The 138,968-nt window shown below is 39.1% G+C and overlaps 3 protein-coding genes and 1 pseudogene across 3 annotated transcripts; 2 read left to right on the top strand and 2 right to left on the bottom strand.

The window, feature by feature from the left end:
- Positions 1-10,684: 10,684 nt before the first annotated feature.
- Positions 10,685-14,548, bottom strand: LOC127073734 (chaperone protein ClpB1). The gene is made up of 6 exons (XM_051014927.1): positions 14,306-14,548; positions 13,006-14,159; positions 12,720-12,901; positions 11,882-12,516; positions 11,257-11,734; positions 10,685-11,166 (listed from the first exon to the last, which is right to left on the bottom strand). The coding sequence occupies exons 2-6, from the start codon at positions 14,153-14,155 to the stop codon at positions 10,873-10,875; spliced, it is 2,739 nt and encodes a 912-aa protein (XP_050870884.1). The 5' UTR covers positions 14,156-14,159; positions 14,306-14,548; the 3' UTR covers positions 10,685-10,872.
- Positions 14,549-16,198: 1,650 nt separating this feature from the next.
- On the bottom strand, positions 16,199-118,774 carry LOC127136219 (zinc finger BED domain-containing protein RICESLEEPER 2-like). The gene is made up of 3 exons (XM_051062809.1): positions 118,621-118,774; positions 16,470-17,749; positions 16,199-16,237 (listed from the first exon to the last, which is right to left on the bottom strand). The coding sequence occupies exons 1-3, from the start codon at positions 118,772-118,774 to the stop codon at positions 16,199-16,201; spliced, it is 1,473 nt and encodes a 490-aa protein (XP_050918766.1).
- A 175-nt stretch (positions 118,775-118,949) lies between these two features.
- On the top strand, positions 118,950-120,471 carry LOC127136220 (uncharacterized; annotated as a pseudogene).
- Positions 120,472-133,982: 13,511 nt separating this feature from the next.
- On the top strand, positions 133,983-134,333 carry LOC127136221 (uncharacterized). The gene has a single exon (XM_051062810.1). It carries the CDS (start codon positions 133,983-133,985, stop codon positions 134,331-134,333), a length of 351 nt encoding a protein of 116 aa, XP_050918767.1.
- Positions 134,334-138,968: the final 4,635 nt, after the last annotated feature.

The raw sequence follows: 138,968 nt of genomic DNA on the forward strand, positions 1-138,968 counted from the left end.
TTCACGGCTTTTATTTTATTCACGAGAACCTGTAACTCGTGTACTTGTGCAAGAATCGGCTTGGAATCCAACATCTTAAAATCAAAGTATTTAGATATTAAAAACTTTTTCGTACCTTCTTCTTCGGCCTTGAATTTGAATTCGAGTGCGTTCTAGATTTCCTTTGTGGATGCAGTATTGGTGTAGAGATCATAGAGACGATCAGATAATGTGTTCAAGATGTGTCCACGACAAAGCAGTTCATCTTCTTTTCGTTTCTTTCTCTCCTTTTTTACTTCATCAGTGTCATTCTCAGTTGGTTCTGGAATTGCCTCCAGATCAGGATCCAAGACACATTGAATTTTCAGGGCGATCAGGAGAAATGTCATTTTGTCTTGCCAGTGGGTATAGTTTGTTCCATCGAAACGATCTAATTTAACAAGGTCCTGGTTCATCAGTTTGATGCTTGAAACAGAAGCATCGGTGGCCATGATTTGAGATACTCTAAGACTGTTAGAAATTTCGGAAAGATTAAAGGGATCCAGGCTTGAATCGTGAACGCAACACTTTCCTTATAGTATTTAAAGCACTATCGATTGTCTTAGAGTTCTGATACAGGAATACCCAGGATAATTCAGCCTTATCGAGTTTGCGCAAGATCGGCGAAAACCCAAATGCAACGAAGAGCGTCTGGAATTATTTAGAGGATTTTCGGATTTTGTGTGTTGTATTCTGAATCCGGATTTATGCTTTTATAGTCCATGTTGATATTGTTTCACAAGGTAGCGACCCTTGGTGAAGCAATTTCCTTTTCCAATAATCATAATGATTGGCCTGCAGCATGTTTCACCAATAGTTGCATGGTTTCGCCTTTGCAACATCTCATGAAGAGTTACAATCTCCGAATTCAAAATTCAAAATTCAAAATTCATGAAGAGTTATCTCATGCATTTATTAGCATTAACTCACTTCCACCATTTGTCATTTTGGAACACACTTGTATTCAATAAATTACAACACAATCTTCTTCTTCAACAACTTCATTGTTTTTCACTCCAATCTTCTTCTTCAACAGCTTCATTGTTTTTCACTCCAACCTTCTTCTTCAACAACTTCGTTGTTCTTCACTCCAATCTTCTTCTTCAACATATTCAATCTTCTTCACACAAGAGATTCATGGTCCTTCCCTGCCAAAAACTTCACTTTTCTTCATTGTCAAAAAACTCAACCTTCATTCAAAATATGTAGAGATTCACGACAATAATCAACCACGACACAAATAGAAGAATCACGAGAAGAAAAACGAAAACAAAAACATAACAGAATTGAAGAAGAAGAGAACTGGAAAGGAAGAGTTTTTACTGACAAAGTCGACGTCGATCCGAAGATGAGAAACGGATGATTCGCACACGAACGCAACATCGTTTAGGCCAATGTTGAAGCGTGGAAACACGTTGAAGACGATGTCAAGAAGAATGCAAATCTATCGCAATCCTTGAACCAGATCTTGAAACTTCAACCGGAAGCGCAAATCCGAAGTGCAAGCTTGAACAACCAGAAAAACCCTGCCTCACTTGAAACCGATATCACCCCAAAATCAGTTTCCGGTTTCTTCAATTCAAGCTCTTTCAACCTAAAATCTTTGCCCATAAAGCTTCATCGGCATCATCTGAAGCTAATTGCATAATCACTTTGCCTTGAAACCTCTTGCATCATGCTCCCTATTTCTGCCATTATTGACCTTTGAAGCTTCAACTGGAAATGTAGCTACGAGTTAAATCATTGAGAGAACAAGTTACCACTCTCTTCGCATTGTTCTACCGATCAAAAGCCTCAATTACCATTCATTTATATTTCGTATTAGTAATTTTATTTTACTTTGAACACTTAAGGTTATTTATGCTCTTGACCAAAATTCTCTTTGTTCAGAGTCAATCAATGGCTTTGATGCAGAGAGACATGAACGATGATGTGTTGCGAAGCTAACTCTATGCTTGGGTGTTGCTAAAAACACGAGTTCCTGATTTGCAAAAATTGAGCAAAGGTTGAAGATGAAGTCTGGTTTGCGCACCTTGGTGCCAAATGTTTGAATTCAGCCAATCATATCCTTCCACGCGCTTTTTTTTTTTAATTTTAGTAGTCGTTGGCGCCTTAATTTATTTTCTTTTATTTTCTTTTATTCCTTTTATTTCCAAATTAATTTCTTTCCCATTTTTAAATATTTTTTATCCAATTTTTTTATGCAAAGTTTCTAAAATTATTTTGCATTACATGCATTTTTTTTCATAATTTTTAAAATCATTTTTGCATTTATTAATATTTTTATTTCATTTTTTAAATTCTTTTTACTATTTATTTTTCAATCATTTTTAAAATCATTTTGCATCCAACTTTTGAGATCTATTCATGTGTAATATTTGGGACTTTGTGTAATTTTTTCAGCCATTTATTCATTGTTTTGCTTATGGTTTGGAATTTTCTTTTTAATTTATTTATTTAATCAAATTTAAATCATTTTATTTCATTTTAATTTGATTTTTAATTCAATATTTTTTCATCTTCTTTTCTTGGCTCATGATCTTGCTTGGTTGATCTAATCTTTAACATTTCAAATCATTGATAGATGATCCCTTGGTTGATTCAATCTTCTCTAATTCAATATGTTAATAGATGGTCATTTGACCATATTTTGGACACTTTGATTTGGTGATAGATCATCCCTTAATGTAACATATGTTTGAGTCTTTTGACTTGTTGATAAATGATCCCAATTTAATGACTTGAATTTGCTTTCTAACATCTAACACCTAACATCTAACTGATAAACCTCTAACACTTTATAATTCTTGCAACTTTTATTCTTGACATTTACTTTTATGACTCATTCATCATCTCACTTCATACATTATTCATCTTATACTTCTTGTCTTGTGTTTGGTTTGCCTGACAATCTCAATGAATCAAAACATGATAAAATGGATAGACTTGATCCTTAAGACTTATGCTTGACTTGGAGCAATGATGTACACTTTTGAACTTTGGACTTAGGACTTAGAACTTTGCTTGACCTAGAATGATCTTTGACTCATTGACCTTGGCCCTTTTGACTTTGTCCTACTATTGAACTGGTGATCTTGTCACTTGTTTATTGATCATTGCCTTATGCATATGCTTATTACATTCATTTGTTTAGGTTAGCACACTTGCACCCACATGACTTACTCTTGGGGTACCTAACAATGAGACTAGGCTTAACACTCATTAGCACACACATTGCTTAATCTTGATCTATCTAACAATGAGACTCTAGGCCAGTCTTTGTATGGTCATGCATTGTGTGTTTGATCCATCTTTTTCCTTTTGATTTAGCTTGATCAAATTCCCTTTGATCAATTAGATCCTTTGACTTTGCACACATTCCCTTTGTCTTTGTAAAGTGACCATGAGTCTCTTGGTCACTTGATGGGACTTGTCACTCCTACCTTGGAGGTTGAACAAGTACAAGACCTTAAGCTCAAGTCAAGGCATCAATCACCTCATCCCCACAGAGCATCCTTGAGGACATGTTTCAACAACTTTTCAGACAATTGACAAAGATTGCATGCCACGAGCCTTAAGAAATAAAGAAGGGATGAGAGGTTTAATTCCTATCCTCATTCTGAATATTTTGGGTACGGGATGAATGACCCAGTTGCTCAGAGTATTCATCTCCATTCATGGACTTTAGTGCAATTCCAGTCAATTCGCTGTTAAGTCTGCACCTAGCCTTGTGGCTCCCATCTCAATACTTTTTGGTTTAAACACCATTTTCCTTCTTCTCCTTGGTTTAAACACCACTCACTTTTCTTATCCCTTTGGTTTAAACACCATTTTCTTTTCTAGGTTTAAACACCACTTCCTTTTCTTGGGTTGAAACCTTCACGGTTAAACACCCATTTCTTGTTTTAAACACCACTTTCCTTTTCCCTTTGGTTTAAACATCACTTTCCTTTCTTAGTTTAAACACCACAATTTGGGTTGACACCTTCATGGTTATACACCCCTTTCTTGGTTTAAACATCACTTCCTTCTCTTGGGTTGGCACCTTCATGGTTATACACCCATTTCTTGGTTTAAACACCACCTCCTTTTCTTAGGTTGACACCTTCATGGTTATACACCCCTTTCTTGGTTTGAACACGACTTTACTTTTCCCCTTAGTTTAAACACCACTTTTCTTTCTTGGTTTAAACACCACAATTTGGATTGATACCTTCATGGTTATACACCCATTTCTTGGTTTAAACACCACTTCCTTTTCTTGGGTTGACACTTTCATGGTTATACACACCTTTCTTGGGTTTTAAACCACTTTCCTTTACTCTTTAAATTAAAAACCACTTTATGTTTCTCTTTGGTTTAAACACCACAATTTAGGTTGACACTTTCATGGTTATACACCTCATTTCTTAGTTTAAACACCACTTTTACCTTTTTATTCTTGGTTATGACACCACAATTTGGATTGACACTGTCATGGTTATACACCCTTTTCTTGGTTTTGACATCATCTGTCCCTTTGGTTTAAACACCACAATTTAGGTTGACACCTTCATAGTTATACACCCCTTTCTTGGTTTAAACACCGCTTCAATCAGTTTATAGCCTTTTCCGATTTAAACACCGCCCCCAATTTATCTTTCTTCCAGTCTTAGTCCTCCTAACTGCGGAGCTCTGACTTCCTCATTACACTATGAGGATATGTAGGCACAAGGATGTGAGTCCTTGTCGAGCACTTTTCTTTCTTTTCCCCCTTTTATTTCTCTAGTTCCATGAACTACGAGACTCTGAATTTCTCATCGTACTATGAGAATACGTAGGCATGAATGGCTTAATTCTCATCGAGAACTCTTTTTCTAACCCAATTTCTGTTTTATAGGTACATGAAGATAGGAACACCCATTCAAGCAAGAGCAATCAAAACGGTTCCCATGGAGTACCATGGATGTGAGGGGTGCTAATACCTTTCCCTTGCATAACCGACGTCCTTACCCGTTTCTCTTTCCCCTTGGGTTTTATCAATATTTTCTCTTCCCACTTTTTTGGGATAAATAAATTTTGGTGGTGACTCTGTTGTATGTTCGACCGTGTGACGCGTTTGGGTATATTTTCGGCTAGCTTCAAGCATGATTTACGTTGCTGCATTGTGATTATTTTTGTTGTGGGATGATAGTTTAGGAGAACTATTATTGTTGGACCAATGCATATTTTATTTATTATCGGGAGAGGACTTTAAACATTATATTGTTGTTGCATTAATGTGTTATGACATGAATTTATTATGTCGTTGTTGTTGATGAAATAAGCAAGTTGCAATTCGAGCAGGGTGGATTGATGACTTGTCCCAAATCCGAGCAGGGTGGATTCAGGGTTCGAGTAGGGCAAACCTGGTTCCTGAGTGAACCAATTGATGATGTTATGGTACCACATGCTTATGAGTCTTATTGAAGTTGAGATGTCTCATTTCATAATTAAATGATGAATATGTAATTGTGGTGTATGTTAACGAATTAGGTGTGAGAATAATGTGTGTAATTGTTGTTGATTGTGTAGATGTTCGAATTCTACCTTGCAGTTTATGCCATTAATTTATTGATGTGAATTCTCACCCCATTTTCTTTGATGTTGTCCATCATGGACATCTTGAAGATAATCAGGATTAGAAGTTGATGTTGTGAATGGAAGATAGCTTTTGAAGTTATTTCCATTTAGTTTCATTGTTTAGTTAATGGCTATGCTCTGATCATGCAACATTGGGGATGGACGTTTGTTTAATTGTTGAATTCAAATTAATGTTTTGAGGAGTTTTTATGACGTTATTTTGAAGTTGAGAACAAACGTGATTTTGTTGAGTATTTTAATTTGATTTTCTGCTGCTTTTTGAATAAAGTTGAGATGTTTTGAAGTGGGTAACACTTTAATCATCGTATAATGTTTGTTACATAAGTTTTAGGGTTAGGGTGTTATAGTACCTCGTACCGTCTATCCACTTTTTCAAGGGTAATGCGCTCATAGGTTGGTGCTTCCCTTTGCATGAACTCTAGCAACTCTATGGAATGAAACATCCTATCTATTTCGGATTTTAAACAAAGAGTAGAAAGAGTGTTTTCACACATGTACCTTGTCGGTGTGAGCTTCCGCTTGATCAAGGAGGAATATCGTTTGGCTTGAGCATCATTCTCGAAGACGATGTTGTGAGGATTCAAAGCTCTAGTGCTCCCTCTCTTTTTGGGTCTTGATGATTCGACGACTTGCTTTTCCCTTGTCACTCCTTTTTGGTGCCGTTGTTGATGAAGTTCGAAAAATTCAAATTAATCTTTTTGAAATTTAATGCCCGGAAGTGTGTTTAGGGTGATGATTGTTGAAGGTTTCATGAAGGTGGTTTGGGATTTGATGGTGGGAGAAGGGTAAAGATTGAAGCTTTTATTTTTGTTTTAATGAAGGTTTGGTAGGTTTTTGGAGAGAAAATTGAGAGAAAGATAAAGATGGTAGGTTTAGAGAGAGATTTGGTGATAAAGTGATTTGAAAAATTAGATTTTGAAGGTTTAAAGGTGAGTTAAGAGAATGATTGGGTGAGAGAAAGGTGGGTGGGGCAAAGAGAAAATTTGAAAATTCAAAAGAAATTGGACATTGGGGTGCTTGGGCCAGCTATGGGCCGTAGCAGCTGATATGACCACCTGTAGTAGGTTTTTGGATTTTATATGGAAAATGTGTTTTTAAGGTTATGACTGGGGGACTACTATGGCTTGTAGCAAGTGTTACGACCGCCTGTAGCAGCTCCCTGATTTTTGTATGGGAAATTAAGTTTTCTTGTGTTTTCATAGGGGGGTTTTCGGACACAGTTTCTTTATCGATTTTTGTCGACTTTTTCAACTTTTAACACTTGTGTCGCTTCCTCTCCGTGAGTTTTTTATTAACTGAAAAAAATCAAACAAACAAAAATTAGTGAGAAAAGCGTGAGTTTCCTCCCACGTAGCACTTTGTTTAAGGTCGTTTAGCTCGACCACTTAGACCCTCAAACTCAGGAGGGTGCTTCCTTCAAACATGAGCCACTAGCATCTCCCTTAGATATTTTTAGGGCCCAACTAGTTTTATTCATCCATGCCACACCCTTATTCCTTTTTCTTCCCCCTTCTATAAGGAGGCTCATATTTTAGGTCTAGTTTTCATGGACCACCTTCTCTTTCACTCATATTTTCTTCTCAGGCTTACCTTGCTTCAACCCTAGTCGGGTTTTTTTATTTTTAGGTTCATCGCTTTGTGTTACAAGCGCTTCAAAACTTTGGTTAGTGGAAATGAGACTTTTTTTTCGATACTTCCCCATTAACCTTAGCTTCAATTTTTTCTTTGTCAATCTTGGCGCGATCAAACAAACATTCTTCTAACTTATTGATCAGAGGAGGCTTTGATGCGGTCTCTTGAACACAATCGGTGATTAAATGCACTAAACAACAAGAATCCATCAATGAAGGATTTTCCATGGGTTTTGCCAATATAAACTCGATTTTCTCTTCTCCTACCTCAAAAGTAAACTCCTCTCTCCTAACATCAATGATGGCCCCCGCTCTAACTAAGAAGCGCCTACCTCAGAGTATCGGAATTTAAGAATCCTCATCAATATTCATTATGACAAAGTCTACCCGCACATAGTACTTTCCTACTCTCACCAGAACATCCTCTAACACGCCTACAAGATATTTGATCGATCTATCTGCCAATTACAGAGATACATTTTGTATTTTATTTTGACTTTATTTTGCATTTTAATTTTATTCATTTATATATGATATTTTCATATTATTTGATAAGTGTGTAGTTTAATTTATATGAAATTTAATACGATAGTATAACTATAATACACTGTCAATTACATTAGTATATCTCTAAAACAAGATCAAAATTTACTGTCTGGTGTGAATACGAAAATGCATTTCTATATTATATCTGAGTGAATACTGAAATGCATGTTCAGATTAATTTTTCTCAAGATGCATGTCCGTATTAAATTTAGAAAAATAATGAGATAAAACTCGCTTTAGGATGTGTTTTGATGAAAAATGGTGCGTCTAAAAATGCACTTTCAAAATTTAAAAGGCATTTCGTCCAAAATGCACTTTCAAAGTGTATTTGAATGAGTCAATTCAAAATTCAAGAAAATTTAAAATTTCATGAAATTTAAATGCTTCATTTGAATTCTTTTCATTTTAAATTTTTTTTGTTTGGATAAAATATTTGAATTCCTTCAATTTTTTTAATTTATTGTTTGGGTAAAGTGATAAAATTCAATTATTTCTTTTTAAAAAAAAAATCTAAAATTCAATTCAATTTAAAAAAAAAAAAAATCAAATTCAATTTTTTTACTTATGTTTTAGTGATAGGAAGCTTATATGGGTATAAGTCTTAAAATAGTTTTTACCCCAGACAGTTTTATAGGTAGAAGTTGAAAAGGTTAGTAAGGTGCTACTAACCTTTATAGAAAAAATCTCATTGATGTATATATATGAATCCATCGCATATTAAACAACAAAGTTAAATATTGAAATCCTACTATCCAACTCATAAAGACCCTTTGTCCTTGTAATTTGAAAAGTATAAATATAAAAATAAATAATAAAACATATATAAATAACTCGACTAAGTTTGCTCTTGTATTATAAAAGTGTAAAATATAAAGAAATATATAGCAAATTTTATTATACTCAACATTAAAATATAAACTAATAATATAGTAATTTCTTAAGAAATGTCAAATCCACAGGTATAACATAGTCCAACTCAAGCTTTCAACCTGCAGAAATAAAAAATACAAAGTTAAAAAAAAATTCTATCTTACATTTAATATATTATCAACTAAAATAAATACCAAGGCATAAAAAATTACCTTGGTCTCAAGGCATGGAAGCCAAGATATGTTTTTTCTTCTCACTCAATGGAAGAAAAAATTACCTTGGTCTCAAGGCACTGCAGCAAACAAACCTTCACAAGGACCATAATCCATTAGCCTTCTGTTTGTCATATAAAATATGATTTATATTTTCATGAGTTGGACGCAGTTAATACTGAATATGATGTGCTTATAAGACTGTTATCATTCTTTAACCTCAAGCAACACATTAACAGAGAACAAGGAAATTACACGTGAATAAGATTATGGGTTTACAAAAACTACAAATGGTAATGGACAGACATACAAAAACTACAAAAACAAAGACCTGTGACCACTACCATCCTTGCTATCACAGGACTCCAACATTAACTACATAAAATTGAACCATGAATGAAGATGATAAGAACCACTACAAGTAACTAAACCAATGAACATGTACGTGTGTATATTTTGGCAAACACCAAATGGAAAAGAATTTGACTTTTCAAGGATGGAACAAAATACATGTTATGTTTCCACCCTACATTAGCATGACTATCAAAAGTGAATTTTATTCTTAAATTGCACCACACAAGGAACATAACATTATAACAGTATAACTTGACATTATGTTTAGATTCACACAGATTCTAGCGGACCGCCAATCACATACTCCACAGTCATACTCATGTAAAACTTAACCAATATATTCAGTAATCCAACAAGATTCATTAATCACAAGAGTCACACAAGGAACTCTAACTGAAAAAACAATAATTGGGGATAAAAAAAGGAGAAACCGAATGCGAATGTAAGTTGTTCCAGTAGGGCCAGCAATGGCTCCAATCAAGTTAAATAGGTTATCGCTTTTAGGCCTGACCTGAATTTCCGATCCCACGACGTTTTTGCGGCATTAGACAAGCTCCTTCTGAACGCGAGAAATAAGTAATCAATTTGTTGACAACATTACCAACACAATGATTACTAAAATATAAACAAGTAACTCACCAAAATCACAAATTCATATTAATAAACCAATACAACAGTTACTAATTGAAACTAAGAACACAATAAACTCAGCATGAATGAGTTAAGTAATAGATAAAATTAATTAAATAATCATTAGGTTAACAACATCACAATAATAAATCCCTAATCAATTAATCAAACACGTAAACCTAATCCAAAACCAAACAATTCAAGTGATTGAATTATGAACAAAAACATCACATACACACTCCAGCTATTTGAATTGTGCAATCACAGTTGCTTAGATTCAAGAGTTCAAAGCACTTGAATCATGTCCATAAATTTCTTCAACACACAACATATATAGTTCCTCAATCTGTATCCAGAGCTCATGGAAGAAAGATGGAAAAGAAATACAAATACCTGATATCGATACCGTGAGAGAGAAGAGGGTGAGAGATCGATTCTGCGAGAGTGAGAGATATTGATTCGTGAGAGACTCGTTTTGTGAGAGTGAGAGAGATCTCGCGAGAATGTAGAGAACACGGTGGAGATGAGAGAGTGAGGGAATTCACAATTTTGTCATTTGAGGTGGAATTGTAAATTTCTCTAAATTCGTCATTGAAAAATATCACATAAAATTTCATCATTTTAAAAATTCTGTCATTTATTTATCCACACAAGATTCAAACTCAATACTTGAACTAAAGTTATGTATATTGTTGCAGGTTGGGTTAAGGCCTAGATTCAGTTTATATTAGCTCACAGACCATAGTTTACAAGGCGGATAAGAAGAGAGAAACCACAAATTAAATAAAGCATGGTAATGAATGAACTCATTAAACAGAAATATTTATTGATGACAAAAAAAAAAAGAGAGGATATTACAACTTACAATGACATGATTTTTATCAATGAGACACACCAATTCAAACGGACAAAACACATATCAACAAGAACACAGCTTAAACATGAGTAACTACACCTACACAAAAACATCATAACAGTTACACTTAAATTCATTCTTCCATTTCATCATCATCAATTTCCTCAATTCTCATTTTCTTGACAGCCTGAACAGCATCACTTTTGGGTCCATTCGGTATCTGAATCAAAATATCTGACTTCACTCCTGTTTCAGCATTAACAATGCCTCCATTCTTTTCTACACGGTATGCCAAGTCACTTCCCTTGGGCCCAGCATCTATGTATACAGTTGTATTTTCGTCAATTTCTTCTCTTATAAGCATTCTAGAGAGTTCTGTTACCACCTTCTTCTCTAGCCACCTTCTAATTGGTCTAGCACCATACACCTACACAAGTCACAACAATAAAAACTGGTTAGTAACGTTTTTTTCTGCAGTATCAAAATGATTAGGTCTATGAATGAATATAACACTTACGGGATCATAGCTCTCAGCGAGAATTAAATCTAGTGCTGCATCAGTCACTGCCAATGCAATTCCTTTCTCAGCAAGACGACTAGCTACATCCTTCATTTGTAATCTTGCAACCTTCCTCAATTGTTCATGTGAAAGAGGATCGAATACAACAACTTCGTCGAGTCGATTTAACAATTCTGGCCTGAAATGCCGTCTTACTTCCTGCATTACTCGGTCGTGAGCATCTTGCATGGTACACTTTCCTGAAAGTCCACTTAGGAGATGCTCAGCACCAAGGTTTGATGTCATGATAATGACTGTGTTTCTAAAATCCACAGTTCTGCCCTGTCCATCAGTTAGCCTTCCATCATCCAAGACTTGGAGAAGAGTGTTGAATACAGATGTATGTGCTTTCTCAACTTCATCAAAAAGTACCACACTATATGGCCTTCTCCTTACAGCTTCAGTTAATTGACCACCTTCTTCATGTCCAACATACCTGAAAATACAATTCAACAAGTGAGCTATGAAATGCATATTGAATACAAGTCTATAATTTTGTTCTAATAGACCAAATACTTGTATGTTTAATCTCTATTTAGGCTTTTAGTCTATATAAAATTCAAGTATTAATCCAAAAACCTACCCTGGTGGAGCACCAATCAGTCTTGATACGGAGTGTTGTTCCATGTATTCCGACATGTCAATTCTTACTAGCTGATTTTCATCATCAAAGAGTTGTTCTGCCAGAGCCTTTGCAAGTTCAGTTTTACCAACACCAGTTGGACCAAGGAATAGGAACGACCCAGTTGGTTGTTGGGGTCTTCCTAAACCAGCTCTTGATCTCAATACAGCCTCAGCAACAGCATTAACAGCTTGGTCTTGTCCCACAACTCTAGTGTGCAATCTGTCACCAAGTCCAACCAACCTTTGTTTCTCATTTTGGCCTAGCCTAGTCACTGGAATACCCGTCCATCGGCTAACAACCTCGGCTATTTGGTCCGGTCCAACTGTTTCTGTCAACATTAAGTTCTCATCGGTATTACCATTGGTGCTTCCTTCAAGGTTTTTTATTGCAGTCTCCACCTCTTCAATTGCACCATATCGCAGGTCTGCAGCTCTGGCTAGATCATACCGCCTCTCAGCCTCCTGTAATGCGAATAGGAGCTCCTCACGTTTCTGCTTCAGCCTTCGAATTTCATCAATCCTCTCTTTTTCTTTGCTATACTTCATCTTCAGAGGTTGAAGCTTGTCTCTTAAATCGTCAAGTTCTCTCCGCACCTACAAATAACATCAAAAGTTAGAACCATTTAGGTATTAAAAATACACAAGAAAATAAAACTGTCACGTACTACAAAAAAAACACAATTTGATTAACTAAGTTATTCATCTCTCATAGAATATATATACGTTTATTGTCTAATTTCTATCAAATTTGAACTTGGAAGTCCTGGTTAAGATGAAAACCCAGCACTTATGCTTACATCTACAAGACGGGCTTTGCTAGCCTTGTCCTTCTCTTTCTCTAGAGCATGAAGCTCTACTTCTAGTTGCATTCTCTTCCTTTCAAGATTGTCAATTTCTTCCGGCTGACTATCAAGTTGAACTCTCACATTTGCACATGCCTCGTCAACTAAATCAATTGCCTTGTCAGGAAGATGACGCCCTTAACAAATACAAAACACAAACATATACAATGTTAGCAAAGCCACAACCAAAATCATGCTCATAATCAAAAGAAACAAACATTAAGACAGTGCAAGAGCATACCAGTTATGTACCGACTAGACAACTGAGCTGCAACAACGATAGCACGGTCTTGAATTCTAACACCATGATGACCCTCATATCTCTCTTTCAGCCCACGAAGGATGCTAATAGTATCAGGCACACTAGGTTCAGCCACATAAACCTGTTGAAACCTCCTTTCAAATGCTGCATCCTTTTCAACATATTTTCTGTACTCGTCAAGTGTTGTAGCACCAATGCATCTCAGTTGTCCACGAGCAAGCATAGGTTTGAAAAGATTAGCAGCATCCATTGATCCTTCAGTTCGACCGGCACCAAGAACAAGATGAATTTCATCAATGAAAAGAATAACTTTTCCTTCAGCTTCTTCAACCTCCTTCAAAACAGACTTCAACCTCTCTTCAAATTCTCCCCTATACTTAGCACCAGCAACTAATGCACCCATATCCAAAGCAACTAACCTAACATCAGCAAGATTACTAGGAACATCACCTCTAACAATCCTCTGAGCCAACCCTTCAACAACAGCAGTTTTTCCAACACCTGGCTCTCCTATAAGAACAGGATTGTTCTTAGTCCTTCTTGACAAAATCCTAACAACCCTTCTTATCTCTTCATCACGCCCAATAACAGGATCAAGCTTCCCCGCTTGTTCAACCAAATCTCTCCCGTAAGTTTTCAAAGCTTCAAAATTAGTATCACCAGAAGCACTTTCAACTTTCTTCCCCTCTTTACCACGAAGCTTTTCAACCTCTGACTTAACTCTAGAAACAGCAACGCCGGCTTCTTTAAACAAATCTCCAATCTGAGAATCCTCAAGAATTCCCAATATCAACTGATCAACAGCTAAATGAGTGTCACCCCGTGACTTCTGTGCAGCTTGTGCTCTCCTAATGACTTTAATAAGAGAAGTGCTTCCAGGTACATCTTCTGGTGGAGGAGATTGTGAAGGAAGTTTCTTCAATGCTTGTTTTATAACTCTTCCAACCGCACGTGCAGATTCTTCACCGCCAACATTTGAAATTGATTGGAAAAATATACCAGTGGGATCCGAAATAAGAACGGAAGAGAGGTGTAAAGGAGTGATTTGAGCATGTCCTGAAGTTGACGCAAGTTCATGAGCAGCAGCAAGTGCTTCATTTGTCTTGTGAGTAAATTTCTCTGGATTCATTTACCTACATTGCAAAAATAAAAATAAATATATCTACCATCTCATGAAAAGGCCATATTATAACATGTCGAGAACAAAAAAAAAAATAGACATATGAAAACAGAGCATGTTATTGGAAAATCCGGAAAGCGTTACAAGAGTTTAACATACCTTTGATTGCAAAAAGCTAAGTGAAGTTTTTTTTTTCTTCGAAAACAAGCTAGCCTAGAGAGAAAGATGATTTGTTGGAATGAAGCGGAATAGAAAAGAAAATGTAGAATTGTAGTTTGAGTTTGTTGCAGTGAGAATAATGATAATAACTAACTGATCGTTGATGAGAAGTGGGGAAGAAGATGGAGTATTTGTTAACCAGGAGGATGAGTCTGGATGCTTCTGGGAAAAGAAAAAAACTACTAGACTTTTCTATTCTATTCTCGTCTTTTCTTTTCCTACTAAAAGTTACTACTCTGTACCAATTTATAAATTTAAAAATGAGTGTTTTTTCTTATAAATTGGTTTTCAACATTTTTCAAATTGATTTTTTTTTTAAATAATGATTTATTATAGGTTTAGAAATAATTAACTATTTATGACAATTTTAACTTACTATGAATAAATTAAATTTATCAAAATACATATTAATAAAATTTTATATCAATTAAAAATTTAATTCTTCTGCTAGTTTTTATTTTGAAAATAGTAAAATCACAATTAAAAAATTATATTCAAATTTTTTCTATAAATAAATAAATAATATTAATTTAATTTTTAAATAGGCTATAGAATTTTATTAATTTAATCCAAATCACCCTCATTTTATTTGAAAATCACTAATATCACCTTAAGTAGTTGTGAAAATGTATTCTAAGAAAATTTAAATTATTCCTTAGATTTTAGAAAGTATTTTCGCATACACAGCTCGTTTCAGTCAAAACGTTAAAACAAAATAATTAAATATACATCCATGTATCTAGGGCTGGAAATGAGTCGAGTCGAGTCGAACCCGTCGTCAGCTCGACTCGACTCGATAAGAATTGGTTTAGTTTGAAATTCGACTTGAGTTCGACACGAACTTTTTTTTAAGCTCGAACTCGACTCGTTTTAAGTTCTTGAACAACTCGGTTCAACTCGTTAGGTTCAGTTCGTTAGGTTCAGTTTGTTTACTTCACGGACTAAAAAGTCATTTTTTAAAGTTTAAATTTTTTTATTATATTTGACATTTTAAATTATTCTTTTTAAAGGGAAAATATTAAAACAAAATAAAGTTTTCAAGAGATAAATTTAAAAGTCTAATTCAAAAACTATTCTTTTTGAGTTTAAGTTTGTCTCAAAAACTATTACAAATATAATAAAATAGTACAACAAAAGCTATTAGAAATTGATACATTCCCATCACAAAATGATTATTCAACTTAAATCTTCATTACACCAACTGTCAACAGTAAATTATTACACCAACTGTCAACAGTAAATTATTACACCAACTTAAATGATTTACTGTCATAGCTAGTAAGAAAAGGATAACCTGCAAGATGGAAGAGGATAATTTTTAAGCCAATTAAATTCATATATCAGAATACCAACACAACATGATCATGGTATGCTATGCTAAATCAATTACTTCTATAAATAAATTTATTTTAAATATATCACAAATAGCAGTACCTTTAAAATATATCACAAATATCAGTACTTCATATATCACAAATAGCAGTACCTTAAATCAATTCTTTTTAAATTCATGAAATTTCTAGATTTATGTTACAACATTGGTATGGTTTGAACACCATATTAAAGCTCACAAATTAATATACATTGCAGCTACCTTTTAAATATATCACAATTAACACAATACTAGTTCCTCATATATAACAAATAGTAGTACTTTAAATGATTAATTCTTTTTAAATTCATAAATTTCTAGATTTATGTTACAACACTGGTATGGTTTAAACACCCTATTAATTGTATGAGATGCTAACAACTAACAAGTAATAAAGACTAAATACACAGTTAATTATACAACAATCTCACTCACCTGCATTGATAGCTCTCTATTTATCATCAAGGGAGTAATGTAATTTTTGTTTGCACTTGCTCCACCTATTAATAAAAAGAAGAATTTAGTTTTAAAAATTATCAATGCTATTAAGGTAAAACACATGTTAACACCCATCATTTTGATCCTAGGGTCCAAAACAGAAGCAAGCGACATAACAAGATTACATTGGCTTCAATATTTGTCAAACTTTCCCTTCATCACTTTTGCCATTTCTTTCGTAAAATCATATTCATCTTAGATAGCTTGATCTAAAACTAGTTTGATTCGAAATACCTCAGCAAGATATAAGTTAGCAGTTGGATATTCACTACCTGAAATAATATTTATAACAACATTAAATACCTCTAGCAACTTGGAAACTTTTTCAACCTTTTCCCAATCATCATCATCTGGAAGAGTTGTATAGCTTGGTTCTCGATCTTGAAAATGAGGGAAGACTTCTTTGAACTGCATTGCAACTGACAACATTTGATAGGTGGAGTTCCAACGAGTAGGGCAATCAAGAATTAATTTTTTACCACCAAGCTTTAGTTGTTGAACTATTTGTGAGAATGTTTGCAACCTTGCTTCAGACTGATTGATGAACTTCACACTTTCACGCACGTCTTCAACTATTTTTGCTATTTTCCCAATACCATCTTGAACAAGCAAATTTAGTATATGCGCACAACAACGCACATGAAATAACTTTCCATCTAACACTAATTTCCGGTGCCTTAAAATCAGAACTTTTAACTCTTTCAAACATCCATCGTTGTAATGTGCATTATCCACTGACACACTAAATATTTTATTTTCAATACCCCAATCTTTAAGACATTTGAAGATAGCATCAGCAATATAAACACCACGCCGAGGAGGGGGAACATGAACAAAACTAAGAATGCGTTTATGCAAAACCCAGTCAGCATCAATGAAATGGCCAGTTAACACCATGTATTCTATCTTCTGATTTTGTGACTTCCATAAATCAGTAGTCAAACAAATCTTATTTATTGTCCTTAAAGTAGACTTCAACTTTTTTCTTTCAGCTTCATAAACAGCAATACAATCATTCTTCAATGTCTTCCGACTAATTTTCTCATATGAAATATTAGAACACTTCATTATAAAATGAAAACCTTCTTCCCCAACAATACTAAATGCATTTTCATGCATCATAATCCAATGTGCGGTGGTTTCTCGTTGTCTTTCATGGTCATATTTACCTCTTGAATTCATTAGTAGTGGTCCAGAAAGCTTCTCATCAATCTTGCTTTTTGCTGGCTGAAAGTTTAATTTTTGTTGTTGTGCTACTAGCTTCTTGTAAACATGACATGTTTGTTTTAAATGCCTCATCAAATGACTGGTTGATCCACTAGCAACAACAGAATAATTGTTTTTACAGTGTATACATTGCCATTTTTTTCCATTCTTTAATTCCACTTTTTTGAAGTGATCCCAAACTAGAGAAGTTTTCTTCCTCTTGGACTTTTGAATAACAATGTCACTGCTCTCAACATTTTCTTCATTCACAACTTCATTTGCCGGTGTTGATTCATTTGTTAGTGGTTCTTCATTAGTATTTGCATTTAAATCAATGATAAGATTCAATACATTTAAACACTATTCTCCATCTTTTGGTGGTGATTGTGAATCTCCCAATGATTCAAGTGAGGTACTGTATGACATATCTACAATAGAAAAATAAATAAAACCACAAGTTCCATTAAAAAAATTATTAAAATTTTTAAATAGAACATAATAAAAAAATTCTCATAACAGAGTTATATATTTAGTTCAAACCAAGAAAAATAGATTCAGAAAGAACATATACAAAACAAAGAAAATAAATAAAATCCTCATAACAGAGTTATAGTTCATTATATACAGGAAGAACATATAATATTTACCTCTATTGAAAAAAATTGTTGAATCTGGAAGAAAGAGTTAAAGTTTTTTTTCTTCAGAATAGAGAACAAAGACTGAAAATACGTAATATGAAGGATGAAGAAAGTTCTCTAACACCTAAAATCTAAAAAGGAATACTAAAGGTTTTGCTTTTGGAAAATGCAATACTAATAAATGAGCATATTTAAAATCTTAAAAATAGTTAATAATAATAATAATAAAGTCAAAAATAATATAAAAGGATACAAATTAAATCATATAAATTGTACAATATTTAAAAAACGTTATTTTTAAAGTGGTAGTTTAAAAAACAAATTTAGAAGTAGTTTAAAATGACACTTTAAAATTAAAAGTCACGGTGCATTATGTTTTTTTTTTTGAGTTAGAAGTATTTTACTTTGTATAAAAAAATGTCACAAGTATTTTTTAAAATAATTAATTTGATAAGTTAAAAGGTTAAAATCTATACATTATTTTTTTAAATGATACTATTGAGATATATGATTTAAAAATATTATATATATTATATATATTATATATATATATATATATATATATATATATATATATATATATATATATATATATATATTATATATATATATATATATATATATATATATATATAATATTAATATATATATATATATATATATTATTATATATATATATATATATATATATATAATATTATTATATATATATATATATATATATATATTATATATATATATATATATATATATAACCAATCGACTCATGAACCTAACAAGTCGAACTATACATAGCTAAAGTTCAGCTCATTTATTTTACGAACTTAGTTTTGAGCTCAAGTTCGACTCATTTGGTTTATGAACCAAGTCCAACAAATTAATTATCAAATCGAGTCTCAAACTATTTTCGAGTTGGTTTGGTTCATTTCCAGTCCTACGTGTATCCCTCACACCCTTTTTGTCATAAATTATTCCAGACATGTATATTCGTATTCATACCAGACAGAATTCGGAGATGCTTCTCAATAACCATACTTGACAGTAAATTTTAACTTTTCTTAAGTGATGCTAAGATGAAATTGACGATATATTAAAGTTATTCTATAATGAATTAGACCAAACAAACGATGTGAAGAAAATGACATATAAAGTAATAAATTAAGTGTACACATAAGTCAAAATAAAATACAACCTAAAATAGGTTTTTTTACCAAAATAACCCACTTTTTCAAGGAAATTCCCAAAATACCCCTAGTTTCAAAAAAAATCCCAAAATACCTCACTTTTAGGAGGAGTCGCCAATTGAATTGGAGACTCCTCTTAAAACTTGAATGGAGGCACCAATTGGATTGACTAGGGCATGTGCCCTAGCCAATCCAATTGGTGCCCCTGTGTAGGTTTTAAGAGGAGTCGCCAATTCAATTGGAGACTCCTCCTAAAATGCATTTTTTTGTGTTTTATGGTATAAGTGAAAGATAAATTTGATATAAGACGACTTGATATTAATAAAGTTTGGAGTTTACACAAAGAAACCTAATGGTGATGACCGGGATCACCTAACCGACCTCCGGTCCCACATCCTCTAGCTACCCTAACCCTTAGCCCTAACCCACGTTGACGATTCTGCACCGGTGTTTGATCATCTGAGGGGCCAGGAGCGTCACTACCAACTACATCAAAAGGTCCGTTGAGGGAGATGGATAAATAACATACCAGTAGAGTAGTGGACAAGGGCATTTGACAGAGGTTGTCGATGGGGCCACATGACAACAAACATTGTGGAATGCATGAACGGGGTTTTCAAAGGAATTCGAAATCTGCCGATAACCACCTTGGTAAGATCAACCTATTATAGGTTGGCTTCTATGTTCGCAACCAGAGGTGAAAGATGGAGTGCAGTGTTAATGTCCGGGCAAGTATTCAGTGAGTGTTGCATGAAGGTCATGAAAGAGGAGAGCATCAAAGCTAGCACACACGCTGTAACAGTCTTTGACCGTCATAGATAAAATTTTAGCGTCCAAGAAACAATGGGCAACAACGAGGGGAGACCAAATTTAGCCTACGCTGTTAGACTAAACAGAAGTTGGTTCGATTGTGGAAAATTCCAGGCCTTCCGCATACCTTTCTCCCATGTCATAGCAGCATGCGCTTATACTCGTCAAGACGCTTACAACCATTTATCTGATGTGTACAAGGCTAACACCATCATGAATGTATATACTCAAAGCTTCTCAGTACTATCAGTGGAGGATTATTGGCCTCCATATGAAGGAGATATTGTTTGGCACAATGACGAGATGCGTAGAAAGAAGAAAGGAATGCCAAACAGCACATGTATAAGAACAGAGATGGATTCCACAAATAAAATGATAAGATTATGTAGTATCTGTCGTCAACCAGGACACAACAAGAACAACTGTCTCAATCGAGGAGCATCATCTAGTTCTTAAGCTTTTTGTAACATTGTATTTTTGTAACATTCAATCATTATATATCATTAAGTTCTTGTTACAACGAGGTTCACAACAAACATCAGTACAAAACATCTGAAAACATTAATATTTCTAACTGATTACAACAATCAAATTGATGTCGTCTCGACCGAACATCATTTCCCTAGCATCCTTATCAGTCTTCATTCGCACCCAACCAAAGATACTGTCAAGTCTCTCAATACTTCTGATTTTTCCCCCTTCTGGTATTTTCCCATCTAACCAACGAACCAACTCCCTCTTCAGTTGATCGAACGTGGTGATGTTCCAAAACAGCATCAGCATTTGAGGTTTGTCTCTCGCATAAATCACCTTTCCGTATCGGCGACAAACACCAAACATGATAGCCAAATGATTATATGAGATGTGGAACAATTAGTCACACAACGCATCTATTTATAAGAAAAAAAATGAATTTTAGGAGGAGTCTCCAATTGAATTGGCGACTCCTCTTAAAACCTACACATAGGCGCCAATTGGATTGGCTAGGGCAGGTGCCCTAGCCAATCCAATTGGCGCCTCCATTCAAGCTTTAAGAGGAGTCGCCAATTCAATAGGAGACTCCTCCTAAAAGTGGGGTATTTTTGGATTTTTTTGAAACCAGGGGTATTTTGGTAATTTCCTTTAAAAGGTGGATTATTTTTGTAAAAAAAACCCTAAAATAAATCCAGAGTACAAATACTATAAACGAATGCGTTTGCGCAATCTCCATGATACAACGACATTTATGCAATACATCAACAACATGATCTACCATGGTCTGCTCCTCTTCTAGTATCTTCTGATGCACTGACCTCGGTGGATCTCCTGGAGCATCATGTATCTGTTTATCGGTGTTTTTGGTAAACAATCACTAGTTTGAAAGTCTGTGAGATTAACTCAAAAAATCTCCAAAGTAATTTGTGCAAATGATTTGTGTAAACACATGTGCGTGTGAATTGAATGTAGTCGTCGCATGAACGATAACTACTTAGAAAAAGATTTTATATGAAGGGAGGTTATGATAAATGATAAGGTAGAATGGAATAAATGATATTAAATAAAACAAAAGCAAGAGTACATGTCTTATTTAAGGAAACAAAAGACTAATGAAAAAGACTGGACGCAGACAGATACATGTTTCTCGCTCGATTATTTCTCTCTTTGACTCGGGTACTCTATTGGTATGGAGAGTATGTATAAAATTTTGCGAGCCTTGATCACATGTATGAGCCTGCTATTTATTATATTTACAAAATAATCGTTGATGACAATTATGACCACTAAGGAACTCCTGCTTTCACTCCACGTTTAATCTTCAAGTTTCCACTAGTGTGTTTACGTATTACCCACGATACTATCTGTTTGCAAACCAAGTTGAGTGATAACTACTCCCAACTTCCTTACGAACCTTCGATAGTAACTGCTTCAACATGTTGTCGATGCTGACTAACAAGGGCTCTGTACTTGTAAATTCACTAAGTCTTTCACCTTTCGTGTCACAATCGACTGATCTTCTTGATGAAATAAAGGCTTCTATCAACTGCCTCTTTTTCGAGATTCTTGACATGTTTTTCATCGACCCAAGTCTTGGGGATTTATCCCTGAGAGTCCTCCAAACCATATATCCCTGTGTGATGGCTTGTTCGATCCCTCGTCATTGGTCTATCGATGTTTCAACATTAATGCTCTTTAAGACACTTCATTAATCCTTTCTCACGGTAAATGTTTTTTCATTGATATTCTTTGTTGATTTTCCATTAGCTAAAAAACCCAAGTGTAACAGATGCCCCCAAAAAATGTTATTGTCAACCCATATCTGAGGGGAGAAGTGTGGCATTGTTTGTAACCACTATGTCATTATTCACATTATATGCCACATCATCTCAGACATGCTTGTTGTCAGTCATTGACTTTTTCTGCCTATAAACATGTCACGGGCGTGCATGCAGATTCGCTATGATTACCTCTTATTCCATAGGAGGATTAAGTGAAATGGAATCGTTTATGATTGCTCTAACTTCCACTTTTTTTCTTTCCCCTTGGCTTTTACATGCCACCTGTTGAGTTAATCACCAAGTCGTCGATCTTTCCTAAGACAAAAACTAAACCATTTATTTTTCCTCCATTTAAACGTATTTACCCAAACACCTTCTTCTTTCTTGTTCGTGCAACTTACCTTACAGAAATCCAAAATCCTAGCTTTTTCTTCTTCCTTACGCTCTTATTCAGGAAACTGGTATCCCTCAATGGCGCTTCCAGAACAGCATCATGCGGGTTTCGTAACCGATATTGAGCTTCTCATCTTTGTTAATGATCATGCCTACGTACCGGAGCCTCCCTTGGAAACGGAACACAGAAAAATCTGGTATCGCTCTGAATTTATTCCTTACGTGCTTGCGGGTAAGGTTCATGCATTTATGGGCCTCTTACCTAAATATATCAAGAAACCTCAACTCCTTTGAGATTATTTCTCCATATATTATGGGTATGAACCTATGGTGTTTATTGATGAACCTTTCAAGTTTAATTTCTTCAAAAAAACCGGATCTTCCGTTCCTCTCCTCAACCGGAGGATGTTGAGTATATTAAGTGGCTAGATAGGATTGAGAGAAAGAAAGTACATTATTGGAAATATTTAGGGATTTACGATATTGTCCATCTATCCAGGGTAAGTCTCCCTTATAATCCTCATATGTTGATCGCTTCCATGTGTTTCTGGGATACATCCACAAACACTTTTCAACTACTATGTGGGATGGTAATTCTTACTTTCTTTAACATAGCCTCTATAGTTGATGTTCGGCCAACTGGGCTGGACTTCGATCCTGCAAAGGTTACAAGAATTAATCATGCACTCTCCTTCCTTAGGCCATCTTATAGCTCTTTCATATAGGATCATCGAAATACAACCAATGATATTTCTACGCACAAACACATTGCCTTTCTTACTTACTGGTTATCGAGGTATGTATTATGCGCTAAATCTATTCATATGGCTAAAAAATATATGCCCCTCGCAACCCAGCTCTATGAGGGTAGAAATTTTGTGTTAGTTGGCTGATACTCATGCGACTTTATGAGTCTCTGGCCTTAGTCGTTGATGATATGGTAAAACCATAAAATCTCAACAACCTACAAATAGGTGGACTTATTTGGCTCTTCCAGTTGTGGTTGAACGCCACTTTTGAATCCTCCCTGAAAACCATAGTTCCTCCCAACTCGACGGTGGGAATCGATGGGCCTCGACTATCTAAGCCCACTCCAGAAGATGGGATAGCGGTCTATCTAGAGATCTTCGAAGATTATTTCTAAATGTTTTATAGGTGTAAGATCTTCGCTGAGTTGATGGCCCCTTTTGCCAATCAAAAATGCAGTCCTGACTGGTTCAGGAAATCTTACCCTAACCGGTCCCGACAAGAGCAAGACGAGATATAGAGAGTTCTATTTGCCAGCTTCAATTCCACCCTTATCTGGACGAGGCTTACTACTTCATTGGTAGGTTTGAGGGTGGCCCCTTATCAACCGAACTTGGTGGCTAGGCAATTCGGGTTGAGCCATCTGCTCTTCAATTGCCTCATTCCTAACACTGAAACCTTCTTCTGCATTCTTGACACTACTACTAAGAGGTGTCTCAATGGCAGGCGTTTGTTTTACAGAAAGAAAGAAGTTTTCTTACACACTTTCGACTACACACTTTCTTACCATTGTATTTAGGAGTTCGAAGAGTGGTGGGCACAAAATTAGTCCTTTGTGCCTGACCATGCCATGATGGCACAACGTTTAATTTATGCATTTTCTTTCCTAAGAAAATGAGGTGTGTTTGTCAAAATCATCTAAACGTTTTTTACACTGCTCTGAGTCTTTTAAGCTAATGCATGTTATTTTCTCCTTCGTAGGTATTCCCAAAAATCCAAAAGCTTATACGAGTGGCTCTCAAGGGGGCAACATTTTAAGGGTTGTAAAGGTAAAGTCTAAACCCTCTAAAGAAATTCCTTTATCTTTACATTGACTTTTATAGCCCGAAAGTACTTGTTTAGGGACAGAGAGTGATTGAAATTTCTACCTCTGGAAGTACATCGCGGGCAAAAGACTTAAACGACACCAACCATGAGTCTTCTGATGATGATGCCTTAGTTTGTATCTTGATTGTTGATCTATTTCTTACCACAATATGGTATCTTGCTTATCTTTCCCGATTTTGTTAGTCTCCTCAAAAAGAGGGCGAATTTGACATCAGTGATGGCATAGAAGAAGCTTGAGTTCCTCCACCACCTTCTTCACATGTCAGCGCTTGTGATATTGAGGCCACCACTGTGCCCCATGAGGCTACCATAGACCCAGGTGAGGCCTATATTGGACGAAAGAGAGCAAGGCCTAGAGGCGTTAAAATTCTTGAAGAGGATATTGAAGAGAGTGAGACGCCACTTTGACACAAAAGACGCCACCTCGGCTTGAAGAGTAACGGGTACCTCCTACTTCTTCTCTTTATTTCTATCTTTAGCTAACGCTGACTTAGTTTTTTTGGAAGCCTATTTGTAATACCCCAAAATTTACCCTTCATTTTTCCTGGAAGCATACGCTTTACACCTCATGCATGCATTCATTTTTAGGTCATTTAGCATTTGCATTTCATTATGGCAATCGGAATAGGATCCAAGAAGCTTGAACATCATCCAGGACACTTTGTGAGCTCTATTTAGATGATCAGTCAACACAAGGGAAAAATTTGAGTTACTTCCAACAGGGGTCTATTCGTCAGTCAAAACGTTAATCTTGAAGGAGCAAAGGTTTGTTCATGAGCTGTCATGCTCGCTAGGCGAAGCCAACGTGTTTTGAAAAAAAAAAACGAAAAACGAAAAAAAAAATTAAAAATTAAAAATTAACTAAATAAATAAATAAAAAAATTAAAAAATCTCAAACTTGGACCTCTCTCAAAAGCCCACTAAGCTACCAATATTAGCCTATAAATACTAGAGTTTCATTGAAACAAAACAGACAGAAAAAGGAAGAGAAGCAAAACACTCTGAGGTTTCCTTGGAACAAAACCTGGAGAGAAACCTGACAGAGAACTCAGAGCAGCCTCCAAACCCTGAAGGGAACTCAACTGCACAGAATCACCTTTGCCTCACATAAGCCCTAAAGATTGTTTTGTAAACCTCACGGGTGCAACTCAATTTCAATCAAGCTCTCCAATCAGGTTTTCCCTATATCCATCATCTTTATGCCTTTAATTTGGATACTCTAAATGTTTGAGGTATTATGGGTGAATTTGATACCCTTTTGATGCATGTCTTTTTTGTGAATCTTAATGGCATGATTCATGTGGTTACATTTTGATTTGGGGGCAACCCTTGATTACCCTATTTTTTTGTCTCTAACCTGTTTGTTGAGTTTTTGTGAGGGCTCACATGACTTTTGCAGGGATAACTTGCGTGGTTTTCCACTTTATTTGTGGGATACCCCCTGGAGGTTTCATTCCGATTACCTGTACTGACTCACTTTCTTTGATGGTGTTTAGCTTGGAAGGATCCCCTAGTTTCCTTGTTCCGTTAATTACTGTTACTTCGGATCTTTATCCGTGTGGTACTTTTACATTTTTCCCGCATTTTACTGCTTTCCTAGATGGAAGACCTCGATAGGAGGCAATGTTTTTGTCTTTTTTTTTTACAGGTTCCTTCGTCAAGGACTGCCTTTTTGCATGAGCATCGCAAACCCTAACCCTTCATTGATTTTTCTTCTCCTAAACACACGTTTACTCCTTCTACTACAGGCGAGTAAGTCTCCAAAGGTCGAGCATCCGGTAGATTGCATAGTAACGTCGTTCATCCAAAACCCAATCCATAACCCCGTAGTTAGCCGAACTACGACTTGCTCTGATTCTCATTCCAGATGAGATACGTAGGCATAAGACGCGATGTCTTAGCGAGCACACATCCCCCCAACCCATAGGTCAGCCGAGCTACGGAGACTCTGATTCTCATATTCAGATGAGATACTTATGCAGTGGATGCGACATTCGCGCGAGTCATTTTCATTTAACCCCTTTTTTAGTAAACAGCACAAGGTAAACTCACACCCTTTAGACAAGAACTACAAAAGTGGATCCCGTAGAGTACTACGGATGCGTAGGGGTGCTAATACCTTCCCTTCGCATAACCGACTCCCGAACCCAAGATTTGGTTGCGAGACCTTGTCTTTTCCCTTCCTCTTTTCAGGTTTACTTCGAGCGTTTCCTGTCCCTCCTTTGGGATAAATAACGCACGGTGGCGACTCTTCTGTCATTTTCTTTCGCCGGTTGTTTTTTCGCACACTGTATTTTTCAGGTTACGACAGCTGGCGACTCTGCTGGGGACCCGGTTTCCCTAAGCGAGTCCCTCCTAGCTTTTGTAGTTTGTTTGTTTATTGGGTGTTCATGCTTTTGTACAGTTATTTTTTTACCTGCTTTACCTTATTGCATTGTGTACATATCATTGTTGTATCTGTTGGCTGGCTATGGATGCTTGGTGATCTTTGTGAGATGAGTTCTATACCCGAACTCGAGTGCACTTAGGATAGGATAATGACATAGTCTTGTCGACTTGTGTGGAGTTATTCCTTAACAAGTTGACTTGCAAGCCCATTCACTTGGTGGAGGTCATGTTGAGATCAATAATGTCACACAAGTAAGTTGTGGTTAGACATTACTTTTTCCAATATAGACCTTAGAAGCCGAGGACCTTAGTTTACCAAACCCATCTTGGCCTATTCGTAGGACGTAGTGCGAAAGTCGTTCAAGTGTAAGATTTGATACGATTATTACGCGATACTACACTCATAAGAGTCTCTCTTGAGAATATTTTTGGAATACGAGTAGTCGTTCCTCCGATAATATCCGAAAGATGGGATTATGACTATGAGAACCTTTTGTAGAACATGTTTGGCAGGTTTAAACCTTAGTACACTCCTTTTGGGTGGTTCTCAACCTAAACTCCATGCTCGTGACTTGCAACAAACCCTCGATTCATGGTTGATCCGATCAGGTATCCTTAATATCAATGAAACTTGGGTGTTGATAAGGTGTAAACCATGATCCACCAAAATGGGTGGTTGATATTAAGGATAACATGATCCATCCCATGACCTTTGTTTGGTGTGCTCTTAATTTCTCTCTAGATAGTGCAACCTGACAGATGTTCAAGCAGATACAGCGATCCTGATTCCCATGCCACTGCACTGCATTCACATCATTTTGCATCACATCATTTTGCATTCATAATCATTCACACATGTTTATCCATTTCTGTGGGGTTTATATATTCTACTTGATTCTAGTCGGAATTTTCTTGGTTCTCATCAACGACTTAGTCTTTTTTTTTACATCGTTTATCTATTGAGAGACTGGGATCAAGGGGGTAGAATACCTTTGGAATTGATAAACATGCCATTGCATTTACATATTCATTAGCATGTCTTGCATAACAGGTACCGCCATAGTGTTCTCAGTTTGTTTGGTGTTCAATCAGCAGGATAGCTGACCCAGGCATTCACCGGTACGGTACCCGCAGAAACCAACAGAGAGTAATGGAGAGCCTACAGGAAGAGTTCTCCGAGATGAAAATCCGCATGAATCAATTCATGGATGTGGTTCAAGGGGTGGCTCAGGGACAACAAGAGCTCAGGCAAATGATACAGAGGAATCCCCCTGCTCAACCAGAGACGATGACTGATCCTCCAGCTGGAGAGGCTAATGGACCCAATGGACCGGGGCCTATCCCAATCCTACATGTCACCTCCGGTCAACAGCCCGTTCATGATGATCAGGATGATCAGTTCCCCCTGCTGCAGGAAGACTTTGGTATGGGTCATGGTGTGGACCCCATGTTTAGAAGATTGGAAGAGAGGTTGAAGGCAGTGGAAGGACAGAATCCTCTGGGAGTAGATGTTGCTGACTTGGGGCTGGTCCCAGGTGTGAGAGTGCCATCGAAATTCAAGGTCCCGATATTTGACAAATACAATGGCAACTCTTGCCCGAAGACCCATGTGCAAGCCTATTTCCGTAAAGTGGTTGCATACTCCGATGACGAAAAGTTGCTTATGTACTTTTTCCATGACATCCTAGCTGGGGCATCCCTGGAATGGTATATGAGGCTGGACAGAGCCCACATCCGTTGCTGGAGGGATTTGGCTGAGGCTTTCGTGAAGCAGTATCAGTATAATGCAGACATGGCTTCATACAGAACTCAACTTCAAAATCTGTCTCTTAAAAGCGATGAGTGCTTCAGAGAATACGCTCAACGCTGGAGAGAAACAGCTTCCCGTGTTCAACCTCCTATGTTGGAGAAGGAAATGGCTAACATGTTCATGAACACTCTGCCAGAACCTTATTTTGGAGCGCCTGGTGGGTTGCAATGCCTCCAATTTTGCTGATGTAGTCTCTATTGGAGAGAGGGTGGAGAATTACCTGAGGACATATAAGACCCAGAGTGAAGGTGGATCCTCATCAGGGGTGAAGAAGCCGTTCATTCAGGGACAGAAGGGGAGAGAAGGGGATGCAAGTGCCATATCTTCTTATCAGAACAGGGATAACCGGAGGAATAACTTTCAGAACTATCATCAGCAACCGTATGTTGCGGCTGTGACCATTCCAGCTGCAGCACCACTACAACAACAACAACCACAGCGTCAACCAGCTCAGTACCAACCACAACAACCGGGTAACAGACCCGCCTATCAATCGAGGCCAAGGACGATGGACCGGCGTTTCGACACTCTTCCAATGTCGTACGCTCAGTTGCTTTCTAGTCTTCAACAACTACAACTTGTGCAGTTGCGCACTCTGGCTCCTCCCGTTGGTAGGCTTCCGGTAGGTTATGACGCCAACGCTAGGTGTAGCTTCCACTCTGGGGCACCTGGCCACAATATTGAGAACTGCAAAGCTTTTAAGCACGTAGTTCAGGACCTCATTAATTCAAAGGCCGTTAACTTTGCACCAGCTCCTAATGTCGTCAACAATCCCATGCCCCAGCATGGTGGAGCCAACGTTAACATGGTTGAAGGAGAAGTCAAATTAGTCTCTGCGGTCAACAATGAAGATGGGGATAGTGATTGCGACATCGATAACTGGGTGCGTCCGAGGATCCCGGATGAAGTTCTCAATAATTGGTCTTCAAAGGAGATTGTCCAAGCCACTTGTCTGGAGGAGTAATTTTCTTTGTTTATTCATGTATGTCCAAGTCTTACGTTCCGCCAGGGCGTAATGACTCATTGTAGGGCTCATCTATGTGACACTTGCATTTTTTATCATAAATAAAGGACGTCTTTTTGCATTCAAATATTTCGTTCCCTATCTTTCTATTTTTGCAGTTTTTCAAAAAAAATGGCAATGTTTTGTTTAGCTTCCACTTTTTTTTTCACACTCATAAGCACATACCATCACTCATGCAGATGCACATCACCGGATCCTATTGATAATGGTTCTGCTATGGCTCGCTTCGACTTTGAAAATCCAATCTTTCAAGCTGAAGAAGAGGGTGATGAAGACTGTGAACTCCCTGAAGAACTTACCAGGTTATTAAAACAAGAGGAAAGGGTCATTCAACCGCATCAAGAGTCTGTTGAAGTGATTAATCTCGACACCGAGGACGCCAAGAAAGAAATCAAGATAGGGGCTGCTTTGAAAGACAATGTGAAGAAGGGGTTGATTGAATTGCGGCAAGAGTATGTTGACATCTTCGCTTGGTCTTATCAGGACAGGCCAGGGCTTGACACAGACATCGTGGTACATCACTTGCCGCTCAAAGAAGGTTGTCCTCTGGTCAAGCAGAAGCTCAGAAGAACAAGACCAGAGATGGCTGTCAAGATAAAGGAAGAAGTGCAAAAACAGTTGGATGCAGGGTTTCTAGCAGTCACAAATTATCCGCCATGGGTTGCAAATATCGTTCCGGTACCTAAGAAGGATGGAAAGGTACGGATATGTGTTGACTACCGGGATCTGAACAGGGCTAGTCCTAAAGATGATTTCCCCTTACCTCATATTGACGTTTTGGTGGATAACACGACGCAGTTCTCAGTATTCTCCTTCATGGATGGCTTTTCTGGCTATAATCAAATTAAGATGGCACCAGAAGACATGGAGAAGACAACATTCATAACCCCATGGGGCACCTTCTGCTACAAGGTGATGCCGTTTGGTCTGAAAAATGCCGGAGCAACATATCAGCGAGTGATGGTGACTCTATTCCATGATATGATTCATCATGAAATCGAGGTTTATGTTGATGATATGATTGCCAAATCTCAGACAGAAGAAGAACATTTGGTGAATTTGCAGAAACTGTTTGAGCGTTTGAGGAAATTCAAGCTGAGGCTTAATCCGAACAAGTGTACTTTTGGGGTGAGATCTGGAAAACTACTGGGTTTTGTTGTTAGAGGAAAAGGGATTGAGGTGGATCCGGCCAAAGTGAAAGCGATACAGGAAATGCCTGAGCCAAGAACAGAGAAACAAGTTCGTGGTTTCTTAGGGAGGTTGAACTACATTGCAAGGTTCATCTCTCACCTAACATCCACGTGTGAGCCAATATTCAAATTGTTGAGAAAAAATCAGGCTATCAGGTGGAATGATGATTGTCAAAGGGCGTTCGAGAAGATAAAAGAGTATTTGCAGAATCCTCTTATCCTTGTGCCTCCGGTCCCAGGGAGACCGCTGATTATGTATTTGACAATACTAGACAATTCCATGGGTTGTGTTCTCGGTCAACATGACGGGACAGGTAGGAAAGAGCATGCCATCTACTACCTGCGTAAGAAATTCACAGATTGCGAGTCGAGATACTCAATGCTTGAAAAAACATGTTGTGCACTTGCATGGGCTGCTAAGCGATTGAGACAATACATGCTGTCTCACACAACCTTACTGATCTCCAAAATGGATCCAGTCAAGTATATATTTAAGAAGCCAGCTCTCACCGGAAGAGTTGCTCGTTGGCAAATGGTACTGACAGAGTACGACATCCAGTATACTTCCCAGAAAGCCATCAAGGGGAGTATTCTGTCAGACTATCTTGCTCAACAGCCGGTTGAAGATTATTAGCCGATGAAGTTTGATTTTCCAGATGAAGACATCATGTTCCTCAAGATGAAAGACTGTGAAGAGCCAGTTGTTGAAGAGGGACCCGATCCAGACGAAAAGTGGACTTTAATGTTTGATGGGGCTGTTAACACCAGAGTAAGTGGAATTGGTGCTGTCATTACAACTCCGAAAGGTGCCCACATGCCTTTCACCGCTCGTCTGACTTTTGAGTGCACCAATAATGAAGCTGAGTATGAAGCCTGTATCTTGGGTATTGAGCAAGCCATTGATTTGAGAATCAAAACTTTGGACATCTTCGGAGATTCAGCTCTGGTAATCAATCAAGTGAATGGTGATTGGAACACTCTCCAGCCTACTCTGGTCCCCTACAGAGATTACACGAGAAGAATCTTGACTTTCTTCACAATAGTAAAGCTATACCATATACCTCGTGATGAGAACCAGATGGCAGATGCTCTTGCTACTCTATCCTCCATGATCACGGTGATCCGTTGGAACCATGCTCCCAAGATCGACGTGATGCGCCTCGACAGGGCCGCATATGTGTTTGCTGTTGAACTGGTAGGTGACGACAAGCCCTGGTATCACGACATCAAGTGCTTTCTGAAGAATCAAGAGTACCCTGTAGGGGCATCCAACAATGATAGAAAGACTTTGAGAAGATTGGCAGGCAGTTTCTTCTTGAACAAAGACGATGTTCTGTATAAGAGGAACTTCGACATGGTTTTGCTCAGATGCGTGGGCAGAAACGAAGCAGACATGTTAATGCAGGAAGTTCATGAAGGCTCCTTCGGTACTCATGCCGGCGGACATGCAATGGCTAAGAAATTGTTGAGAGCAGGTTATTACTGGATGACCATGGAATCTGATTGTTTCAAATATGCTCGGAAGTTCCATAAATGCCAGATTTATGCTGATAAGGTGCATGTGCCGCCGAATCCTTTGAATGTGATGTCTTCGCCGTGGCCTTTCGCTATGTGGGGCATCGATATGATTGGAAAGATTGAGCCGACTGCTTCTAATGGGCATCGCTTCATCCTTGTTGCCATCGACTATTTCACCAAGTGGGTCGAAGCAACGTCATTTGCGAAGGTCACCAGACATGTGGTTGCCCGATTCATCAAGAAAGAAATCATTTGTCGCTATGGGATTCCTGAAAGAATCATTACTGATAATGGTTCTAATCTCAACAACAAAATGATGAAGGAGTTGTGCCAGAGCTTCAACATTCAGCATCACAATTCTTCCCCTTACCACCCTAAGATGAACGGTGTTGTTGAAGCGGAAAATAAGAACATAAAGAAGATTGTGCAGAAGATGGTCGTTACGTACAGAGATTGGCATGAGATGCTACCCTTCGCCTTACATGGGTACCGTACTTCAGTACGTACATCGACCGGGGCAACCCCTTACTCCCTTGTGTATGGTATGGAAGCAGTCTTACCTGTTGAAGTGGAGATTCCTTCTCTAAGAGTTTTGTTGGATGTCAAGTTAGACGAAGCTGAATGGATTCAGACAAGGTTCAATGAGTTGAGTCTTATCGAAGAGAAGCGAATGGCAGCCATTTGTCATGGGCAGTTGTATCAGAGTCGGATGAAGAGAGCCTTTGATCAGAAAGTGCGTCCTCGATGCTTCCAGGTCGGAGATTTGGTGTTGAAAAGGATCCTTCCTCCTCAGACAGATCACAGGGGCAAGTGGACTCCTAACTATGATGGACCGTATATTGTCACCAAGGTTTTTGATGGTGGGGCCTTAATGCTTGCAACGATGGATGGTGAAAACTTCACTTCCCCGGTGAACTCAGACGCAGTTAAAAAAATACTTCGCATGAAATAGACCCGCTGGACAATAAAAAGAGTAGTCCAGGCAAAAATGGGCATCCCGGCGAACCAAGAAAATGAAAAAGGTTCAGGCAAAAATTAGGGATTAAAAGTGAAAAGATTGTACACCCGGTAAGTTGAAAACCTGAAAAGGCAACTTCGGCAAAAATGGGTATCCCGGTGGATTGAAAACCCGAAAAGGGTGATCCAGGCAAAAGTTAGGGATTAAGCGAATGACTGCGTTCTGAGTAGTTCTGAATCTTATCTCGTGTCAATGACTGGAAACTTTTTAAGGATAGGAAACAGTCCAATCACTCTTTCAGAAAGCTGATCATCTGGAGGATCTTGAAGACGAGCAAGTCATAGCAGAATTGGAACCCAATAGAAATCCATTTCACATTGCCATTAGATTAATGTCTGTTTTTATCTGTTGTGAGATTACCTCTTTCCAGGGATTGCTTCCTGATGTAAATGCCTATTCAGAGGCCGTTCAATCAATAAAATTATGTTATTCAGTATATCTCTGTTTTCATTTTCATTTTTCTGTTTTGTTTGCAAAAATGACGTCCGAATTTTTTGATAAACATTGCATCATGACACATAAGAGCTTTACAGGTACATGCTTAATAAACATTTAAAATTGTTGTAAATTTTAAGTGCTTTGGATCGTCTATTCAGAACAGGTACCCTCGGGGCATTTCCTTAAAATCCCCTGCAGATGATCGTGAGTGTTTTGCACCAATATACGAATTCGGTATCTTATCCCTGCAGAGCTGATCAGAGCGTTGGATTCTTCAATCCCCAGCAGGTTCTCACCACTGTACCTCCCCCCCAAGCGGTGGTTTCAGATTATACACTCCCCAGTAGAGTTGACAGTGTCAGACTATATACCCCCAGCAGAGTTGACAGTGCCAGACTGTATCTTCCCAGCAGAAGCGGCTGCTTCTCAGGGTTCGATGCCAGATCGATGATCTCGACGCCAAATCCATGGTTTCTTTCCTTGGAGCAAAACCTCGGTACCGTATCGGTGTTTGCTTCCCCTGCTGAGTCATCTCTCGCAGACCGTGGTTGCCAGAACCACTATCGCTTTCCCCAACAGCAGGTTTTCAGTGTTGTTCTCTCCCCAGTCAGAATCTCGGTATTTCTTCATTGCTAGAACACCATGTGGCGGGTCATTTCCCCATATAATTCTTTGCGCTGTGCATCTCCAGCAGCCTTGCCAGGGTCTAGAAGATGGTGATCATTTCCCCAGCAGATCCCCTTGCCTTAGCTTGGCATTCTACCTAGCATTTCGCATCCCTGCATGTAGAATCATATTGCATTGCATCCTCCCAAATCGCGTAGCATTTCCATTTTCATGGAGTATTACGCCATTGAAAAATTCAAACATACGCATGTAAGCATAAAACATTCTCGGTATCCCAAGTGATAAGCCAGAAGTTGTTCCCAGTACTCAGACTGAAGATTGTTCATGACTTACCTTTGTTATCCCCAGCAAGTGTCATTGGCCCATGCGTCGCCTCTATTATCGTTCCCTATTTCTGCCGATGCTGACAGGCATGAAGTTTCCGGTATTCAGACCGAAGTGGCGTTCAGGCCAGTTTTCCGATGTTCAGATCGAAGAAGTTTCCGACGTTCAGGTCGATGCAACTTGTGGAGTTCAGGCCAGTTTTCCGATGTTCAGATCGAAGAAGTTTCCGACGTTCAGGTCGATGCAACTTGTGGCGTTTAGGCCAGTTTTCCGATGTTCAGATCGAAGAAGTTTCCGACGTTCAGGTCGATGCAACTTGTGGCATTCAGGCCAGTTTTCCGATGTTCAGATCGAAGAAGTTTCCGACGTTCAGGTCGATGCAACTTGTGGCATTCAGGCCAGTTTTCCGATGTTCAGATCGAAGAAGTTCCCGACATTCAGGTCGATGTAACTTGTGGCATTCAGGCCAATTTTTCGATGTTCAGATCGAAGAAGTTTCCGACGTTCAGGTCGATGCAACTTGTGGCATTCAGGCCAGTTTTCCGATGTTCAGATCGAAGAAGTTTCCGACGTTCAGGTCGACGCAACTTGTCGCATTCAGGCCAGCCTCTCGGTGTTCAGACCGATATTAATAATCTCATATCTCCTGATGTTCAGATCGAAGTCATTTCCAGTATTCAGACTGATGAGCGGCATTCAAGCCATGGTTATTTCTGTGTTACCATTTATTTTGGTATCCAGGTTAACATTCTTTTTCGGTATTCAGACTGACTCTCACCGTACCAGACAGATTCTTCTTTCAAGACCACCTCTTTGCCGATTCTGACAGGCATTGTTACTTCACTTCACTTCAGTGCAAATTTTCGGGCTTTTATTGTATTCAATCCCTTGATACCTCGAAAGCACGAAAGCCGCTGCTATCTTCTTTCTAGGTCTCCAGTTGATTGAATAGGGGCAGCTGTAATATCCCAAAATTTACCCTTCATATTTCCTGGAAGCATACGCTTTACACCTCATGCATGCATTCATTTTTAGGTCATTTAGCATTTGCATTTCATCATGGCAATCGGAATCGGATCCAAGAAGCTTGAACATCATCCAGGACACTTTGTGGGCTCTATTTAGATGATCAGTCAACACAAGGGAAAGACTTGAGTTACTTCCAACAGGGGTCTATTCGTCAGTCAAAACGTTAATCTTGAAGGAGCAAAGGTTTGTTCATGAGCTGTCATGCTTGCTAGGCGAAGCCCACGTGTTTTGAAAAAAAAATGAAAAACGAAAAAAAAAAATTAAAAATAAAAAAATTAAATAAATAAATAAATAAATTAAAAAAATTAAAAAATCTCAAACTTGGACCTCTCTCAAAAGCCCACTAAGCTACCAATATTAGCCTATAAATACTAGAGTTTCATTGAAACAAAACAGACAGAAAAAGGAAGAGAAGCAAAACACTCTGAGGTTTCCTTGGAACAAAACCCTGGACAAAATCTGGAGAGAAACCTGACAGAGAACTCAGAGCAGCCTCCAAACCCTGAAGGGAACTCAACTGCACAGAATCACCTCTGCCTCACATAAGCCCTAAAGATTGTTTTGTAAACCTCACGGGTGCAACTCAATTTCAATCAAGCTCTCCAATCAGGTTTGCCCTATATCCATCATCTTTATGCCTTTAATTTGCATACTCTGAATGTTTGAGGTATTATGGGTGAATTTGATACCCCTTTGATGCATGTCGTTTTTGTGAATTTTAATGGCATGATTCATGTGGTTACATTTTGATTTGGGGGCAACCCTTGATTACCCTATTTTTTTGTCTCTAACCTGTTTGTTGAGTTTTTGTGAGGGCTCACATGACTTTTGCAGGGATAACTTGCGTGGTTTTCCACTTTATTTGTGGGATACCCCCTGGAGGTTTCATTCCGATTACCTGTACTGACTCAGTTTCTTTGATGGTGTTTAGCTTGGAAGGATCCCCGGGTTTCCTTGTTCCGTTAATTACTGTTACTTCGGATCTTTATCCGTGTGGTACTTTTACATTTTTCCCGCATTTTACTGCTTTCCTAGCTGGAAGACCTCGATAGGAGGCAATGTTTTTGTGTGTGTTTTTTTTTACAGGTTCCTTCGTCAAGGACTGCCTTTTTGCATGAGCATCCCAAACCCTAACCCTTCATTGATTTTTCTTCTCCTAAACACACGTTTACTCCTTCTACTACAGGCGAGTAAGTCTCCAAAGGTCGAGCATCCGGTAGATTGCGTAGTAACGTTGTTCGTCAAAAACCCAATCCATAACCCCGTAGTTAGCCGAACTACGGCTTGCTCTGATTCTCATTCCAGATGAGATACGTAGGCATAAGACGCGATGTCTTAGCGAGCACACATCCCCCCAACCCATAGGTCAGCCGAGCTACGGAGACTCTGATTCTCATATTCAGATGAGATACGTATGCAGTGGATGAGACATCCGCGCGAGTCATTTTCATTTAACCCCTTTTTTAGTAAACAACACAAGGTAAACTCAAACCCTTTAGACAAGAACTACAAAAGTGGATCCCGTAGAGTACTACGGATGCGTAGGAGTGCTAATACCTTCCCTTCGCATAACCGACTCCCGAACCCAAGATTTGGTTGCGAGACCTTGTCTTTTCCCTTCCTCTTTTCAGGTTTACTTCGAGCGTTTCCTTTCCCTCCTTTGGGATAAATAACGCACGGTGGCGACTCTTCTGTCATTTTCTTTCGCCGGTTGTTTTTTCGCACACTGTATTTTTCAGGTTGCGACACTATTGGCACTACTTCAGAAATTTATCAACCTCAACCAGTTGATCCAGACAAAACTGTCAAATACTCCGACCTCCAAACTGTTACTCCCTCATACCATCCTCATCCTATTGATCCTTCTGATGACATTCAAAGTGATGTTGACAATAGTCATGTTATCAACCAAGAGGCACTAGTTGGGTGGAAGATATTGGAATTTGTCATGGTGACCAATAACAAATTAATGATTATGCATATCCCCACAAATCAACAGACAAGGGTTATGTTGCCTGAGGCCCTCATGATAACTAGCCCTCCTGGGGGAACTCCTATGGGTGCCCATGTCGAGGATTCTCCCGATGTTATGCAATCATTTGGAGAATTTCCCCTCATGAAGGGCTCCATGAACAAACTCACTCCTCTTTGACTCCCAGATTGCGCTCTGTTGAAAGCTCTAGAGAAGTGTATGCTTTTACTCATGATGCTTATAAAACTGATGAATTGGAAGATCTTGTTGAGGTCTTCATGAGGATCATTGAGAACTCATAGGTTTTGTGTCCTAACTCGCTTGATAGTCCAACCGACAATTATGATGAATTATTTGGGCAACTGAAATATAAACTGGTCGAGATCGATTTCCTCTAAACTGTAAGGGACAATCTCGTTGTCCTGTTTGAGATTCAGGGGTTATTGTTAAAGTTGAACAAACCTGATGTCCTAGGCCCCATTGAAAATATCAAAAAATCAACAAAAGTGCGGCAACATATATTTGCTTGATTTGGTTATCTTATCCATCCTCATTGCATACGAACCATAGATTCACACTCAGGGTGATGTTGGGAAGCTATTGGATACATTATTTATGTAAAACAAGCATCAATTTGCATTTTACCATTTTTGTTCATGGAGGTTCAAGAACACTTTAAACTCTTGATTTTGAATCAATGGAGTTTCTGTACAAAATAGTGGTGATTAATATACTAATTAAGTGCAACAATGATAACAATGCAAATAAAATTAAATAAACGAAAATTAAATCAATCACTTTTGTTCATGAAAGTTCAAGAACACTTTAAACTCTTGATTTTGAATCAATGGAGTTTCCATGCAAAATGGTGATAATTAAGATACTAATTAAGTGTAGCAAGAATAATAATCCAAGAAAATTAAATAAATGAAAATTAAATCACATTTAATCACTTTTGCTTATGGAGGTTCAAGAACACTTTAAACTCTTGATTTTGAATCAATGATGATGATTAAGGTACTAATTAAGTGCAACAAGAATAATAATGAAAATAAAATAAAATACACAAAAATTAAGACCCTACCTAAATAAAGAAGAAAAAAAGTGACTTGAAAATTGGAGAGAAATTTGTGCAAAGTTTTGGGTTTATTCTTGTGAGTGATTCTTGGTGAGATTTGTGAATGAGAATGATTTTATTTATAGGCTCTAAAAATGGTAGTTTAGTAATTATGCAAAGAGTGTGAGTGTCTTCTAGAAACTTATTTAATTAAATAATGAATAATGATGTTATATATGCATAAAATAATGATGTAATATTGAAGTTACACAAAATATACTTGAGCGCGTCGCACGCTCGAAGATACAACAGAGTGGCCATCAAACTTTATTTATTCCCGAAGGAAAGGGAAAATATTGATAAAACCCGAGGGAAGAGAAAAAGGGTAAGGAAGCCGATTATGCAAGGGGAAGGTATTAACATCCCTCACATTTATTGTACTCAGTGGGAACCATTTTGGTTATTCTTTTCTCGAATGGTGTTACTATCTAAAGATTACTCGCGGAATGGGAAAAAAGTTTTAATAATTAGGGTGTTCGTTGAGGATTGTGGACCTCATGCCTACATATCCTTATAGTTCAATAAGGAAATCAAAGCTTCGTAGTTCGTAGTAGAAAATACTGATGTGTTAGTTGTTTTAATGAACAATGTTAATGTTCACATTCTAACAGATAACGTTGCTTGTATGCTTGCGCATGGGAGACTTAAGTGTTTGTTTGTTTGCGGTAGAATGGATGCGCCTGGATCGCAATCAAGCAGCTAATATTACTTGTATGTTTGCGCATAGGAGGCTTAAGTGTCATTCATAATAGAACGGAAGTAACATGTCCTTTCTGAAAAGGTTTGAAAATATGCCCAAAGGCCAAAATAAATTGGACGATTTAATTTTTCTTTTATACTTGAAAAAATGTTTTGATTTGAATTGTACTAAAGTCTATGAATGGAGATGAATACTCTGAACAATTGGGTCATTCTCCTCGTACCCAAAGATATTCAGAATGAGGATAAGAATGCTCTCTCTCATCCCTTCGTTACTACTTAAGGCTCGTGGCGTACAATTCTACTCATATTTTTAAGTTTTTTTTAGTTTATTTACAAAATGGTTTTAGTTTTATACGGAACAAAGAAGAAAGAAGAAACCCTAAAGGTTGAGATCTTGATCTCCAGTTTGGCTGCACATTTGTATGGAAGAAGACTTGTCAATTATTCGATTTAAATTGCACTAAAGTCTATGAGTAGAGGTGAATACTCTGAGCAACTGGGTCATTCATCCTGTACTCAAAGATATTCAGAATGAGGATAGGAGTTCTCTATCTCATCCCTTCTCTACTACTTAAGTCTCATGATGTGCAATTTGCATCATAACTGACGAGTGTTGAAGATGAAACTTTGTTGTGCTTGAATAACAATCCAATCGGTCTGCAATGTTTGACTTGTATTGACTTGAATGTAAAGTCTTGAGCTTGTTAAGGTCTTGTGATCCAATGCAGTTCCAGTACAGGGGATTGGTCATATCAAGTGATCAAGAGAGTTTTGATCACTTGAATAGACAGAGGGAATAAGCACGGTCAAATGATTTAATTGATCAAAGCGAACTTTAATCAACTTAGTCAATCAGGGTGAGACAGTTGAAAATCAATACACAGGGAGATAATGACTTGAAAACCCTAGGGATTAATCAGATTAACAACTAACTTAATTCTAAAGAAACCTATAACTAAGGGTACAAATCATGTCATTGGTTAAATGCCATTAATCATAAAATCATATCAAAATCTATAAAAACCCTAATTTGGTTAAAAAAGATCAATTAAATCTAAAAATATTAAGAAACAATTAATATTCCTAATTATAATTCTAAAATGAATTAAAACTAAAATGAAACTATATGTACTTCTAAACATTTTAATCATGTGAATTAAAATACTAAAACCTAATCAAGACCTAGGTTAACCATATATTTTGTTCAAGGTATTTTTCCAAAAAAAAAGGTTCAATGCAATTAAACTAATATATTAAATCCAGTGTTAATCTAAGCATGTTAATTTCTATTTTTTTGTATCAAAATGAATTAACTATCATTAACCCAAAATATGTAAAAACAATGATAAAAAAAGCCATAAAACAATAAAACGTATGGGTTTGATACAGAAAAAAATGGTGCATGAATCAAAATCGACATAGGGTCCATAAAAGGCCCATTTAGCCTTCAGCATGTATGAACAAGGGGTATGAAAGAAAAAGTGAATGCAGGTAGAAAATGGAATGGGCTTGGGAAGGAAAAGCCCAATTCACATGAAGGGGAATGAGTTTCAGATGCAAAGTAAATGTGTTTAATGCCTTCCACGTTTTTCACGTGCTCATGACAAAGTTTTAAACTCAGGCTTCCCTCTCCACTAAACATTCTCTTCCGATGCGCTGGAAGTCAGCTCCAGCAACAGAGGAGCCTTAAGCCACCAAAAACCTTATGCCAAATTCTTCCTTTTATAGCCCTAATTCCATATCTAGTATCCGCTTTCTGAAATTCCTCATCAATTACACGAATCGAAACAAAATGTAGAGGAACCCTAACTAACAAAATGTAAAATTAAATCCCTATCATCTGGAATTAAAGCCTTAGGGGTTAGGGATTTGATTCCTCAAGCCAAAGCTTACATTCTGATAACTAGATTAAAGCAATCAGCAATGAAAAATGGATACTCACCGGAGAAGAAGACACAGAGGGAACTAGAATTCAAGTAATTTTCTCCTTTCTCTTTCTCTCTCTTTGAATCTTATTCTTCTTCAACCTTGTTATTCCTCTTCAACCTTATGTTTATTCCTCCATTATCAAGCTTTGTGTTAGTTTTGAGATTGAGATTCAAGTTTGTGTGTATGAGAGGATTGAGAGGTGTGTGTGAGTGCGTGAGAGAGAGAGCTCAAAAGTGAGTTTTGAAGGATTGAAAGTGAAAATCTTAGTCTGAGTGAATTGAGGTGAAGGATGAAGTGAATTTATAGAGGGATGGATTGATAAAAGTTAGTTATGTTAGTTGAATTCAATCGAACTTAGTTGGATGTTAAATCACATTGTTAGTTAGTGGGAAAGTTAGTTAGAAATGGAATGAGAGTTAGTTAGGAAATCGATTTTTCTATTAGGCTGAAAATGTTGTTGTGTGAATTGAATTGCTATGCATATGCTTGGTTGATGCTGGTTATTTTCTTGCTTGGAATGTGTGAAATGAACTGTAGTTGATGATGTTGAATTATGATGTAATGTTGCTGATTTGCTATGTGTAGATGTTTGTTAATCGATTTCAGTTAGTGATGTGCTAGGTGATGATATGCTTGGTAATGAAATGTACTACTATTGGACTATGTTGAAACATGTTAACATGGTTGTTTGGGTATTGTGTTGTATGCTAATGATATGCTACTGCTGCTATGCATTGTAAACCCTGTCATAATTGATTGGTGATGAATTTTTTGGTGGGTGTTATATGTATGGAATGCTTGGTTCAACTGCTAATTTTCATGTTTAGCATGTGTTGAATGAATGTGAATGTATTCTTGGTCATAGGCTATTAGAAATGTATGGTATGCTTGCTTGTTATGATGCTTAAAATTAGGTTTAGTTAGTAAAGCATATGTTGGTATGTAATGTTAACATGGTTATTTGGATTGTGACAGGGCTGATATGAGAATGTGTTTTGGCCATGTTGATGTATGATAGACATGCTTGAGCTTGGAATCATGAGGTGTCATGGATGAACATGAAGAAAAATGAAAGTTGCTTACAAGTGAAGTTATGCCATGAAGTTGAAGGAAAAGCATGAAATCATGAGGGAACCAAATAGAAACTATGAATTAGGTTTATGATTAGATGAGTTGACTTTGGTCAACTGGTTGACAAAAAAGTCAACTATAGGTAAAAAAATTAGTTTTTTTTGTAATTTCTTTGTATGGAGATTGTAACATGTTAGGTATGAATGCAAATGAGAGATGTTTTTGTGAAGCATGCCTTGATTCCAATTATCATTTCCCCTCCAAATTCAAAATTGAAATCACTTTGAAACACAAATCTTAAATGGACCCTAAAGCATACTTGAATGTATCATGAAATTGAAATCAATGGATCATGAATGAGGCATGGAAACTTGACCAAATGGACCAATGAAATTTGAATCAATGGAACTTTAAATCAATGCATGAATCTTAAATGAAACATATGAGAACTTGAACAATCAAAGTTATGAAACCATGACCATTAGATAAACTTAATGAATGATTTCAATGGCATGATGCAAATCACAATGACCAAACAAACCCCTTCCATAAACTAGGGTTTCACATAAAAGGTCAATAGACAAACCAATCCACAAATGTTAAACATACTTGATTAGGTTTCAAGCATAAACCACAATCAAGATCCAAATTAGGCAAACCAAGATCACAAACCAAGATCACAAACCAAGCAATGAGGCTTTGCAAACAAATCCACATCTAGAGGTCCACAACTACTATGAATCAACAACTAGGGTTTTAAGAATTGGTCCAAGGGTAGGATTCCCACATTGATTGCAAAAAATATAAACCCTAGGGCTTGATCCTCGGGTAAACCATATGCTTTTGTTAGGTATAAACAATCCCAAACCTTTGAATATTTGATGATGTTAGTACAATAGATGGTATGAATGCATATGACATGAAATGAATGCAAATGAAACTCAAACCAAAAGTCAGATGAAATGTGAAATGGGAAGGGAAAATTTTGGGGTATGACAGCTTCCCCTGTTTAATCTTCCCGAACATAAAGGTATGAATAGTGACGACTTTTGAACATTCGAGGTAGGAGAGGATTAAATACCAAAATAACCAAGAATTTTTCCCGCTGAGAATGAATGTAATGTAATGTGAGGTAAGAGTATTGGGAAATTGTTTATTGGGTGGCATGTAGGCTTTTGTATATGGTCATTTGTTGGGGATCAACTGAAATGTTTGTGGGGAGAATGGATCAGCAGTAAAGAAAGATGTTGGTTATGTATGACGTATGCAATATGTTATGTATGCAGTATATGCTTGATTTTTTCTTTCTCTTTTTTTTATTGCTTTTCTTCCACTAACAAGTTTTGGCATGTACTGGTAATTTAGATATTCCCGCAGGATTCCACGATGGTAAGAACATCATGCATTTGCGAAAGGCAAGTAACAGCGGATATAAAGGTAAACTGAAGTCTTCTGCAAAAGGCAGAGACACATCTTGCAAGAGGCAAGCATGACTTGACTGAGAAATGAGTTGATTTTTCACCACAAAAGATAGATGATACTTGCAAAAGGAAATTAAGGGATATGACGTTTCCTCATGCAAAAGGCATATGAGGAATCTTTAGCGAAGGGCCAAGAAAACACACGAAGGTAAATGTGATTTCTCATGCAAAAGGCAATACGCACTTCTTAGCAAAAGGTTAAGAAGAAAGATGAAAGTGAAATATGACTTCAATGGGGATATGATTTCTCGTTAAAAAGGTAACGAGATATCCTTAGCAAAAGGATAAGAAGCAAGACGGTGAAAAAGAAATTAGGAACTTCCTAACAAAAGCTTAAGAAGAAAGATGGACAGATTTCCCATACAAAAGGTAACGAGAACTCCTTAACTAAAGGCTATGAAGAAAATGATGATTCTCCTATAAAAGGTAGTGATAACTCCTTAACAAAATGTTAAGAGGGTGTATGAAGATGAATATGTTTTCTCACGCAAAAGGCAATGAGGATTCCTCAACAAAAGGTTAAGAAGAAAGCTGGAATGAACTTCTCATACAAAAGGTAATGAGAACTCCTTAGCAAAACACTAAGAAGAGGCATGAAGATGGATATGATTTCTTACGCAAAAGGCGATGAGAAACTCCTCAAAAAAATGTTAAGAAGAAAGATGGAAGTGAATTTCTCATACAAAAGGTAATGAGAAATCCTTGCACAAAAGGTGAAGAAGACTTGCAAAAGGCAAGTATATGATGGAGTAATTCTCTTATGCAAAAGGAAAAAGGGACTCACAACAGGTAACCTGACATAGCGACTTCCCATGCAAAAGGAAAGGGGGCACTTACAAATGGTAAGCAAGTTTGTAAATATAACCTCTCAAAAGGCCGAGGGAACTTACAAAAGGCAAGTAGGACATAAGAGGTGTTTCCTTTTGCAAGAGGCAGAGGGTACTCACAAAAGGTAAGCTGAAAGGGATGCTTCTCATGCAAAAGGCAGGGGATACTTGCAAAAGGCAAGTAACTGGAGATGATGATCCTCATGCAAAAGGCAGGGGGAACTTTGAAAAAGGCAAGAGAACATCATGATACCTCACATGTACAACGGAATAAATGAAGTTCTCGAAATGTGGTAATCACTTTGGACTTGCCAAACATACGTCATATGTCTTCAAAATAATCGAAAAGGGAGTAGGCCATTTGCCTAGTCCCTTATATAGTGCCAAAGATGACTCTCCCGTGCAAAAGGCAACGAGGAATTACAAAAGGTAAGTGACGAGACATGATTTCGTGCAAAAGGCAACGAAAGAACTTACAAAAGGTAAGTTGACTCAAGAAAAACTTTTTCATGAAAAAGGTAGGGAGAACTTGCAAAGGCAATAGAGGCTTACAAAAGGCAATCAATAAGAGAAACTCCCCATGCAAAAGGCAAGGGGAACATGCAAAAGGAAAGTGACCGACGAATGGCCAATGATACTTGTGAAAGGCAAATAAATAAGAAATACTTTGGGGAATACCAATAAGGAGTTTCGTGGAGATGATGTTCTTAACTGGGGAAATAGGATCATCCCAACTGAGGATTTGCTTGTGCTTTCGAGAAAGACTTGCATGCGGTTTATGCATGTTTAATTTTGCAAGGAATAATGCTCCATCTTGATGTAATATGCTATGTGTTTCATGATGCAATGCTATACAATGATGGTTATTCATGCAAGATGTTGATGTATGCTTTGGATTTTGTGGTAGGTAATTAAGATCTGATGATGATTGGATTTTCTAAAGTGCCAATGAGACTTGGAGTTTGGGTTCATTGAAAGAAGGACTTGACTTCCCGATATCCTATCTTTTTGATACCACTGTAGTGATGAGGAAGATCTGGATCATCTAGTGCCCCATGTTTGATCTGAGCAGTCAAGTTAAATGTGATTACCATTAGTAAATGATGATTCTCGTGATCTTACACATTGAAAGTACCCTATGTGATTTTGTGCTCCATGAGTGGTATTCGGAGACTGTGGCCATCCTTCAGTCATTTCAAAATCATACCAAAATCATGTTTACTTTAAATGCTTTTGTTATTATCCCCAAACAAGTTCTATGCATTGTTTATTAAAAATAACTTCATATTTCACAAACAAGCAGAAAAAAATAAAAAAATGGGGAGTACCTTTTGGTAAAAGAAGTTTTATTGATGAGAAATTGCATGTAAATGGGTAATCACATGAGGAAGTAATTCCTAAAAAGGTAACTTCCCAAAAAGTAAAAATACAACGACAATGAGAAAAAACTCAGATTTCCATTGAGTTCTGATTCTAGCTCTTATATCCTCGAAGTTCCTTGTACTCTGCTTCTAAATAGAGTGATTGGATCGATTATTCCCATCCGGGGTTTCCATTTTTGAAGTGAGGGATTCACAAATTCTTGACAGACCGCGACCTCTTGCCATTTAAATCCCTAACTTTTGCCTAGACCGCCCTTTTGGGTTTTCAGTCTACCAAAATACCTATTTTTGCATAAGCTGCCCTTTCGGATTTTCAACTTAGCGATTTTTCTTATTTATTTTGATTTTATCCCTAATTTTTTCTTGGACCTTTTCTTTTTATGGTCCACTAGGATGACCATTTTTGCCTAAGTCGCCCTTTCGAGTTTTCGACTTAGGGGGTCTATTTTATGTGAAGTATATTTTGACTGTGTCTATGTTTACTGGTGATGCAAGGTCTTCACCATCCATATTTGAGAGGATCAAGGCTCCTCCAAATAAAATCTTTCTCACAATGTATGGTCCTTCGTAATCGGGGGTCCACTTGCCCCGTGAATCTGTATGAATCGAAAAAATCTTCTTCAATACCAGGTCTCCTACTTGAAGATTCCGAGGACGGACCTTCTTGTCAAATGCCTTATTTAGCCGTTTCTGGTACAATTGACCGTGACAAAGAGCTACCAGGCGCTTTTCCTCGATGAGATTAAGTTGATCCAACCTCGTCTTAACCCACTCAACTTCTTCAAGCTTGACATCTGTTAAGATCCTCAGACAGGGAATCTATACTTCAATGGGAATGTAAGACCCCAATTTTGTCCCTAAGATCCCTCATGGCATCATAAGCATTGCATTGCATTAGCCTCAAGGATCTTTAAGCATCTTGGCTTCCTTACCTTTGGGTGGGAAATTTCCTGTGAGTGGTTTGAGATCACCAGGCATGCTTGCACTATATATCATTGCTTTTCTTGTTTTAATCACTAACCAAAAGCACCAAAAATATGTCATCTAACATTTTGTTTTGCAGTCTAAGCAAGCACAGGTCAAGCAATTCAAGAGCATCCTTTGTACAAGAGATGATGGTATTTTTATTGAGTTAAGGATCACATGATATCATCTTGAGCTTATATGAGCTACGTTTCATTTTGAAGCAATATCCCCAAGTGGCAAAGGCCCAAGTTCATCAAAGCATGTCAGGGTCATCTGAGGACCAAATAATCAATTGTGCAGTCAACTGAGGGCTTTGAGGTGTGGGAAATGATCTGAAGCATCCCATTCATGTTCAAACAAGGCCTATTCATCATGTCAAACATATATCTTGAAGATTTTGAAGTCATTGCAAAAGTTTCCAAAAATGGAAAGTGACCTGTAATTTTAAGTTTCCAAAAATGGCAAGTTTTTGGTTCACATTCAACTTGACTTTACAACATCAAAGAAGCTTCAAATGAATTTTTGGTGAACATGAAAGTTGAAGATCTTTCTCTCCTCTTTTCAAAAAGTCTTATATCATGTCCATCTGATAATTGGTTGAGAAGTTATGGCCAAATGATCACAAAGTATGCATGGAAGTTCAACATAGCATAACTTTTGATTCAAAACTCCAAATTGGTCCACTCTTTTTGCAAATTGCTCCTTGTGACCAAGACTTTCCAAATCAACCTTTGCCTTGCATGAAAGAAGATCACATGACCACTTGTTCACACATATGCATTTTGGAGGGAAATTCAATAATTTGAAATTGGATGATCATACAAGCAAAATAAACACTTCCATCATGATTGTTGAATGTTTTTAAGTGGACTTGTACCTCAGCATGGCACTGTTCACGTACACATGACCACATGCTAAGCACACTTACCATTTTTTCACTACACCTCATATCTCTCTAATCCTAATTAACCAAGGCTTAATTATAATTTCAGTGTGATTAACAGGTGGTATATAAGCTAAAGCATAACTGTTTTTTCAAGGGAAGCATTTTCAGATCTCAAATTTCCATTCCCTCCAATTTTTCTCTCTCTTTGATTTTCAAATTTCTTCATACAATTCATCAAAATCCTTGCTTAATCTTGTTCATCGTGCATCATTGAGTAGAAATCCACCTTTGGTTTGAAGAATACAGTGCAGATTCAAGCTACACAAGTGCAAACTCATGAAGATGGAACTTGAAAATTGAGCTAGATCCAAGTTGTTTCCATTGCCAATTCTTGCACAAAGCTTCAAGGCACGCATAGAGGAGTAGATCTGGAGCTCCATAGCAGCTGAGGACACGGTTTTTGATCACTGCATCTCAAGTAAGTGGAAATTCGACCATCTCATTTCTCCAATTTCTTGCCATGAATGTATAGATCTCACATCACTGAGCATGCTGATATAATTTGTTTTGAAAATGGATGGATATTGATCATGATATGTTGATTTAAAGTTTGGTTGATGAAAATGTTTCCCTTCGATCCGTGCGTGTTAGTGAGATTTAGGTTGAATGAACATAATATTCGGATTCTACGTTGAAAGATCTTTCGAACCATGTATGATACGTCCATTTCTGGAAATTTTCTTGGATCTCCTCCGCCTGGTTGGCCGGAGAAGACGGTTGTTACAACCGTGCGCCACCGCCTGGTTTAATGCTAGGGTTTGTGTACCAAAACGCAGCGTTTTGGTTATGTGAACGCTTGGAACCTTGTGTGCATCAGTTCGATTCTTGGCCAATACGCTTTTGAGTTTTATTTGAATGTTGTTTCCCTGGCCTTGCGCACATCAGTTCGATCCTTCGCTCATGCATTTTCTGAATATTAATGTGAATTCTCATTTACCTTGGATGCGTGTGCTCGATACCAGGCGTATGCATTTTCTCTGAATTTCATTTCTGAATTTTCATTCCCTGGCCCGGCGTGTGTTCGAATCTGGTTGTGTGCATATACTGATTTCATTTGAATTTCTATTTTCCCTTCATATTTCATTTAATATTTCATTTTATTTCTTCAACTTCAAAAAATCACTAAAAATAGTAGATTGATCCAAATTGATCCCATTTTTTTTTCACATTCTTGTTTTGATCTCTACTTTTTTTTAGCATTTATTTTATGATTTGTTTTTTGCTGGATTTTTATCTTGTATTTTTTTGATTGAACCATATGCCAAATTGATATGCCATGATAAATGCTTTGTGAAATGCTCATTATTAATCCAATTGATCTGAACTTTGGCATGCTTGATCCTCACATGTGATATGATTTTTTAGCTTTGGTTTGAGATTTTTATCATATGCTATCACTGTTTTGGACACATGAAGATATGGTGTGACAATTTGTGTCACATTTTTGGTATTCAATTTGTGCATTTTTGTTTACTTATCATTTGAGCTCTTATGGATCTAATTTTTTGCATGATGTTTGTTCATGACATGTTGAGTTCATATAAAAAATTTCAAGGCCATTGCTTGCTTTTCTGTTTTGATTTGGATTTTCTAACTTGGATGTCCATATTGTGCACATTTGCTTGCCTTTGCTTTACATTGATTACTTGATGGCTTTGCCTTGTGAATTGATGCTGGTCCTTTTGAGGACATCTTATGACATGTTTGAACTTGCTTTGTGCAAAAGATTGACTTCTGTTTTGATCATTTGGTTTGGTTTTGAACCTAGTCTTTGTACTAGTGTTTTGTACATGAACTAATTGTGCGTTGTGTTTCAGGCTTGGACATTTAGCATTGATGATTGGTTTGATCTCACTTTGTGAGATACAAATGATTTGAATTCTAACACATTGCTGTTTCGTAGGATTATAAGTGATAGGCTTGAGCTCATTGCTTCATTTGATTGCTTGACCATTGCTCATTGACTTGTGTAACAATTGGATTGTTTGTCTGTTGGTTTTCTGTCTGAGATACTAACTGATTAGCTTTTGTACAGGTACATTAGTTGCTAGCTTTTAGCTCTTGCTTGAGCTTTGTATTCTGGTTGATACACCACTTAGGTAGCTATTCTCTTACTCCATGTAGTCTGGAAGTCCTGTCACCTTTTTGGCAGGCATTTTGGCTGAAGTCCTCCTTATGAGGCTCTGTTTGTGATTGTTTACATTTGTGCCAAAGACCTCTAAATGAGGCATGTTACTTGATAAGTCCTCCTAAGTGAAGAGGCAATTGACAGATAGAATGGATTAGCAATCAATCCCCTGTTATTCAGTGAGTCGTTCATTATGCTCGCACTACGTGCTGATGCTCTTGAACAAGTACCCAAGATCTTGTTTAGAGTCTGTCAAGTGGAATAGGATCCCACATTCTGGATCCCCACACTTTCTTTATCATAAGCTCACCCAGGCCAGGGTTAAGAGCATGAGGTCTCATCCTCATTTCCTATTTTCATCCGCTTCACCCTAACTCTCAATGTTAGTGGTTAAGAGCTACAAACTACCTTTGTACAGTTTGGCTTATTTGTCGAGGTTGATATGACCCCTCTTGACTAAAGCCCACCTATTTGATTGAGCCTCTTGTTTGTATATAGTGTGTGATGCATTGTTTGCTTGATTGCTTTGCATGTGTTTGCTTTTGCTCATTTGTTTCGCTTTGAGGAGTTAGATATAAGCCCGTCTATTGGCATTCTGTTTCCTGTTTTGTTGTTAGGAGTTGGATGTAAGTCCATTGATTGGCATTCTGTTTCCTCTTTCTGTGGCTCTCTTATGAGACTTGCTTATTGTTTATACCTTGTGCTGCCTTATTCCAAATGAACTTACTTGGATCATCTCTATGATCTCGAGAAAGGAACTCCTATTTGTGGTTTTATTTCCTTAACCCTCACCTCTTGCATGCTTAACCTTGATCCTTCTTCATCCTTAACCCTAAACCAAAAAAAACTTTTGTGCAAACATTTTCACTTGTTTTCAACATTAGAAACCTAAGCCTTAGGCTTCTGATTTTCAAACTCTCTTTTCATAACACTAATTCTGAATTGAACCTTTGAATCAACTTTAACCATTTTTGTACATACTTCTAATTGGTTAATGCAACTCACTCAAACGTGTTTCTTTGTGACTCCATGTCCACGTCTTAATCAAACTTTTCATAACCTTTAGCTATTAGGTTTGAGTTATCTTTGTGGTAGATATAATACTCACCTTTGTCCTTAGTGATTGAATTGTAAGACTTCCATGCTTATTATAGGGTTAACCCCTCACTAGCATGTCGAAGCTATTCTCACATGGTGGACTTGTGGTTTTTCAGGTCGAGTTTTCTCCCTTTGATAACAAAAGACCTTAAGGCTTTTGGACCAATCAATCCACTCATTGTTTTGAAATCTTTTACCCGAACTACGGGGTTTTGATCCTTATCTTTCATGAGAGGGTACGTAGGCAATGGGTTCATCCATCCAAACACAAAAATGTAAATAAACTTGTATATTCTTTTCTCATCTCTTCAATCATGTTTGCACAAAATAATTTCATAAACAATAACCTTTGCAACAAGTTGTGAAAAGGGCTCCCTAGGAGTACCTAGGATGTTGTGGGTGCCTAACACCTTCCCATGACATAACCAACCCCCTTACCCAGATCTCTGACCCTCTTTTACTAGTTTTATTTGTAAAACTTTATAGGTTTTTGTTCGCTTTCTAACCATTCCTTTGGATAAATAGAAGTGCGGTGGTGACTCGACTTTGTATGATTTACCTTGGATTTAGTCAATATCTCCAATGGTAACGAATACACCGCTACAGGGAAACACTGCTTCCATGCCATATACAGGAGAGAACGGGGTTCCCCAGTTGAATTTTGTACCGAAGTATAGTAGCCATGTAAAGACAAAACAAACAGAGCCGCCACTGTGCGTTATTTATCCCAAAGGAGGGAAAGGAAATGCTCGAAGTAAACCTGGAAAGGAATGGTCTTACGGCCGGAGATTACAAGGTACGGGAGTCGGTTACGCAAGGGGAAGGTATTAGCACCCCCTCACGTCCGTCGTACTCGACGGGATCCACGCTCAGAAAGAATAGAATAAGGTTGTTGAATAACTGCTCAAAGAATGCACACACTGGAATAAGACACAGATGAAAGAAGACGGAGGAAACGGACTCGGTAGGATATCGCATCCTGGGCCTACGTAGTTTGTCAGAAACAAACATCAGAGTCGACATAGTTCGGGGAAATGGGAAACGGGCTCGCTAGGACATCGCATCCTATGCATACGTATCTTCTCTAACCAGAGTAAGAATCAGAGCACTCGTAGCTCGGCTAACACACGCCAAAACAAAACGCTAAACCAAAGACACTGAGACGTCAGAGCAAACACACAACCGAAAACAGACTGCCAATGGCTGGTCTTACATCTGACTCCGAGCAAACAAACACAAACGAGGAAACGGAATGCCAATCGCTGGGCTTACATCCGACTCCAAACAAAGAAACGCAAACAGGAAACCGAATGCCAATCGCTGGACTTACATCAGACTCCGAACAAACAACAAACAAACGGGAAACCGAATGCCAATCGCTGGACTTACATCAGACTCCGAACAAACAACAAACAAACGGGAAACCGAATGCCAATCGCTGGTCTTACATCCATCTCCTAACACACACAATACAAAAGGGTTAAAAAAGAAAAAGGGCGCCCGGAGAGATCAGCTCAATCTCCTGCCTACGTACCTCATCTGGTATGAGGATCAGGGCGACGTAGTTCCCCTTAACAGGGAAAAACTATATCCTAACCAGAGACTAGGGAGATAACAACTAAAAGGGAGACTACGACTCAAGCCTAGAAGTTGTCATGCAAACGATCCCTATGTTGAGGTCTCTAATTAGTAACTCGCACAGGAAGCAAGCTAGCCTAAACAGCAAGTAAACAAGCACAGGTGAACAGGTATCACACACTATATGCAAACAAGCGGCTCATACAAGGTTGGGCTTTAGTCAAGGGGTCATATCAACCTCGACAAACAAGCCAACACTGGAAGGGGTGTCTGAGGCTCTTAACCACTGACATTGACCGTCAGGGTGAGCAGATGAAATGGGAGATGAGGGTTAGACCTCATAGCTCTTAACCCGGCCTGGGTGAGCTTTAATCAAAGAATGTGTGGGGGTCCAGAATGAGGGACCCTATTCCAAATGACTGACACAACAAGATTTTGGGTGTTTATTCAAATTGCATCAGCACGTAGTGCGAGCAAAACGAAAGACTCAACTGAATAGCAGAGGATGGATTGAACATCCCTTTTATCTGCCAATCGCCTCTTCACTTAGGAGGTCTTACATGTAACCATACCTCATCGAGGTCTTTAGCACAAACTTAAACAAACAAAAACATGGCCTCTTAAGGAGGGCTTCAGACAGGTGCCTGCCAAAAGAAATGGCAGGTCTTCCAGACTACATGGAGGATAGAATGGTTACCTAGGTGGTATGCCAACCACAAGCAAAGCAAATCAACTCAAGCAATGAGTTAAAGCGGCTAAAGTACCTGTAAGAAAGTCCAACAATCAGTATTCACATTCAGACATCCAAACAGAAAACAGACAAAACCAACAGTGGTTTCCAATATGTACACAAAACAAGGTGCAAAGTGCAATCAACTCAAATTGTTTCATCATTCAAGTGACCTACAAAACAGCAAGGTTAGTTAACCAAAGTAACTTACATCTCAAGTAAGGAGATCATATCATCCATGAGGACTAATTGCTTGAACCTGAAAGGCAAAGCTCAAATTGTGAGTACAAACCCCTAGGGCAAAGCCTAGGGTCAAAGTCAAAGCAAAAAGTCAAAACAGCAACCAATATTCAACATAAAGCTCATTTAAACAAGTAAGAATATGTCCTAAAAAGGACCAAACCTAAATCAAATGGCAAAGTCATCTCATGAGCAAGATAAAGCAAAAGCAATTACAAAGCACACAATTGAGCATCAAGAATGAAAATTCCATATCAAAACAGAAATGAAACAAATGATCCTGGAAATTTTTATGAGCATACAACATGTCAAACATAATCATCATGCCAAAAATTGGAATCAACAGAGCTCAATTGGCCTAGAAATGAAAATGCACAAGTATGACATCAAATTGTGTGACACACATTGTCACACCATACATTCATGTGTCTAAAACAGAGATGACAAATGAGAAAAATACACAACCAAGCCTCAAACATCATGCAACATGTTGGGAATCAGCATACCAAATTTCAAATTAATTGGCCAATGTATGAGCATTTCACAATAGAATGAATGAAGCATGTCACATTTGCATACATGTTCAAATAACAGTCCACAATTAAAATTCCAAAAATGATAAATCCATGAAATCAGCATCACAAAATAATAGACATCCATATGAACATGTAGCAAAAAATTGGAAGTGATTTGGATTTAAACTCAATTTAATATGATTTTTTGAAGTTGACAAGAAAATATTGAAATAATGAAGATCAAAACATGAAAATATGGAGGGAAATGGAAAAGTGTGAGCAATTTGAAATAATGATGTAGGCTGGAATCGAAGTGAGGATGGCGCTATACAAAACGCCGTCGTTTTTGGCCAAGGCATGAAAAATCAAAAAAAGAATTGCCAATGATGCGCCTGGGAATCGAAGCAGGTAAGCGTGCTGGACCAAACGACGTCGTTTTGGTCTTGCCCTAGCACATACAGCAGGCGATGGCGCTACAGGACAGGGATGGTGGTTTCCACCGTCTTCTTCATGAAGACGGTGGTACTACAGTAGCTTCACTATTTTTTTTTTTGCAGATTTTCATAAAAATTATAACAATGGAAAGGTTATCACATGTAGAACACAGATCGAGCATCATTTCAGTCTAAATCATCATGTATTTTAAGAATCGAAGCAAAACATCTATGAACATCAAACTTTCAATTCATCATAACTTCTTCAAATCTCAACCAAATTTAATGAAATTTAGATCAGAATCACCAGCATGCAAAGCTCTACAATATCATGTCCATAAAATTAAGAATTAAGAGCTTCGAATTTTCACCAACCTGGAATGGCAGTGATGAAAACAGTGTATCCAAGCCTCCAAAAGCTCCAATCCTTCTTCAGTATCCTTGCCTCGAAGATTTGAATGAAAATCAACACTCGAATCCTCTTGAATCTTGCTTAATTTGAACTTGCCATTGACATGCACATGCTCTTGAACAGTCCCAAACCTTGCTCAATTTCCACGAAAAATGTATGGATCTAGCTCAAAACTCCATGATGATGAAGGATCTATGCAGAGATTATGTGTTTGTGTGGAGAAAAATTGAATTCCAATGAGAGAAAAATTTGGAGGGAAAATGAGATCTAGATCTAGAAATTGTGTATACTGAAAATTCTGTTATGATTAAGGCTTTATACCACATACTAATTACTTTGCTAATGATACTTAGGCTTGGCTAATGAAATTTTAATGAAAAATGAGGTGTTATGCACAATTGGAAAATTCACCCTATGCATGGCAATATGAACGTGAACAGTACCATGTGCATGCTCAAAATCACTTAAAATCATCTCATGCACATGTTGGAATTGGAATTAAACATGTATGATGCACCAAATTTGAATTTGGTATTTTCCCTCCAAAATGGACATGCATGAACAAATGATCAAGTGATATTATTTCATGCAATGCAATGATGGATTTGGAAATTATAGGTCAAGAGAAGAAATATGCAAAAAGAGGGACTCATTTTGGAGCTTTGGTTCAAAAGATATGGCTTGTTGAAGTTCCATGCACACTTTGCAATCATTGGATCATAACTCCTTAACCATTCATCAGATGCTCATGATCTTTGACTTTTTGGAAATGGGAGAGAAAGATATTCAACTTTCATGTTGGATAAAATTTCATTTGAAGCTTATTTGATGTTGGAAAGTCAAGTTGAAAATGGTCCAAAAATTGCCATTTTTGGAAACTTGAAATTACAGTTCACTTTCCATATTTGGAAACTTTTGATCTGGCTTCAAAATCTTCAATGTAGATGTTTGACATGATAGATAAACCTATTTTAGACATGAATGAAGTGTCTCAAACCATTCCTCCACCTCCTAGCCCTCAGTTGACTTTCAGTTGACTTTTATGGGCCTCAGATGACTTGAAAATGCACTGTGGACTTTGAGCCTCTTAGCACTTGGCAAAGTGACTTCAAAATGAACCTTGGCTCATATAAGCTCTCTAGAATACTCATGTGGCTCTCATCTCAAGGAACTACTTGGTCTCTTTGCACAGATGAATTCCCTTGATGACAATGCTTATGGATATGATGCAATCCACTATGAAATGATATATGACCTAAAAAATGAAATGAATGCATGAATGGGGGGTGCAAATTTGAGGTGCTACAGCTGCCCCTATTCAATCAACTGGGAACCTGAACGGGTGAGAGCAACGGCTGTCAGATCTTCAAGGTGCACAGGGATTGAATACCAAAAGAACCGAAGAATTTGCACACTGCGGGCGACGAAGCGAAGGAAAGCGAGGCTCATTTACCAGATGGAGGCTTTCACTGGAAGGGCTTGATATACACGGATATCAAGGAAAGCGAGGCACACTTACCAGATGGCGGCTTTCACTGGAAGGGCTTGATATACACAGATATCAAGGAAAGCGAGGCACATTTACCAGATGGAGGCTTTCACTGGAAGGGCTTGATATACACGGATATCAAGGAAAGCGGGGCACATTTACCAGATGGCGGCTTTCACTGGAAGGGCTTGATATACACGGATATCAAGGAAAGCGAGGCACATTTACCAGATGGCGACTTTCACTACAAGGGCTTGATATACACGGATATCAAGGAAAGCGAGGCACATTTACCAGATGGCGGCTTTCACTAGAAGGGCTTGATATACACGGATATCAAGGAAAGAGAGGCACATTTACCAGATGGAGGCTTTCACTGGAAGGGCTTGATATACACAGATATCAAGGAAAGCGAGGCACATTTACCAGATGGCGGCTTTCACTGCAAGGGCTTGATATACACGGATATCAAGGAAAGCGAGGCACATTTACCAGATGGCGGCTTTCACTGCAAGGGCTTGATATACACGGATATCAAGGAAAGCGAGGCACATTTACCAGATGGCGGCTTTCACTGGAAGGGCTTGATATACACGGATATCAAGGAAAGCGAGGCACATTTACCAGATGGCGGCTTTCACTGGAAGGGCTTGATATACACGGATATCAAGGAAAGCGAGGCACATTTACCAGATGGCGGCTTTCACTGCAAGGGCTTGATATACACAGATATCAAGGAAAGCGAGGCACATTTACCAGATGGCGGCTTTCACTGCAAGGGCTTGATATACACGGATATCAAGGAAAGCGAGGCACATTTACCAGATGGCGGCTTTCACTGCGGAGGCTTGGGAGGAAAAATATGTTTTCGACTGGAACAAGACCAGACGTTTACTGACGACTCCACTGAGGAATTGATATTTGTCAAAGAAAGGATACACGACCAGACATTTACCGATGATTGGGAAAGAACTCGACGTTAACCGACATCGAAAGATGATGTTTACCGACACCAAAAAAAGGACGACCAGACATCAACAGATGAATGTGAAGAAAGAGACCACGACCAGACATCAACGGATGAATGGGAAGAGACTCGATGACCAGACGTCAACGAACGAATGGGAAGAGACTCGATGACCAGACGTCAACGGACGAATGGGAAGAGACTCGATGACCAGACGTCAACGGACGAATGGGAAGAGACTCGATGTTACGGACATCGAAAGATGATGTCTACCGACACCAGAAAAAGGGAGACCCCCACGGGGATCAACACGACATCTACCGGTATCGCAAGGATGACATCTACATATGTCAAGACAAGGCAGACACTTGCCGGGGACTAAGCTGGGAATAATCAAGCTCTTCTTTCACGGACGGGTGAGGAAATAAACCTCTCTGGGGATTATCAATCCTGAATGCTGTCAAGAGCAACCGCTGCAAAGGTGCCATTCAGATGTTGAAAACTGACCCACCTCTACTGAGGATACGATCCAAGCCTGCAAGATGCAAGGGAGGAAAACTCCTGCTGGGAAGCGAACGATCACTCTACTGATCACACAGTTCCTGATCCGGTCTTCCTTCTCTGTGGGGAGTAGCACTACCGAGGATGCTTACTGATCTGACATTCTCGGAACGGCAGAGTAACCAACTCAACTAGGGAGTCACTTGTTGGGGACACACCAACCTCTCAACCATGCTGGGGAGACCAATTCTGAAATCGACCTAGATAATCCAACGTCGTGATACTAAACTCCTCAGAGTAACACCTTCACCAACCATCTCAATCAACTCTTGAATGATAACCACGGCTTAGGGCTAGTTTATGCTTGCAATGCTGATGCATGAATTTTACAGCGTAATGCTCCATACTCATGGAAATGCTACGCAATTAATGATGCAATATGCTATGCTTATCTAAATGATGAATGCATAAAAACATATCCCCCTCCGGGGACGGCACGAGCCACTCTACTGGGGAGCTCGAGGAACTCTGTTGAGGAACTTGATGTCACTCCCATCTCCCACCCTGCTGGGGAATAGCACTGCTGCTGGGGATGATCTTTACTAAACTCGATTCGCTTGGGGACTTCGCTGGGGAAGCAAACTCAACCCTGCCGGGGATTACAGCACTTCAGACCGGGCTGCCAAGGAACAATCTACCCACTGATACCTCTGCTGGGGATATGGCAACTTCAGACCTGCTGGGGACGCTAACAGTCCTCATACTTGTTGGGGAAATACTCTTCTCGACCCTGCTGGGGATTACATTCTCAACCCTGTTGGGGAAGATAACCAAGCTCAGGCCTGGTTGCCGAGGAAACACTGATCTCGAATCCGTTGGGGAGATAACGACCTCGAACCCGCTGGGGAGATACGGCCTATTTAACACGGAACGCCCGTCGATTCGTCAAACACTGGCATTCACCATCCAACCACAGTGTAAACTTTCCACTTTTGATAGCTCCCAGTCTCATCTGGTCTCTTCTGATTCATCTCCTTGTATTCTCGGCTTCTCTAGGCTTCGAGACAATCGATCTCCTCAGATTCGGGCCAACTCTCTAGTCCTCAGACTTTGAAGAGTCTTCTTGATTACCCTCTAGGATCGTTGTCATTCTTTCGCCGTCTTTTCACCGTTCCTCAATCCCTTGCCCCTGATCAGACTCTGCGGGGATCTCTTGTCAAAATGCTTCATATCACAACCTGTAAGTGACTGGAAACAACCAACAGCACCTGCAAAAGAGATCGTTAGATAAAAGCGTGCCCCAGGCATGCCGGAATTTCAACACCTAGGTCACTCAGACTTCCGCGTAAGATTTCACGTTTCCAATCTTATAAACATGCATCGGAAGGGACCTCTATGTTTCAAAAATGCCAAAATTCTTTATCAAAACAAACGGATGTTTTTGCAATCAAAGCGGTCATGAAAACAAAAACAAAATTATTTGACTGAACATGCATTTTATTGATTGAGAAAGGTGGCTCGTAACTGAACAGCACAAAGGAAGCAATCCCTGAAAAGAGGTAATTGCGCACAAAAGGAAAAATCTATCCTAATGGCAATGTGAAACCGCGATCTCATCGAGTTCCAACTCGGTTACACCCCATATGTCCTCAAGACTCTCCGCACTTTCTGCCTTCTGAACATGACGCTTCCGACTGATCTTTGCCGGAGATTATCCAAGTGTCCTAACCAAAGTACCAACGATCATGCTGGACGCAGCTGTTCGTTTCAGTCCCTCTTTTGCCTGGACCTCCCTCTCGGGTTTTCAGTCCACCGGGATACCCTTTTTTGCCCAAGCCGCTCTTGTGGGGGTTTTCGACTTGCCGGGTGTACATATTCTTTTTTTTATCCTTTATCCCTAACTTTTGCCCGAACCTTTTTTTCTTTTTCTTTTGGTTCGCCAGGATGCCCTTTTTTGTCTGGACTCTTTTTTTCTTTTCGTCCAGCGGGTCTCTTATACGAAGTATTTTTTAACTGTGTCCACATTTACAGGGGATGGAAAATCCTCACCATCCATGGTCGTCAACAACAAGGCTCTGCAAGAGAAAACCTTCTTGACCACGAATCGGCATTCCTGATTGGGTGTCCACTTGCCCCTACGATCGTTTTGAGGAGGAAGGATCCTTTTCAACACCATATCTCCCACGTGGTACACACGAGGTCGCACTTCTCGGTCCAAAGCATGTTTCGTTCACTGGGTACAACTGCCCACGACAAATAACTGCCAGCCCTCTTTCCTCGATCAAGCTCAACTTTTCGTACCGGGTCCTTACCCACTCCGTCTCTTTCAATTTCACGTCCATCAGGACTCTCCATGATGGGATATGGACCTCAACCGGTAACACGGCTTCCATCCCATACACGAGCGAGAAAGGCGTTGCCCCAGTTGATGTACGCACCGAGGTTCGATACCCAGGATACAAGCTTCGTACTTGCCACGTTGTTGGTGCACTCAAATGTTAGCCAGACAGCAAAAGGAATGTGGGATCCTTTTGGCGTAACCAAAACAACACCAACTTTGTTTCCATTTACGTTAACGACCCTATCAAACATCGAAATCTGTTCGGATTCAGGGTCAGGCCCCTCCTCCGGGATTGGTTCCTCACAATCTTTCGATTTGAGAACCATGATGTCCTCATCAGGGAACTCAAACGTCATCGGTTGATAATCCTCAATGGATTGCTGGGCGAGGTAATCAAACAATACACTCCCCTTGATTGCCTTCTGAGAGGTATACTGAATATCATACTCAATCAAAATCATTTATCATCTCGCAACCCATCCGGTCACTGCTGGCTTCTCAAACATATACTTGATCGGATCCATCTTGGAAATCCACAAAGTGGTATGAACCATCATATATTGTCTCAGTCGGCGAGCAGCCTATGCCAAAGTACAACAAGTTTTCTCGAGCAGTGAATATATTGTTTCACAGTCGGTAAACTTTTTGCTAAGGTAAATTGCATGCTCTTTTCGAGCAGACTCGTCATGCTGTCCCAGTACACACCCCATAGATCCCTCGAGGACTGTCAAGTACAGGATTAACGGTTGTCCCTCCATAAGGGGCATCAGAATCGGAGGTTCCTGCAAATATTCTTTTTTTTTTTCAAATACCGCATGGCAATCATCATTCCACCTGACCGTTTAATCTCTTTTTTCAACAGCTCGAATGGGTTCACACGTGGCTGTTAGATGAGATGTGAACCGTGAAATGCAGTTCAATCTACCTAAGAAACCACGAACCTCCTTTTCTGTTCTCGGTTCAGGCATTTCTTGTATTACTTTTTTTTTAGCAGGATCAACCTCGATTCCTCTTTCCGCTCACAATAAGCCCCAGCAACTTACCGGACCGCACTCCGAAAGTGCACTTATTCGGATTCAACCTTAGTTTGAACTGTCTCAACCGGTCGAACAACTTGCCCCGGTCTACCACATGCCCCTCTTCTGTCTGGGACTTTGCCATCATGTCATCAACATAGCATTCGATTCCACGATGAATCATATCATGAAACAAAGTCACCATGGCTCTTTGATGCGTGGCACCGGCGTTCCTTAGACCGAATGGCATCACCTCCACTCTTGACACTCGCCTCCAAGGCGGCCCCAACATTTACTTCCTTTCAGACCTCCTCGGTGCCTGGATTACCATCTCAACTCGCTCCTCGTGCGGTTGAATCACCTTCTCATCCGGCTTCAACAACCTGGCTAATTCCTTCGGCAGTTCACAATCTTCTTCGCCTTCTTTGTCGGCATGGTAGATCGGATTGTCGAAGTCATATAGAGGTGTAGCCGAATTTTTATCAATGAGATCAGGAGAATGATCACATCTACATGAACTTTGATTCCTGCATTGCTTTCGAGGTCGGAACGAGACAAATCGAAAGGAAGGAAAATGAAAACAAACATTGCCATTTTTATTTTTTAAAACTGCAAAAATAAATGAAAAACAGGGAACACCACTTTTACTACAAAAACATCCATTTATTAATGATGCAAAATGTTGCAAAATGAAACACATGAGGTGGCCCTCACAATGGACCAATACGTTTCGGGCAAAACGTATGGCTTTCATGCAAACAGAATTGAAAAACAGAAATATTACTCTTCATGATGAGTGATAGTGGTGATCTTTGAGGCCTTCCAGTTCCCTGGTACGCACGATTTTATCCATGAGTCCAGCTCGCAGTCACTGTCAATCTCTTCACCCACTGCACAAGTGTGACCTGGATCTAGCATTCCAGCACTGATGAATATGAACGGTTGACGACGTCCTCTGTTTTGCTCAGACGAGTCTTGGCCTTCCTGATAGCCAACCCCGAACCTATCTGCTTTTACCGCAATGTCTACCATTCTTCCCCAGCCTTGGGCTTTTCCATTCTTCACCACTTCCATGGCCTGTTTGTAAGAAGAAATGGTCGGCTTTTTCTCTTTCTCAGCAACAATGGCATTCTCCACCTCGACGGTTTCAACTGCCTGACATGGTGTTTCACATAGTTCACCGTCCATTTCCACTTCCAGCATTCTTTGAATCATTTCCCTCATCATTACACACCCATTTGTAGCGACAGCCGCACAACAATTATCACAAACAGGGAACGCTCCACTCTTCATCAGATGTCTCTGGACCACAGACATTGGAGTTCTTAACTGATCCACATCTGTCACCTCCATTTTTCTTTTGTCCTTTGACATCATGTTCACCCCCATAGGACCATGCATTGGCACGGGGTCAGCATTAACATTCGGTGTCGATGCAAAGTTGATGGCTTTAGAATCCACCAAATCTTGAACGACATGCTTAAAAGCTCTACAACCCTCAATATGATGTCCGGGTGCCCCAGAGTGGAACTCGCACCTGACGTTCTCATCGTAATCTGCAGGCCTCCGATTTAGTCCTACAAGAACCAATATCCTCGGCTGAACTAACCCAAGATCCCTCAACCTCTTAAACAGAAGGGTATAAGTCACGGGTAGCTTATCAAACTGATGGTCCGTCGTCCCCTTCTTCACTTGGCACCCAGCTTTCTGTGCTCTCTATTGAGGTGGCTGTTGTTGCTGTTGTACGGGTTGATTACCAACAGGAATAGTCACTGTAGCAGCATACGGATGGTAACGATCTCTACCATGTTCCCTTCGGGCATACACATCACTCGATTTACCCTTCTGCTTGTGCTGACTATTGCCAAAGGGCTTCTTCACTCCAGACGACGGAGCAATTCCCTGGATTCTCCCCATTCTCAACCAGTTTTCAATCCTCTCCAACCTCTCAGCAATTGCTTTCTGCCCCAAGGAGAGCCCTTGCACGACGTTGATCAACCCCTTCATCATCTCTTTCAATTCGAGAATGTCGGCGTTGGATGGATTCATCCTTCTGGGTTTGTTGAGTCTGGCAGGATATCGGAGCGGACGAGCTATGCGCAAGGGAACGACTTGGCGTGTACGAGCAGTGATTCCTAGGTCAATCACACAGGTTAAATACTGACACCTACAAAACAGAAAACAGGTTAATATGACTCACACATGAATGCAATGTCTATCCGCATGAGGAACATTCTGTCCTTCGATTCTGGCTTCATCGAGACGGATAATAATTTGACAATAACATTCTGACATCAGGATATCTCTCAACCAGAATCTCAATCGAGAATGTTCCCTGAGTATGGATAGACATGAATTAGATGTGGATGAATGCAAAATGGGAATGATGCAAATGCATGAACGCAAGTCACTGTGCATCCTCCAAGTCATCTGAAGATCCATCAAGTCTCTGAACTGGTCACAGTCATCTGAGGGCCCGTGTAACCATAAATCCAACTCATGAGGTTCCGAAATAAACGGAACCGGAGGATATATCACTATCATCGCAGGAACATCCACTGAACGGACGACACCGAGATCCTCTGAACAAGTGTCCTCAACTTCAACCCGGGGATCCGAAATAAACGGAACCCGCTGATAAATACCACGGACAGACCTCCGGTGTCTCAGAAATAAAGACCCCCAAATCTGACTGAACCAAAGTCACCATCAGAACATGCATCTGTAGGAATCAAACCCTCCCCTCACAGGTGAATTCTAATAAGGTCATCCTAAGGCGGATAATGGTCTCGACAATCGAGCAAAGATACTCAACGGGTTTGCCCTTTCGGGTGTGCCGTTGCAGCTCTCTTAAGATCATCTAACCCAATGATCCGGGAAAGAACGGTCACCGAAGTCAACAACTCAAAAGAGGTAACCCAACCAAAGCGGAATAACTCCACCCGAAAGGACTCTCTCAGATGAACCTCGTCTGACAGTGGTATGTCACGTCGCAACAACATACTGATCCAGCAAGTGAGGAAACGTGAGACCATGCTAATCCTAGGTGTATACTCGGGCCTGGGTTTTAGCCCCACTCAGAACACCCACCCCAAATCAGAGGAACCAACCTGTACAGAATCCAGCACAATGATAATATGATGCATGCAAACATATATGCAAATACATACAGTCACAATGTAATGGTCAGAAATGCAATAAATAAAGCAGTAAAAGCAACCAAAACTACCCTAGAGAGCGCTAGGATTGACTCGCTTAGGGAAGATGGACCAGCAAGAGGTCAACTTCTTTAAGTCCCCAGCAGAGTCGCCAGCTGTCGCATACGCGAAAAACAACCGGAGGGAAAAGACAAAACAAACAGAGCCGCCACCGTGCGTTATTTATCCCAAAGGAGGGAAAGGAAACGCTCGAAGTAAACCTGGAAAGGAATGGTCTTACGATCGGAGATTACAAGGTACGGGAGTCGGTTACACAAGGGGAAGGTATTAGCACCCCCTCACATCTGTCGTACTCGACGGGATCCACGCTCAGAAAGAATAGAATAAGGTTGCTGAATAACTGCTCAAAGAATGCACACACTGGAATAAGACACAGATGAAAGAAGACGGAGGAAACAGACTCGGCAGGATATCGCATCCTAGGCCTACGTAGTTTGTCAGAAACAAACATCAGAGTCGACGTAGTTCGGGGAAATGGGAAACGGGCTCGCTAGGACATCGCATCCTATGCATACGTATCTTCTCTAAACAGAGTAAGAATCAGAGCACTCGTAGCTCGGCTAACACACGCCAAAACAAAATGCTAAACCAAAGACACTGAGACGTCAGAGCAAACACATAACCGGAAACAGACTGCCAATGGCTGGTCTTACATCTGACTCCGAGCAAACAAACGCAAACGAGGAAACGGAATGCCAATCGCTGGGCTTACATCCGACTCCGAACAAAGAAACGCAAACAGGAAACCGAATGCCAATCGCTGGACTTACATCAGACTCCGAACAAACAAACGGGAAACCGAATGCCAATCGCTGGACTTACATCAGACTCCGAACAAACAACAAATAAACGGGAAACCGAATGCCAATCGCTGGTCTTACATCCATCTCCTAACACACACACCACAAAAGGGTTAAAAAAGAAAAAGGGCGCCCGGAGAGATCAGCTCAATCTCCTGCCTACGTACCTCATCTGGTATGAGGATCAGGGCGACGTAGTTCCCCTTAACAGGGAAAAACTATATCCTAACCAGAGACTAGGGAGATAACAACTAAAAGGGAGACTACGACTCGAGCCTAGAAGTTATCATGCAAACGATCCCTATGTTGAGGTCTCTAATTAGTAACTCGTGAAGGTGAGAAAAACAAGAAAGGGGGGGTTTGAATTGTTTTGAAAAATAAGCGCTTTTCAAAAAAGAAAATCACACAAGGATTTTATACTGGTTTGCTTATAACACAAAGCTACTCCAGTCCACCCGGCCAAGGTGATTTCGCCTTCAACAAGGACTTAATCCACTAATCTTGAAAGATTACAAACAACACTTAAGAGAGAAGAAAATCTCTTAGTCTTCTCAAGTCTACAGACCACACAAAGTCACTTGAGGAAATCAAACAAATAAAAGATACAAGATATGTAATCTAGAGTGCTTCTAAGAAAGCAAGTATTACAAACTTAAGAACAGATTTTTCACTTAATAAGCAAAAGCTTAGTGAAATTCTTTGAGAGCAAAGATGATTTTCTTGAGCGTGAAATAATTCAGTATAGTTTTGGCTAGTTGATTTCTTGTTACTGAATGTTGATTGCAGCTCTATTTATATATGAGTTGAAGTAGTGGTTGAACTGGTGGATATTAAAAGGAGTTTACTCCATTTCATAAATAGCTTCTGCAGTTTAACTTTTCATCTTTGAAGTGACTACTTACCACAAGTGGTATTTTCTTTATTGAGATTGGAGATTAACGTCTCTTTCTCAATTAGGAAATCCATTTGAAAATCTTTACTTGTCTTCAACGTTACTCTTTCATGATTAGCAAATCCATAATCAGAGTATTTTGTGTATCTGGAGAAACTTGGAATCTTGCTTCTGATGTTGATCTAAATAGATTCTTCAGAGGGCGTTGTTCAGAATCAGAGGTTCTAGGACTTTCTTCTTGTTCAGACGCTTCTGATACTTGTTGTTTAGTTCAGAGTTAGACTTTCTTGAACTTGTTTCTACTTCAGAGCTTCTGATCATTTGATAATATGCTTCTGATCTGGTATTGTATCTGATGATGTCATCAGAGTCCTGCACACTTAGAAACTTTTCGTTAGGGTGCCATTTTTGGTTTCATCCTTTGTTATCATCAAAATCAAGGAATCTGTTGTATCACAATTTTTGTTCTTACAATCTCCCCCTTTTTGATGATGACAAAACAACTTTAATTAGCAGATGAAACATGAATAAAAACTAGATCAGATAGACAGAAGCTCCCCCTGAGATAATGCTAGGGAGTTCAGAGGTTCTGAAGTTCTTACCAGAGTTTCTTAAGTAAAGAGGTTTCTGAGATTTTCTGCAATTTCTTAAGTCCAAGTTAGATAATATTGTTTATATATATAAAAAAAAATGTTGCAGAATGCTTAAGGTTTTAGACAATATTTTCATCAGAGCTAATAATTACTTTCTCCCCCTTTTTGTCAGAATCAAAAAGACATAGTAAAAATAAGTAAAGAGAAAATAAAGAAAGAGAAAAACATGAAATTCATAGATAGAAGCACAAAGGCAACAAACAAAACATCAGAGTCAAAAGAACAACACCAGATCCAAAAGAAAACAGAAGCAACAACAAAAGGCAAGAAGAAAAACAATAAATCCTAAGTGCCTAAGGGTTCTGAGGCAATTTCTGCAGGATCATGGCAAGCATCTTCTGAATGTTCTCATTGACCGTATCTTGCTTGTCCATTCTGTCTCGGAGGATGTTCTGATCTTCCTTAAGGTCCTTCAGAGTCTGAAGGATCATGGGAACAGCAGTTGAAGACTCCCCCTGAGTCAGAGCCTGCTGGGCTTCAGCTTCTACAGCAGCTTTGGCTTCTGCGTCTGCCAGAGCCTTAGCTTCAGCTTCTTGTTGCCTTAGAATTTCTGCTTCCTGAGCAATTCTTTCCTCTTCTAATCTTCTTGCTTCTTCTGCTTCTCTGGCCAACCTCTCTTCCTCCAGCCTTCTTGCTTCAGCTTCTCTGGCAAGTCGCTCCTGGAGTCTTGCCTCAGCATCTCTGATGTAGCCATTTCTGACTTGTTCAGAGACACTCTTCAGCCTAAAAGACTCAGATGTCATCCAGCCAATGACTCTGTTCCAGTGTATCCTTACAGATTCAGGATCATCACTGATTTCAGAGTTTGTGACTAGAGAATCAATCTTTTGAGCTGAAGCCTCTGCAATCATAAAGATGGCTTCCTTAAGGGTAGGTTTAGAAAGCTCAGGTTCAGGTTCTGGTTCAGAGGTATGAGGTGGAGAATTTTGAGGGCTGAGATTTAGAGTTTGAGGTGCAGATTCTGATTCAGGTTGAGGTTCAGATTCTGCTTCTGGTTGAAGACTAGGGGATGAAGCATAAAGTGGATTTAGGTCTAAAGGGTTAGAGTCTGCTTCAGGTACAGCGGGAATTTTTGGTGGTATGTTAGATGGTTGAATTTCAGAGGGTTGAGTTTCAGAGGGTATGGTGGTTGTTTGTTGTAGTGGTGAAGTTATTTCAGATTCTGTGGTTTGTGTTTGTTGTGAAGCAAGTCTGTGAGCAAAGATTGTGGCTATGGTTGGGGAACCAGGATCAGAAATTTCTTGGTCAGAAGAAAGGGAAACATATGGAGGTGATTCAGGTGCAGAGGATGATGAAGAAGAAGAAGGGCTTTGGTGGGTTTGTGCAGGTTGAGAGGGAGGTATAAATGTTCTTGCTATGTTTAGAACTGGGGTTCTGGTGATGGAGGGTGTAATGTCAGAAGTGGTAAAAATGGGTTGAGAGGAGAGAGGGTTAGAGGAAGCCATCTGAAGATTAGAGGAGACAGGAGGAACAGACTTACCAGTTGAGATTTGCAGAGGAGCTGAAGATCCGCTTCCAGAAGCTCCGTCAAGTCTGGCTTTCTTTGCTGGTGGTGCTATCTTTCTCTCAGAAACACCTCTCTTGTATCTGACTAGATCTTCTTCAGAGTCCAGACAGTCATCGAGGCTGAAATCAGAAACATCAATACCTTCTTCCAGCAGACGATGAAGGTAGAGGGCAACAGCGTCTCTGGGCTCATTCTTGAAGAATCTGGCCAGGCCATGAGGCATCTTCCTCTGATCTTTCAAGCTGTCCCAGGAAGTATCCAGAGTTGGCTTGACTTGTATCTTCTTGATTATCCCCATACTCTTGAGGTTTCTGGCATTCAGAGGCTTTCCCACATCTATTGCCAGATCATCCATACATCTGGTCTTTTCCAGCTCATCTACTAGTTTATGCTCAATGAAGACGTCAGATAGCAATCTTCCCAGAGGAATGTAGGATCTGGGCTTCATGTTATTCCTGGTTTCTCTGACTGAATCTCTCAGATATCTGAACAGGAGAGCAGGGAGGTTAATCTTCACACCTTTCTGGATGCAGTACAAAATGCATTTCTGGTCTGCATTAATGTAATCAGAAGAGTTGGAGGCTGGACGGTGGTGGATGGTTCCCAGAATAATTTTCAGCCACACTCTGAGGTTCTGGTGTAGCTCCTTGTTCTTAGATGGGTTTCCTTCAACATTTGGTTTGAAGATTGTTGGGTTTATCACATCTGTGATGCGTTTTGACCTAGGAGGAATGTTGTAGATCCTTTTTCCTCCACTACTTTCCATATTCAACAGAGAGGCAATGGACCCTTCTATGATAACTATCTTCACCCCCAGAACAAAAGAGACGATGAAGTTGTCATCTGCATCTGCATGTCTCCAGAATTCCTTTACCAGAAGAGGGTAGATTGGACCATACAACCGTTGGAAATAGTTCTCCCATCCTTGTTGACGCAGTTCACCAGTAAGATCAACGCCATTTCTTCTTAGGTTGTCGAAATCAACCAAAGATTCACACAATACATCCAAACCTTCAAAGGGAGTTGAAAGGTTTATGTGGCGTTCACGGTCAAGAACGTGAGGTTCTTTGTAAACAGGGGTTATGGTGACGCCTGTAACAGTTGGTGTTTGAGTGTTTGAGGTTTGGGGATTAGAACTAGATTCCATCTGTTGAGAGAAGTTAAAAACTTCTTGTTGTTGAGCATCCATGAAGAAAAAGATGAAGATTGATGAAGAACTTGCAGAGAACTTGCAGAGAAGGGTTTAGGGTTTTAGAGTGAGTGAAAGTGATAAGTGTGTGAAATGTGAGAAAAGTGTTTATATACCTAAGTTCAAACACATGCAAAACGACACACATTCCAGCGTTAGCACAAAAATCAAAATAGCACGTTTGGGGGGAAAAATGATTACAGCTAATAAATGAATGTCTAATCCCAACAGTACGCACACTGCTCTAGGAGATTTCAAACATTCTGACCTTTGATTTCTTTTGACAGCTGTCTAGAAGTTCTAGGGTTAGACGTTTAATGCTCCACGTGTTGATGTATCTGATCTTCAGGAATACCAAAGGATTGGTTTCTGAAGATTTCTAACTCAGATATCTTCTTAACTTGTAGAAGTATCAGAGTCAGAGGCAAAAGTGTATTTGTTTTTATCAGAGTCTCATTTTACATGTTCAGAGCCATATTTTACTCAGGGCAATTTTTAATGTTCAGATGTTCTAAGATAAAAAGAAATCTATCTTCAGCTAGAGGCTTAGTAAAGATATCTGCCCATTGATGTTCTGTATCAATGAACTTCAAAGTTACTATCCCTTTCTGAACATAGTCTCTGATAAAATGATGTTTTATTTCAATGTGTTTGGCTCTGGAATGTAGAATGGGATTCTTACTTAAACAAATAGCAGCAGTATTATCACAAAAGATAGGAATGTTACTCTCAAATATCTGAAGATCTTCTAGCTGATGCTTCATCCAGAGCATCTGAGTTGTGCACAGTGATGCTGAGATGTATTCTGCTTCTGCAGTTGATAGAGCGATGGTTGACTGTCTTTTGCTAGCCCAGGAGATTAGATTGTTTCCCAGAAGCTGGCAATTTCCAGAAGTGCTTTTTCATTCTATTCTATCTCCTGCATAATCTGCATCACAATAACCAGAAAGCCTATACTCTGATGTTTTCTCATACATCAGGCCCAGGTTAGGAGTTCCTTTCAGATACTTAAGAATTCTCTTAACAGCTGTTAAATGAGATTCTCTAGGATCTGATTGGAATCTGGCACAAAGACAGACACTAAAGAGAATATCAGGACGAGTAGCAGTCAGATAGAGAAGAGAGCCTATCATACCTCGATAGAGCTTCTGACAAACCTTGTTGCTTACCTCTTCCTTTTCCAGAATGCAAGTTGGGTGCATAGGAGTTTTTGCAGAGTTGCATTCAGTCATGTCAAACTTCTTCAGAACGTCTTTAATGTACTTGCTTTGATGAATGTATGTGACTTCTGGAGTTTGATTAATTTGAATTCCCAGAAAGAACTTTAGTTCTTGCATTAAACTCATTTCAAATTCTGCCTGCATTAACTTAGAAAATTCTTGGCAAACAGAGATATTAGCAGAACCAAAAATAATATCATCAACATAAATCTGGCATATCATGAGATCATTATTAAGGTTTTTACAGAAGAGTGTAGAATCAACTTTCCCTCTGATAAAATTTTGTTCTAGAAGAAAATTGCTTAATCGTTCATACCAAGCTCTGGGAGCTTGTTTAAGTCCATATAAAGATTTCTTAAGTTTAAAAACATGTTCTGGAAAGTTTGAATTTTCAAATCCTGGAGGTTGATTGACATACACTTCTTCTGAAATATAACCATTAAGAAATGCACTCTTGACATCCATTTGGTATAATTTGATAGAATGATTAATAGCAAAAGATACAAGAAGACGAATAGATTCTAACCTTGCGACTGGAGCAAAGGTTTCATTATAATCAATACCTTCTTGTTGACTATAACCTTGAGCTACCAGTCGTGCTTTGTTTCTGACAACTTCTCCTTTCTCGTTCAGCTTGTTTCTGAAAACCCATCTGGTTCCAATGACATGAGTGCCTCTGGGTTTAGGAACGAGATCCCAGACATCATTCTTGGAGAATTGATCCAATTCTTCTTGCATAGCTGCCACCCAATCGTTATCTTGAAGAGCTTCATCACAGGACGTAGGCTCAATCAGAGACACTAGTCCCAGAGGAATATCTTCAGAAGTTCTGAAGGTAGATCTGGTTCTAACAGGTTCATCTTTGTTTCCCAAAATCAAATCTTCAGATACGTTAATACGACTTTTAACTTTCCTTGGAATTTCTGGAGATTTGATTTCTTCAGAGTCTTGAGTGACAGTTGCTTCTGGAGTTTTCTCAGATTCTACAAGAGTGATTTCCAAATCTGCAAACTTTTCAACTAGCTTTGACTTTTCAGGGTCAAGCTTATCATCAAATCTGACATGAATTGATTCCTCCACAATTTTGGTTTCTGTGTTGTATACTCTATAGCCTTTAGAGCGTTCTGAGTATCCTAACATAATACCTTTCTGTGCTTTGGAATCAAACTTGTTCAGATGTTCTTTAGTATTTAATATAAAACAAGAGCATCCAAAGGATGAAAATATGAGATGTTGGGTTTTCTTCCTTTACACAGTTCATAGGGAGTCTTTTCCAGAATAGGTCTTATAGAGATTCTATTCTGAATGTAACACGCTGTATTTACAGCTTCTGCCCAAAAGTGCTTTGCTACATTAGTTTCATTGATCATGGTTCTGGCCATTTCTTGGAGTGTCCTATTCTTCCTCTCTACAACTCCATTTTGTTGTGGAGTTCTAGGGCAGGAGAAATCATGGGATATTCCATTAGAATCAAATAATTCTTCAAAATCTTTATTTTCAAATTCTCCACCATGATCACTTCTGACTCTAACAATTTTGGAGTCAAATTCTTTTTGCACTTTGGAACAGAAACTGGTGAATACAGAGTGAGACTCACTCTTGTGCTTTAGGAATTTTACCCATGTCCAGCGACTGTAATCATCAACAATGACTAGTCCATACTTCTTTCCATTAACTGATGCTGTTTTCACAGGACCAAATAAGTCAATGTGAAGAAGTTCCAGAGGCTTGGAGGTAGAAACAACATTTTTCTTTTTAAAGGATGTTTTAGAAAATTTTCCTTTCTGACAAGCTTCACACAGAGCATCTGAAGAAAACTTCAGTTTAGGTAGGCCTCTGACTAACTCAAGTTTAGTTAGCTGAGAAAGTTTCCTCATGCTAATGTGGCCCAAGCGTCTATGCCATACCCATTGCTCTTCATGAACTGACATTAGACATTTAACATTTTGATCTTTTAAATCAGAAAGATTTATTTTGTAAATGTTGTTTTTCCTCTTGCCTGTGAAAAGGACAGAGCCATCGTTCTGATTAATGGCTTTACATGTTTTTTGATTGAAGATTACATCATAACCGTTATCACTTAATTGACTTATGGATAACAAGTTATGCATTAATCCTTCTACATAAAGAACATCAGATATAGAGGGAAGAGTACCATTACCAATGGTTCCGGAGCCTCTGATCCTTCCTTTCTGATCTCCTCCGAAGCCTACGAAACCAGCATCTTTAAGTTCCAGACTTTGGAACATAGACTTTCTTCCCGTCATGTGTCGCGAGCATCCAGAGTCCAGGTACCATGACTGGTGTCTGAACTTTGCTGCATAGGATATCTCTTCAGATTCTTCGTCTGAACAGCTGGATGTGGTAGCCATAAGTGCTACGTTGGCTTGTTCATCAGAGTCAGATTCTGATGATCCAGATTCACTGTCATCCCAGGTAGCCATCAGTCCTTTCTTTGTTCTGAAGGTGTTTTTCTTGAAGCTTTCTTTTCTAGGGTTGTCTTTCTTCAACTTGGGGCATTCATTTCTGTAATGACCTGTTTCTTTACATTCATAACAGGTAATGTCTTTGTTAGCTTTACCTTTTGAAGTTGACTCTGATCGATCCCCTCTGGGTCTTGGTTTTCTGAAGTTGTTGTTCCTCTTTTTCCAGAGTTGCTTGACTCTTCTGGTTAGTAGGGACAACTCTTCTTCATCATCAGAGTCTTCTGGTTCAGAATCGTCAGTATCTTCAGCTTCTGCCTGGAGAGCTTTGGTTCTGTCAGGCTTCCGTCTTTCAGATCTGGACTTAAGCGCTACGGACTTGTTCCTTTTCTGAGGCTCATCCTCCTCTAGTTCTATCTCATGGCTTCTGAGAGAACTAACAAGTTCTTCAAGGCTGATATTGTTCAGATCCTTTGACAGCTTTAGAGCAGTAACCATAGGTCTCCATTTCTTTGGCAGACTTCTGACTATCTTCTTAACATGATCTGCAGTCGTGTATCCCTTGTCTAGCACTTTAAGACCTGCAATAAGAGTTTGAAATCTAGAAAACATAGCCTCTATAGCTTCATCATCTTCCATTTTGAAGGCTTCATACTTCTGGATAAGAGCCAGAGCCTTCGTCTCCTTGACTTGGGAGTTTCCTTCGTGGGTCATCTTCAGAGAGTCAAGTATATCTTTGGCTGTCTCTCTGTTGGTGATCTTTTCATATTCATTGTATGATATAGCATTTAGAAGTATTGTTCTGGCCTTGTGGTGATTTTTGAAGACACGTTTCTGATCTTCTGACATCTTACTTCTGGGAACTTCAGCTCCATTTAAGACTGGAGGAGTGTATCCATCTGTGACAATGTCCCAGAGGTCAGCATCATAACCCAGAAAGAAACTTTCGATTCTATCTTTCCAGTAATCAAACTTTTCTCCATCAAAAACAGGAGGCTTGGCATTGTAAGAATCTCTTTCATTTGAGTGGGCCATTGTTTTTCTCGAACTGGATCTCTCTACACGGTTAAGTGTTTGATTAGAAAATCAATAACAGAGCCGGGGCTCTGATACCAATTGAAGGTGAGAAAAACAAGAAAGGGGGGGTTTGAATTGTTTTTGAAAAATAAGCGCTTTTCAAAAAAGAAAATCACACAAGGATTTTATACTGGTTCGCTTATAACACAAAGCTACTCCAGTCCACCCGGCCAAGGTGATTTCGCCTTCAACAAGGACTTAATCCACTAATCTTGAAAGATTACAAACAACACTTAAGAGAGAAGAAAATCTCTTAGTCTTCTCAAGTCTACAGACCACACAAAGTCACTTGAGGAAATCAAACAAATAAAAGATACAAGATATGTAATCTAGAGTGCTTCTAAGAAAGCAAGTATTACAAACTTAAGAACAGATTTTTCACTTAATAAGCAAAAGCTTAGTGAAATTCTTTGAGAGCAAAGATGATTTTCTTGAGCGTGAAATAATTCAGTATAGTTTTGGCTAGTTGATTTCTTGTTACTGAATGTTGATTGCAGCTCTATTTATATATGAGTTGAAGTAGTGGTTGAACTGGTGGATATTAAAAGGAGTTTACTCCATTTCATAAATAGCTTCTGCAGTTTAACTTTTCATCTTTGAAGTGACTACTTACCACAAGTGGTATTTTCTTTATTGAGATTGGAGATTAACGTCTCTTTCTCAATTAGGAAATCCATTTGAAAATCTTTACTTGTCTTCAACGTTACTCTTTCATGATTAGCAAATCCATAATCAGAGTATTTTGTGTATCTGGAGAAACTTGGAATCTTGCTTCTGATGTTGATCTAAATAGATTCTTCAGAGGGCGTTGTTCAGAATCAGAGGTTCTAGGACTTTCTTCTTGTTCAGACGCTTCTGATACTTGTTGTTTAGTTCAGAGTTAGACTTTCTTGAACTTGTTTCTACTTCAGAGCTTCTGATCATTTGATAATATGCTTCTGATCTGGTATTGTATCTGATGATGTCATCAGAGTCCTGCACACTTAGAAACTTTTCGTTAGGGTGCCATTTTTGGTTTCATCCTTTGTTATCATCAAAATCAAGGAATCTGTTGTATCACAGTTTTTGTTCTTACAACTCGCACATGAAGCAAGCTAGCCTAAACAACAAGTAAACAAGCACAGGTGAACAGGTATCACACACTATATGCAAACAAGCGGCTCATACAAGGCTGGGCTTTAGTCAAGGGGTCATATCAACCTCAACAAACAAGCCAACACTGGAAGGGGTGTCTGAGGCTCTTAACCACTGACATTGACCGTCAGGGTGAGCAGATGAAATGGGAGATGAGGGTTAGACCTCATAGCTCTTAACCCGGCCTGGGTGAGCTTTAATCAAAGAATGTGTGGGGGTCCAGAATGAGGGACCCTATTCCACATGACTGACACAACAAGATTTTGGGTGTTTATTCAAATTGCATCAGCACGTAGTGCGAGCAAAACGAAAGACTCAACTAAATAGCAGGGGATGGATTGCATATCCCTTTTATCTGCCAATCGCCTCTTCACTTAGGAGGTCTTACATGTAACCATACCTTATCGAGGTCTTTAGCACAAACTTAAACAAACAAAAACATGGCCTCTTAAGGAGGGCTTCAGACAGGTGCTTGCCAAAAGAAATGGCAGGTCTTCCAGACTACATGGAGGATAGAATGGTTACCTAGGTTGTATGCCAACCACAAGCAAAGCAAAGCAACTCAAGCAATGAGTTAAAGCGGCTAAAGTACCTGTAAGAAAGTCCAACAATCAGTATTCACATTGAGACATCCAAACAGAAAACAGACAAAACCAACAGTGGTTTCCAATATGTACACAAAACAACGTGCAAATTGCAATCAACTCAAATTGTTTCATCATTCAAGTGACCTACAAAACAGCAAGGTTAGTTAACCAAAGTAACTTGCATCTCAAGTAAGGAGATCATATCATCCATGAGGACTAATTGCTTGAACCTGAAAGGCAAAGCTCAAATTGTGAGTACAAACCCCTAGGGCAAAGCCTAGGGTCAAAGTCAAAGCAAAAAGTCAAAACAGCAACCAATATTCAACATAAAGCTCATTTAAACAAGTAAGAATATGTCCTAAAAAGGACCAACCCTAAATCAAATGGCAAAGTCATCTCATGAGCAAGATAAAGCAAAAGCAATTACAAAGCACACAATTGAGCATCAAGAATGAAAATTCCATATCAAAACAGAAATGAAACAAATGATCCTGGAAATTTTTATGAGCATACAACATGTCAAACATAATCATCATGCCAAAAATTGGAATCAACAGAGCTCAATTGGCCTAGAAATGAAAATGCACAAGTATGACATCAAATTGTGTGACACACATTGTCACACCATACATTCATGTGTCTAAAACAGAGATGACAAATGAGAAAAATACACAACCAAGCCTCAAACATCATGCAACATGTTGGGAATCAGCATACCAAATTTCAAATCAATTGGCCAATGTATGAGCATTTCACAATAGAATGAATGAAGCATGTCACATTTGCATACATGTTCAAATAACAGTCCACAATTAAAATTCCATAAATGATAAAATCATGAAATCAGTATCACAAAATAATAGACATCCATATGAACATGTAGCAAAAAATTGGAAGTGATTTGGATTTAAACTCAATTTAATATGATTTTTTGAAGTTGACAAGAAAATATTGAAATAATGAAGATCAAAACATGAAAATATGGAGGGAAATGGAAAAGTGTGAGCAATTTGAAATAATGTTGTAGGCTGGAATCGAAGTGAGGATGGCGCTATACAAAACGCCGTCGTTTTTGGCCAAGGCATGAAAAATCAAAAAAAGAATTGCCAATGTTGCGCCTGGGAATCGAAGCAGGTAAGCGCGCTGGACCAAACGACGTCGTTTTGGTCTTGCCCTAGCACATACAGCAGGCGGTGGCGCTACAGGACAGGGATGGTGGTTTCCACCGTCTTCTTCATGAAGACGATGGTGCTACAGTAGCTTCACTAATTTTTTTTTGTAGATTTTCATAAAAATTATATCAATGGAAAGGTTATCACATGTAGAACACAGATCGAGCACCACTTCAGTCTAAATCATCATGTATTTTAAGAATCGAAGCAAAACATCTATGAACATCAAACTTTCAATTCATCATAACTTCTTCAAATCTCAACCAAATTTAATGAAATTTAGATCAGAATCACCAGCATGCAAAGCTCTACAATATCATGTCCATAAAATTAAGAATTAAGAGCTTCGAATTTTCACCAACCTGGAATGGCAGTGATGAAAACAGTGTATCCAAGCCTCTAAAAGCTCCAATCCTTCTTCAGTATCCTTGCCTCGAAGCTTTGAATGAAAATCAACACTCGAATCCTCTTGAATCTTGCTTAATTTGAACTTGCCATTGACATGCACATGCTCTTGAACAGTCTCAAACCTTGCTCAATTTCCACGAAAAATGTATGGATCTAGCTCAAAACTCCATGATGATGAAGGATCTATGCAGAGATTATGTGTTTGTGTGGAGAAAAATTGAATTCCAATGAGAGAAAAATTTGGAGGGAAAATGAGATCTAGATCTAGAAATTGTGTAAACTGAAAATTCTGTTATGATTAAGGCTTTATACCACATGCTAATTTTTTTGCTAATGATACTTAGGCTTGGCTAATGAAATTTTAATGAAAAATGAGGTGTTATGCACAATTGGAAAATTCACCCTATGCATGGCAATATGAACGTGAACAGTACCATGTGCATGCTCAAAATCACTTAAAATCATCTCATGCACATGTTGGAATTGGAATTAAACATGTATGATGCACCAAATTTGAATTTGGTATTTTCCCTCCAAAATGGACATGCATGAACAAATGATCAAGTGATATTATTTCATGCAATGCAATGATGGATTTGGAAATTATAGGTCAAGAGAAGAAATATGCAAAAAGAGGGACTCATTTTGGAGCTTTGGTTCAAAAGATATGGCTTGTTGAAGTTCCATGCACACTTTGCAATCATTGGATCATAACTCCTTAACCATTCATCAGATGCTCATGATCTTTGACTTTTTGGAAATGGGAGAGAAAGATCTTCAACTTTCATGTTGGACAAAATTTCATTTGAAGCTTCTTTGATGTTGGAAAGTCAAGTTGAAAGTGGTCCAAAAACTTGCCATTTTTGGAAACTTGAAATTACAGGTCACTTTCCATTTTTGGAAACTTTTGATCTGGCTTCAAAATCTTCAATGTAGATGTTTGACATGATGGATAAACCTCTTTTAGACATGAATGAAGTGTCTCAAACCATTCCTCCACCTCCTAGCCCTCAGTTGACTTTCAATTGACTTTTATGGGCCTCAGATGACTTGAAAATGCACTGTGGACTTTGAGCCTCTTAACACTTGGCAAAGTGACTTCAAAATGAACCTTGGCTCATATAAGCTCTCTAGAATACTCACGTGGCTCTCATCTCAAGGAACTACTTGGTCTCTTTGCACATATGAATTCCCTTGATGCCAATGCTTCTGGATATGATGCAATGCACTATGAAATGATATATGACCTAAAAAATGAAATGAATGCATGAATGGGGGGTGCAAATTTGAGGTGCTACAGCACCGAAATCTAAGGATTATCCTTAAACATGATTGAAATCTATATGTCTTGGAGAAACCTGTTCTTGAAGAGGAACCTCCTAGTTATGCACCTAAGGAAGAAAGAGATGCTTATAAGAAGCATGTCGATGATGCCAATGAAACTGCTTGCCTCATGCTAGCTACCATGAATTCAAAGTTGCAAAAGCAACATGAGAACATGGCAGCATTCGATATGATCGAACACCTGAAGATGCTCTATCAAGAGATGGCAAGGCTGTAGCGGGGTATTCGTTACCATTAGAGATATTGACTAAATCCAAGGTAAATCATACAAGTCGAGTCGCCACCGCACTTCTATTTATCCAAAGGAATGGTTAGAAAGCGAACAAAAACCTAAAAGTTTTATCGAATCAAAAACTAGTAAAAATGTCAGAGATTTGGGTAAGGGGGTTGGTTATGCAATGGGAAGGTGTTAGGCACCCAAAGCATCCTAGGTACTCCTAGGGAGCCCTTTTCACATTTGTTGCAAAGGTTGTTGTTTTTTTTTTTTGAAAATTTATTTGTGCAAACATGATTGAAGGGATGAGAAAAGCGTGTATGTTTATCTAATGTACTACTTACTAAAAGAAGGGTCAAAAGAAAATGACCCGCACGGATGTCGCATCCACTGCATACGTATCTCATCTGAATCTGAGAATCAGAGTCTTCGTAGCTAGGCTACCTACGGATTAAAGAGGAGTGTGCTCGGTAAGACATCGCATCTTATGCCTACGTATCTCATCTAGAATGAGAATCAGAGCAAAACGTAGTTCGACCACGTATGGGGTAAGGGTTGTGTTTTGGGGTGAACGACGTTACTACGCAATCTACCGGATGCTCGACCTTTGGTGACTTACTCGCCTGTAGTAGAAGGAGATAACATGTTCTTAGGAGAAGAAAAATCAATGAGTTTGGGGTGTTTAGGGATGCTCATGCAAAACGGCAGTCCTAGATGAAGGAACCGCGCTACCTTAAATGACATGCCACGAGAGGCTATACGAAACCTAAGAAATCGGTAACATGCGGGAAAAGTAAAGGGATCGAGAGATCTACCGTACGGATAAAGATCCGAAGTAACAGCAATTAAAGAGATAAGAAACTCAGAGATGTCTCAAGCTAGCACCATCAAAGAAAGTGAGTCAGTACAGGTAATCGGAATAAACCTCCAGGTGGTATCCCACAAATAAAGTGGAACACCAGGCAAGCCATCTCTGCAAGAGTCATATGAGCCCTCACAAAACAAAACTCAACAAACAGGTTAGAGAAATATGTCGGAATTAGGAGAAAACAATGCCATAACAAACACAAAACAGGTTAGAGCAAATAGGGTAGGGTAATCAAGAGTTGCCCCCAAATCAAAATGTAACCATATGAATCATGCCATTAAAATTCACAAAAAGCTCACAAAAAGCAACCAAGGGTAGGAGGCCTAAACCTCTTGTCAAACACATGCATCAAAAGGGTATCAAATTCACCCATAATACCTCATACATTCAGAGCATTCAAATTAAAAGCATAAAGTAATGGGAATAAGGCAAACTGACTGGAGAGATCGAATGAAATTGAATTGTCCGGTTGGGTTTGCAAAGCAATCTGAGGGTTTATATGAGAGGGAATTGGTTCTTTGCCGATGAGTTCCCTTCAGTCTCTGGAGGTTGCTCTGAACTCTGTTAGCTCTTCTCTCACTATCTTTTTCCTTGCCAGGGTAATAGGAATAGAATCCTTTTGTTTCACTGAAACTCTGAATTTATAACCTGATTTTTGTGGACCTGTGGGCTCAAATGAGAGAGGCCTAAGTCCAAAAAAAATCTGTTATATTTTATTTATTTATTTCGTTTTTTTTTCTTTTTTTTTTAAACACGCGGGCTTCGCCTAGCGAGCATGACAGTTCAAGAAATTCCTCTGAGCGTAGGTGATTCTGGTGGCTTTTCTTGGGACTCGCTAAGCGACCCATTCTACTCGCCTAGCGAGCATGACAGCTCATGAACAAACTTTTGCTCCTTCAAGATTAACGTTTTGACTGACGAATAGACCCCATTTGAACCTGTTGGAAGTATCTCAAGCCATTCCCTTGTGTTGACTGATCATCTAAATAGAACCTACAAAATATCTTCGATGATACTCAAGCTTCAAACAAAAGATGTTAGTGACACATTTTTGTGCTTTTGGTTAGTAAACAAAAGTAAGAGAAACAATGATGTATAATTCAAGCATGCTTGGTGATCTCAAACCAATCACAAGGAGTCCCACCCAAAGGCAAAGGGAACCAAGATGCTAAAGATCCTTGAGGCAATGCAAATGCAATGTTATGATGCCATGAGGGATCTTAGGGTCAAAATTAGGGTCTTACAGATGCCCCTATTTAAGGTCATTCTAGCCGGAGAAGTGAAGGTTAAAATCTTCGTCTCGACGGGATAGAATGGGCTTAAATAATAACAAAGAGACGAATTTTGGTCCCTAAGAGACCTCATGATGCAAATGTAGGTATGAAAAATGGTAGCACTCTATGGAGATATGTGTCCACAAAAGCAAAGAAATCAGAAGCCACTGATAATCCATATGAGCAATTCACTCCATGGGACCAAGACCCTGGGGACTCTCCTAGGGATAGAAAAGGGATAAAAATGCGCGAGCAGGTCATGACTCAAAGCGTGGGGAATAGAATTCCAAAGGGAAAAGATCCAATGGAAAGACTCGAGCTGACTCGAAGATGCATGTATTAGGGAATATGCCAATACAGCAAAAAACTATCCACAACGGATACTTCGGATAAAATCCGGATGAAAACAATCCACTAAGGGACTTCGCTGGGGATGTCCACAAGGACACTCCTGGGGAAGCAGCGGGACGAGGTATTACCGGTTACTGGGTAATAAGCTCAAGGAGACATGTGATTTGAATGCCAGGTATGAGGGTGAGAGATACAACATGCTCAGGAAGAGATGAATATCCAAGACCGGTATAAGGGTGAGAGATATCAAAACTTCAAAACGTCTGAGGAAAACCTAAAAGGTATACTTCAACTCAGGGATTCTGACTCCACAGGGGACAAAAAGTCATAATAGGGACCAGAGAGGAAGGAACACCAGGGATATCGGTTACTGGGCATATAATAGGTGACCAACCAAGGCGTGAATTGGGGAATATTCCCAAAACACTCATCATCCAAAAGAGGGCTAAAAGCAAACTCGATTACAGGATGGATATTCGACTCCACAAAGGGGATATGAATCTTACTCAACTGGGTAAGAACAAAAGGCTTCAGACCCGAGAGTGCATGAGATATACTATCTATTATCGTCAGAACGTAGATAATATACTCGCATGGACGATTATCCACAACGAGTTACTGGGTTAATAAAGGATAAATCGACCGAAAAGAAAGGGCATCGGGATACCGAAACTAGGTATATAATGATGACCAATTCAGGGGAGAAACAATCGTTACCAACAACAAGGTAGACGAGAGATGACCCGCTGGGGATAAATTGCGTAATCAGGGCAATTATCCACGCAGATGAGGGGATATCATCACCGAATATTGGATGAAGATAACTGTCACCAATTAAAGATGAGCAAAAATAGTTACTCTGCAAAAATGGAAGAAATAGGGTTTACAACTACCGGTATGAGGGTAGAGAAACACAGACTCCGCCGGGGATAATATTTACTAATTATTGAGCAATTATTCATTTACCACGGGGAAACAGGAAAAGAGTCTCAAGAGACCGATCTAGGATCAAACTAGATAGGCACACCAAATCAAGACTTGTCCGGTGAGGATATAACTCAATGGGGAAAACCATCCCAGTATATGTGTTGGGAAGGAACAAAAACAATCAACATCCACGAGGATATAACCCGGTGGGGAATATGGAAGAAAGGATAGACGCTTTCTGCCTATGGAGCTGACTCTATATGGAGAGATCAGACACACACGTCTGCTTGGGGAAATATATCACCAAATAGCAGGAGACAACAAACAACGATATATGGCAAAGAATGCAACATGAATATCTGAATGTTATAATTATGCATGTATATGTGTGGTTTATGTATGATGTATGTTGACAAACAGACATATTTAACACAACCAGGTCCAGGAATCAACCACCCGGTACTACATCTCAAGAGAGAAAGCCAAGTTCACCGGAGAGTATCCAATCTGCTGGGGATCAGAGATACCAGGAAGCAAAGAACTCTGCAGGGGATGAATCATCAATCATTCCAGCTGGGGACGAGAGTTATCACAGACAAGGTCCACCACACCAACAACTCTACTGGGGAATCTATCCGAGGAGATAAAGGATTTATCGGGATCAACCACCAAATACCGCTCTTGCCCAAAGAGATCCAAGCTGCTGAGGAAGAAAGATTGCTACTCTGCTGAAGGGAAGAGAGGTGACTCTCAACAAGCAATCCACTTGGTAGGATAAACCACAAGGGGTTCCGGAGGGAGGAGATACAGTCATGCCAGGAATATGGAAAAATCTTACCCTGTTGGGGATCGTACCACCCTTGGGAGAGCACTGAGGATCTCCTAAGTATCCTTTCGTCATTGTGAATGTTCACTTTGTTTAAAAACAAATTATAAAAATTTGATCGTTTAAAACAATGATATTTTCTTAATCAAAACATGCAAAACATTTGTTGAATAGAAACAGATAAGAGTGCCAATAATTGGATAAAAGGCTCAAATTTATTTGATAGAATGGTAGTCTGCGAATGGCAAGACTCCATAGATCTTTACAAATTTGAAATTGGTGATATATATTGGAAAAGGGCTACATTGAACATAATGACCATTTCTCCACCAATTCTGAATCCGATGTATTTGAAGCTTTGGCTGATAATGAGCAAGGATCTCTGACGGACGACAGTTGTAGAACAAAGTCTTGTCAAGATGCAGTTACTTGCCAAATCCCTAATTTTTGCCTAGATTGCCCCAGGATGAGGTACTCAATCTAGCGGGATACATATATCATTATATATTTTTGTGTCTCTAACTTTTGCCTGGATCGCCCTTTCGGGTTTTCAATCCACCGAGACGCTCATTTTTGCCTAAGCCTCCCTTTCGAGTTTTCAACTTAGCAAGCTATTTATTTTTTTATTTTTTTAGGCGAAGTATTTCTTGACTGCATCTGAATTCACAGGACGAGTGAAATCCTCCCCATCCATAGTTGTAAGTATCAAAGCACCGCCTGAAAAGGCTCTCTTAACAACATACGGACCCTCATAGTTCGGAGTCCACTTGCCCCTGGAATCGGGCGCGAAAGACAAAACTTTCTTGAGCACAAGGTCACCTTCTCGGAACACACGAGGCTTGACCTTCTTATCAAAAGCTTTCTTCATCCTCTGCTGATATAACTGACCGTGGCACATGGCAGTCAATCTCTTTTCTTCTATCAAGTTCAGCTGGTCATAACGACTCTGAACCCATTCAGCATCAGTCAACTTGGCCTCCATCAAGACTCTCATTGATGGGATCTCCACCTCTACTGGGAGTACCGCCTCCATGCCATAAACAAGAGAGAAAGGGGTTGCCCCTGTTGAAGTGCGGACAGATGTACGATAGCCATGCAAAGCGAATGGCAACATCTCATGCCAATCTTTGTACGTAACAACCATCTTCTGGATAATTTTCTTCATATTCTTATTAGCAGCTTCAACAGCCCCATTCATCTTGGGTCTATAAGGAGAAGAGTTATGATGTGCAATCTTGAATTCACTACACAGCTCTTTCATCATCTTGTTATTCAAGTTAGATCCATTATCAGTAATGATCTTATCTGGCACACCATATCGGCATATGAGTTGATTCTTGATAAACTTCACGACCACCTGCCTGGTCACATTTGCATACGACGCCGCTTCAACCCACTTGGTGAAGTAATCAATTGCTACGAGAATAAATCTGTGTCCATTGGACGCTTTCGGCTCTATCATGCCAATCATGTCAATTCCCCACATGGAGAAAGGCCATGGTGATGAGATCACATTCAAAAGTGTCGGGGGAATATGAATCTTATCAGCATAAATTTGACACTTGTGGCATTTCTTCACAAATTTGCAGCAGTCAGACTCCATTGTCAGCCAATAGTAGCCTGCTCTCAACATCTTTCTAGCCATGGCATGTCCATTGGAATGAGTACCAAATGAACCCTCATGGACCTCAGTCATCAACAGGTCTGCTTCGTGTCTATCCACGCATCTGAGCAGAACCATGTCAAAATTTCTTTTGTAAAGCACTTCGCCATTGAGGTAGAAACTGCCTGACAATCTCCTCAAAGTCTTCCTATCTTTTACAGATGCCCCAGGCGGGTAAATCTGGCTCTGAAGGAAACACTTGATATCATAATACCACGGCTTATCATCTTTTACTTCTTCTACTGCAAATACATGAGCTGGTCTATCCAAGCGTATCACAGTAATATTGGGAACTTCATTCCAAAGTTTGACCACAATCATTGAAGCAAGTGTAGCAAGGGCATCTGCCATCCGATTCTCATCTCGAGAAATATGATGGAAGTCAACCTCAGTAAAGAACGTTGAAATCCTCCTTGCATAATCTCTATATGGAATGAGGCCAGGCTGATTCGTTTCCCACTCACCCTTAAACTGATTAACAACGAGGGCCGAATCACCATATACATCAAGATGCTTGATCCTTAGATCAATACATTCCTCCAATCCCATAATACAGGCCTCATACTCAGCCATATTATTCGTGCATTTGAAAGTTAGCCTTGCTGTAAAAGGAATATGCGCACCCTGAGGAGTAATAATCACGGCCCCAATACCATTTCCAAACTGATTTACAGCGCCATCAAACACCATACTCCATCTGGAACCAGGCTCTGGCCCTTCATCAAGTGTAGGCTCATCGCAATCTTTCACTTTCAAATACAGAATTTCCTCATCCGGGAAGTCATACTGAACTGACTGATAATCTTCAATAGGCTGATGTGCCAAATGGCCAGCCAAGATACTACCTTTAATAGCCTTCTGAGCTCGATACTCAATATCATACTCAGATAACAACATCTGCCAACGGGCAATTTTCCCTGTTAAAGCAGGCTTCTCGAAGATGTACTTGATCGGATCCATTCTGGATATCAACCAAGTCGTATGATTTATCATATACTGGCGTAAGCGCTTAGCAGCCCAAGCCAAAGCACAGCATGTCTTTTCAAGCATTGAGTATCGAGACTCACAATCAGTGAACTTCTTACTCAGGTAGTAAATAACATACTCCTTCTTTCCTGATTCGTCTTGCTGACCAAGGACACAACCCATCGAGTCTTCAAGAACAGTCAGATACATGATCAAGGGTCTTCCCTCTATAGGCGGAGACAGAATCGGAGGCTCAGACAGATATTCTTTAATACTGTCGAAAGCTTTCTGGCAATCCTCGGTCCAATCATGGGACTGATCTTTCCGGAGGAGCTTGAATATAGGCGCACATGTGGCAGTCATGTGGGATATGAATCTGGAGATATAATTCAAGCGGCCAAGAAAACCTCGGACTTGCTTCTCAGTTTTGGGCGAAGGCATCTCTTGTATTGCTTTGACCTTTGCAGGATCAACCTCAATACCTCTTTCACTAACAATGAAGCCCAATAACTTGCCAGAACGGACTCCAAATGTACACTTGTTGGGATTCAGACGAAGCTTATATTTCCTCAAACGCTGGAAAAGCTTCAACAAATGCTCTACATGTTCAACTTTCGTTCTTGACTTAGCAATCATATCGTCAACATATACCTCAATCTCCTTGTGCATCATATCATGAAACAAGGTGGTCATAGCTCGTTGATACGTGGCTCCGGCGTTCTTCAAACCGAAGGGCATCACTCGATAACAGAATGTTCCCCAAGGTGTGATGAATGTTGTCTTCTCCATATCCTCGGGTGCCATCTTAATCTGATTATATCCGGAAAATCCGTCCATAAACGAGAAGACATTGAATTTAGATGTATTGTCTACCAACATATCAATATGTGGTAGAGGGAAATCATCTTTCGGACTAGCTTTATTCAAGTCTCTATAGTCCACACACATCCGGATTTTTCCATCTTTCTTAGGCACGGGCACAATATTGGCCACCCATTGAGGATATATAAAACTCACCAGGAACCCCGCATCAATTTGCTTCTGAACTTCCTCTTTGATCTTCACTGCCATATCAGGATGAGTTCTTCTGAGCTTCTGCTTTACAGGCATGCACTCAGGCTTTAGAGGTAGGAAATGTTGCACAATATCAGTATCTAGACCAGGCATGTCTTCATACGACCAAGCAAAGACGTCGACATATTCTCGTAGCAACTTAATCAACCCCTTCTTAACCGATTCTTCCAGAAGTGCCCCAATCTTTACCTCTCGCACACAATCTTCAGACCCCAAGTTGACTGTTTCCAGATTCTCAAGATGCGGCTGAATGATCTTCTCTTCATGCTCAAGTAGCCGGGTGATCTCATCAGGAATCTCTTCAACATCATCTTCCTCTGCCTCAAATACAGGGAATTCAAAATTGGGAGATGGTGTTGGGTCATTATGTTCAATGGGTTTAGAAATCAACCTGCATAATGATTTTGGATATGAAAAGATTTAGAATTCAAACAAGGCAAATCATTATGCAGATGAAAAGATTGATTTTATTCCATTTTGGGTTTTATGTGATCACCAATTTCATGCAAAACAAAAAGGGAAAATAAATGGGAAAAACAAACATTTAACATGAATTTATTGAATGAAAATATCATTGTATTTATGTTGCCAACAATGTTATCACTACTCCTTTTGGCATGGGAGAAGGGTTTTTAAACAAAGTGATCATTACGTTGACTTATGGACAACTGTTGGAATATCCACAGCGACCCAATTGTTGCAGACCTCTCCAGGGATGATGAAATTGCCAGAATCCTCTGCATCTTCTTCTAAAACGGCAGTAGCCTCCTCATCTAGACCAGTGTGGATGAAACCTCCACTCTTGAATAACCCTTGCTTGTTGAAAGTACCAGAAGAAAAACCTATGCCATCCCGGGACTCGTTGTCTTCTAACTCAATCATTTTTCCTAAACCAGTGGTTGCACCACGCTCAATGGCCAGCTTTGCATCTTTGTAGGAAGCAAATGAAGGAGTTCTCTTCTCAATAGGCTCAGCAATAGATAAAGCTTGGAAAGGAGTTCCAACTTCAACCTCAGCATCTATATAAGAGAAGGAAGACAAATGGATAACCAGGAGAGCCCTTTCTCCCCCTACCACCACCAGCTTCTTGTTTTTCACGAATTTCAATTTCTGGTGTAGGGTGGACGTCACGGCGCCTGCCTCGTGAATCCATGGTCTTGAAATATTGGCTCTAGTGTAGTACCGGTGAGTCAGCTTGTCTTCAAAATAAATGAAGGACACAGAGTTAGACCACAGGGCAAGGGACTGGAAACAGAACCTGCTTATGCATATGATGCATGCAATGTTTGTGCATATGATTTGTTTTTTATTTCAAAGGAACTTTAGAGTTTTATTTGCAAATTTTGGAAATATTAAGCACTTCATCACATATGGAAATATCTCATCAAATAATATCAGGGAAAAGAACTGCAGCATCATCAATCATATACAAGAGAAAAGGAAAATAATCATCCTATGGATCCCTAGAAACAATCATCTAAAGCTTGGGACACAGGAAGATAAGATGCACGAAGCCTCTTCACCTCCCTCTCGTAGGCTGCCTCCATATCGGCCTTCTCTTTGGCGAGTCGATCATACTTCCTCTTCCAGAACTTAGAAGACTGAGGAAGTAGAGAAGTCCATACATCATCAGGGTCATCAATAACCTGATGCTCAAGAAACTCAATCAACGCATCCTTCTCCTTAATCTGCTGAAGCAACTCTTCACGTTCACGGATCCAGGCACGTGAACGGTCTTCGTCTTGCAACTCCTCTACTCCTTGATTAGGGGGGGTGAAGGCCCAGCCATAATCATAGGTGTAGGTCTCGGATACTCGTAAGGCATGAGATACTCAGACGCCCTCTTCCTAACCCAAACAGTGTAAGGCTCCAAAGCGATGCAATTCTTAGGACCCAACTCTTTCCTTCCTTTCCTATGAATCTTGCGCCAAGCGCGGACCATCCTAGCTTTCAAGCCTTGGGGATCTTTACCATCCTGAAAGAATACACCCTCTAACAGAATGTTATTGGGTTTATCCTTTAAGGGGAACCCAAGCTGCCGACGTGCCAAAACAGGATTGTAGTTAATCCCACCACATGTACCAAGAAGAGGTACATTGGAGAATTCGCCACAAGAGTCAATAATCTGCACACCATCATACACATGGTTATACCAAGAGATATCATCATTAGTGAGAGACATAAGTCTCGTGGACCACCGTAGACATTCCTTGTTCTCCTTGAAAGCGACCGTCTGAGGTAAGTGAGAAATAAACCACTTATACAACAGAGGCAAACAACACACAATGGCGCCACCACCCTTTGCATTCCTCATATGCAAAGAGAAGTAGGTATCGCCCAACAGAGTCGGAACGGGATTAAGAGTAGAGAAGATCCTAATAGCGTTCACATCCACAAACTTGTCGATGTTGGGGAATAATACTAGCCCATAGATGAGAAGTACAAATATAGCCTCAAAGGTGTCCTCACTCATGGCCTTCCCATACATAGTAGCTTGAGCAATGAGGAACTCAGAAGGGTGAATTCCTCCTTTGGTAGTCATATGAGCACAAACCAGAGATTCATCTATGTGTAACATGTCAGCTATCTCTTGAGAAGTAGGAATACTCTCCAAGCCACTGAACGGCAACTGGTCTAGAATAGGTATACCCACAAGGTAAGCATACTCCTTAAGGGTAGGCAAAAGCTGGAAATCCGGAAACGTGAAGCAACGGTACAAGGGATCATAAAACTGCACCAATACACTCACCAATCCTTCATCCACCTGAGTAGTCAGAAGAGGAAGAAGCTTCCCAAAACGAGCCTTGAAACCCAAGGGATCTAATACATAAGATGTCAAATTCCTTAACTCTTTCAAGTCTGGTTGCCTGAAGCTGTACTTCTTTGTATTCCTTCTTTGTCTTTCCATGTCTGAAAATTTTGCAAATAAACCCCTTAAGTTCCTTGAAAATTTTCTTATTTATTGATGATATGGATGCAAATGGGTGCATGAATGCATGAATGCAACAATCACACTCAAGGATCAAGCAAAGCACACCAAACAAAGGTCATGGGATGGATCATGTTATCCTTAATATCAATCATCCATTTTGGTGGATTATGGTTTACACCTTATCAACACCCAAGTTCCATTGATATTAAGGATTCATGAACGGATCAACCATGAATCAAGGGTTTGTTGTAAGTCACGAGCATGGAGTTAGGTTAAGAACCACCCAAAAGGGAGTGTACTAGGGTTTAAACCTGCCAAACATGTTCTACAAGAGGTTCCTATAGTCATCATCCCATCTTTCGGATATTATTGGAGAAACGACTACTCGTATTCCGAAAATATTCTCAAGAGAGACTCTTATGAGTGTAGTATCGCGTAACAATCGTATCAAATCTTACACTTGAACGACTTTCGCACTACATCCTACGAATAGGCCAAGATGGGTTTGGTAAACTAAGGTCCTTGGCTTCTAAGGTCTATATTGGAAAAAATAATGCCTAACCACAACTTACTTGTGTGACATTATTGATCCCAACATAACCTCCACCAAGTGAATGGACTTGCAAGTCAACTTGCTAAGGAATAACTCCACACAAGTCAACAAGACTATGCCATTCTCCTATCCTAAGTGCACTCGAGTCCGGGTATAGAACTCATCTCACAAAGATCACCAAGCATACAAGGAATTAATATTCAAACAATTCAATCATTACATACAATACAGTAATCCCAAATTGCACAAAAATATGTCACACAAAGAAAAATATACAATACAACAAATATGAAAAGTAGGCAAAACCCACTAGGCAAATTAAAAATCCCCAGCAGAGTCGCCATTTTTCTGTAGCGGGGTATTCGTTACCATTAGAGATATTGACTAAATCCAAGGTAAATCATACAAGTCGAGTCGCCACCGCACTTCTATTTATCCAAAGGAATGGTTAGAAAGCGAACAAAAACCTAAAAGTTTTATCGAATCAAAAACTAGTAAAAATGTCAGAGATTTGGGTAAGGGGGTTGGTTATGCAATGGGAAGGTGTTAGGCGCCCAAAGGATCCTAGGTACTCCTAGGGAGCCCTTTTCACATTTGTTGCAAAGTTTGTTGTTGTTTTTTTTTGAAAACTTATTTGTGCAAACATGATTGAAGGGATGAGAAAAGCGTGTATGTTTATCTAATGTACTACTTACTAAAAGAAGGGTCAAAAGAAAATGACTCGCACGGATGTCGCATCCACTACATACGTATCTCATCTGAATCTGAGAATCAGAGTCTTCGTAGCTCGGCTACCTACGGGTTAAAGAGGAGTGTGCTCGGTAAGACATCACATCTTATGCCTACGTATCTCATCTGGAATGAGAATTAGAGCAAAATGTAGTTCGACCACCTATGGGGTAAGGGTTGTGTTTTGGGGTGAACGACGTTACTACGCAATCTACCGGATGCTCGACCTTTGGAGGCTTACTCGCCTATAGTAGAAGGAGATAACGTGTTCTTAGGAGAAGAAAAATCAATGAGTTTGGGGTGTTTAGGGATGCTCATGCAAAAAGGCAGTCCTATATGAAGGAACCACGCTACCTTAAATGACATGTCACGAGAGGCTATACGAAACCTAAGAAATCGGTAATATGCGGGAAAAGTAAAGGGATCGAGAGATCTACCGTACGGATAAAGATCCGAAGTAACAGCAATTAAAGAGATAAGAAACCCAGAGATGTCTCAAGCTAGCACCATCAAAGAAAGTGAGTCAGTACAGTTAATCGGAATAAACCTTCAGGTGGTATCCCACAAATAAAGTGGAACACCAGGCAAGCCATCTCTGCAAGAGTCATATGAGCCCTCACAAAACAAAACTCAACAAACAGGTTAGAGAAATATGTCAGAATTAGGAGAAAACAATGCCATAACAAACACAAAACAGGTTAGAGCAAACAGGGTAGGGTAATCAAGAGTTGCCCCCAAATCAAAATGTAACCACATAAATCATGCCATTAAAATTCACAAAAAGCTCACAAAAAGCAACCAAGGGTAGGAGGCCTAAACCTCTTGTCAAACACATGCATCAAAAGGGTATCAAATTCACCCACAATACCTCATACATTCAGAGCATTCAAATTAAAAGCATAAAGTAATGGGAATAAGGCAAACCTGAATGGAGAGATCGAATGAAATTGAATTGCCCGGTTGGGTTTGCAAAGCAATCTGAGGGTTTATATGAGAGGGAATTGGTTCTTTGCCGATGAGTTCCCTTCAGTCTCTGGAGGTTGCTCTGAACTCTGTTAGCTCTTCTCTCACTATCTTTTTCCTTGCCATGGTAATAGGAATAGAATCCTTTTGTTTCACTGAAACTCTGAATTTATAACCTGATTTTTGTGGACCTGTGGGCTCAAATGAGAGAGGCCTAAGTCCAAAAAAATTTCTGTTATATTTTATTTATTTATTTATTTATTTCATTTTTTTTCGTTTTTCGTTTTTTTTTCTTTTTTTTCTTTTTTTCCTTTTTTTTTTTTTAAACACGCGGGCTTCGCCTAGCGAGCATGACAGTTCAAGAAATTCATCTGAGCGTAGGTGATTCTGGTGGCTTTTCTTGGTACTCGCTAAACGACCCATTCTGCTCGCCTAGCGAGCATGACAACTCATGAACAAACTTTTGCTCCTTCAAGATTAACGTTTTGACTGACGAATAGACCCCATTTGAACCTGTTGGAAGTATCTCAAGCCATTCCCTTGTGTTGACTGATCATCTAAATAGAACCCACAAAGTGTCTTGGATGATACTCAAGCTTCAAACAAAAGATGTTAGTGACACATTTTTGTGCTTTTGGTTAGTAAACAAAAGTAAGAGAAACAATGATGTATAATTCAAGCATGATTGGTGATCTCAAACCAATCACAAGGAGTCCCACCCAAAGGCAAAGGGAACCAAGATGCTAAAGATCCTTGAGGCAATGCAAATGCAATGTTATGATGCCATGAGGGATCTTAGGGTCAAAATTGGGGTCTTACAAAGGCATGAAAGGTTTGAAGTTTCAAAAGCCCATTTTCAAGGCAAGTTAGCTGAGGGAGCCCCTGTAGGTCCCCCATGTGCTCAAGATGATTGGGTATGTGGAGAACCTTGAGAGGTTGGGTTTTCCCATTGGAAAGGAACTTGCGACTGATTTGATCTTGAAATCGTTTCCAGATAACTTAAGTTAATTTGTCCTTAATTTCAATATGAATGATATGGACAAATATCTTCTTGAACTGCTGATCAAAATCTGAAGTCAAAAGGGAAGTCCATTCTGATGATCGGAAATGGAAAGAGACAGAACAAAAGACCCACCAAGCAGGGTGGTAAAGGCAAAGGCAAAGAAGTTACCAAACCCAAACCTACAACCTCTGCTTTAAAGCCTAGTGGAGGAATAGAAAAGGAAGACACATGCTTCAATTACGGTAAGACTGAACATTGGAAGAGAAACTGCTCAAAGTACCTGGAAGATAAGAAGAATGGAGTAGAGACTTCAACTTCAGGTATTTTTGTTATTGAAATTAATTTATCTACTTATGCATCATGGGTATTATATACTGGATGCGATTCTCATATTTGTACCAATGTGCATGGGCTAAAAAAGAGTAGAGATTTGACAAAAGGTGAAGTTGACCTACGAGTTGGCAATGGAACAAAGGTTGTTGCTTTAGCCGTAGGAACTTATGTATTGACTTTACCTAGTGGTTTAATAATTCAGTTAGAGAACCATTATTATGTACCTGCAATTAGCAGGAATATTATTTATGTTTCTTGTTTAAACAAGGTTGGTTTTTCATTTATAATAAAGAACAATTGTTGCTCCATTTATTTGAATGATATATTCTATGCTACTGCACAAATGAACAATGGACTATATGTCCTTGATCTTGAAATGCCTATGTATAACATTAATATTAAAATGATGAAACCTAATGAGTTAAATCCAACTTACCTTTGGCATTATCAATTAGGCCACACAAATGAGACACACATTTCCAAACTCCATAAATATGGAATCTTGGACTCTTTTGATTATGAATCATATGAGACATGCAAATCTTGTTTAACTGGAAAGATGAAAAAGTCTCCATTCATAGGAAAAGGTGTAAGAGTTAATGATCTTTTGGCCCTCATACATACTGATGTATGCGGACCATTGAACATACCAGCTAGAGGAGGTTTTCAGTACTTCATCACATTTATTGATGATTTCAGTAGATATGGTTATGTGTATTTAATGAAACACAAATCAGAGTCCTTTGAAAAGTTCAAGGAATTCAAGAATGAAGTATAAAACCCAATAGGTAAGAATATTAAAACTCTTCGATCAGATCGGGGTGGTAAATATTTAAGGCTAGATTTTGATGACCATCTGAAAGAGTGTGGGATTCTATCCCAACTTACTCCTCCTGGAACACCCCAATTGAACGGTGTATCTGAGAGAAAAAATCGAACCTTGTTAGACATGGTCCGATCCACGATGAGTCACGCCGATCTTCCAAACTCCTTTTGGGGACATGCACTATTGACAACAGCTTACACACTTAACCGTGTTCCATCCAAAAAGGTTGAGAAGACACCATATGAGATATGGAGTGGTAAGAAACCACATATGTCTTACATGAAGATTTGGGGTTGCGAAGTTTATGTGAAACAACAAATTTCAACTAAGCTTGAGCCAAAATATGACAAATGCTTATTTGTGGGATATCCTAAAGAAACAATAGGGTATTACTTCTACAATCCTTCTGAGGGCAAAGTGTTTGTCGCTCGAACTGGAGTTTTCCTAGAAAAGGATTTTATTTTCAAAGGAATGTGTGAAAGGAAAGTAGAGCTTTAAGAAATTCAAGAATCACAAAGCATTGATACACCTATGGAGGAATTAGAGAAGGAAACACAAGTAGTTGTGGAAGAGCAACCTGCTCAAGTAGAACAAGACCAGCGTAGGTCAAGCAGGATACATAACCTACCTAAGAGATATGGATATCTTATAACTGATCAAGATGATGTATTACTCATGGATCAAGATGATCATGTGACCTACCAAGAGGTCATAACTGGTCCCGAGTCTGAGAAGTGGCTAGAAGCCATGAAATCTGAAATGGATTCCATGTACACAAACCAGGTTTGGACCTCGGTAGAGCCTCCTATAGGAGTTGACCCTATAGGATACAAGTGGGTCTTCAAAAAGAAGACTGACATGGATGGTAAGGTACATACCTATAAGGCAAGAATGGTTTGAAAGGGATATAAACAAATTCATGGGGTTGACTATGATGAAACCTTTTCACCAGTTGTAATGCTTAAATCTGTTCAGATTTTACTTGTTATCGTTGCATATCATGATTATGAAATATGGCAGATGGATGTCAAAACTGCTTTCCTTAATGAGAATCTTCTTGAGGATGTGTACATGACACAACCTGAAGGATTTGACATACCAGAAGAATCCCAAAAGATATGTAAGTTACAAAGATCAATCTATAGATTGAAGCAAGCTTCTAGAAGATGGAATCTTCGTTTTGATGAAACAGTAAAACAATATGGCTTTATCAAGAATGAAGATGAGCCTTGTGTCTACAAGAAGGTTAGTGGGAGCATGATCGTCTTCCTGGTATCATATGTAGATGACATATTACTCATTAGAAACGATGTCCCTACCCTTCAACAAGTAAAGTCTTGGTCGGGGAAATGATTTTCTATGAAGGACCTAGGTGAAGCAGCCTATATATTAGGAATCAGAATCTATAGAGATAGATCATAAAAACTACTTGGCCTAAAGTCAGAGTATATACATAGACAAAGTGTTGAGACGCTTTAATATGCATGACTCCAAGAAATGATTCATACTTATGCAACATGGCCCGTGTCTGTCAAAAATACAATCCCCTTCAACTAAGGAAGAAAGGGATCACATGAATAAGATTCCATATGCATCTACAATAGGATCTATCATGTATGCCATGTTATGTACTCGACCAGATGTCTCGTATGCTTTAAGTGCAATGAGTAGGTACCAATCTGATCCCGTTGATGCTCATTGGGTAGCTGTCAAGAATATCCTTAAGTTTCTGAGAAGGACTAAGGACTTATTCTTGATATATGGAGGTCAAGAAGAGCTTATTATAATTGGATACACCGATGCTAGCTTCTAGACAGATAAGGATGACTTTAGATCGCAATCTGGTTATGTGTTCTGCTTAAATGGTGGTGCTGTGAGCTGGAAAATTTCAAAGTAAGATACAATTGCTGATTCTAAAATTGAGGCCGAGTATATTGCTGCCTCAAGTGCAGCAAAGGAAGCTGTTTAGATAAAAAAGTTCATTAGTGAACTTGGCATAGTTCCTAGCATTGTGGATACCATTGATCTCTATTGTGATAACAATGGTGCTATCGCACAAGCTAAGGAGCCTAGATCTCACCAATGATCCAAACACATACTTAGGCGTTATCACCTCATTCAAGAGATAATAGATAAAGGAGATGTGAAAATATGCAGAGTACCTACATTGTCACTAACAAAGCCTCTTGCACAGCAGAAGCATGATGGTCATACTAGATCTATGGGCATTAGGGGTATGCTTGATTGGCTCTAGTACTAGTGGGAGATTATTGGTGTAAGCCCTAAAGGCCAATACTTTTGGTACTTATATCGAATTATTTATTAATAATAAAATGCTTTTTTCTTTATTATGTTTGTTTAATAAAGTCCCTAGAATAGGTAGTCTGTTTAATGTATCAAGTGTGACTTAATCATGAGATCTCATTAAACATAAGGACATTATTCTTAAAGTATCCGTAGTCGAGCTTTGTTGTGAAGTGGGATAACATTAAAGCATTAAGACTACTATGTATATAGACTGATGATCGCATCTCATGGATCATGGATAAGGAGTTATCAAGTCTTAAACATAGGTATGCATATTAGGAGTAATATTTATACTGGATTGACCCGCTATGAGAATACTATATAGAATTTTATGAAAAGTGTCATAAGTTATTTTCATGGTGATAGTGGTGTATACCACCATTCAACTTAAAACCACTATGGACCCTAGATGTAGAGTCGAGTGCTTTATTGCTGATCAAATTTTGCTCGTAATTGGATGACCATAAAGACAGTTTATGGGTACTCCACGAAGCATGTTGAGGGACATGAGTGACCTAGATGGAATTTTCCCATCCTGCATAATAGGATAAATATCTAAGGGCCCAATATTGAACTAGAAAGGATGACACGGTCTATGCCTTGTGTTCAATATATACATAAGGGAAAAAAGGGTAATTGTACACACAAGTATTATCACAAAAGGATTTGTCAGATCACATGACATTTTCGTGCCTTGGGTAGCAGTGATGTGTTGCTAGATACCACTCACTGTTTATTATGTTAAATACGTCATTTAATATAATTGTCGATGTCACGAAAACCTACAGGGTCACACACAAAAGGACGGATTGATAAAGTAAATAAGGAACACCGTAAGGTATGGTTCACTTAAGTGAATTGTAGAACATCGTAAGGTACAATGTGCTTAAGTAGAATACGAAATATGATAACATACCACGCACTTAAGTGATTTTGGTATATCATAAGATATGGGCCACATACACTTAAGTGGGTTTTTTAGCTTGCAGCCCACACAAGTGGTTCTATAAATAGAACCTTTGTGCATAAGCATTGTAGCAGATGAAATTCAGTTTCTCTCTTTCTCTCTCTCTCTCTCTCTCTCTCTCTCTCTCAAAGCCTTCATTCGTAGCAGCTAGCACTGAGACTAAAGGAATGCGCTCGTGTGGACTGAGTAGAGGCGTTGTCACCATTCAGCGTTCGTGATCGCTCCTTAGATCTGCAACAAAGGTTTCAATCGCCATAAGAGGTAACGATGTTGGTGTAAGCCCTAGAGGCCAATACTTTTGGTACTTGTATCGAATTATTTATTAATAATAAAAGGCTTTTTCTTTATTACGTTTGTTTAATAAAGTCCCTAGAATAGCTAGTCTGTTTAATGTATCAAGTATGACTTGATCATGAGATCACATTAAACATAAGGACACTATTCTTAAAGTATCCGTAGTCGAGCTTTATTGTGAAGTGGGATGATATTAAAGCATTAAGACTATTATGTATATAGACTGATGATCACATCTCATGGATCATGGATAAGGAGTCATCAAGTCTTAAACATAGGTATGAATATTAAGAGTAATATTTATACCGGATTGACCCGCTATGAGAATACTATATAGAAAGTTATGCTAAGTGTCATAAGGTATTCTCATGGTGATAATGGTGTATACCACTCTTCGACCTGAAACCACTATGGACCCTAGATGTAGAGTCGAGTGCTTTATTGCTGATCAAACGTTGTCCGTAACTGGATAACCATAAAGACAGTTGATGGGTACTCCACGAAGCATGCTGAGGGACATGAGTGACCTAGATGGAATTTGCCCATCCTGCATAACAGGATAAATGTCTATGGGCCCAATATTGAACTGGACAAGGATGACACGGTCTATGCCTTGTGTTCAATATAGACAAAAAGGGCAAAAGGGTAATTATACACATAAGTATTATCACAGAAGGAATTGTCAGATCACATGACATTTTCGTGTCTTGGGTAGCAGTGATGTGTTGCTAGATACCGCTCACTGTTTATTATGTTAAATACATGATTTAATATAATTGCCAATGCCGCGAAAACCTACAGGGTCACACACAAAGGACGGATGGATGAGAGATAGAGTAACTAAGGAACACCGTAAGGTACGGTGCCCTTAAGTGAATTGTAGAACATCGTAAAGGTACGGTGTACTTAAGTAGAATACGAAATATGGTAAGGTACCATGAGCTTAAGTGATTTTGGGCATATTATAAGATATGGGCCAAAATACACTTAAGTGGGCTTTTTAGCTTGAAGCCCACACAAGTTGTTCTATAAATAGAACCCTTGTGAAGAAGCATTGATTGCAGTTGCATTATTTTCGTTTTCTCTCTCTCTCTCTCTCACTCAAAGCCTTCATTCGTACCAGCTAGCACTGAGATTGAAGGAATCCGTTCGTGTGAACTGAGTAGAGACGTTGTCATTGTTCAACGTTCGTGATCGCTCCGTGGATCTGCATCAAAGGTTTTGATCGTCACAAGAGATCTCCACCAAAGGTTTCAATCGTCACAAGAGGTAAATATTCTATCACTGATCATGACCATTCGTAAGGATCTCTAAAGGAGAAAATTTTAATTTCCGCTGTGTTTTGGATCGGAATTCTCCTTCAGTGGTATCAGAGTCACTTACGAAACCATGACTCGGATAGCTGTTTATTTTCTGTATTAATATGATTAAAAGACAGAATGAATCAATTAATTAAACGAGTAATTAAATTTGGCATCATGAGTGTACGAGTTTGATGATTGATGTTGACTATGCTTCGGAACCGACATTAGTATGGTGAAGCAGCGATACATTGATCGTCCATAGGTTACGCAATTGAGACCGATCAACTTATATATGATATAAGTAATCCTAATGCAAAGTACGGTATATGTGATATACTGTTTCTGTTTCGTTCATTCAAACACTAAATGGTTGTTTTCCTTTGAGCGATCAATGATCATTTGCTTCGGAATCCGACATTAGTATGGTGAAGCAATGACCTGTTGATCAATCATACTGAATCAACAATCGAGGTGTGTTTGACGGTCTGAAATTGGTGCATTAGGGTTAGTGACGGCGCAAGGGTTGTGCCGTCAAGGAGTTGTGAATTTAGGGCTTTTTGGAACAGGTCTGTTGGCTGTTTCAAAGTTCTGTTATTTTGGCCGCGTGATGTTCGTCACGAGCTTGTGACGATCGTAACAAGCTGGACGTGACGGTCGTCACGTGCTTTGTGACGGTCGTCACATTCACAAATCCAGAATTCTAGGCGTTTCTGTTTTTGGCCGCGTGACGTTCGTCATGGGCCTGTGACGGTCGTAACAAGCTTGTGACGGTCGTAACATGCTTGTGACGGTCGCCACACTCACAGAGTCAGAATTCTCGGGGTTTCTGTTTTGTGACTGCGCAAGAGTTGTGTTGATGCAAAACAATGTCCATTTCAAATGAATTGTTCATTAAAATTTTTGGACAGGGGCGCTGCCCCCTTGACCACCGTCCGCTGACCGGGCAGCGGAACCCCCGGCTAACTCTGCGTAGTATGATCGGTCGCCGAAATTTAATTTGGTTTTAATAAATTAAAGGCATTAAAATTAATAATAATAATAATGTGTTTATCATTATTGCCTTATGGTGATCAGTTATGGCCTTAGTCTTCCTTCATTTTGTTTTGGGTTTTTAAATATGACCTGCGTGTCGTGCCTCTCCTTTTAATCTCTTAATGTAACTTCTTTTCTCATCTCAATCCCTCGTATGTAAAACGAGTTTCTTCTGTAATGTAATGATATGAAGAAAGAGAAGAATATAATATCAAAGGAGGACAAAGTTATGAAGAAAGAGAAGAATTCAATATCAAAGGAGGACAACCTTGAAGATCTTGCTTGGAGAAGCTTAGATCGTTATTAGGTTAGCTTAGGTTCTCTCATTGGCTTGGGAGAACAATTGCGCTAGGGGCCATAACTGTTTCATTATGTATGTTGATGCATGTGTATGTTTGTTGATGCATGTGAATATATGTTGATGCATGTGAGAGACGATTTATATGATAAATAAGCCGGTGATATCATAACAATTACAATTCCCTCAAATTAAATATTAAGTTTATGATTTCCAAGTTTTAGCACTCATCAAGACTAGTATCGGATAATATAGGTTTCACCTACGCGAGATGCATGTTCTATATTAGTAAGGTGCGATGGGATAATTGTAATATCCAACTGCTAAAACAATGGGTCAAACTTAACTAAACAAATTATGATAATATTATATATGTTTGCTTTCCAAGTTTTAGCACTCATCAAGACTAGTATCGGATAATGTAGGTTTCGCCTACGCGAGGTGCATGTTCTATATTAGTAAGGTGCGATGGGATAATTGTAATATCCAACTGCTAAAACAATGGGTCAAACTTAATTATAATAATATTATATATGTTTAGAAGCAAGAGTTGGGAATGATCCATATGATGGATTAGAATAAGGAGTTATTCACCCAACTGAAATTTTCGAGAGTTGTATGAGATACAATTGGAAGGAGTTCCTACCTAAATAACCTAGTTTTGTGTAATCCGCCTACGCGGACTTAGAACAAAGTGAAATATGGATCTCGGCCCACTAGAAAATCTTCCAACGGGATTTTCCGAATCAAATGATGAGGGTCATTTGTTTTGACTAAAATAGTGGGAGCATATTTAATTAAAGGCCTAATTAAATATGTTAATGATACTTATATTTTCATTAATCTCAAAACACCTCTAACAAACATTTTGTGATCAATCCTTGACAAAGATAAATTGTCTGGGACAAATTTTCTAGATTGGCACCGAAACCTGAGGATTGTCCTCAAACATAATAGAAAGCGGTATGTCTTGGAGACACCTGTTCCTGAAGAGGAACCTCCTAGTTCTGCACCTAAGGCAGAAAGAGATGCTTATAAGAAACATGTCGATAATGCCAATGAAACTGCTTGTCTCATGCTGGATGTCATGAACTCAGAGTTGCAAAAGCAACATGAGAACATGACAGCGTTCGATATGATCGAACACTTGAAGATGCTCTATCAAGAGCAAGCAAGGCATGAAAGGTTTGAAGTTTCAAAAGCCCTTTTTTTGTTTCAAGGCAAGTTAGATGAGGGAGCCCCTGTAGGTCCCCATGTGCTCAAGATGATTGGGTATGTGGAAAACCTTGAAAGGTTGGGTTTTCCCCTCAGAAAGGAACTTGCGACTGATTTGATCTTGCAATCGTTGCCAGATAGATTCAGTCAATTTGTCCTAAATTTCAATATGAATGACATGGACAAATCGCTTCCTGAACTGCTAGGCATGTTGAGAACAGCTGAGCAGAATCTGAAGACAAAAGGGAAGTCCATTCTGATGATCGGAAATGGAAAGAGACAGAACAAAAGGCCCACCAAGCAGGGTGATAAAGGGAAGGGCAAGGAAGTTTCCAAACCCAGACCCACTATTGCTGCTTTGAAGCCTAGTGGAGGCATAGCAAAAGTAGGCACCTGCTTCCATTGCGGTAAGACCGGACACTGGAAGAGAAACTGCCCAAAGTACTTGGAAGATGATAAAATCTCCATTCACAGGAAAAGATGAAAGAGCTAATGATCTTTTGGCCCTCATACATACTGATGTATGTGGACCATTGAACATACCAGCCAGAGGAGGTTTTCAGTACTTCATCACATTCACTGATGATTTCAGTAGATATGGTTATGTGTATTTAATGAAACACAAATCAGAGTCCTTTGAAAAGTTCAAGGAATTCAAGAATGAAGTACAAAACCAACTAGGTAAGAATATTAAAACTCTTCGATCAGATCGAGGTGGTGAGTATTTAAGCCTAGAGTTTGATGACCATCTGAAAGAGTGTGGGATCCTATCCCAACTTACTCCTCCTGGAACACCCCAATGGAATGGTGTATCTGAGAGAAGAAATTGAACCCTGTTAGACATGGTCCGATCCATGATGAGTCACGCCGATCTTCCAAACTCCTTTTGGGGACATGTGTAACACCCCAATAAAATAAAATAATTATTTAAATTAAGTTAATAGTATGTTATTAATTTAATCAAATAATTGGATTATTTTATTATTGGAATATTATTATTGGAATAATATATAAGTTGGAAATAAGGAAAAAGAGTCCATTTGGTAAAGAAAAGGTTTTTACGTGAAAAGCAGAGAAGCGATTGTGAAAGTGGAGAAAGGGCAAAGAGACAGAGCAAGAGGAAGAAGGTTGGAGAAGAGAAGAGCTTGGAGCTTGAGATTTGCCGGATTAATCAGGTAAGGGGGGTTTATCGTCGTTTAATGGGTATTATGGGTTAACATGTAATGGGTAGTGATAAACCGTTGAATTGACCCTAATTGGGATTTGGAATGCTGAAAAATTATGATGAATAAGATGTGTTAAATCTGAAATTTAATCGGTAATTGGATGGGTAGTGTTTTCCCGATCGTATAGCTTTTTACGGAATTGGAATCGGAGGTCCGGAAGTCCTCCAACGGCGGAAAATACGGAGAATTCTGCATTCTGCTCTGTGTTAGCGCAGGAACAGCTTTCTGTCTTGCGTTAACCGGTTAACCCAGGGTGTTAACCGGTTAACACTGTTATGTATTTTGAATAATTGTTGTTTTGTCTGCGTTAACCGGTTAACCCAGGGTGTTAACCGGTTAACACTGTTGTGTTTGCTGAGATATTGCTGTTCTGTCTGCGTTAACCGGTTAACCCAGGGCGTTAACCGGTTAACACTGTTGCGTTTTGCCAGAAAGTGTGTTCTGTGTTGCGTTAACCGGTTAACCCAGGGCGTTAACCGGTTAACACTGTTGAAAGTGGAAAAATTGTCATTTAAAATGTTGTGTGCCTAATTGATGGTTGCCTATATCGGTGTGTGATATAGTAGGGATTATTTCCCACTGTTTGAGCAGTATAGGTATTAGTAGAGTGTGCTAATACTGTGATTAATTAATTGGCATGATATGATGTTTGATATATGTGTTGATGATGTCTGATGGTATGCATAATGCTGTGAATGTATATATTATGCATGTATTTGTGAATGGACTGTTGTATGGCTTAGAGTGTGAGCATATGTCCATTGTGGATTGTTGTTGATGTTGCATTGCTAGGTGATTAGTGTGCATAGTATAGCCTTTGGGGCTGTAGCTAATTCCCATAGTGAGGAATTAGTGAGTGAATCATTGTGGATTTGTTGTTGATGTTTGCATGCTAGATGATTAGTGTGCATAGTATAGCCTTTGGGGCTGTAGCTAATTCCCATAGTGAGGAATTAGTGAGTGAGTCACTAGGTCTCAAATGAGTGGGACTAGTGAGCTTAGTAGCCGTATCTGGATTGATCGGTGAGCTTGAACTATATGTTCAAGAATAGTCGGTACCGCATGTGTGGAGTCTCATTGCATAATGTATGTATGGCGTATAATATGAATGGATGTATTCCAATATTATACGTGTGTTTGTGTTGGCATTGAGTATGATGATTGAGTTGATATTGCCGTTGCTGAATGTGTAATCTGATTTGGGTGATGAAATGTGTTAAATTACTTAACATGACATGATATTTTATAATGCTTATTATATCGATTGAGGAACTCACCCTTACAACTATTTTTCAGGTAACGAGCAATGAGTTGAGTAGAAGCTAATGCTTGGAGTCTAGTGTAGTCTCCCTAGTGGGTCATGCTCTGATAGATGTAACATCGGGAGGGAACATTTTAATTGTGTTGTTGATGATTGTTGAACCAGTTTACATGTAGTATGTTACATGTTTGAATGATCGATTTGATCTCTATCCGCTGCGTATTGTGCAATACCTTATGTTTTGAGTTAAATAATGAGCATGACTAAATATTTATGGTGAATATTGTGAAATATTGTGTGACACCCTTGATTGCATATTACTCTGATTGATATGTTGTTATATTTTAATTAAATATTTGGGGTATTTTAGAAGGGTGTTACATTAGTGGTATCAGAGCATAGTCGGTCGAGTCGAGTCGTAAATTATTCTGTTTCCCCTGTACGGGATAGGTGTTGTGTAACCCTATCAGTACTTATTGTTCTAGCTTGTTGGGTTTTCAGAATAGAGATGGCTGGAAGAGGTAGAGATGATGCTGTGATTGCTGAGGCTCTGGGTATGCTAGCTGGAGTACTTGGAGGGAACCCGAATGTTGTAGGCATGGGAGCTGCTCGTCAACTGAGTGAGTTCCAGAAGAACAACCCTCCAATGTTCAAGGGAGCATACGATCCAGATGGCGCTCAGAAGTGGTTGAAGGAGATCGAGAGAATCTTCCGAGTAACTGAGTGTGCCGATAACCAGAAGGTCAGGTTCGGTACGCATATGCTGTTAGAGGAAGCAGATGATTGGTGGGTTGCTACCCGCACTGAGTTGGAAACTGCTGGGAATGCTGAGATCACTTGGGCTGTGTTCAGAGAGAGATTCCTGAGGAAGTATTTTCCAGAGGATGTTAGAGGGAAAAAGGAGATAGAGTTCTTAGAATTGAAGCAGGGTAACAGGTCTGTTACTGAGTATGCTGCTAAGTTCACAGAGCTGTCAAAGTATTACACTCCCTATAATGAGGCTGCTGGAGAATTTTCGAAATGTGTGAAGTTTGAGAACGGGTTACGTCCCGAGATCAAGCAGGCTATTGGATATCAGCGGATCAGAGTGTTTTCTGACTTGGTTAACTGTTGCAGGATTTTTGAACAGGATACCAAGGCCAGAGCAGAGAGCTATCAACAAAGGGTTGATAGGAAAGGCAAGAATCAGAATGACCGTGGAAAACCGTATGCAGCTGGCAAAGGTTTTCAGAAGCAGAGTGGGATGAAGAGGCCTAGTGGGGGAGACTCTAGTGCCCCTGCTAAGTGTTATAGATGTGGTCGGGCTGGACATCGTGTCCATGAGTGTACCAGTGCTGAGATGAAGTGTTTCAAGTGTGGCAAAGGTGGTCATTTGGCTGCAGAGTGCCGGTTGAAGACTGTAACTTGTTTCAACTGTGGAGAGGTGGGTCATATCAGTCCACAGTGTCCTAAGCCTAAGAAAGAGAATCAGTCGGGAGGCAAGGTCTTTGCTTTATCGGGTTCTGAGACTTCTGCAGATGATCGTTTGATCCGAGGACTGTGATATTTCCGGAGAATGAGGAAGGAAAGAGTTTGTTTCTATCAGCAAAGCAGGTGAATGAGGCAGTAATAGATGGGGCAGAGCTGTTTATGCTGTTAGCGACTTTGGAGGCTAAAGATAAACTGGTGATTGGCGATCTAGCCGTGGTGTGTGATTTTCCTGATGTGTTTCCGGAATAGGTGAATGAATTGCCGCCAGAGCGTGAAGTTGAGTTCTCGATTGATTTGGTACCTGGTACTAGACCGATATCGATGGCTCCGTATCGTATGTCAGCTGTTGAGTTAACTGAATTGAAGAGTCAGCTGGAAGATCTGTTGGATAAGAAATTTATTCGTCCGAGTGTGTCACCGTGGGGTGCACCAGTGTTATTGGTTAAGAAGAAAGAAGGTACTATGAGGTTGTGTGTGGACTACAGGCAACTGAATAAAGTGACGATCAAGAATCGGTATCCTTTGCCGAGGATTGATGATTTGATGGATCAGTTGGTTGGTGCGAGTGTGTTCAGCAAGATAGATTTGAGATCTGGGTATCATCAGATACGTGTGAAAACTGAGGATATTCAGAAGACTGCTTTCAGAACAAGGTATGGACATTATGAGTATTCTGTAATGCCTTTTGGTGTGACTAATGCGCCTGGAGTATTTATGGAGTATATGAATAGGATTTTCCATCCGTACCTAGATAAGTTTGTTGTGGTGTTTATTGATGATATTTTGGTGTATTCGAAATCTGAAGAAGAACATGCTGAGCATTTGAGAGTGGTTTTAGGAGTTCTACGAGAAAAGAAGTTAATTGCTAAACTCTCTAAGTGTGAATTTTGGTTAGAAGAGGTTAGTTTTCTTGGTCATGTGATTTCAAGAGGTGGTGTTGCTGTTGATCCTTCTAAGATAGAAGCGGTATCTAAGTGGGAAGCTCCTAAGTCTGTTGCTGAAATTCGAAGTTTCCTTGGTTTGGCAGGTTATTATAGGAAGTTCATTGAGGGATTTTCTAAGTTGGCGTTACTGTTGACGATGTTGACTAGAAAGGGGCAAGCGTTTGTTTGGGACTCAAAATGTGAAGAGAGTTTCCAAGAGTTAAAGAGAAGGTTAACTACTGCTCCTATTCTGATATTACCGAGTCCGTCGGAATCATTCGAGGTTTACTGTGATGCTTCATTGTTGGGTTTGGGTGGTGTGTTGATGCAGAATAAGCAGGTTATAGCTTATGCTTCGAGACAACTGAGGGTTCATGAGAGGAACTATCCGACGCACGATTTAGAGTTGGCAGCTGTGGTATTTGTTCTGAAGTTATGGAGACATTACTTGTATGGGTCAAGATTTGAGGTTTTCAGTGACCATAAGAGTTTAAAGTATCTGTTTAATCAGAAAGAGCTGAATATGAGACAGAGGAGATGGTTAGAATTTCTGAAGGATTATGACTTTGGTTTGAATTACCATCCGGGTAAAGCAAATGTAGTGGCTGATGCATTGAGTCGGAAATCATTGCATATGTCTATGTTAATGGTTAAGGAATTGGATTTGATTGAGCAGTTTAGAGACTTGAGTTTGGTGTGTGAGAGTACTCACCAGAGTATTAAATTGGGAATGTTGAAGTTAACGAGTAATATTTTGGATGAGATTAGAGAGGGGCAGAAATCCGATATGCTTTTGGTTGATAAGTTGACTTTAGTGAATCAAGGTCAAGGTGGCGAATTCAGAGTTGATGAGAATGGTGTTTTGAAATTTGGTAATCGGGTGTGTATTCCGGATGTTACCGAACTTAAGAAGAGTATTCTTGAAGAAGGACATCGTAGTGGCTTGAGTATTCATCCTGGAGCTACGAAAATGTATCATGATTTGAAGAAGTTATTTTGGTGGCCGGGAATGAAAAGAGAAATTGCGAGTTTTGTTTATTCTTGTTTGACTTGTCAGAAGTCAAAGATTGAGCATCAGAAGCCGTCTGGGCTAATGCAACCGTTGGCTATTCCAGAGTGGAAGTGGGATAGCATCAGTATGGATTTTGTTTCTGGTTTACCGAGGACAAGTAAGAATTTTGAAGCTATTTGGGTGATTGTGGATAGATTGACGAAGTCGGCTCATTTCATTCCGGTCAGAATGGATTATCCGTTAGAGAGGTTAGCTGAGTTGTATATTGAGAAGATTGTAAGTTTGCATGGTATTCCGTCTAGTATTGTTTCGGACAGAGATCCTAGATTTACATCGAAGTTCTGGGAAGGTTTGCAGAGGGCTTTGGGAACTAAGCTGAGATTGAGTTCTGCATATCATCCGCAGACTGATGGTCAGACTGAGAGGACGATCCAGTCACTAGAGGATCTTTTGAGGGCTTGTGTTTTGGAAAAAGGAGGTGCTTGGGATTGTTATTTGCCTTTGATTGAGTTTACCTACAACAATAGTTTTCATTCGAGCATTGGTATGGCACCGTTTGAAGCTTTGTATGGTAGGAGATGTCGGACACCTTTATGTTGGTATGAGTCCGGTGAGAGTGTTGTGGTTGGACCGGAGATTGTTCAATAAACTACGGAAAAGATTAAGATGATTCAGGAGAAGATGAGGATTGCTCAGAGTCGTCAGAAGAGTTATCATGACAAGAGGAGGAAGTCACTTGAGTTTCAAGAGGGAGATCATGTGTTTCTTCGTGTCACTCCGATAACTGGGGTTGGTCGAGCTTTGAAGTCGAAGAAGTTGACACCTCGATTTATTGGTCCTTATCAGATTTTGGAGAGGATAGGGGAAGTAGCCTATCGTATCGCTTTACCGCCGTCGCTTGCGAATTTGCATGAGGTTTTTCATGTGTCTCAGTTGAGGAGGTACATTCATGATCCGTCGCATGTAGTCCAAGTAGATGATGTACAGGTGAGAGATAACCTGACTGTTGAAACATCACCTATGAGGATCGAGGATCGAGAGTTGAAGCAGTTGCGGGGTAAAGAGATTGCCTTGGTGAAGGTAGCTTGGGGAGGACCAGCAGGTGGCAATGTGACTTGGGAACTTGAGAGTCAGATGAAAGAGTCTTATCCGGAGTTATTCGCTTGAGGTATGTTTTCGAGGACGAAAACTCTTTTAGTGGGGGAGAGTTGTAACACCCCAATAAAATAAAATAATTATTTAAATTAAGTTAATAGTATGTTATTAATTTAATCAAATAATTGGATTATTTTATTATTGGGAATATTATTATTGGAATAATATATAAGTTGGAAATAAGGAAAAAGAGTCCATTTGGTAAAGAAAAGGTTTTTACGTGAAAAGCAGAGAAGCGATTGTGAAAGTGGAGAAAGGGCAAAGAGACAGAGCAAGAGGAAGAAGGTTGGAGAAGAGAAGAGCTTGGAGCTTGAGATTTGCCGGATTAAATCAGGTAAGGGGGGTTTATCGTCGTTTAATGGGTATTATGGGTTAGCATGTAATGGGTAGTGATAAACCGTTGAATTGACCCTAATTGGGATTTGGAATGCTGAAAAATTGTGATGAATAAGATGTGTTAAATTTGAAATTTAATCGGTAATTGGATGGGTAGTGTTTTCCCGATCGTATAGCTTTTTACGGAATTGGAATCGGAGGTCCGGAAGTCCTCCAACGACGGAAAATACGGAGAATTCTGCATTCTGCTCTGTGTTAGCGCAGGAACAGCTTTCTGTCTTGCGTTAACCGGTTAACCCAGGGTGTTAACCGGTTAACACTGTTATGTATTTTGAATAATTGCTGTTTTGTCTGCGTTAACCGGTTAACCCAGGGTGTTAACCGGTTAACACTGTTGTGTTTGCTGAGATATTGTTGTTCTGTCTGCGTTAACCGGTTAACCCAGGGCGTTAACCGGTTAACACTGTTGCGTTTTGCCAGAAAGTGTGTTCTGTGTTGCGTTAACCGGTTAACCCAGGGCGTTAACCGGTTAACACTGTTGAAAGTGGAAAAATTGTCATTTAAAATGTTGTGTGCCTAATTGATGGTTGCCTATATCGGTGTGTGATATAGTAGGGATTATTTCCCACTGTTTGAGCAGTATAGGTATTAGTAGAGTGTGCTAATACTGTGATTAATTAATTGGCATGATATGATGTTTGATATATGTGTTGATGATGTCTGATGGTATGCATAATGCTGTGAATGTATATATTATGCATGTATTTGTGAATGGACTGTTGTATGGCTTAGAGTGTGAGCATATGTCCATTGTGGATTGTTGTTGATGTTGCATTGCTAGGTGATTAGTGTGCATAGTATAGCCTTTGGGGCTGTAGCTAATTCCCATAGTGAGGAATTAGTGAGTGAATCATTGTGGATTTGTTGTTGATGTTTGCATGCTAGATGATTAGTGTGCATAGTATAGCCTTTGGGCTGTAGCTAATTCCCATAGTGAGGAATTAGTGAGTGAGTCACTAGGTCTCAAATGAGTGGGACTAGTGAGCTTAGTAGCCGTATCTGGATTGATCGGTGAGCTTGAACTATATGTTCAAGAATAGTCGGTACCGCATGTGTGGAGTCTCATTGCATAATGTATGTATGGCGTATAATATGAATGGATGTATTCCAATATTATACGTGTGTTTGTGTTGGCATTGAGTATGATGATTGAGTTGATATTGCCGTTGCTGAATGTGTAATCTGATTTGGGTGATGAAATGTGTTAAATTACTTAACATGACATGATATTTTATAATGCTTATTATATCGATTGAGGAACTCACCCTTACAACTATTTTTCAGGTAACGAGCAATGAGTTGAGTAGAAGCTAATGCTTGGAGTCTAGTGTAGTCTCCCTAGTGGGTCATGCTCTGATAGATGTAACATCGGGAGGGAACATTTTAATTGTGTTGTTGATGATTGTTGAACCAGTTTACATGTAGTATGTTACATGTTTGAATGATCGATTTGATCTCTATCCGCTGCGTATTGTGCAATACCTTATGTTTTGAGTTAAATAATGAGCATGACTAAATATTTATGGTGAATATTGTGAAATATTGTGTGACACCCTTGATTGCATATTACTCTGATTGATATGTTGTTATATTTTAATTAAATATTTGGGGTATTTTAGAAGGGTGTTACAACATGCACTATTGACAGCAGCTTACACACTTAACCGTGTTCCATCCAAAAAGGTTGAGAAGACACCATATGAGATATGGAGTGGTAAGAAACCACATATGTCTTACATAAAGATTTGGGGTTGCGAGGTTTATGCGAAACGACAAATTTCAACTAAGCTTGAGCCCAAATCTGACAAATGCTTATTTGTGGGGTATCCTAAAGAAACAAGAGGGTATTACTTCTACAATCCTTCTGAGGGCAAAGTGTTTGTCGCTCGAACTGGAGTTTTCCTAGAAAAGGATTTTATTTCCAAAGGAACCAGTGGGAGGAAAGTAGAGCTTGAAGAAATTCAAGAATCACAAAGCATAGATACACCTATGGAGGAATTAGAGCAGGAAACACAAGAAGTTGTGGAAGAGCAACCTGCTCAAGTAGAACAAGACCAGCGTAGGTCAAGCAGGATACGTCAACTACCTGAGAGATATGGATATCTCATAACTAATCAAGCTGATGTATTACTCATGGATCAAGATGAGCTTGTGACCTACCAAGAGGCCATAACTGGTCCCGAGTCTGAGAAGTGGCTAGAAGCCATGAAATCTGAAATGGATTCCATGTACACAAACCAAGTTTGGACCTTGGTAGAGCCTCCTGTAGGAGTTAACCCTATAGGATGCAAGTGGGTCTTCAAAAAGAAGACTGACATGGATGGTAAGGTACATACCTATAAGGCAAGACTGGTTGCAAAAGGATATAAACAAATTCATGGGATTGACTATGATGAAACCTTTTCACCAGTTGCAATGCTTAAATCTGTTCGGATTTTACTTGCTATCGCTGCATATCATGATTATGAAATATGGCTGATGGATGTCAAAACTGCTTTCCTTAATGGAAATCTTCTTGAAGATGTGTACATGACACAGCCTGAAGGATTTGACATACCAGAGGAAGCCCAAAAGATATGTAAGTTACAAAGATCAATCTATGGATTGAAGCAAGCTTCCAGAAGCTGGAATCTTCGTTTTGATGAAACAATAAAACAATATGGATTCATCAAGAATGAAGATGAGCCTTGTGTCTACAAGAAGGTTAGTGGGAGCATGATCATTTTCCTGGTATTATATGTAGATGACATATTACTCATTGGAAACGATATCCCTACCCTACAACAAGTAAAGTCTTGGTTGGGGAAATGCTTTTCTATGAAGGACCTAGGTGAAGCAACCTATATATTAGGAATCAGAATCTATAGAGATAGATCACAAAAACTGCTTGGCCTAAGTCAGAGTACATACATAGACAAAGTGTTGAGACGCTTTAATATGCATGATTCCAAGAAAGGATTCATACCTATGCAACATGGCCTGTGTCTATCAAAAACACAATCCCCTTTAACTAAGGAAGAAAGGGATCGCATGAATAAGATTCCATATGCATCTGCAATAGGATCTATCATGTATGCCATGTTATGTACTCGACCAGATGTCTCGTATGCTTTAAGTGCAACGAGTAGGTACCAATCTGATCCGGGTGATGCTCATTGGGTAGCTGTCAAGAATATCCTTAAGTATTTGAGAAGGACTAAGGACTCATTCTTGATATATGGAGGTCAGGAAGAGTTGGTTGTAATTGGATACACCGATGCTAGCTTCCAGACAGATAAGGATGACTTTAGATCGCAATCTGGTTATGTGTTTTGCTTAAACGGTGGCGATGTGAGTTGGAAAAGTTCAAAGCAAGATACAGTTGCTGATTCTACAATCGAGGCCGAGTATATTGCTGCCTCAAGTGCAGCAAAGGAAGTTGTTTGGATCAAAACGTTCATTAGTGAACTTGGCATAGTTCCTAGCATTGTGGATCCCATTGGTCTCTACTGTGATAACAATGGTGCTATCGCACAAGCCAAGGAGCCTAGATCTCACCAACGATCCAAACACATACTTAGGCGTTATCATCTCATTCGAGAGATAATAGATAGAGGAGATGTGAAAATATGCAGAGTACCTACACTTGACAATATTGCTAACCCACTGACAAAGCCTAGCAGAAGCATGATGGCCATACTAGATCTATAGGTATTAAGGGTATGCCTGATTGGCTCTAGTGCTAGTGGGAGATTGTTGGTGTAAGCTCTAGAGGCCAATACTTTTGGTACTTGTATCGAATTATTTATTAATAATAAAAGGCTTTTTCTTTATTACGTTTGTTTAATAAAGTCCCTAGAATAGCTAGTCTGTTTAATGTATCAAGTATGACTTGATCATGAGATCACATTAAACATAAGGACACTATTCTTAAAGTATCCGTAGTCGAGCTTTATTGTGAAGTGGGATGATATTAAAGCATTAAGACTATTATGTATATAGACTGATGATCACATCTCATGGATCATGGATAAGGAGTTATCAAGTCTTAAACATAGGTATGAATATTAAGAGTAATATTTATACCGGATTGACCCGCTATGAGAATACTATATATAAAGTTATGCAAAGTGTCATAAGGTATTCTCATGGTGATAATGGTGTATACCACTCTTCGACCTGAAACCACTATGGACCCTAGATGTAGAGTTGAGTGCTTTATTGCTGATCAAACATTGTCCGTAACTGGATAACCATAAAGACAATTGATGGGTACTCCACGAAGCATGCTGAGGGACATGAGTGACCTAGATGGAATTTGCCCATCCTGCATAACAGGATAAATGTCTATGGGGCCAATATTGAACTGGACAAGGATGACACGGTCTATGCCTTGTGTTCAATATAGACAAAAAGGGCAAAAGGGTAATTATACACATAAGTATTATCACAGAAGGAATTGTCAGATCACATGACATTTTCGTGTCTTGGGTAGCAGTGATGTGTTGCTAGATACCGCTCACTGTTTATTATGTTAAATACATGATTTAATATAATTGTCAATGCCGCGAAAACCTACAGGGTCACACACAAAGGACAGATGGATGAGAGATAGAGTAACTAAGGAACACCGTAAGGTACGGTGCCCTTAAGTGAATTGTAGAACATCATAAAGGTACGGTGTACTTAAGTAGAATACGAAATATGGTAAGGTACCATGAGCTTAAGTGATTTTTGGCATATTATAAGATATGGGCCAAAATACACTTAAGTGGGCTTTTTAGCTTGAAGCCCACACAAGTGGTTCTATAAATAGAACCCTTGTGCAGAAGCATTGATTGCGGTTGCATTATTTTCGTTTTCTCTCTCTCTCTCACTCAAAGCCTTCATTCGTACCAGCTAGCACTGAGATTGAAGGAATTCGTTCGTGTGGACTGAGTAGAGACATTGTCATCGTTCAACGTTCGTGATCGCTCCGTGGATCTGCATCAAAGGTTTTGATCGTCACAAAAGATCTGCACCAAAGGTTTCAATCGTCACAAGAGGTAAATATTCTATCACTGATCATGACCATTCGTAAGGATCTCTAAAGGAGAAAATTTTAATTTCCGCTGCGTTTTGGATCGCAATTCTCCTTCAAACGATTCTATCACTGATCATACCCATTCGTAAGGATCACTAAAGGAGAAATTTTATTTTCTGCTACGTTTTGGATCGCTATTCTCCTTCATAGAATACAACTTTTATCTGCTTGCACCAATTCTCATAATTGATGTTCTTGAGAATCAGAAGATTTGCTGGAAAATGCCTCTTTGGATGATTTGTTGCCATGGTGATTTTCTTCCCACAAATCGTTTAAACCGGAGCTCTTAATACCAGATATTGGAAATCCACTACAACCTATGAAGAATTTCAATCAATCTTAATGAAAAAGATTGTTATCACCCACACAATAACAATGAAAAGAGAAGAACAATGAAAAAAGAAAATAAAGAACGATGAAGGAGAAGAAGAATTAAAATTCTGCAGAGTTTCTCTCTGCCCACAAACTGTGGAAAACTTCTTATTCACTTTGCAACTGCAAAATACTATAAATACAATGTTATGAATATTCTATTCACTTCATTACAAGAATAAGGGTTACTCCCTCTATTTATAGATTTAGGTTAACTTGGACCTCAAGTCAAAGCCCAAAACTATAAAAGCCTAAAATAGCTAACACTACTAAAATAGGCCTTAGTCGAAATCCTGTGTGAAGCAACATGCTTCGACACTTCGACACACTAACACAACTCAACACACTAGGTGGTTCAACACATCATTGTTCTGTCGAGCAACCTGCTTTGAAACAAGAAATTATAATTCAAAATATTCTTCAACAAAGTCTCTAAAGACTTCAAAAACCAATTTACTTCTAACAAAGAAATTTATGGACATTCAAAGAAAAGATGTCTTGAGCTCTCAAGCATGTGGTCACAAAGGCTCTAAAGGTATGAGACACCTCTAGTTTTTTTTAATAAGTAAAAGAATATATTGAAGCGAGTATAAGGGATACTCAACCCAATATAAAAGAGAGAAGGGGCATCTTTAGTGATTGAGTTCCATCATATAAGAATGTTTTTTCTTACAACTTTTCAACAAAAATGTTTATTGTAGAATTTTATGGAAGAAAAGTGAATTTGCATAACCGAGGCTAAATTATGTAAGTGAATTGAACCCCGTAAAATTTGAGAATTGGGTCTTTGAACTCATGTTTGATAGTTTTAGGTGTAGGTGCCACTACTAACCGCAATTGTCGAATGAGAAGAAAGTCAAACCTAATAAGCACATGCAAAAAATGGCAGTTGATAGATAAGAAGACCAGCCAATAATCGGACGTCACATATTCATAGCAAAGAGCATTGTACAAAAATAATTGAATTAAATGACATTTCTAAATGCCACATAAAAGATAGTCTAATAAAGATATTTAATAGAAAAACTAAATTATTTTAAACATTTCATCTACTTATTTTATTTTGTATACGTTGTGTTTAACTAAGCAAATATTCATATATATATATATATATATATATATATATATATATATATATATATATATATATACTATTATATATTGGAACACGAGAAAGAAGCAGTCCAAAGGCATGAAAAGAATGTGGGTCTCCACCAAATTGGACATAGGTCGGATCTCATTTGACTCACCATATTTTGATCATTTGGGAAGTCAACAGAAAAATTGAAGTGTTTGCCCACATAATATTTTACATCAAAATTCTCATTCCAAAAGGAAGACACCATTGTACCCTTTAGAGAAACCTATGAGAGGTTACCCTTATGGACAATCCTTTATGGTTTACGCCATCTTCATATTCCAGAATGACGCTCTCAGGAGGCTGAACACCTTTGTTTTTTTGCCTCGAGGTGAGGGAGGAAGTTGTGTCAACCTGTCCTTGCTTAAGAGTCTTGATATACCAGAGATAAAGAGTAGTCACCCCTTCTATGGGTCTCTTTTTACCCTTAATCAAAATACCATATAAATTACTCTTAGAGTCATATGATCAACTTTCACCTTGCACGACCTTCTTCTTTGCATGGCGAGCTTTCTATTCAACAATATTCATATGAGTCATCCTTTCTGCAAAAAGAAAATATAATAAACAATAGATAGAAGAAATAACTTGATTGCAAAATGCCTAAATAAAACCAAACTTACGTAAATACTCATCAATTCTCTTCTCTGAATCATTGCAGCAATCAAGTTTTACCATCTCATCATAATGAATAATTCTTCTAAGAATTCCACATATTCCCTCTTTATGAGGATCAAATAATCATGATTGGAGTCATTTATGGTTACAATGTCGCTTCTCTAATACAGAGGGAAGCAATACTCACCATTTCCTCTGAATATTACCATGGAAGTGCTATCTTGCTCCCTCACCCTCATGAACCTATCATTCTAATTCTTGAAGTTATTCGAGTCGAGGGTGAAAAAGACTCACCATAATAGAGCCTCTAAGGTCACACAACATTCTCTGGACGTCGTCTTTGTGTTGTAGAAGGACAAGAAAATGCCTATAGTAGGTGTGATCTCCAGGAGACCACAAATAATCTCTAACGACCTAAAGAAAGTTCGTATGTTAGTGTTAGCTGGAGATTTCGACAAATAGGTGAAGTTCTTTGGAAGTGTTATGTTTTGGAGAATAAATAAAAATGGTTGTGTCGAAGTTATTTGTTGAAATCTTTTCTTGGGTAAACAAACCTTTCTTGTCGAAGCCTGAGACTTAGAAGATTTTTTGGATCTCCACTAGTTCTCTTCGACGTAGGCGTTTTGACAGATTTGAAGCTTCAAGCGGGAACGATTTGAAATTTAAACGAAGCAGTTTCGTTAGGCCAACACGTGGAAACATCTGAGACATGCAACGCTTGAAAATGTTGAACGTGTCAGTAATCTGTGTAGAGACCGTTAGGGTCGAATTGTTATAAATAGGGGTCTTAGTTTTAGATTTCGGTGTGTTCAAACAGATATACAGAAATTCACAAAAATACTCAAAGTACCAGAGCGAGAGAAAAGAGTTTTATGCTGAGAATGTATGTATGAAGGACACCATAATTTCGTTTCATGTTATTTATTTTATACAAGTTATTTGAACTGAAATCATTTACTGTCTTTTCTTCTGTCGAATTGCCCTTATTTTCAGTATTTCATCATCACTTTTTACCTTTGCATTTACATTTCACCAAGTTTTCATTTCCAATACTTTCTCAAAACTTAAAACGTTTACTTCAAGTCACTTATCTTCACCTTTTCCAAGTACTTTCGTTATCTTTAGAAACCCTTTCCTACAAAGTTATCGCCATTTACTCTTTGTTTATAAAGTCATAAATATCGTTTAGAATTATTGTCAAAACACCTTTCGCTATTCATAAACCAGAAACAAACTTAACCATGAGTCAAATCACCATAATAATAGTTCTTGAGACACATGTCCTAGGATCAATCTAGTCGATCCTGTAAGTTACCAAAATCTATAATATTGGATGACTAGCGGTTATTTGTCAGAAATCACTGGTAAACAAATTGGCACGCCCATTGGGACAGTGTCAAAAGAATTGTTAATTACAATAGTTTGCTTTACTTTTACAATACAAAATTGTTGTTATTCTTTTGGTTTAAAAAATTAGTGTTGTATGATCCTTAGAAGTGTTAGGATAGCCAACAATTCGCAACCTATAACCAACAGAAAAAACGCAAAAAAGATGGTTAATACAACTAGTCAAGGGGAACAATTTCCTCCCCAGGGAACAGACACAATCAGAGCAAATTCGATTGATGTATCCACTGAGATCCCTAGTGCACAGGCCATACCAACATCTGGATCCATGGCTTTGCATAATTCGACAACAATGCCTATTATGTCAAGCGTAGCAGACATTCCTGCAATTTCAACCCCTAGGCCACCAGGGTTCAAGAATTTTAGGCCTTTGAGAGAATACCCATATGGAATGCCATCTACTTCCATGGCGGGACTTCAAAACAATTCTTCCATATATACTCAACCACATAATACGGTTATTTCGCCAATTCAAAATTCTGGCTCTGGCATGAACCATGTAGGTCGAAATACCCAATCACAAGGAGTCCCCACCCTATTACATACCCTTACAACGAATAACCAGGCAGCCTTTAGACAACAAATGGATGCCAGTAACCATGATATGGTAGGAGTTTTGGCCAGAGAAATGAATATCATTTTTTCTCCCCTGGTACAGAATGTGAATAGGACTAACAATGACAATGCCCAAACATACCAACAACTGTCAACGCAGATAGGATGCATAGCAGATTTCCTAGGCGCCCCACAGTCTTTTGTTCGACGCAGGCCAAACCAGGTTATAATCCAGGGAGAAGAACCAATTATAGATCAGGTTCGACCACCAAGGCAAGCGCCTGACGAAAGGGTCATGGGGGAAAGATTGGAACAACAGCCAATTCGACGGGAAGTCCCTGAAGAACAACCTAGGAGAGTGATAATGGTTAATAGAGACCAGGATGCAAACGAAGTAATTCATAGGGTTAGGCGGGGAAAACATGATGGAAAATGACTTAACTAGTATGATAGAGAGAATCATGGCCCAGAATGGTCTGAATACAGGACTTCGACGGCCAAATTATTCCTCTCCTTTATCAGAATATGTCATACAAACAGAATTACCAAGGGGTTGTAAAATCCCTAAGTTCACCAAATTCTTAGGGGACACTAGTGAATCCACTATAGAACACATAGCCAGATACATGACTGAGGCAGGGGATTTGGCGAACAGTGAGAACCTAAGAATGAGATATTTCCCAAGTTCTTTAACAAAGAATGCCTTCACGTGGTTTACAACTTTGCCACCAAATTCCATAGATACTTGGCCTCATTTGGAAAGATTGTTTCATGAACAATTCTACATGGGCCAAACTAAGACAAGCCTTAAGGAATTAGCCAGTATCAAAAGAAAATTCACTGAACCTATAAATGATTATCTGAATAGGTTCCGTTTGTTGAAATCTAGATGCTTTACAATAGTGCCTGAACACGAGTTGGTCGAAATGGCCGCTGGAGGTTTAGATTATTCCATCAGGAAAAAGTTAGATACCCAACATCTAAGAGATATGGCCCAATTAGCAGACAGGGTTCGACAGGTCGAACGCTTAAAAGCTGAAAAGGCCAGAGCGAATAAGAATTATAAAAAAGAGAGGGTTGCTTATGTCGAATTTGAAGACGGGGAGTCTGAAATCTCTGATGACCCTTATGGTCTTGAGGAATTCGAAGTAGATTTGGCTGAATTAAAAGAAGCACCACCTTATGCGTGCAAATTACTTACACCTTCGAATGGCAGGAACCCTGTCGAAACTGAAAAGAATGATAGATTTCCTAAAAAGACTTACACATTTGATGTTACCAAATGTGACGAGATCTTCGATTTATTAGTAAAAGATGGCCAAATGGTAGTGCCTCTTAATACCAAAATTTCTCCGTTAGAACAACGGAAGAAAAGAGGCTTTTGTAAATACCACAAATTTTTAGGCCATAAAACCTCACAATGCTTTCTTTTCAGGGATCTTATTCAGAATGCAATTAGGGATGGCCGCCTCAAGTTCGCTGACAAGGGAAAAAACCAGATGAAGGTTGAAGTTGATCCCCTCAACATTGCTGATACAAATTATGTTTAACCTGTCGAAATCAACATGATTGACATAGGGGAAGTGGAGGCTGTGAAGGCAACAGGAACTGAAGGTTATGCGCTAGATGGAAAGCAGGCTACTGATGGCCTAAATAACGATGTTCCCTTTGGAATCTCTGTCAAAGGTGAACAGGTTGCTAATGTCGAACCAAGGGCCACTGAAGGTCTTAAGGGGAAAGCAACTGAGGCTACAGAGGGCCTAAGAAAGAAATTCGAGGAAATTTCAATCACTGATGGCGCCAATCTAGGTGTCAACATGGTGGATCTGAACCAACCCCCCCCCCCCCCCCCAGAAATGGAGGAAATGGAGAAATGTCTGAAGATGGAGCAAGAGGGGATGTTGTTTGGCTATCCCAAAGCCAATGAAAGCCTACGTGAATACCTTTGGAGATGTTACAAAAGAAATTCTGACATGTTGTTGTGCCCAAGGTGCAGCATCAGGATATGTCGAAGGGTGACTGAGGATTATGAAAGATGGCAACGAACAAAGACTGAGAGAAATTGGAAGAAGGAAAGCCAATTACAGAAGGTGTATCCCACGCCAGGATAAAGCTTTCTTGGTTTTATTGTGCGTTGCTACAAGTATGAAACAGAATGCTTGATGTGTCTCAGGTGTGGGGCAGTGTACAACGGACAATTAGCTGAAGCATTCGAAAGAATCCCATCTAACCAAGGTTGGGACGGACATGGAGGTAACCCAAATATTTATATCTTCGACAAGAGGGGAGCACCTAGGAGGCCAGACAGCCCTCACCCAAGGGCGAAAAGAGTTATGTTTAAACTTCCAGCAGAAGTCCCTGAGGACAAATGGACTCAGGCGGAGTCGAAGAAATAAAAGTGGAAAAGTTTTGAGGATGGAGGAAGAACCTCTTAGGCTTATAGAAAACAGTTCCAGGCATCTAAGAGAGAGGTTATCAGGCTAGAGAACTACAAAGGAAAGAATCCTATGTCAAGATCCCAGTGGAGAAAACATCAGAGGTTGAGGAAGGCTGAAAGAGAGATGAATTCAAAAGAGATTGGAGAATCCAGCAGCGTCAAGGTTCCCCCAAATGTCACAAATTCGACCAAACCACCTGTAGGAAGGAAGTTGTTTCCAGATGAAAACAAAAGTCAGAAAATTCAGAAGGAACAAGTAAGAGAGGAGGAAATGCTCACTGACGACTTTGAGTCTGACGGGGTGTCTTCTATTAATATGAATTGCAATGTGGTCTCAGTCCTGCCATACGAATATAACCAGGAGATGGAGGTTGAAGATAATGAGGAAGTGGATGCTGTGGAGATGGTGAAGCATAAACCAGTGTGTTACTATGTTCTCAACAACGGCGATGTCGAAGAGAAGAACACTCTTTTTGAAAGGCCTCACCAAGGGATGCAGAGTCACCTCAAGCCCCTATACATTAGGGTCAAAGTTGGACATGTGGGGGTGAATAAAGTTTTGGTGGACGGAGGAGCAGCAGTCAATTTGATGCCCTAATTCATGTTAAAGAAGATATGTATGTTCGACACTGATGTCAAACCTCACAATATGGTATTGTCAAATTATGAGGGTAAGATAGGACAGACTCTGGGTGTCATACAAGTGGATCTGATTGTTGGATCAATCACAAGACCAACAATGTTCATGGTAATACCCGCGAAGGCAAATTATAACTTACTACTAGGAAGAGAATGGATACATGGAATAGGGGAAGTTCCTTCGACCATGCATCAGAGGATATCCATCTGGAGAGAAGATGGTGTGGTAGAAAATGTTGAAGTTGACTAAAGTTACTTCATGGTAGAAGTGAACCATGTAGACAAGAAGAACTTCGACAGGAACTTGGCTCATATAGGACCATGCCACCCAGCTGAAGAAGGCTACGCCCCAAATAAAAATGCTTTGTACTTCTTGACTCTACATCCCAATGGCTTTCAGTGGGATAGGGAAATCATGGGGGACCCAGAAGAAGGGGAATCATCTGAAATACGGCCAATAGGCTGGGATGAAGACCTGTATTATGCTTGAGTCTTCTTTTTTCGAAAAGATTTCGGCCTACATGGCTGAGAACAAAAGACAAGCGGCTCTCGAAGCCGAGATAACTAACATGGCTAACGAAGCCACATATGGTGAAATCTATAATACAGGACCTGGGGAGTACTTTAAACCAAAAACCCCTGACGAACAGGTACCTGCGGAACTAACATAACAAAGGTTAGATGCCATCTATGATGAAGAGCCTCTGGGATTCGAAAAAGATCCAGTGACGTCGAGTGCGAAGATGTTAGTGCAAGATCCTCTTGAAGAAATTGATCTCGGAAATGGGAGTACAAAAAGAATCACCTACATCAGCACTAAACTGGACCCCAAGTTGAAAGTAAGAGTAATTGAATTGCTAAGAGAAAACAAAGATTGCTTTACTTGGGACTACGACGAGATACCTGGTTTGAAGAGGGACTTGGTCGAATTGAAGCTGCCTATCAAGGATGGAAAGAAGCCCATCAAGCAGACTCCAAGGAGATTCGCCCCAGAGATCCTTTCAAAGATCAAAAAAGAGGTCGAAAGACTTCTTCGATGCAATTTCATTAGGACCACAAGGTATGTCGATTGGATTGCAAATATAGTTCCTGTTATCAAGAAAAATGGCTCTTTACGAGTGTGTATAGATTTTCGTGATCTAAATGCAGCAACTCCTAAAGATGAGTATCTTATTCCTGTGGCAGAGATGCTGGTTGACTCAGCCGCAGGCTACAAATATCTTAGCATGCTTGATGGATATTCTGGCTATAACCAGATTTTCATTGCAGAAGAGGATGTTTCCAAAACAGCCTTTCGATGTCCAGGGGAAATAGGCACTTATGAGTGGATAGTTATGCCCTTTGGTCTAAAAAACGCTGGGGCAACATGCTAGCGAGCAATGAATTCTATATTCCATGATTATATAGAGACATTTATGCAAGTTTACATAGATGATATTGTGATAAAATCTACATCAGATGAAGATCATCTAACCCATCTCAGCCAATCATTCGAAAGAATGAGAAAACATGGCTTAAAGATGAATCTTCTTAAGTGTGCATTCTTTGTTCAGGCTGGAGATTTTCTGGGCTTTGTGGTCCATAAAAAGGGGATAGAAATCAATCAGAATAAGACAAAGGCTATTATGGAGACCAAAGCACCATCAACTAAGAAAGAATTGAAATCATTATTAGGAAAGATAAACTTCCTAAGAAGATTCATCTCAAACTTAAATGGTCGAACTCAAGCCTTCTCTCCCCTCCTACGCCTGAAACAAGGGAAGTTCGAATGAAATGACGAACATCAAAAGGCATTCGACAAGATCAAACACTATTTGACGAATCCTCCTATCTTGGCACCACCATGTGGAAAGAAGCCTATGAGACTGCACATATTGTCACACCCCGATTTTGACCCTGATATTCATATCATTATTTCATTCATTATTTGCTCCTCATGGTTTTGTTCCTCTACTATGGTACTCTTTTTTCATGAGCATCAAGTGGTCTCCTTTTCTGTTATGGGTGCACCTTGTTGTGTTGTGCGCATTCAAGGCGAGGTTCTACCGTCAACATATTTAGATGCATAGGCGCATTCCGCGTCGGTGGTAATCAAGGAATTCGAGGATTATTGTGTTTGGATTAGAGTATGTGGTCAAAAATATTAGTCATGAAAAGCGTTGATGAACATTGTTTGATTCAAGGAGATTCCAGTGGTTTACCATGTTTTTTTTAAGGGAGAGTCATTATCATGTGAGTTTTTCAAGAGGGACCGAGCCTGGTTATCGTCGGAATCAAGCTAGTGGCCGAAGGTCATCCTTTATTTGCATGGATTTTAATAGATAATTCAAGGGAAACACAAAAGGAGTCTCGTTCATGTTCTATAATTTGGTTTTGATATTGGGATTTAAATCTAAAGGGGGCATTTGGTCGAAGCTACTGATAGTCATGTGCAAACTTTATGCTTGGATCCTAAGGAAACAAATGTGCATCATGTTTTTGTTAACCGAGCGACATTCAAAGTAGGCTAAGACCATGCAAGAGAAAATAATAAATCTTCGTTAGATCTTAATTGAAGTGGCATACAAAGGAGAAACTAGTATGTTAATTGAGGAAAATTACAAGCATTGAAAATGATACAATAAGATTAGTTGTTGGCCATTAATACTGGACCAAGCAACCAAAAAATCTAATTCGTTGTTCACTTCAAGACAAGTCTTGTTGGTGTGTCTAATAACTCTAGAGAAGAGAGTTTGCCATCTCGTCCACAGTCAAAATCCTCTTTTGCATCTTGTTTTATAAAGAAAATGGAAGATAATGCTAGTTGTACAACTAATGATTCATTTAGCAACGAGATGCCACATTTCAAGCATTGCAACAGCCAGGTAGTACGACAAAACAGAAAACAAAGCTCCTGAAGGTTACTTAACATCAACTATCATGAACTTTTACATTCGGTATTTAAAGCAGCAAGTATCTCCTACAATATCAGACTACCATTTTTTTCAACACATATTTCTACAAGAAACTCAAAGAAGTTGTTTCCTGCAATGGTTGGTCCCTAACAGATTTCCAAGGAGTTCCCTAACAACACAAGCTTGTCTTCTTATCACCCTTTGGCTTCAACTTAAAATAACACACCAAGTCTTGGAAATGCGTGATTAACCATGGGAGCATCAAGGATAACCATGCTGCTGCAGCAGTTCATCCCATATCCTGTAGCACCTTGCCATTGTTTTGCCTGCATTATCAGCATAACCAACCCCAATCATGGCATTTCAAAACCATTGAGAAACATCACATCCAAACAACACGACACTAAACATACCTCAAGCTTCACAAACCATAAGACCTGTTTCACCTTACTCACTTCACTTCACCAAGCCTGCATTAACAATTCAGCAGTCAACATTCAATCATGACAGCATAACAGATGGGCAAACCACAAGACAAAACCTGCAATACATCCAACATAAAAGCAACCAAGTTCAAACTCTTACAATGCAGTAGGTGACAAACCAAAATCTAAACCATGCCACATCGAACTGAATGGCTAACAAGGCTGCAAATCCAGTTGCATACCTGAGTGCAAAACATGACCATTGAGACAACCTTGCGAGTGTTCTACACCAATCTGCATCAAGTCAAATTACCAAGACCTGTCCCAAGCAACATCAGGTAGCAGACCTAATTTGTAACAGTACCAAGATCACAAGTGAGCCACAACATCATTAGCCAAAATACACACCTGGGAAGGCCCTGTATTACCAGCATTGTGGTAGCTCATGAAACATGACCACAAGTCCTACATCAAAACCAGTCCTACATCAAAACCACCTGCAAAACTTTCATGACAGAAAAACATGCATAGCAGCAAACAGTATCTCAGACTCCACTTTTCAAATAGGTGCGTCCTGGCAAGCCAATAAGAACTTCTTGTTGAAGGAAAAAGTTGGACCTAAAAGCTCAACATTGGCTGTTGCATTCAAGTCATGTTGGAAGCCTTCTTTCACATTCAACATTTCAGCCACCAGAGATCGTGCAGACGGTCAATTGCAATATGGATTTGGCAAAAACATTGAAATCAAGGCAAAATCAAAACAAACTCTCACCAATTTCACTGCAGTAAAAAAAAAGCAAAAAAAATTCTCAAGCGTTAAAAATCCAGAATATCCCGATTAGGCAATAGAGACAAAACTCAAAGAGAAAGTTTGAGCTCAGATTACCTTTCCCAAATTGTAGCATCAAATAGGATAAAACTGATTCTGAGCAGACAAAAGACTTCTGGAAATTTTCTTCTTTGAGCTTTTGAGTACCAAATCCGAAAACCCTAATCTGTGAGCATAAAAGGAGAAAAAGAAATCAGTGAGAGGGGACAAAAGCTTAGAGGCGGAAAACTCCACAAGAGAACCCTAATCCCCAAATAAGGAACCGATTGGAAGGAGTGAAGGAGGGAGATTCGTTACCTGAGCTGTCGTCGCCGTCGGAGGTCCGAAGGTGAGCTCTTTGTTTCTGTTTCAGCCGTGATTTTTCGTGTGTGAGAGAGGGTTCGTTGATGAGCGATTTTGAGAGAGAGAGGGTTGGATACGTGAGAGAGCGATTGAGTGGGATTGAGAGCGAACGAGAGATTGTGAGAGGTGAGTGATGTTGAGCGATGGATACGCGGTGGTGCGCGAGATTGAGAGAGAGAGATTTGTGGAGATGAACTTTTTTTGACGAGAGAGAGAGAACTATGGATTGAGATGGAGAGAACTCAGAGGCAACGAATGGTTCCTGTTCACATTTTTTTTCTCTCTTTTGTTGTCTTTTTTTTTACTTGTTTCTTTATATTTTGTTAGCATAATAGATTTTGGGAAAACATTAAAAAACACATTTAAAATTCCTAGGTTATTAGTTAATAATTGTTTTTTTATATTTTCAACTTATACCCCATTGTAAACCCAACAGCCAAGCGGCTGGGTTTAATTACTGGTAGTCCAACAGACTTTTTTTTTTATTTATTTTAGTTTTTATTCTAATGTTTAATCTATTTTGGTTTATATATTTAAAGTAACATCAAAATAATAAATAACCATGAGTGGTCTGGTGGAGAAGGGTAGTATCATAGTCTTTAGTGGGGTGGGTTCAATACTCATGTGTAGCATTTTTTTAGTATTTTATTTTTCTTTTAGCATTTTATTTTATTTTAGTATTTTATTTCTTTTAACATTTTTTTGTTATGATTATGCTTTATTATTTTCATAGTTTCATTATCATAACATAGATTTGTTGTCTTTTAATTTCATCATTCATTCAAAACCATTTTTAAACTATAAAAATCATATTTTTCTCGATTTAATATCGAGCCCATTTTTCTACACCCTTGTAAGTCGATTGCTTTTTAAGCATCGCCATCAACCTCACATAGCTTACTCTTGGGCTTTCTTACAATGAGCCGGTTCTCTTGCACTTACACTCATATTTCGAGTCATTTTGTTGTTTGAGCCCGATTTAATTATTTCATGATTTTTGACAATCCCCATTCATAACAAATGTATCCCTCTCCCATGAAATGTATAATATTTATTCTTTCATTCTTTATTCATCTGTTAATACAAGAATTAAAATGAACATTCGATAACCATTTCAAAGCAAGATCAAAACCTCGATCCAACGTCGAGTAATCATTTTTCAAAACCTAACAGAACCAGCACGTATTCATCCACCCTTTTGTAAGTCGATTGCTTTATGCATCGCCATCAACCTTGTAAGTCGATTGCTTCATGCATCACCATCTACCCTTATCCCTAACACTTCTCCTTGCTCCACTCGTCAATTCTTGTTCCGATTAGGTAGCACCCATTAGATAGAACCCTTTGTATGATAACATAGGTAGGATTCCCATATCCTTTTGTATGATAACATAGGTAGGATTCCCATATCCTTTTGTATGATAACATAGGTAGGATTCCCTTATTCTTTTGCATGCTAACATTAGGTAGATATTCCCATTTGTAAATCCTAACACTTAAATACATATTGCATGACAACTCTAGGGCAGAGCTTCCCCCACTTCTAGACCTTTCCGAGCGTCTCCGATCTTGTGGCATGTAGTCCGTTCTATTGCAAAGAGGTAACTGCCTAAGACTCGATTCAGCGAGCTGCGACACCTACTGCTAGGACGTGAACACATCACCCACTCTCCTTTGACACAACTGGTGTCCTTCTTTTGTAAGTCCATATTCAGATGGCAATCCATATGTAGCCGAACTACGGCAACTCTGATTCTCATGTTCATATGAGATACGTAGGCACAAGATGCGATGTCTTGCCGAGTTTTGACTAACGACTAACAACTAATCCTTTCTCTCGCCCTCGTTGCGATCGAGACTTTTCTTTTCTCTCGCCCTCGTTGCGATCGAGACCTTCCCTTTTTCTTGCCCTAGTTGCAATCGAGACCCTTTGGTCCCGTAGTTAGCTGAACTACGTTTTGCTCTGATTCTCATTCCAAATAAGATACGTAGGCATAAGACGCGATGTCTTAGCGAGCATACTCCTCTTTAGCCCATAGGCAGTCGAGCTACGAAGACTCTGATTCTCATATTCAGATGAGATACGTATGCAATGGATGCGATATCTGTGCGAGTCATTTTTCTCTTGACCCTTTTAGTAAATAGTACATTAGATAAACACACACCTTTTAGACAAGAACAACAAGAGTGGATCTCGTAGAGTACTACGGATGCGTAGGGGTGCTAATACCTTCCCTTCGCATAATCGACTCCCGAACCCAAGATTTGGTTGCGAGACCTTGTCTTTTCCTTTCCTCTCTTCAGGTTTACTTCGAGCATTTCCTTTCCCTCCTTTGGGATAAATAACGCACGGTGGCGACTCTTCTGTCTTTTCTTTCTCGCCGATTGTTTTTTCGCATCTCCTTTTTCAGGTTGCGACATGTTAGATGCCCAAAAGTGCTTATTTGAGCTATCATATGTGGGCATCTTTCACTCTTTTTCCTTGCTAAAATTGTCAAAACCACATTTGTTTTACATGGAATGCATTACATTGATAAACAAGCTTGGTGCCTTTGATTTGTGTGTTATTGTGCAGGAAAAAGGCATGAACTAATTGAAAATGAAGACACAAGAAATTGGCAAAGGAACCAAAGAATACAAGCATTTCATCAGCCTGCTCGCTAGGCGAGGCTGTGGCGAAGCACTGCTTCGCTAGGCGAGCTCCAGGCGAAAAGCTCCAGTAAATTGTCAAATTAATTCGCCAGGCGAGCTGAAAGCGAAGGTGGTAGCGAGTTCGTTCTGTTTTGGTGAAAAGCGCAGCCAGCACTCACTCGCTAGGCGAAGCTCTAGCGAGTCCCCAACGAGCATTCCAGTAGCAAAACCTCTCAACCTCGCTGGGGCGAAGGTTGAAGCGTGTCCTTCGCTAGGCGAAGGTATGTTCGCTAGGCGAACATGACAGTTCAGCAGACCCTGTTTCTCTGGGCGCAGGTGCCTTATGTGCCCATATTAGACCCTCGCTAGGCGAGCCATTCATGAATGTTTCATCTAGAACTTAAAACCACAAATTGTGAGGAAACCTCCATTGTACACTTAAATGCTGGATTCTAATAAGTTTTGTTGATTCATGTGATTCATGCTTTGTCTTTTATTATTGTGAAATTGTGGAAGCAATTAGAAATGATCAAGGCACTTGTTTTCTTATGAGCACAACTACATCCAAAAACAACTTACCTGTGAGCAGAGAGAGTATTTGTTAACCCCTTTGAGCTTAAACAGTTGAATCTCGGCTTGAAATAAAGCGAGATCTCAAAAATCTTTTTTTTACAACCCGGAAAATCTTGATTATTGTTCTTTTGCCGTAAAAAGTTAAGAGCATTCACTTAGGGTGTGGAAGAAATAAGTTGGGGAGAACGAAAAAGAATTCGTAAGTACCACAACTCTTGAAAAAGAAAAGAAAAACCGAGCAAGCATAAAAAAAAAATGTATGTATAGAAAATATAGAAAAGAAACATCTGTTTTGTATATTTGATGTGAAAGAAAAGAACAAAAATAGAAAGAATGAAAATGAATGCTTGCTTGGAAGAATAATAGTGAAAAATAAAAATTGAGTTGTGGAATATGTGTTGTGAAGGTTACAAATAAGAAACAAATGAAACAAAGTCGAGTAGTGTGAATAATATTGTGAATGTCTCTTTTGCATCGGCACTTTCGTTTCAATGGCCTTAGAAATGTCCCTTGTTTGTTAACCTAGCCAAGCTGCACCCTAAAAGCCCTTAGTGATCTTTATGCTTCCACAGTACCATTTATAATTGTTAGACATTGTATGAATCTATTTGTTTTCTTCATTGTTTGTTAGAGAGTGAGATTATTCCCGCGGTTGCAAACGCGTAAAATCTTCATTCCTTATTCGAAGAGGAGAGATAGGATGATTCATTCAGAATAGTATTGTTGTAGATAGATAAATATTTTGCATTGCTATTTAAGTTTTAGTTCTTATGTATTATTTTATTCGAACCGTTGGAAACTTGTATTTGCTGATTTCGCTTGTGTTTGAGCCGTTTATCCAACTTCGGAGAAACCAGTTTCTTAAAGCAAATCCTCTTGTCCTTCAAGAGGCATACTTTGCTTGAGGACAAGCAAGAATCTAGTTGGGGAGAGTTGTTAGATGCCCAAAAGTGCTTATTTGAGCTATCATATGTGGGCATCTTTCACTCTTTTTCCTTGCTAAAATTGTCAAAACCACATTTGTTTTACATGGAATGCATTACATTGATAAACAAGCTTGGTGCCTTTGATTTGTGTGTTATTGTGCAGGAAAAAGGCATGAACTAATTGAAAATGAAGACACAAGAAATTGGCAAAGGAACCAAAGAATACAAGCATTTCATCAGCCTGCTCGCTAGGCGAGGCTGTGGCGAAGCACTGCTTCGCTAGGCGAGCTCCAGGCGAAAAGCTCCAGTAAATTGTCAAATTAATTCGCCAGGCGAGCTGAAAGCGAAGGTGGTAGCGAGTTCGTTCTGTTTTGGTGAAAAGCGCAGCCAGCACTCACTCGCTAGGCGAAGCTCTAGCGAGTCCCCAGCGAGCATTCCAGTAGCAAAACCTCTCAACCTCGCTGGGGCGAAGGTTGAAGCGTGTCCTTCGCTAGGCGAAGGTATGTTCGCTAGGCGAACATGACAGTTCAGCAGACCCTGTTTCTCTGGGCGCAGGTGCCTTATGTGCCCATATTAGACCCTCGCTAGGCGAGCCATTCTGCTCGCCTAGCGAGCATGACAGCCCAGCAGAGGTCTATAAGTAGCAGGTGCCACTTTTGAGCACCATACCTCATTTTTACCAACTTTTTCCACTTTTGTACTTTGAAGAGATATTTTACAGCATTGTTCTAGGGGATCTTTTATGACCTAATTTTCATTTCTCTTCATCTTAGAACCATCTTCCACAAAAAGAAGGTGGATTCCCATCCAACTTCGATTATCCGACTTGGATGTTGATCAACCTTCTTTCCTTACTTGCCGACCAAGCTACCATGAAAATGAGTAGCTAAGTCATCCATTTGTCAAGGTTAGATGTAGGTGATTACTAGCTTTGTGTGTAAATGTAAGGATCCTCATATGTAAACTCTTTAATGGTAAATATATGATGAAAACTTTGTTTCTATTTAAAACTCTTTGTGTTGGTTTATGATCGAGAGATGTTTACCGACTCTTGACCTAGGTTTTCATCCAAACTTGTTTGTTAGCTAGAGATAGTAATGAATGATTTTGTTCACCATAAGGTTGAACCAAAAAGTTGTCATTTTGATAGATTGTGTTCGAGAGAAACAATGGATCAAAATGGCAAAACTCACAATGTGTGTTCGAGAGAAACATATTGAGAGGACTTTGTGAAATTATTTATCATCTAAAGGAGTTTATAAGATTGTGGACCGAGCAAATACATGCAAAGTGATCATTGAAACCTAACTTTGGCAATATTTCTCATTTATTCAAAACATAACTTTTACCGCAATTTATTACTTTTTATGCAAGATAACTTGATTAAAACCAAAACCCTATTGTTACTTGAGCTAGAATTCAAACAACCATCGAACGGCGGTGATATCTTACAATCTCTGTGGATACGATAACAAAAACCCGACACGAAATATACATTTCAACATGACACATATCAGCTTCCGACACTACCATAGGTAGCATGTTGGCACAAGAGAATGAAGATGGCGTCGAAAGAGCCATTTATTATCTTAGTAGGGTTTTAAATGATGCAGAAACTAGATACACTTCAATAGAAAAGATGTGTCTTTGTTTGCATTTCTCTTGTACTAAACTCAAGTATTATATAAAACCTATTGATTTATACGTCTCTTCACATTTTGATGTCATTCAGTATATGTTACCTAAGCCAATAATGCACAGTCGAATTGGCAAATGGGCTTTAGCACTCACTGAATACTCTTTAGCCTTTATGCCCTTAAGGGCAATGAAGGCACAAATAGTATCAGACTTTATTGTAGACCATGCAGTGGTCGAAAGTCCTCAACTTCAAGTTGAGTTGAAACCTTGGAGACTATTCTTCGACGGTTCCACTCATAACGATGGAAGTGGAGTTGGGATCATGTTAATTTCTCCTGATGGAATTCCAACAAAACTCAAATATAGAATTGAAGGTCCCCTTTGTTCTAACAATGAAGCAGAATATAAAGCCCTTATTACGGGACTTGAGGCTTTGTTGGAATTGGGGGCAACTAGGGTCGAAATTAAAGGAGACTCAGAATTAGTAATCAAGCAACCAACGAAGGAGTACAAATGTATAAAAGAAAATTTGATTATGTACTTCGTCATTGCAAATAGGTTGCTCAAAATTTTTGAATATATCGACATAAAACATGTCCCTAGAATAAAAAACCAAGAAGCTAATGACTTAGCACAAATAGCTTCAGGGTATAGAATTTCAAAAGGGAAGTTAGAGGAACTTGTCGAAGTAAGAGGAAAGGCAATGGCTGCCAGATTATCTCCGACAGATTTGGAAAGCACTCAGTTAGGGTATGCTAACAAAGAAGAGTTTGAAGTACTGGTTATTGATACCTTAATAGATACAGATTGGAGGAATCCAATTATTAATTATCTTAAGGACCCTTCGACAGACACAGAAAGAAAAACCAAGTACATGGCTTTATCTTACGTTTTGATGGGGAATGAATTATTCAAGAAAACCCCTGAAGGGGTCCTGTTGAAATGTTTAGGAGAAAACGAAGCTTACTTGGCATTATCTAGTATACATAGTGGAGCCTGTGGAGCACACCAGGCAGGCCATAAGATGAAATGGTTGCTTTTCAGATATGGAATGTATTGGCCCACCATGTTAAAAGATTGTATAGAGTTTGCTAAGGGTTGCCAAGAATGTCAAATACATGCAGGAATTCAACATGCTCCTACAAGTGAGCTTCATGCAATTATCAAGCCTTGACCTTTCAGAGGTTGGGCGTTAGATTTAATTGGGGAAATTCGACCCAATTCATCCAAAGGTCAAAGGTACATACTCGTAGGAATTGACTATTTCACTAAATGGGTCGAAGCAGTACCTTTAGTAAATGTGGATCAAGAAAATATCATTGAATTCATTCAAAGGCTAATATTATATAGATTTAGAATCCCAGAAAGTATAACAACAAATCAAGGACCAATTTTTACTGGTCGAAAGATGCAAGAGTTTGCAAAGGAAATGGGTTTCAAATTATTAACATCCACACCCTATTATGCTCAAGCCAATGGGCAAGTCGAAGCAGCCAATAAAGTAATAATTGGTTTAATAAAAAAAGCATGTAGGGGAGAAGCCAAAAAATTGGCACAAAACTTTAGATCAAGCACTTTGGGCTTGTCGAACCTCCTCTAAAGAAGCTACTAACACCACACCTTTCCAGCTTACATTTGGACATGATGCAGTATTACCTGTCGAAATCTACTTGCAATCAGTGAGAATCCAAAGATAAGGAGAAATTCCATCTGACTTATACTGGGAAATGATGATGAACGAGCTGGTGGATTTGGACGAAGAAAGGTTGCACGCGTTAGAAGTATTAAGAAGACAGAAGGAGAGGGTAGCAAGGGCATACAATAAGAGGGTCAAAGGTAAAACCTTCACTATGAATGATTTAGTTTGGAAAGTTATATTACCTATGGATCGAAAGAATAAAGCATTAGGAAAATGGTCTCCACATTGGGAAGGACCTTTTCGAATTTTAAAAGCCTTTTCAAATAATGCATACGAAATAGAAGAACTAACAGAGGATCGAAGAATCCTAAAAGTAAATGGGAAATACTTAAAGAAGTATAAACCATTTGTGCATGAAGTTAAAATCATAACAACATAGTAAGCAAAGAACTATCATGGCCAAAATGATGAAGATATTTAAACTCCAAATTTTGCCAAAATGGCTTTCGTCTTAATCAAATTACAAATGAACAAGAGTCGAATAGAACAAATACAGGTGGAAATCAAAAAGGAATAGTGGCCCTCATTCGATCATACTTTTTCTTCGCCAAGCCAATCTTGTACTAAACAGCAGCTTGAACCCCTCTGAGGCGTGCAATATCTTCATTCATAGCAGTAGCCTTTTCGACGTGATCTACGCTCTGCTTCTCCAGATCATCAGCTTCAGTATTATCCAAGCCTTGGATAGCAGCCTGCCTCGCCTTAGCATCAGAAATCTTCTTCTGCAATTCTGCAATGTGAGATTCCCAGAGTCGTATCGAAGCAGTATAAGTGTCAAATTCTGCTTGGGCTGATTTTCTGGAAGCGGCTAACTCCTCAGAGGCTTGCGAAGTTCGAAGGGCATTGTCAAACTCATTGGCTTGAGCTTTTTCAGTTGATAGAAGCTTTGCTTTGGCACCCACCTCCCTACGGTATTCAACACACACTTGGTCAATGAGGTTCTGAATGTCGATAAGGGCTTCACCTATATTAGTGGGGCAAGCAGTGGTGTTAATCTTGCTTATCAGCTTCTTTATGCCAAAGTTTGCTCCCACATCATTCCTTAATTCTTCAAAGAGATCTACATCAAAAACTTCCTTATTCACATCCTGAAGGAGTTCGTCATGTGATGCTTCGTTTGCACTAGCACCAGAATGGGTCGAAGCTCCAGAAATGCTTTGCTCTGAAGAAGATTCTCTTTGAGCCATCATTAACCTTACATACTTGAGGGGATCATTTTGTTTTAAAGCTTTTTTCTCCTCCTCAGTAAGTGATATAGGCAAAGTCTGGATGATGGATGGTCGAACATTAGTTGGATTTGGGACCGTTTCGACGTTGGCGTCACCAGTTCCAGATTGATTTCCTTCAGGATCAGCTTCTCCCACACTCATGTCTTCATCTTCCTGAAAGTACCCCTCAATCTCATCAGAATCCTGATCATCCTCATTAGCATTATCTGAAGGGAACGCAACTCTTGCAGAAGAATTACTGGGAGTGTCCTCAGAATCTTCTTTCTCTGTTGAGTCCTTCTCGTCAACGTGCTTCAAATCTCTTTTACCATCTTCACCAGGAGAAGAGGTTTCTTGTTCGTTCTGGGCATTATCTGCTTCGAGATTTTGGGCTCCAGTCGAAGATCCTTTGTTTTGGATAGCACCGCTGATTGTCGGAGGAGGAGATGGATTCATGCCGCTCGAAGGATCACTCTGATTGGCAGTAGAAATGAGGGGAGTGGTAGGTTTTTCCTGAAAACAAAGTGTTAGAATAAAGTATGAGTTTGTTGAAAGATAAAACACTCAAGATTGAAGTCTACCTGTTGAGCCTCAGGGTCAGAAGCATTGCTCCCAATGTGCTCCAGCGCTGCGCCACCAGAGGGCTGGGATTGAGTTTCCTTTGAAGGAGAAGGGAGAATGTTGGTTTCGACACCTTGTTGTTTATTTGTTTGGTAAGGGGGAACTGTTGCCTTATTCTTTTTCTGCTTTTCCTTAAGTGGAGTTGGAGGAGTATCTTCTTCATCATCTTTGACAAGAATTACATTGGCAGTGGGGACTTTTCTTTTCTTGGGAGTCAAAGGAGGCTTGCCACTACCCTGAAAAAGAAAATTATAAACAGATAGAAAAATACGAAAGAGACAAAGAAGTTATTTGATGTAATACCTTTGAACTCTTCTTCGTTTTTTCTGGAGCAGCATCCTTGGCAGGAGGCACTCCCTGGCTTGAAGAGGTAGTTGGCTTAGAAGCAGTATTCGAACTAGCTTTCGCCACAGGCTTCTCTTTCTTCACCACCTTCCTCTTGACAACTAAAAGAGAATGTGAGTTAGTCGAAACTTGCAAATGTTTAAAATATTGGCGAAAGACGAAAGGGAGTTGTAAAACCAAGAAATTTAAACATTCCACACCTTCAAATGTCGGAGAAGTAATTCTCACTGCATCTAAGTCAAAGTGAAGAAAGCCTTTGAAACTGTCTAAGGTATGTTTGGTTGCAACTACTCTTTTAGCAGGTCTTTGTTGGTCATTTTTCAGTATGTTAAAAATATCCCCACATGTGAACCAATATGGGTAAGGGGGGAAAATGACAACGCAAAATTTGCACTGGGTAAATTTGGAAATTTGGGTGGTTCGCACTCAAAGGCCAAATCATATTTAAATTCAGGATTTACATCTTTAAGAGATTTCTTTTTGGCAAATTGCTTTTCAAATTTCTCTTTTAAAATTGGCGCTGCGTAACAAACGGTTCGAACAAGGTCCGTTGGGTTATAGACAGTTTCAAAGTACTTTTGGAATGCTTGGATTTCTTCAGAATGAGTAAGCTTACCCTTGTAGACATTTTCCTGCAAAGATGAAAAGGCCTTCGTTAGACGTTCTTTAATTTCAGCAGTAGAAAACATATTCTTGGAATAGAAATCTGTCCACCAAGTGGCGAAACCATTGGTGGAGTAGAACGATGGTTGGTAGGCTATTAATTGGAATTCAGCAAAGTTTGCATGGAATTCTTCGTGGGTTGCAATGTCTCGAGCGCTCCAGTCAGTCCATGCACAACAGATCTCGCGCTTTCAATTGAATAAAGAAACAGAAATAAGTTGACACAATCCAAATTGTCGAGAGACAAAATTAGGTTGATAAGCCAACAGACACACATGACTCTTTACTGGCAAGATCCTAGAAACAAGCAGCCTTGGAAAGAGAAAGGCACGCCATATATCTTCGATCTCTGTGCTGGCGTTCTTCACAGCATCTTCGAGCGAAGCAGTGAACCAGGAAGGACCATGGGTTCGACTGGCAAAAGGAGCCATCGAAGGAAAGAAATGGTGACGCTTCGAGAACATCAAGGTGTATTTGGTGAGGGAAGTTTGTAAGTTGTCAACATCATCAGCTGGAGTCAGTTGAAGGAGTCTGGTGCCTTCAATGCTTCGATTTATTATCTCTAGGGCACTTTCATCAACGTTTCCTTGTGTTGGCAAAAGGATTCGAAAGTGGCATTGAGCCACAATTGGAGAAGCCAATAAGGCCCAGATAGTAATAAGTTGGTACCAGCTTCCAAGTACTTTCATTATCTTTAGAAACCCTTTCCTACAAAGTTATCGCCATTTACTCTTTGTTTATAAAGTCATAAATTTCGTTTAGAATTATTGTCAAAACACCTTTCGCTATTCATAAACCAGAAACAAACTCAACCATGAGTCAAATCACCACAATAATAGTTCTTGAGACACATGTCCTAGGATCAATCTAGTCGATCTTGTAAGTTACCAAAATCTATAATATTGGAAGACTAGCGGTTGTTTGTCAGAAATCACTGGTAAACAGTTAGGTGATATCTAAGAAAGGGAAATGTCCATGGTGGTAAGGACCTCAAACTCGAAGAGGGTAAAGAGAATCAACAATCCCAATTCATGAAAGATAGGGAAATGTTGGTAGAAAAACTCATGTGATGGGTTGTTAGAGACAACTATGTTAACTAGTTCTTCCTCATAACATGGCTCAATGATCACATCTGCCTTATCTCCCGAACCTGACAAGTTTATTCCCTTGCAATCAGAATCCACTTTTCTAGTTTGTGTAGATAGTCTCGTAGTCTTCAACCCTCAAGCGTTTTGATGTGTTATACGCCACCAATGGTCTTAATTTTCTTAGAAAATAACAAGGAAAAAAGGTCCTTATCACTACTAGAATCGAAGCTACTTTCATAACTTACAAACATCCCTATTTCTAAAAGTTTATAATGATGCCTCGTTAGGTCGCCTAACATTTTTGTTCCAATACCTCCACATCTCTATATGCTCCCTATCAGTCGAGGGCTAAACTACATTACCATTATCGTCTAATTCCCTAATAATGTCATCACTAGAAAAAGAATATGACGAAGGAAAAAGGAAAAAATTGATACATGTGCTTAGGTGTTGAAGGATGGAAGATGGGGTTGCTCTTGAAAAATCTAAGAAGTTTGTACTTAGGAAATATATAAAATATGGAGATAATGTGAAGATGAAAAGGGCCACAATTTCACCATTATAAAACCAATTACCTAGTTTTCATAGGTTATAAATGCCCTGCCATAGGTACGCGCCAACGGTTAGAGAATAAAAACTTCTACGACTCAGTATTTACGCATGCATATAATCAAAGACACACAATAATCGCATCTTCCCAAGAAAAGAGATAGCATGTCTAAGCATTAAAGGTTACACGTGCCTCCCTAAGCAATGCTTGATGGACTCTTCTCAAACAATACTTGAGGGACTCGTTACCATAGGCTTAATATAAACCATTATGCATTTAAAGTAATTACTTCACCATTCTCAGGTTTTGTGCTTGAGTGACTCTGGTTGAGATAATTTTATTGTATATAGAAAGAAGCAACCCAAAAACATGGAAAGAACAGACAAACATCATCTAAGAACTTGAGATAATTTTTTTGTATATAAAAAGAAGCAACCCAAAGACATGGAAAGAACCGACAAGCATCATCTAAGAACACTCAATTATGACATTATTTTCAACTAAACAATCCAATTGTATTTCGCAATTACAATTCTATT

Source organism: Lathyrus oleraceus, chromosome 4 (genome assembly GCF_024323335.1).
Source record: "Lathyrus oleraceus cultivar Zhongwan6 chromosome 4, CAAS_Psat_ZW6_1.0, whole genome shotgun sequence".
Taxonomy (NCBI): Eukaryota; Viridiplantae; Streptophyta; class Magnoliopsida; order Fabales; family Fabaceae; genus Lathyrus; species Lathyrus oleraceus.

Excerpts from the sequence above, each read along its gene's own strand:
- LOC127136221 (XM_051062810.1), top strand. The coding sequence starts at position 133,983 with ATGATGATGAACGAGCTGGTGGATTTGGACGAAGAAAGGTTGCACGCG.
- LOC127136219 (XM_051062809.1), bottom strand. The coding sequence starts at position 118,774 with ATGGAAGTAGATGGCATTCCATATGGGTATTCTCTCAAAGGCCTAAAA. Across the intron at positions 17,750-118,620 it reads AGCCATGGATCCAGATGTTG|AACCACTAACAAATGAATCA; the intron begins GTATGGCCTGTG and ends ATACTAATGAAG. Across the intron at positions 16,238-16,469 it reads CTAACTTATATCTTGCTGAG|GTGGAGCAAGTGCAAACAAA; the intron begins GTATTTCGAATC and ends TTTTATTAATAG.
- LOC127073734 (XM_051014927.1), bottom strand. The coding sequence starts at position 14,155 with ATGAATCCAGAGAAATTTACTCACAAGACAAATGAAGCACTTGCTGCT. Across the intron at positions 12,517-12,719 it reads GCAAAGCCCGTCTTGTAGAT|GTGCGGAGAGAACTTGACGA; the intron begins GTAAGCATAAGT and ends TGTTATTTGTAG. Across the intron at positions 11,167-11,256 it reads TCGCTGAGAGCTATGATCCC|GTGTATGGTGCTAGACCAAT; the intron begins GTAAGTGTTATA and ends TGACTTGTGTAG.